Genomic DNA, 144,179 nt, shown 5'->3' on the forward strand with positions numbered 1-144,179 from the left:
AGTCTCAGTTGGAAATACTGCAGTGAACAGCTTGATGTTTTCCTCTTTTTCTTCCAGTTCATTCTATATTGATATTTAATAAGTGTTTCTTTGGTGATATCTCCATGCTCATTGTTTAAAGTTTGACAATTGAAGCCCTGTGGCTTTCATAGGAAATAACTGTTGACTCACTGTGGTGAGATATATAAACATTCTTCTAAGTTCTAATCGCAGTGACCACTGGGATCATTTTTCAGAGTATAATTTTCATTATTTCGAAAGACAGGCCTCAAGTCAGGATCTAGAAAGACCAGCCATTTCCTTGGAGGTTTTAGCTTTCATCACTAGGTTTTTCTTCTTCACAGTTTCTTCCTTCTATACGCCTTAATTCAGCCTCCTATTGTTTCTTCCTTTGTCGTTGTTATGGCTAATGTTATTAATGAGACATGGAGACTCACAGCTTGACAATAATCGCTGTTTACCTGCTTCTACCATTATTTTCAAGCAGCATGTTATCTTTACAAGTATCTCATTTAATGCAAGTCTTAGTAAAGTAGAAAGAACAAAAGTCATCCCCATTTTACAGACGCAGAAGGGCAAAGCCCCATGGATCTGAGTCACTGTAGGGCTGCTTAGATCCAGAGCAGAGGCTGGTCCTTCTCCCACAGTTATTCCAAGGATAATCCTCCTTTACGATTATCCTGCCCCACTGGGCCTGGGAAACCTAAGATACTCTATAAACACATCTGCAGCTATGGAAGTTGTGTTAGGGGGGGAAAAACCTACCATAGACCAGGTTCTGTCCTGAGGTGTTCTGAGGGGCTGGTGGCCTCTGTTATTTTAAAAAATCACCTTAAGTCACCTTTTCTTTTCAATTAAAAGAATGGGTCAGATGTAGGATTACAGAAAACAATTTAAGAACCAATCAGATTTATTGGAGTTGATACTTTGCTACAAATGCTTGAAGTCTGTCCATCGGTCTCTTATGAAATAAAATGCTACAGAAACAATTCATTCTCTCCCTCCTCACCTTTCCTGCCTCCCTTCCAAGCCTGCGCCCATCCTGATTCATTTGCCTCATTCATTTGCACGTTGTTCTATCGTTACGCACAAGAATGAGTCCTACATCATATGCCGTCATCTTTGGGTTTTGGAAGAATTTGCGTGAATAGTTTCCACCTGCTTAAGCCCATTCTAGGCTTATTTCTGAAAGATGCCTTGGGGTGCGTTTGCTTTTCTGAATGTTTCACTCCTCTGGTTGTATATGGGGCATCTCAGGAAGAGTATGGGGAGTGCCCAAGACTTAGTGGCTCCTACTGCAGCAAGGGCTGCAGGCTTGTATGGTTTCCATGACGGCAAGTCCCTAAGAAAGGCAGAAAGCAGGGACTAAGCTTCTGTGTGGACTAAATTGCATGCACACTGACCGCCCAGGAGGGTTGTGAGAGCTGACATCCCCAGACAGGCTGGAACTTGCGCCTCGCCATTTTACAGGAGGAAATCAGGCCCAGAGAAGAGAATGATTTTCTTAATGCCACACTTCCAGAGATTGGTAAGGCGGAGACTGGACAGCTCAGGGCTCAGGACACCTGTGCACTAACCACATTGCCTTTTTCCAGCCCTGTTCTTCAACAAACAGGCCACCATCAATTGGGTGATTTTCTTGCCTCTACTTTCCCAGGGAAAATCCCAGCAAACTGTAAACACCCATGCCTTGAGACCGCGGTAACCGGCATGGGACTCATGGGCCCCCTGCCTCTGGGAGACAGCAACGATTCCACAGCTTGCGGGGAGATGAAGTCAAAGGGCAGGAAGAGCGGGATCGAGAGCTTTTGCTCGGAGCGCCCTCCGGTGGCCGACTGGATAGCAACGTTCTCGTTCCCGAGCTGAGATGCAAAGTGGTTGCAGCCGAAGCGCTTTTCACTGCCCCTCCGTCGTTACCGCTCCCCGGTGCGCACTCTGTACTGGGCACATTCACTTCTTACTGCGTCCCTGGAATAATTGATTCCCAACCAACAGTGGCGCGGTGTGTCAGTCGCGCTGTGACTGGTGCTGCAGGAACCCTAGAGAGTAAGGCATGGCTCTGGCCCCGAAGGAATCTAAGGTTTATTGGGTGAGAGAAGCACGCCAGCGGCCGACCAGACGCAGAGCCGGAGTGGCCAATACCGAACAAAAAAGGGCCGGGCGGGTACAGAGAAGGGAAGAACGAGGCCTCTCTGGGGAAGCCAGCGTCTGGAGTCCTCAAGGAGAAACGGATTTCTGATGTGGGGGAGGGGAGACCGCTTGGGCATGGGGGGGGGGGGAGTCGAGGGGGGGGAGACAGGAACCCTTGCTCTCATTTCCTTCCTCCTTCCTCATCAACTGTCCCAGCTGCTCTCCCAGTCACCACTAGGCAAAAGGTCCACTTTCCAGAGATCCGGGCCTCTTTTCATGGACCTCCCCTCTCTGCCCCCTTCCCTGTCCCCCTTGGAAGCTCTCGCCCTCCGCCCTGGATTCCTGAAACCAGCACTAGCCTGTGTACTGTATGAGTCAGTAAGGGGGAAACAGATCCTGAACAGGAGCTTCAGGGAATTAGAAAAATCTGGGGCAGCCTGACAGAAAAGTGTGGGGGCGGTGGGGAGACAAAAAAAAGGGGGGCTGTCCAGGGGCGGGTTCCATTCATCCCAAGTGTTTGGGGTGGGGGGGTGAGGAGCTTGAGAGAAGGCTGAAGCAGAACGCATTTGGTAAGGAATACCACTGTCACTCGGGATTCATTTGCTTGGGGAACAAGTCACCGTTATTTGCAACTGGCGTCCAGTTTCTCTGCACTAGAGAGGCAGAATAGAGCGGAATTGTCTCTGAACCCAGCAGCCTTGAAATCTCATCTTGGCTCTGGTTGTCCCTCACTGGATCATCCTGGGCAAATCACTTCAGCCCGCTGAGGCCCGGTTTCCTTGTCTGTTTAATGGGTGCACTGCTTCATTGGGTGATTGTGGAGATTGGGCAACGTAGTACCTACTAAACACGACTTAACACAGAGCCTCAGCAAATGAGAGCTATTATGAATAGATGCTCCCAGATTATTTGAAACGCTTTAAATCTGAACTCCACTATGCCTGATCAAAACTAAATGGTAGCTCAACTAAAGAATTCTAGGGCATTAGTAGGGGGAAAGGGGCAGTTCCCTCATTTTCAGCATGCAGGAGAAAGGTGTTTTCGTCTGCTCAGGCTGCTGTGACAAAATGCCATATACTGAACGGCTTAAGCAATGGGAGTTTATTTCTCATGGTTCTGGGGCTGCAAAGTCCATGCCAAGGTACAGTAGGGTTTGTTTCTGATCAGGGATCTCTTCCTGGCTTGAAGACACCGTCGACTCTTCACATGTCCCCAGCTGCCACCTTCCTCATCCCCACAGTGACTCATCTTCCGGAAGCAGCCATTTCTACCCTGGCTTCCCTGGCATCGCTACCGGATAAGACAGGAGAGTTGGATTTGAAGGGTGTTGGAGGAAAGGATCCAGAAGTATCAGAAGCTGGAGAATCATCCCTTTCTGCACAGACTACTCTATCTGGCTTGGGGCTGCTAACCAAGACTTAAATCCCCTCCTCAGGACTGCCTGGCCAATACCCAATACTCCTGCCACAGGTATGTCTCAATCAGATTTTCACATCCTCCCTACTCCACGTGCTCCAAATTCATCCTCAAAATTTCCCACGGGCTACATGTTCTCCAATAGCCTGCTCCAGAAGGAATCATCCCCACAATATTCCTTCCTTACGTCCACCTCTGTCCTTTCTCTTACTCCCATTCCACTTTCCCACTGTGTGGATAAAGGAGAAAATTTATATTTTACAGGTGAAGAAATGGTTGTTCACAGGAGTGATCTTCAGAGAGTCACATTTTGAGTTAGAAGTGGGGTAGACCTTTGGAATGGGGGCTCCATAGTGCTGTCTTCTCTCCCAGGGACTCCTAATGTCCCAGAGTCTCAATGAGCTGGGATGAACAGAGGCTAAAGAAGAATTGTCTGACCTGGCTACCTCCAAAGCCCTACCCAGTGCACATGGCCTGAAGTTTCCATGGTGATGGTAAATAAACTTCACCTGGTGCCTCTTCTATTACTGCCATTCCTATTCTGTGCTGAACCTCCAGATGTGATCAACAGAATCAAGCAAGAATGGAATCGAATGGTGAAGGGGGCCAGACCCTGGGAGTGGCAATGTTGGAGTCAGAACAGGGGCTAGGAGCTCTGAGGCACTGAGTTTAGGGCCTTCAAGCCTTGGAAGGAGAGTAGCAGTGCCCAGGGGAACAAGAGACTGGGGGCCAAGTTTATACTGTGAAACGAGTATGTAGGCCTGGTATTCAGTATTCTTCAGTGGTCCTAGCATGCAGAGCTAGGGAAGACTGGTGCTAGAAGGTTGTCTGAGAACAGGGAAGACACATGGACCAATGTGGGGTCTCCCAGTCACTGGAGGCCCAAACACTGCTGCAGGGAGACACCAAGGGTATTCAAACATGGGGCAGAGGTAGGAAAAGGTACTTTTTATCTTTTTTTTTTGCAGTAAGGCAATTGTACACTCACTTGGTTTTGAGTGTCAAATAGCTCTGTATGAAGAATTCTTTCTTTTCCATTTTTCTTGCTCCCAGGAGAAATGATTTTCAACAATCTGAGATATTCCCTGTCCCCCACCCCCAGCTTCATCAGTTCTTATCTCTGTCCTGAGCTCTTGTATCTCTACTTTTGCCTCTTGTTCATAGACATAATTGATTCATTAAGCTTTTTAATCTGATTGAAATTTTCGTTCAAGTCTTTTTTAACTTGCTTTGTGGACTTGCTGGTGAGTTTTCTTTCTCAGTCATTTGGGCTTTCTTTTCCTTTATTTATAATTTTGATTAAATCTTTGGCTCATTTCTTTTTGTTAACTCATATTTTCTACCTGTTTTTAAGAATTCATGTTAGGGATGGCTCAGGCCCATGCTCCTATACATCATCTTATTTAGGGTTTCTGCATGTAATTATTATTCCCCAACTTAAATAAAAGGAAATATTATAAAGAGGTTATTTAAGGCTTATATGTACTGTATAAAGAGTCTAAGGAATACCAGTATACCCATCTCTCAGTTTAATGCAACACTACCTTAATTTCTGAAGTCTTCTGTGTGTCCTCCAACAATCGTATCTCCTCCTTCACCCTAAAGGTAATCCCTATCCTGAATTTTATTGAGCAGTTGCTTCTCGTTATAGTATTTTTTACAAATCTCTGTATGCTCAAAAAATTTATTAAGGAGTTTTACATGTTCTTGGAAAAATATTTTTACACCATGTGTCATTTTGAGTTAACGATTGTCCAATCATGTATTACAATCTCAAAGTTCTGTACCACACAACAATAAGCAATTATTTCTCATATATGCATCTAGGGGTTGGTTGGGTTTGACTGGGCTAGGTTCAGCTGGTTTGTTTTGGGTATAGGTCTGCTCCTTGTATGTCCCATTCTCCCAGTGTTTATCTGAAGCACTCTTTTCACATGGTAAAAGGCAGGAGCACAGAGAGCAAGCCCAACCACAGATGCACAATTTTAGCATTAGCTTATGTCACATTCACAACATCCCAATAGCCAAAGTGAGTCACATGGCTTAGCTTGAAATCTAGAGATGAGGAATTCCCCTCTGCCTACCAAGAGGCTTTGGGAAGAATGGGGATCTGTAATACAAGAGCTGGAAGTCAACTGGAGTTTGTTCCTCAACCTACCAGAATGATACGATATTTGTTATATGATTCCATCTAGGAACTATGTAGCTGTACTTTATTCATTTTTTTTTTTAATTTATTTTTGAGACAGAGAGAGACAGAGCATGAACAGGGGAGGGTCAGGGAGAGAGAGAGACACAGAATCTGAAGCAGGCTCCAGGCCTGCTGTCAGCACAGAGCCCGACGCGGGGCTCGAACTCACGGACCGTGAGATCATGACCTGAGCTGAAGTCGGACGCTTAGCCGACTGAGCCACCCAGGCGCCCCATGTACTTTATTCATTTTAACTGATGAGTAGTACTCTGTTGTGCAATGACTGTATTTTATGTGTCTTTTTTCAGTGTTTATTTACTTTTTAGAGAGAGAACTGGTTTCTTTTTTTTTTTAATGTTTATTGAGAGAGAGTGTGTGTGCAAGCAGGGAAGGGGGCAGAGAGAGAAGAAGAGAAAGAATCCCAAGAAGGCTCTAACCTGTCAGCACAGAACCCGACATGGAGGGCTCCATCCCACAAGCTGTGAGATTGTGACCTGAGCCAAAATCAACTGTTGGACACTTAACTGACTGACCACCCAGGCACCCCAGTTTATTTGTTTAAAGTTTATTTTATTTATTTTTGAGAGATAGAGAGATAGAGAGAGAGAGAGCAGAGAGAGATGGAGAGAGAGAATCCCAAGCAGACTTCACAATGCCAGCACAGAGCCCAATGTGGGGCTCAAACCCATGAACTGTGAGATCATGACCTGAGCTGAAATGAAGAGTCAGATGTTTAACCGACTGAGCCACCCAGGCACCTCTGTATTTTATGTGTCTATGATTCTGTGGACATTTGTGTTTTGCTAATACAAACAATGCTGCTTTGAGCGCATTGGTACATGTCTCCAGGGCAGGTGTCTGAGAGTTGCTCAAGATTAAACTATTGTAGAGCAAATTACCCAGAACTTTGAAATAAAAAAGACCACGTGAGCTTTAGATAGTATTCTAAGAGCATTTTCATCAAGCCTCCTAAAGATCCTCTAATGCTCAGGGATGTAATTTATTTTATTTTGAGAGAGAGAGAGCATAAGCAGAGGATGGAGAGAAAGAGAGAGAGAGAGAGAGAGAGAGAGAGAGAGAGAATCCCAAGCAGTGTCACACAGAGCCCAGTGTGGGGCTTGAACTCATGAATTGTGAGATCATGACCTGAGCCAAAACCAAGAGTTGGACACTCAACTGACTGAGCCACCCAGGAGCGCCTCAAGGATGTAACTTATTAATGGTTAATTTCATAAAGAAATATTATAGATGAAGTGTTACAACTCAGTATAGGGAGAGGTGAACTTGTAGAAAACAGTGAAGTTGTGATTTTTGTGTGCGGTAAAGATGATAACCCTGAATTCTGCAGTTTTATTGCCCCTCGGTACAATAATGTTTTGTACAATAATGTTATATTTAGTAATTTTTTCCTCTGGTTCTATAAATCCTAGGCTCACATATCCTCATTAAGTTTTGTCATTCTTCTGCTTCCTTCATTATGGAATTAAAATTTTAAATGCACGCCATTTGTTTGGGTGAGAATCCTGTCTGTAACAACCCGAGAATGCCACTTTGCAGTACCTGTGCCCGACACTGCCACCTGGTAGACTCCATCGGAGAGGAAGTCATTGCTTGTTATTAGGCCCTGGTGGACACCGAAAGGCTACGAAAGTACTGGCAGGTGTTGTTACACCTGACATCCCTATCCTGAGATGAGTCAGAAATGAGAACACCAGAACGAAAAAAGGAAAAAGAAAGGAGAGCACCAACAGAGTGCATATTGCCCAACAAGCATCTGTTACTAGGGGGAAGGCTATCTAGATCCGGGCAAGTACACCAGGCATTAGTGGCATCTCACAGCACGTGCGAAGTGCCCATCCTTTCACCGAATATGGCATTCTCGCATGCAGGGTCTGTGCCTGTGATTTGGGTTTCTTGGGGGCCTCAGTACACTGTGTTTCCTGAAGACACCTGGCCCCCGGCTCACCAATGGGCGAGCTAGGTAAAGGCTAATGGGGTACACCCCAAGGAAAACTCAAAACTGTGCCTGGAGAAGGGAACTCTGCCCAGTGCAGGGAATTGTAGACGGTGAGGCTGGCCCCAGAAACATCCCCCAAAATGCACCCTCTTACATTTTCACTGACCTGTGGGCAGCCACATGGTGGGACACCTGGATGAAGAAGGTTCCTCTTCTGCGGGGACAAACGTTATGGCGGCATATTGCCCAAGACCTCAACCCCCGTGCTGGTGACCCGTGTGGATACCAAACAGCATCGAGGGTGAACGTCACTGGAATCCACCAGCTCATCAGACCTGTGCTTTCAGGTAGCAGGTGCCATTAAAGGATGGAATCGGCCCCTCTGAAGGGAGAAACTGACTAAGATAATGGACTCCGGAGGTTCAGCTCCCAGAGGAGCATATTCCTCATACAAGCACTTTGGGTTCAAAATGAAGCAATTCCCTGAAGTGGTATGTCCTATTTAAATAGGATATTGGTCAGGTTGGGAGATGGAAGAGGCCCAGACTAGTTGTAAGATTCCCAAACCACATAATTAGCCCGTGCTCTACCACTCATGCTGACATGTTAGAGAAACGGGGCTACTGGAATTTCAGAGTAGCCAACAAGAGCCAGGGGGTGGGTGACTGTAATCTGGTGCTGCTTTTGCTGTCTGGCTACGCTTGCTGAATTTGGGCAATTATGCATATGGCAATGACCAGGAATGCGAGGTGACAACTCCTAAAGTGGTCTTGGTGTGAGCCACACATTGGGGGCTGACAGAGATTTTCTAAGACAGTACAAAGTAAGGAAACAAACTGGAACCATTGAAGGGCCTGTCCACATGTATGGTGCGGATAAGACACGAGAGGGATTGCAGACGTGATGGAGTGACAGCTCCAGGCGCTGGTCATATCGCCTGGCTGTGGAAGGAGAGGGGCAACCCCATCAGTGGGAACAGAACCCTATAGAACCTGGGATATCAGGGGTGGAGGGAGGTACCATAATCTCGCTCTGAACGCCGTCCTCAGGGCATTTTGTCAACTTAATCCAGACCGCCACCGTTACCCTCATCAGCTGACCAAAAGATTCTTCTGAAACCTCCTAACTGGGGCACCTGGGTGTCTCGGTTAAGTGTCCGACTCTTGGTTTTGGCTCAGGTCATGATCTCGAGGTTTTGTGAGCTCAAGCTCCTCATCAGGTTCTGTGCTGACAGCATGGAGCCTGCTTGGGATTCTCTCTTTCCCTCTCACTCTGACCCTCCCCCGCTCGCATTGTCTCTGCCTCTCTCAAAATAATAACTTAAAAAGAAACAAAGGAATCTCCCAAAAGCCACTGACTCCCAAAAGGAATAGCGTCCACCTGAAACAACAGAACAAGATTAACGTATGGACACTGATACTATTGTGAGACCTTTTTTTTGGTACATTTCTCATTGACTATTGATTGTTCTAAATGCTGTAGCACAAATAATGGACAATCACCTAGCCCTGGGCTTCCCGCTTGCCAGTTAATCTAGGGTGTGTGTGGTTGCCAATACCTCATGCTGCATCTGGGTTAACGTCCTATTTAACTGACTCGGCCCAGATGGAGAATCTGGCTGTGGACCATCTTCCAAATTAGGCCTGTTACACTAATGAGAGTCATAGCGTGGACATTCTCCTTCACTGTTGCCCGAGACAAACAACAGACTTGGTCTGAGCCCCAATCAGTGCAATTACTTACAGCGTGTGATGGGATGGCCTGTGCTAAGAATTCCTAGCTGGATATATGAAAGGCCAAGGGTGTGGACATGAAGAGAAATGGCTCCACCTTGGCACCTTGGCAACCTTGTACATATCAACATAGACCTCACAGGTAAAGGCTTGAACCACAGGTCATCTGACCTTTGGCAGAACACCTTGTGATCTCCCTGGAACACAGAAGGGTGTGTGAGGAGATGCTCTGGGCCATTTTCTACTCACTACTCTGTATGCCCTGAAGACCACCATTGCCTTTTGGGTTCTGCTGAGGTATAAGGCATTCTGCACCACCCCCCCCAGAATAGTCACAGAATATGGAAATGCTTGATGGCAGTTTAGAATTGTCTCCTCAGTAATGGGAATCCCCCAGCCTGTGCTGCAGTCACCTGACTCCTTTTAGTTCTTTTCTTTTATTTGAGAGAGAGAGAAAGGGCACAAGTGAATGAGGGAGAGAGAGAGAGAGAGAGAGAGAGAGAGAGAGAAAGAGAGAGAGAAGCGGGACTCGAGCTCACCCGATGCGGGACTCGAACTCACGAACTGTGAGATCATGACCTAAGGCAAAGTTAGATGCTTAACCAACTGAGCCACCCAGGCACCCTGGCTCCTTTATTTCTGGGTCTTGGATGTATGTGCAACAGGGAGCTGGAATTTTTGGCTATTCTTTCTTTCATTGTCTATGTACATAATAGACTGGCTGAACCTAGGGGTGGCTTTTGTGTCTTTACTAGCCAAATCATTCATGTCCTGCCCTTTTTGTGTGCATGCTTGATAAAGGAAAGGCCCTGCAACTTCCCCTCTGTACTGAGAAGCCAAACTGCAGACCCGAAGCCAAACTTAGCATTACTCAGGGAATTGTAGAGATTTATGCCACAGTCCAAGACTTGAACATGTACCTCACCAGTTTGGCCTGTGCAGAACTTGGATGAATTGTGCAAAGTGACTGGTTATCATTAAGTTAATCAGTTAGGGACCTGTGATGGCAGGCTCAGATATAAAAACTTTACTGGAGCAAATGCATATGGCCCCTGGGACTTGATACGCAGCTGCTGAGCAGGTTAATACCTTTTTCTTCATATCGACTTGCAAGGTCTGCCGGCAAGTTTGTTTTTACCTAGCAGTGCCAACAGTATACCTTCGCAGAATTGCCACAGGGCTTGGCCTATTCTGTTCTCTGCCATGACAGAGTCTACAGAGATACTGATTTCTTGACACTTCACAAAACGGAACACTGGTCCGCTATATTGACATGATGCTGACTGGATCTGATGAGCGGGAAGTAGCAAGTACCTTACACGCCTTTAGTAGGACGTGTGAACTACATTGCGGAAGTGGAAGACACAGGTCATGAAAATTCAGCAGTTTGTCACCTGAGTGACATTTCAGGGGGTTCAGTAGTCTGTGGTATGCAGCGATAGCCTCAGAAGCAAAAGACAGGTTTCTGCACTTTGTACCATTTACCAAGAACAAAAGGAACAGCTCTTGGTGGGCCTTTTTGGATTCTTGATGCAACACATGTCACATATGCATGTGCTTTTTTGACCCATCTCTAGAGACATTGATAAGCCCGCCAGTGTCAAGCAGGATCAGAGAAAGAGAAGACTCTGCGGTAAGTTCAAGCTGTAGTACACACTTCTCTATAACCGGTTCTTTATGATCCAGCAGATCCAATAATATTCACAAAGTGTTTGTGGTAAATATAATTGATGCATGGAGCCTCTCACAAGCTTGGATAGAATGATGGCTTGATTTCTAAGATTTTTAAGGAAATCCATACCCTTTCTGCCGATAGCTATTCTCCTTTTGAAAGCAACTTCTGGCTTGCTCTACTGGACCTTGAGATAATGAACACCTAACTCTAGCACAACATGTAATCCTGAGGCCTGAGCTCCCCGCCATGAACACACCTATCCAAAAGGGTGGGCAAGTGCAGAAGCATTTATCATCAAATGGGAATGGTATGTAAGAGATCAGGTTTGAGGAAGTGGGGAAGACATGGGCAGATTGAATGAGCAGGTGGCTCGGACTCCTTTGACATGAACCCCTGTTCATTGATCCTGAACCTGTTGCGTTGATCCTCTCTTTTAATCCATGCCTATGGCCTCATGACACGTTCGTTATGACCACCTGGCTGAGAAAACCATTTGAATCTGATTTATAGCTGGGTTTGCACAATAAGCTGTGACACAAAAGTAGCCAGCTGCAGCACTATGGGGTGACCCTGAAGGACAATGGATTTGCCTTCCTTGCCAGCGACACCATCTGCAGATTTGTAGGATGCCTCTTCACGGTCATGGCAATCAACCCATTGTTGTGTCTGATCAAGGAGCGCATTTCACAACAAAGGATGGTCAGCAGTGAGTTCATGTCCATGGAATTTTTACCACATTCTCCATCACCCAGAAGTGGGTTGCCTAACTGAAAGGTAGACTGGCTTAGATTTTATTGCAGCATCAGTTGGGAGAGAACCCTACAAGGACGGGCTCTGTTTTACCTGATGCAGTAGATGCTTTGAATCAGAGACCATTATATGGTATTGTCTCCCCATAGCCAGGATACTGGACTATGAAAGAGTAGAATTGGGTGTGGCTCCTTTGACAATTACACCTAGCAACCCACCTGCAGAATGTTTGCACCTTGTCCCAGCAACTTAGGGTTCTGTTCATTTAGAGGGTTAATCCCCAAGGGGTTAATATCAAGGGATATAGAAATTATTCCATTGGGGGCATCTGGGTAGCTCAGTCAGTTGAGTGTTGGACTCTTGATCTTGACTCAGGTCATGATCTCATGATTCATGGTATGGAATCCCAGGTTGGGCGCTGCACTGACAGTGTGGAGCCTGCTTGGGATCCTCTCTCTCCCTCTCTGTCCCTCCCCCAAGTGTATACATTCTCTCTTTCTCAAAATAAATATGTTTTCAAAATAAACATTTAAAAAAATAATTCCATTGAATTTTACCTGAATAGACATTATTCCATTGAACAAAGATTACTGTTTACTGTGGTTGATCCTGATTCCAAGGGTAATGAGGTTGTTGTTACCCAGTGGGCAAGGAGGGCTATGTTAGAAACCCAGGGGATTGTCTGGGGTGCCTCCTTGTGTTTCCCTGCTCAGTTGTAACGGTTAATAGAACTACGGGAAGTAAAAGGCAGCCAGATGTGAGGCGCCTGGGTGGCTCAGTCAGTTGAGCTTCCGACTTCAGCTCAGGTCATGAGCTCATGGTCTGTGAGTTAGAGCCCCACGTTGGGCTCTGTGCTGAGAGCTTGGAGCCTGGAGCCTGCTTCGGATTCAGTGTCTCCCTCTCTCTCTGCCCCTCCCCCGTTCATGCTCTGTCTTTCTCTGTCTCAAAAATAAATAAAAATTAAAAAAAAAAAAAAAGACAGCCAGATGATTGAGGACTTGACTCCTTTGGGAATGGAGTTTGGGGGGTCCCTCCACTACATACATAGCTGAGACTGAGAACATCTTCAGACACAACAAGAAATCTGGATTTTTTTTTGGTGGAAATAGAGACGTTGCATTGTTTTATGTAAGTTCTAATATGTTTTGAAGGCTGAATATGGAAACTGAGTAGTCTGAAGGGTGGTCGGATGTCCTTTTCCTTTCCCCTGTAGGTGAATATGCTTCTAAGGGGCAGAGGCTGTTTTAGACTTTCTTAATCCTTCATGGCAAAGTTTTGAGAAATATGTTCACCACTTCAATTCACAAAGAATTCTTATCATCCACAAGCAAATGAAGGATTCAGAAATGCAACTTTTCATCAGCTGTCTGAGGGCTGTAGGAGTTGGGTGGGTGGGAAGAACATGAGACCCAGAGGAGGCAGAGAAGGGAGGTCGAGTCAGGAAGAGCAGAGGCACCGAACATGATGTTCTTTTTAGAAGTGAGGGGTTTTTAAAAACAAAGTTTAATGTTTATTTATTTTTGCGAGAGGGAGGCAGAGTGCCAACAGGTAGGGACAGGGAGAGGGAGACACAGAATCTGAAGCAGGCTCCAGGCTCTGAGATGTCAGCACCGAGTTCGATACGGAGCTCGAACTCATGAGCTGTGAGATCATGACCTGAGCCGAAGTCGGACACTTAACAGACTGAGCCACCCAGGTGCCCCATGAAGTGAAGGTTTTGAGCATCATGATTTGGAGAGTCGCTGTTTTGTGCTGAGCTGAGCAAGGAGAGAGGTGACAAGGGATTGAACTGTGAGCTCCTGATGGAAAGGAACAGTCTCTTACCTTGGTTTTTCATCCTCCATACCTGGCACATAGAAAGCTGCACACAGAAGACAGGTCAATTTATAGATGTTTGGTTACTGAATGATTTCAAAGGTACAGTAAATAAGGGGACAAGACAAAAAGCATCTGATTGCACCTTTGCAGAGCAGTTCTTGGGGATTCCCCAGGCAGGCACCAGTAATGGAGGTAAAACTCTCCGGGCAGAAGCGGCTCCTAAACCCACCATCCTGCCATCTAAGGAGAGGTGGTACAATCCTTGGAAACTGCACACACCCAGGGGCCAGGGATCATCACTAGGGTGCCAAGAGATGGGGTCACCCTTTTGAGGCCTCTCTCCCAAACCACTGCAAGAGGGGTTGGGGTAGGGGTGTCTCTTACCTATCTCCTCTGAGAAGCAGACATGAAGACTAGATTAAATTTCGAAGGATTTTTATCAGGGGTGTGAGATTTAATGAAGGGAAATCTTACCAAAGTGGAGTGGGGAGGCCAGAAGGGGGGAGCCTTAGCACTGAAAGTTGAGTACAGGAAGACATGTCAATTACAACCCCCAACAGAATTATCAATGAGAAAGAATGATCAGTTACAGGCCCCAGCAGGAAAAGATGTACATTGAATTGAATGTTCTATAAGAAACCAACTGCCTCTGCAATTCAGCGAATGAGAAACCATCATCACCCTGAACTTTTCTCCAATGGACTTTCATTCAAAACAACTCCTCCCAGCTTCCTCCTTTTCCATAAAATATTATTTCTCTCCTTTGTTGAACTTGCCTGTGGTTTTGCCATAGCTTACAGGTCTTGGGTTGCAAGTCTCCGCTATACACAAATAAACCTATTTCTACTAGTGAAATAACTTTTATTTTTAAAGTTAAGAGAGGACATACCTGTGTAAAAAGAAAACCAGAGAACTACACAAGGCTAGGGGATCTCCACGTGGGTCTCATCCCCCGTGGGAGTGCCCTAGACTTCAATTCAGGCAGAGCCTGTGGGGAGTCTTTGAAACAAAAGCAACAAAGTTAGGTGCCTCTTAGCAGGAAGTCAGTTACCAGGGAGAGTAGACACAAAGGCATCTTCAAAGCAAATGCCCCTGGGGTGGGGATGTGAAGCAGCCACACAGTCAATTATGTCCCCATAGGAGATGGTCAACCACAGAGTCTCAAGTGCAGAGATTGGGGACCTCAGAAGGAAGCATGGCTGAAAGAGCCCAGAGGTTCCTTATGTCCCCAAAGCTAGGGCCAGCCGAGGGAACACACATTAGTGTTCTAGGAAGTTATAGTTCTAAGAAGCACTAGAAGACTTTCTTGCTGATGGGATCCTCCTAGAAGGGCAGGCAGGTGGGGCCTGAGCCTTAAGGGCTCAGGCATTTATAATAGGAAAGAGGCTCACTTCTATTTTTTTGTTTTAAGTTTATTTTGAGAGAGGGAGAGACAGCATGAGCAGGGGAGGGACAGAGAGAAGGAGAGACAGAAAATCCCAAGAAGGCTCCATGCTGTCAGTGCAGAGCCTAATGTGGGGCTCGAACTCACTAACCGTGAGATCATGACCTGAGCTGAAAACCAAGAGTTGGATGCTTAACCGACTGAGCCATCCAGGCGCCCCTAAAACTACTGTAACTTTTGATGTTGCCTCCTTTACTGACTAAAGAATCAACACACCTAATCAGTTTTCTACCAGTTAACCTTTGACATTAGGGAGTTACAAAACATTAGCCCCAATCAACTGCAAAAGCGAGTCAATAAAGTTCCATTCCATGGGAGTCAGATGACCTTTAAATAGACTTAATGACACAAAATCATCTTTCTACCTTGGTTCAAAATTTTGGATAATTATACTAAATAGTTACATAATCCACAGCAATTCTTGCAACGTCTGCCCCAGTACACATTTGCCAGATTATTCACAATAGTATTATCTTCATTAGTAAAATCTGCAAACCACTCAAAGGTTTATTGTGAGAACAATGGAAAAATAGTCTGTACGATAAACTATGTTCCATCAATAAAAACAAAGTATTCCATATTCCAACGTGGAATATTCCAACGTGGAATAATTCCACAACATAATTTTGACTATTGACTTTGGGCTAAGCAATAGGTCTTGCTTTGGCCACTGGGATTAATGGATGTGACACAAACCTAAATCTAAAATGAGCTTGCGTGCTTGGTCTTGTTGCCTTGTGTTTCTGTCTTTTGCAGCGCAAAGAGCATGCCTCAGGGAGCTCTAGGTTCAAACAGCTCAGAGACATGTGGAGCAGATGTGGACACAGCCTGGATCCTGCACCCAAGCCCAGCTGAGTGTCACTGACCCCCCAGGCACACAGCTGCGAAATAAATGTTTACTGTGGCATCCCACTGAGATTTGGGATGGTTTGTTATGTAGCATTGTCAAGCAATAGCTAGTATTATGTAGATAAGATTATTATGTAGATAAGCTTATTATGTAGATAAGACAGATGAAAATCATTTTTATATAATGTCCTAGGACACGCAAATGCAGTTAATGAATTCTGCGAATATACCAGAAATGTTGTAAAATTATAAAGAAAAGCAAGTGACAAGTAAAATTCAGGATAGTGGTTACCTTGGGTGTGAGGGAGGGAGATACAGTGTTTGGGGGCACAGAGAGGAGCTCAGTATAATGGTGGTTTATTTCTTTTTCTTTTTTTTTTAAATTGTTTTTAATGTTTATTCATTTTTGAGAGACAGAGAGATACAGAGCATGAGCGGGGAAGGGGCAGAGAGAGGGAGACACAGGCTCCTGGCTCCGAGCTGTCAGCACAGAGCCCGACACGGGGCTCGAACTCATGAACTACAGACATCACAACCTGAGCCAAAATCAGACGTTTAACTGACTGAGCCACCCAGGTGCCCCGATGGTAGTTTATTTCTTAAGCTGAGAGTTGGACACATAGCTTGTTTTATTAGTACTCACCATCGCTTACTATACCTTCTGTAACACCTCTCGTACATTCTATGCCTTTCGTTCTCCTTCATATGGGTAAACATAACCACACACAAAACCTCAAGACGCAATAAAGTATATTGAAGTCATAACAGGGTCTGGAGGGTGCTCAGGTGGCTTAGTCGTTAAGCATGTGACTTTGGCTCAGGTTATGATCTCACAGTTTGTGAGTTCGAGTCCCACATCGGGTGAGCCCACACAACATGTTTACAGAAATTGAGTATAAGTAAACTCAACTCATTCAAATATGAGTTCCCTACAAAAGATGAGCACAAAATTGAATCCAAGATGAGACCAGAAAAAGGACGGGAAGATCCAAAAAAAAAAAAAAAAGGTTGCCACAATGCGAATGAAAAGTATGACCAAATATTGTCAACCATATTAATACAGCAGTTAATAAAGGTAATAAAGCAGTCATCTCTAAAAACAAGAGGCAAATGTAGAGATACAAGAGACTAAGGAAGAAATATCAGGGGTAAAGGATGAGATGAAAAGAGAGCTGAAGGAGGTTTTTTAAAAATAGGAAAAGGCCAAATGACAGCAGAGAGCAGACAGTGGGGAGAGGAAGAGGAAGTTCTTTGTGCACCATGCAGAACTATTTGTTTCTTAAAATGTGAATTTGTCATTTGGATTTTGCAAATTTATAAAAATCACCTTTTCCTACCCCTCCCTCATGTTTGATTCCCCTTCACACTGTCCCTGCTGCAAAGTTTGGGCCTCCAGTGTCTGGGAGATCCCATGCTGATCCATGTGTCTGCCCTGTTCCTGGAGAACCTTCTAGTACCCAGTCTTCAATCCAGCCAGTCCTAGCTCTGTGTGCTAGGACCACATAAATATCATTCTTAAAATCATGCCTATATTCTTGTTTCCCAGTATAAACTTGGCCCCCAAAACCCCCATTCCTCTGGGCACTGCTACTCAACTCCCAAGGTTTGAAGATCCTGAACTCAAGAACCTCCGAGCCTCCAGCCCTTTTTTTTTTTTTTTTTTTTAGAAAGAGAGGGTGCAAGTGAGCGAGAGGCAGAGAGAGAATCCCAATAGGGATAGAGAGGGAGAGAGAGAGAGAGAGAGAGAGAGAGAGAGAGAGAAGTGGGGCTTACCCTAAGTGGGGCTCATGTTCACCTGAAGCAGGGCTCCAGCTCACCCAGTGTGGGACTCGAGCTCACAAATCATGAGCTTAAGTCAGATGCTTAACAACTAAGCCATCCAGGCACCCTCCAGACTCTGTTCTGACTCTAATGATGCCACTCCCTGGGTCTGGGCCATCACCTTTGGGTTCCATTCCCCAATTCTGTTGATAATATTTGGACATTCCTCATGGACTAGGATGAGAGGAGACATGGCAGTAATAGAAGAGGCAACAGGTAAAGTTAATTTACCATCACCATGGAAACCTCAGGCCGGGTGCACTGGGTAGAGCTTTGGAGGTGGCAGTGTCAGACAACCCTTCTTGGGCCCCATGTCTATCTTATCTCTTTGGCAACTCTTGGACATCAGGAATCCCTGGGAAGCAGCCCAGGATCATAAACCCTGGATCGGAGGTCTTACCAACTGCCAACTCCATTTGATCTTATGAAGATCACTTCTTCTGAGCCCAATTTTCTTTTTACCTCTAATGCATGGGGCATTTTCTGACTGCAATAGGGAATAGTGAACAGGTAGGATGGAGTGAGAGATAGGCCAAGCTGGAAGATGACAAAGGACAATGTGAGGATGGTTCCCTCTGCAGCATGGACTCAGAGAGCAAGCAGATCCAGGGAGATGTTTGTAGATGAGTCATAGAGAGAGGGAACGGGTGGATGCAAGGGTCTCACTGAGATCCAATGACAGAAGGAGCTGGCTGTTGACCAGGCAGCCACCGAGAGGAGATAAAACCCCTGGGGACAAGGCATAAAGAAGCCTGGGCCAAGAGAGACTCTCCCACCCCTGCACTTCTTCTGACACATTTCTTCCTAACACACTACAAACTCTACTGATGAGTCTACCTGGTACTCCTGGGGCATGGGGACATAGCCAGTGTGGGAAGATGAGGTGCCACGGGGATGGGGAAGGCAGCAGGTCAGTGCCTCAAGTAAGGCCCAACCAATCAGGTACAAACCCTCTCTAGGGGAGGTTCGTGTCTCACTGGCCACTCCTTGGACCTTGGATGACAACTACTTAGTAACACTCCTTAATCAATGAGATACTGACAAGAAAGGAATGGAAACATCAATAAGCAAAATAAATGAAGCTCGTTACTCATGAAGAAATATGAAAAGTCATGAGAAAATGGGTCTTCTAAAGGAGGTGCCTACACCAGTTCTGACTTGTTTGACCCCACTGGATCTAAAACACTAAAGTGTCACCATAACCTCAGAAGAACTCTCATAGCCAAAGCCACAGATGGGAGAGGATAAGATTGGGCTGGTACTGGCTGCCCCACCCAGGCTCACAGACCTGGGCCAGGGTTTTTTTGAAGGGGCAGGGGACCCCATAATGATCATATTTTTCTTTTGACATGCTCCATAAACCCACAATATCAGGGGATCAACAATGGATTTAGCAAAAGTTCAAAAAATGTCACCACAAAAAAACAAAAAGGTGTTAAAAGATGATCAGATCATGAAAAAAAAAAAAAAAAAAAAGACAAGGCGGCAAGGAAGCTTTTGAAAACACCAGCATGGCTCCTCCAAAGAAGCAGATTCCAGAAGGAATGGGAGGAGGTGAGCATAAACTCTCTGGAGATGTGAGCCATTGGAAGATAGTTACTCTGTAAGACCCTGTGAACAACCAGCAACTGAGCTCAAAAAGACAACAGAATGGAAGAGAACAGAGAAGAAAGTCAGGGCCCAGCAAGAGAAATACTTCAAAGACCAAAGCCTGTGCTGCCATCTCCGGGACGATCTGGACATGAAACCCTTCCAGAGAGGTCTTCAGAGCCAAATCCACAGCTTGGGCCAAGCACCGACACTGGTGAGGTCCCTGGTACCGCAATCGTGTGCCACCTGCAATGACCTTCTTCCCTTTTCATGACAGAGATGGGCTTAGAATGGACTTGGGTTTGAAGACGGGCCTTCACTTCCTCCCCAGGTGATTACAGCTTGAGGCTACATGAAACACACTCCCATACTTTTGTTTTCTCTAATGAAAAGCAACACCAAAAAGAGCACCACCCACCTCACCTGGTGAGTCTTGGGAAATGGACCCACTGGCCATGTCAACAGGACTCGGATGCAGGAAGTCCAGAGGGAGGTAGCTAGATGGCTGTTGAAGGAAGTTCTGACCTTTACCTCATTTGACCCTCCGGACTGAGGCAGGAGGTGTATGCCGATGGCCAGGCTCTGAGACGTCATGGTGCTCCGAGCCACTCCCGGCAGCAAACTGTGACGAGGAGCAATCCTTGCTTAGAGGCCCCAGATGCTGCCCTGGGTCTCTGCACAGACATGAGTGGAGTTGGTTCTCTTATCAACATGTTAGGAGGACAACAAAGGCACAGAGAGGTTCTTACACTTGCCCAAAGCACATGGCATCTGATCCCAGGCATCTGAAGGGCATGATCTGGTAAATCCTGGTTCCTTGGACTTTCTCCCACCCAGCTCTCTGCCCTGCTCTCACACTCCCCTGGCCCTCACTCAGGAGGAGGAGGACGACAAGGCTGAGACCCTGAGAGTTCAGGAAATGGACCCAGCTGGACCTTCAGGGGCTGTGTGCAGGTTCCAGGTCTCTCTCTCGAGCCCAGGCTCTCTCTTGGCAGATGTGAGGGCTAAGAGCAGGATGGCAGCAGAGGGGAGCCTTGGTGGGCACAAGTTTCCAGGGGAAGCCACAAGGCACACAGAACCTCTCCGGGATCAGCAAGTCCTGTTCTGCCCTGGGTGGGACAGGGAAGAGAGGAGTCATCTTGCACTCAGGGCCACCCTCAGCATTGGAAACAACCTGAGACCCCAGGAGGGGTGTGGGTCATCTTGTGGGAGGTGGAAGCCACCCACGGGGCCTCCTCCTTCCATTCTGTCTGCATCCTAACCAGTTCAATACCTGTGAACTGGCAGAAGGAGAGAGTGAAAGGCCTGAGGGTTTTATGATCCTTACTGACTCGGTTGGTTCTCTGGGTCTTGCTCTGTGTTCCTCATTTCCCGTTCAGAATAGGAGGCCCAGAGGGACAGGGCAGGTGGGAGGGAGAGCGGATCTCATGGCCAGCCCAGGGCTTCCTTCTGTCCCCTGGCAGAGTGGCCATTGCCACCGCCTCGGGCAGGAGTCACATGGGTCCTGCCTCTGGAATTTCTCCACCTGACAGTCCTTCTGGGAGTCTGACCACTCGATGCCTCTAGCACAGTCCAGCAGCAGCTGGAAGAGAACCAGCAAAGGCGCACCAGCTCAGCTCTGAGGATGACCTGCTGACTCTTCTGTGTGCAGTTCCTTCCCTGTTTCTCAGTGTTTGTTTTTTCAAGCTTATGAAGAATATATAAAATAATATCACCACCAAGAGGTTAATGGAAATTTCATTTCATTTCATTTCTATGACTCTGATTCCCTAAGGGGCAGGAAAGCAAGTGACCTTAATCTGCAGATCCAGAGCCCAGGTGGGCTGGTGGGGAGGCTGGACATCCTAGGGCAGCCTGGGGTGGAGGAAAGCAGGTATTTTGTACAGAAAAATCGGCCCCCAGAGCGGAAGTGGCCAACATCTGCACCGTGGAGGAGCCCAGGATAGTGTTTCAGGCCTTCTGTGTCCCCTGAAGACCTTCAGAGGAGTGGGCGGGGCCAGAGGAGCCTGGAGGAAGGTGCTGGGAACCTGCAGGACCCTGGGAGTGTGTGGAGCCTGGTGACCGGGTCCTTCAGTCCTGTCACCTCTTCTGAGCCTCTCTGCCCCAGCTCCAGGTGGTGGCTGTCTCTGGCTCTTGGTGTGGCCACGGCCCCTGCAGCAGTGCTGAGCTGAGGGGTGTTGGGGGAGGGGGCTAGTCCCCTGTCCTCGTCTCCAGGGAAGTGTGTCCGCCACTCCCATGGCCCAGCCCAAAGGTTAGCAGCACAAGAGTGAGGAAGGAGGAGGCAGGGAGGGCTGGCAATGCAAAGACAGTCATGGCTGATTGCTAGAGAAAAAGATGAACAAGGCATTACTCTTCTCCTGAAACTCAGGCAGGAGCAGAAGACACAGGCCAGGGGCTCAGCAGGTGGTGGCCCCATCCTTGGTACTTGGCAGCCTTCCAAGTTCAATAGTAACTGATACCCTGATGGAGCGAGTCTGTGAGCCCCTTTTTCACATGGAGGTCGCCTCCCCTCCCTCTGGGTTTCCTGTCTCCTTATGGACTCTTGGGGGGGGAGGGGTGTCCCAGGGTCCCTGTGAGACATTTCTAGGCAGTTCCCCCCACCTTCCCCTTCCAACTGACACTCCCCCACCCCGAACAATGGTCCAGCTCCCACGAATTCGTTATGGCCAAGGAGAGGTTGTCTTGACAAGGGAGCCCCCCTGGAACATTCCTCCTGGATGTGCTCCAGGCAAGACCCCTGCCACATGCTGCTTCTAAGCTGCAGGGAGAAGTACAGGGTTTTGTCTGAGTGTGGGTGTGTCTCAGTGTGTCCCTTGGCTGCCTAGGTGCTTGCATCTGCATGGGTACATGCTCAGCAAAACCCCCTTCGTTACGTGCCCGGGTGACCCCTCACATCAGCTAGACTCCAGGAGAAAATGCAGGTACCGGGCAGTTTTGTTACTTTTCCCCCCCGAGGATGGGGAATGATCCTGAGCAAAACTGAGCAGTAACCAAGTTGAATTTGAAGATGACCTTTTCCCCTCTATACCTCTGTCCCATCCCACATTCCACAAATATTTCTAATCAAATGTTAATATTTATTCTTTGCTCTGTCAGGTTCTGTTCTTTCTGAGGGATTATGTGCGTGAACATAGTAAAACCGGTCTCTTCGGGGGGATTCACATTGGCTGAGAAACCCCTCTGCATGCTGTCTGCCCAGTGTTGCTAAATGAAATTCATCTTCGATAAACCAATGGTGCCCCTTCTGCACGTCTACACCAAGGCAGCGGAGCCATGGTTGAAAATGAAGCAGAGCCCATGACCCCTGTCAACCTCTGATTACCAGACTCCCAACCTGTTCAGTCACACCCACACAGGGCTGCATTATGACACAGGTGCGTCCTGGGCACTTGTGCTCGTCTGAGCCCTTTTTTTCCATAAAAAAACCCCCAAAAACTTAAATTTGATTTTATAATTTATTGGTATCAATATGAGCATATTAAAATTACATATTATATATTATATAATTAATATTATACTATTTTGTATATTATATTATATATACAAATATATGATAAATATATATATTATATATTAAAACATTTTCTTCCAGTTAAAAGTTTTTTTTTTTTCCTCCTGAATTTTAAAGAAATTGAAACAGGGGCTCCGGGATGGCTCCGTCAGTTAAGCATCCGACTTCAGCTCATGGTTTGTGGGTTCAAGCCCCTCATTGGGCTCTGCACTGACAGCTTGGAGCCTGGAGCCTGCTTTGGATTCTCTGCCTCCCTCTCTCTCCACCCTCCCCCCACTTGTGCTCCCTCTCTGTCTCTCAAAAATAAATGACTGAACATTTAAAAATAGATAAATTGAAATATGGACCATATAAGTTTGTGGCCCCAGGCACTGTGTCTACCCTGCCCAGTGGCTAACAGAGCCCCCGGCCAGCCTGGGCTTGCTGTGTCCCTTTAACACTCCACTCTGCCCAAAGACATTTCAAAGGACCTTCCTGCACAGGGGCCAGAGCCCAATATCTCCATGGCCAGGATGACTCCCAGGTCACAACTGATCAGCAGGTGTCTGCCTTGCTAACAGGATGCCACGTGCTTGCCAAATTCCTTTATGCCACCTGCGGACGTGTGTGGGTGCTTCCTGGGTACCTGGCAGCACTCTAAGTCCATGATATTGACTAACTGCATCCTGGATTTACTCCCATGCGGAGAGGCTGTCGTCACGCCCGCTTCACAGATGAGGATGTGGATGCACAGAGAAGTGGAGTAAATAGGACCACGGGGTGCATTCAGGGGGGAGCTGGTGTTGGAACTCAGCAATCCACCCAGAGCGGACTTTCCAACACCACGTACCCTTCCCCTCTGTGTGGACCGTTGGAGCCACTTCAAGAGCAGGGAGAGCTCATTCAGGTCAAGCCTTTACCCCGGATCATTCTGGCACCTGGGGCCAGGGCCCGACTGAGGCGCCTAGAGCGCAGACCTCAGCCTAAGTCCTCGTGTCCATCGCCTTCCCAGATTCACCAGCCTCCCCACACACAGACCCCAGAGATTCCCAAACTGGGCCACTCTGGTCACTGCAGTTCCCAGAGCTGGAGGGAGGCGTCTCCCCACCAAATTCCCCAACTGTGTGCGATTTGCTTTCAGTTGGAAGAACCGATCAAAGCGAGAGTCTCTAGATCACATGTCTTCCTCTGCTAACTTCAAGACCAAACAGAACAGGCATCTGGCTGGCCTCCCGGAGAAGAACAAGGGGGAAGCCCTGGGGACCTGTCTGAGCTACCATCGCCTCACCAGACGCCTGGAGGGGACGGTGACTGGGGCTGTCGGGGGAGAGGTGTGCCCTCTTGGGCACCACCCGCCAGCCCTGGGGCCCCCGGTGGACCAGCAGAGCGGGTCCCTTCCCCAGGGGCAGACCCTCCAGGAAGCGGAGGCCCGGCTGCTCCGAGGGGCTCCTGAATGCATGTGCTCCCAGATGCGGGGGCTGCTCGTGGCATTGGAATATAAGGAATCGGAGGCCGAGACAGGTGTACTGTCACCTGCCCAGGGTGGCTTTGTTGTCATGTCAGAAGTGGGATGTGGCCCAGGTGTACTAAGACCCCTCGCCCACCCTCTAAGCCACATTTTGGCAGATAGCACAGTGAGGCACTTAAGGCTAAACGTGAGCTCAGCACAAGGGCCCCTCCCCACCCAGGCCACGGCTCCCATGGCACCCTCACCTGTACCCATCAGAATAAGAAGTAATACCAGGGTTCAGACCATCATCTCTAACCTCAACCATGGTGGGTGCTATTCTCACTCCCCACAGGACAGACAGCTCCCTGTTGACCCTGATAGGTCACATCCCAGGATCCTACCCTAATCCCTGTGCCCTGAGCTCCTGCCCCTGCCCCCTCCCAGGTCCCCAGCCTGTCCTCAGTTGGCTCCAAAGAGGCCTGACCTCAGGTCATAGGCGGGACTCCAGTCCCTAAGTGCGGCGGGGGGGGGGGGGGGGGCTGCCCCCAAAGGGATCTCATGCTGCCCAGCCCTGCTGCGTGATGTCACCTCTCACCAGGGGGGTGACTTTCCTATCCTCACCTGCTCCTCTATCCACCACGAGCAGCACGTGTCTGCATGTCTCCAGGGCCCAGGGCAGGCTGTATACACTCTGTCCCTCCGTGGCCTGACCCTGCCGACTATCGGCCACCTCCCTGATGCCAAACATTCCAGTAACTGCCCTCCTGCCTGAGCCTAGACCAACAAACAGTCGTGACTCACCGAGGAGTCTGACAGAAGCTTTGTCAGTTTAACTGATTCTGTCTCCAGGGAACCAACTGCTGGATGATGCTGATTGGCCGAGCAGCATAGGCCCAGCTGGCCAACTGGTCACCAGCTGCTTGTCAGAGGGACAGACCCTGGGAGTCAGGAGGGCTTGAGAGATCGGGGTGGACAGGAGAGAGGGGAGGCTGGTCGGGAATGCCCGGAGGCTGACCACAGGCTCTTTGAGTCACCTTGTTATTATTCTCCCTCTTTGATTTTTAACAGATGGATTGATATATAATTCACATACCCTACAATTCACCCATTTAAAATGTACACTGGTTTTTAGCATACTCAGAGTCATGGGTCCATCGCCACGATCTAGTTTTAGAACATTTTATCACCCCAAAGAGAGAGCCTGTACTCATTAGCTGTCCTCTCTATTCACCACCAGTACCCAGTCAGACACAACTACTAATCTACTTTGTCTCTAGAGGTTTGCTAATTTGGACCTTTCATATACATGGAATGATACAATGCATGTTTTTTTGTGACCAGCTTCTTTCACTTAGTATGTTTTCAAAGTTCATCCTTATTAAATCATGTCTCAAAAACTCATTCCTTTGTTTCTGAAAAATACTCTATTGTACATATACATCACATGGTATTTATCTGTTCCTCATTGAATAGGAATTTGGATTGTTTCCACTTTTTGTCTATTATGAATAAAACCGCCATGAACATTTGTGCTAAGTTTTTGCACGGATATAGGTTTTCATTTCTCTTGAGTAACATATGCCTGGGAGTGGAATTTCTGGGTCAAAGTGTTCAACCTTTTGAGGAGCCCCCAAACTGTTTTTTTTTTAAGTGACTTCACCATTTTAGATTCTCACCAGTAATATATGCATGAGACTCCATTTGTCCCCCAACCTAACACTTGTTTTCACCTGTCTCCTTGACAGACCCCTAGTGGGACGGTATCTCATTTGTCCTAGTCAAGTGGTATCTTAAGTTCATGCTTTGATTTCTATCTCCCTAGTGACTAATGGTGTTGAACATCTTTTCATGTGTCATTGGCTATTTGTATATCATCTTTGGAGAAAAGTCTATTCAAATGCTTTGCTCATATTTTAGTTGTTGGTTTTTTTTTTTTTTTTGTCTTTTTGTTGAGTTGTAAGAGCCCTTTATGTATCCTAGATAAAAGTTTCTTATCAGAAACAAGTCTTTTATCAGATATATAATTTGCAAAGACTTCCATTCTGTGAGCTGTCTTTTTCATTTTCTAGGTGGTGTCCTTTGAAGCACAAAAGTTTAAATTTTGATGAAGTCCCGATTTCTCTTTGTCTTTAGTCACCTGTGCTTTAGGTGTCAGGGCTAAGAAATGGTTGCCAGGCACCTGGGTGGCTCCGTCGGTTAAGTGTCCAGCTCTTGATTTCGGCTCAGGTCATGATCTCACATGGTGGGTTCGAGCCCCAGGGTCTGGCTCTGTACCGTCAGTGCAGAGCCCGCTTGGCATTCTCTCTACTTCTCTCTCTGCCTCTCTCCTGTTCACACTCTCTCTCAAAATAAATAAACTTAAAAAAAAAAAAAGAAAAGAAATCATTGCCTAGCCCAAGATCACAAAGATTTACTCTGATGTTTTCTTCTAAAAGTTTTATAGTTTAGAACTTACATTTAAGTCTTTGATCTGTTTTGAACTAATTCTTAAAAATTTTTTAATGTTTATTATTTTTTTTGAGAGAGATAGAGACAGACAGAGAGCGAGTGGGGGAGGGACAGAGAAAAGGGGAGACAAAGAATCCGAAGAAGACTCCAGGTTCTGAGCTGTCAGCACAGAGCCCAACGCGGGGCTCGAACTCATGAACCACGAGATCATGACCTGAGCCAAAGTCCGAGTCTTAACCGACTGAGCCACCCAGGCGCCCTCATTTTGAACTAATTCTTATATATGATGTGAGGTAGGGGTCCAAGTTTATTACTTTGCCTGTGGCTGCCTAGTTATTCCAGCACCATATGCTGAAAAGACTATCTTTTTACCATTGAATTGTTTTGGCATCTTTCTCAAAAAGCAATTCACCATAAGTATCAGGGTTTCTTTGTGGGCCCTCAATTCTATTCCATTGATCTATGTATCCATCCTTAATGCTGGTACCATACTGTTTCAATGAGTGTAGTTTTGTAGGAAGTTTTGCAATCACGAAGCGTGACTCCTCCGACTTTGCCGTTCTTTCCCGATATTGTTCTGACTATTCTGGGCCCCTTGAGTTTCCGCATGAATTTTAGGGTCAGCTTGTCAACTTCTGTAAAGAGACCAGCTGGAGTTTTGACAGGCATTGCGTTGCACCTAGAGAGCAACTCGGGGAGCTGTATTTGTCGGGGTTCACCAGAGAAGGAATAGTTGCTACATAGCAGTCCCAAGCTCCGGCCTCACCTTCCCCTGCACCAGGGCCTCACGCATCCTCCTCCAACCCCATAATCTATCCTCAGTGACCCCCATTCTTATCCCAACCCTCAAACCCATTCTTCTTTTCCACTCACTGGAGTGATTCCATCACCAGCTGTGTGGCCACATCCCTGCTCCCCTAATGAGGACTCTCTTCACCTGTGACTGCTACACGCTTCCTGTACACATTTCAGGGGGCCCCAGGTGACTCTACAGAGCACCACCTCTCCACCAGAGCACCTGGTGTCCCTCAAAAGTCCCAAGCCTCAGCCGCACCAACCCACCTGATTCCTTGCACCAACACCTAAGAATTCCACCGCCAAGCCCTCAGTGTATCATCCTCAATCCCAACAGCATCCAAATCCCGTATCTCAAACCCAGCTATTCCCTAAGACTTGATAGCTATCCCATCTCCAACCCAGAGGCCCCACTCAAATCTGAGAGATTTCTTCAGTGTGTTTACCATTGAGCCTCCCTAGAGGCCTGTTCACTGCTTCTCCACAGGTGCTGGTTCTCCCCTCACCCAGACCTGGCCCTGCCCTGTCTGACCTCCCAGCATCTTGCTTTATTCATTCATCCCCCGTTTACATGCATACTCAACACCTACCATGCCAGGCACTGTGCTCACCCTGAGACACAGCCACGGACAGGGTTCCCTGCACCCTTTCACTGTGGCACAGACTTAAAAAAAAAAAAAAAGCCCTGTTTAATAGAAGGTTGAGTTTGAGATGTTCAATAAGCATCAGGAGGAGATGGTCTGGAGCGGTTTGCTGTTAGGTCTGGAACTGGGAGGAAAGGCGTGGATGAGAGGAAAGCCTTTAGGGGCGGTTGGCGCGTAGACAGCGGCTGAAGCTATGCTCAGGGACCTGTTTGTGAAGTGCAGAGTGGGAAATGAGGAGAAAACCCAGGGCTGACCCGGAGGTGCTCCCCAGAAGTTCCTGTAAGAGAAGGTCTGTTGTGCCCACCCAGACGCCCTGGGATCCCAGGAGCTCTGGGGGCTTGGTCGTTGGTCGAGTGGCTCGCCCTACCTACCTCCCCTGGAGGATCACGCTTGAATCCTCCCTGCTGCTGGGTGACCACGCGTGCCGCCTGCCTTCCTGTAGGCCTGCAGCAAAGGCCTGCCTGGGGTGAGGGGGACAAGAGTGGACGTCCCTTGTCTAGAGATGGGGCAGACTACAGAGTGCAATTCACACTCCACAGCACCCCAGGATCGGGCAGAGGTTCCATTTCACTGCACCCACCAGTGGGCAAAACCCCCACTTGTTCTCTCAGTTTCTCCTGGGAGCAGCCCCCAACTAGTCATGTGATCCCGTGCCCAGCTCTGTCTCTAGGATCCTAAACGAGGTGGGGGGGATCCAGTGCAGGAAATGTAATGGGTTAAGCTGGAGTTGGGTGGATGTGGTGCCGTTGAGGTTCAGGAAAAGAGGGGTTCAGAAGAACAGACCCGGGGCACCCTGTCCAGAGGTGAAGGGTCAAATGGGGATGGGAGACACGGTAACCACAGGGAGAAGGGTTCTGAGACCGGATGGGATTGGACTGAAGCTATTCAGAATTTGCAACTGCCGCCTCAAGAAATTTGCCTGTGGTTGGAAGAGGGACTAGAAAGTGGGTAGAGAGGGATGATGGCCAGAAATAAGTGCCTAAACAGAGAACGTAACCTGTGAGAGAGAGAGAGAGGGAGAGAGAGAGAGTAATAGAACACTTTCCAGGCAATTCTGTGGATTTCTTTTTGACTCTGGGCCTCTTCCTAAGTGTCTGTGTAATTTTAAGGCTCTGTGTTTTAGTGTTTTTAACTTAATAATTCTGATTTAGTTCATGTTCTTATTAATTCATTTAACAAGTATTTACTGAGTACCGACTGCGTGCATTACACAGTTCTAAACCCCAAGGAACAGCTTTGAAAAGGCAGATGAAATAAATCCCTGCCCCCTGGAACTTACATTTTAAGAGGGAAGGGGAAACAACAATAAAAAGACAGAGATACTCGGTGGTGAAATCGCTACAAGGAAAAACACTTTGATGGAGGAGGAAGGGGAGACTTTTCTGGTAAGCAGCGTCACCGTTACTATAACTGACAGTTACCTGTCACTGTCAGCTGGGTGAGAAGTGAAGGGTTAATATTGACGCAAAAATTAATGTATTTGCAGGGAAGTAGAATAGGAGGAACTTATTTACACTGGGTTTGGTACAACCAATTTGGAAGAGAGTTTGGCCTCATCCAATGAAGTCGAGCGTGTAACTTTGCCCCTTTGGCCCTGCAATTCCACTACTAGATACAATGTTGCACACGTGTCCCAGAGGACAGGTGAATCCTGTTCCAAGGAGCACAACTGAAAACAATCCAAATGTACATTAACAGGAGAACGGAGACATAAATCGTGGTAGAACCTCGGGCGGAGGCGTATCCACAGAGGTATAGACGTGCAAGCTCGCTACACTTCAGTGTGCAAGCAAGTCACAAGCACAGTGGAGCAGCCAAGGAGTCCAGAAGAACAGCACGGTGTGAAGAGACACATAAAACCCTTCAATGCAATCCTTGCAAATGCACAAGAATTGTAATCAAACTACAAAGAAAGGCAATTGATTGGGGCGCCTGGGTGGGTCAGTTAAGCCTCTGAGTTTGGCTCAGGCCATGATCTCACGGTTTGTGAGTTTCAGCCCCACATGGGGCTCTGTGCTGACAGCTCAGAGCCTGGAGCCTGCTTCCGATTCTGTGTTTCCCTCTCTCTCTGCCCCTCCCCAGCTCGTTCTCTGTCTCCCTCTCTCTCAAAAATAAATAAACATTTTTTTAAATTTTCAAAAAAGAAAAGAAAAGGAAGAAAGAAAGAAGAAAGGCAATTGATTGAGAACCACAGCTCTGGACATCGGTTTCCGAGGACGTGGCTGGTGGTGAGAGTGCACAGGGGCCTGCGGACATCATCACAGGGGACTGTTTCTGGGGCTCAGGGAGAGCTCCACCAGGAGACATTTCGTGATTAGATCCCTTCCTGCCTCATGTATGCAACTGATGTTCTTTTGAGTTTGGCTACTGCATTTCATTTTTCAAGATGGAGTAAAAGATCCCACACACAAACACCTTAGTCTCGGTGAGATTTGTGAGAATCTGGGCCACAGTGCTCAGTCCTCCTCTGGACAGACCCCCTGCTAAAAACCGATCTGGGTAAAGCTTGTATCATTCAAGAATATATAAGAGTGGTAAGAGCTGGAGAGAAGTACGGGGGGGGGCGGGGGAGAAGAATTAGAAAGAAAAGAAAAAAAGAAAAAAAAGGGCAAAGCAAATCCTACTGAGAACACTCACCAGAATGTTAGAGCAAAGACAACTATGACCCAAATTGTTGCCACGAGTTATCAGGCAGCAATCTTGAGATGTAATAGCTCCCAGAACAGAAGGGGAGACAGCAGGACTCCGTGAACAGGAGCTGGCAGAGCTGGGGGCATGGGGAGAGGGAGGGAATGGGACGGAAGATCTTTGCAGCTCAGCTCAGACAGGAGAAAATGGCTTTCTGATTGGGCAGGCAATGGGGGACAGGTCAGGGAGGAGGTTTCCTGAAATAAAACCTCTTTGAAGTTCTTTGCTCAATCTATGTGAATAAATAAGTTTGATTTTTTAAAAATAGAAAATAATATAAAAGAGCCCCTTTCCTGGCCATTGGCCCGTGTTGACCCATAGACTCTGTCCCCTGAGGGGGTCTCAGGCCTCTGCTGACAAAGCGCTGAGTCCCTTCCAGGACAATCCCACCAACAAGGTCTTCCATAAACAGACCCCCTTCTCCCCCCACATTATGTCTTCCTCAGGCTGGTCCTAGCACTAGCCACCAAGGGGCCAGAAATAATCTGGGATGCGTCAGCCAAACCTCTACCCATATTCCCCAACTTAAGCTGCTGAGACCCTGGTTTCCTGTGCTCCGCATCACTGCCAGCCTGATCCCCGGGTCCAGAGCCCTGGGCTTCAGTGCCTCACCTTTTCTTGTCTGAGTCCCCAAAGCCTGGCCATGCATCTGGAGGCTCCAGCCCTCTGTGTTCCTGCTCATTACATCTGCACACCTGGCTATCAACTTGTGGCAATGCTACCCTCTTTGAATCTCAGATGTTTCTTCTTGTGCAAACCTGGGATGTGTAATTGACTTCACTGTGGACAGATCAGGGTGGGTGGGGAGAGAGGGAAGCAAGAGGTAGAAGCTGGGAAGGACAGTCGCTGATGGGTCCTTCTGAGACTGGCTCAGCCTCAGGTGGGCCGGGGCAAGCAGGGAGCAATTCCCAGAATCAAGTACCTCGGGGAGGGGCAGTGAGGGCATGAGGGTCCCTTTGTGACCCCTACCCCCACAGCAGGAGGCGAGCTAGGTAGGATTGGCCAGGACAGCACAGAAGGGAACAGAAGACTAGTTGCTCAGCAATCAGACTAGAAATTCATAACAGGAGGGGCGTCTGGGTGGCTCAGTCGGTTAAGCATCCGACTTCCGCTCAGGTCATGATCTCGCGGTTTGTGAGTTGGAGCCCCGCGTTGGGCTCTGTGCTGACAACTCACAGCCTGGAGCCTCCTTCGGATTGTGTGTCTCCCTCTCTCTCTGCCCCTCCCCTGCTCACGCTCTATCTCTCTCTGTCTCTCAATAATAAACATTAAAAAAAATTAAAAAAAAATTTTTTTTTCAACGTTTATTTATTTTGGGGACAGAGAGAGACAGAGCATGAACGGGGAAGGGGCAGAGAGAGAGGGAGACACAGAATGGGAAGCAGGCTCCAGGCTCTGAGCCATCAGCCCAGAGCCTGACGCGGGGCTCGAACTCACGGACCGCGAGATCGTGACCTGGCTGAAGTCGGACGCTTAACCGACTGCGCCACCCAGGCGCCCCTAAAAATTTTTTTTAAAAAGAAACTCATAACAGGAAGATAAAGAGAAAAACCTCCAAAACACTTGAGAACTAAACCACACATTCTAAATAATGTGTGAATCAAAAAGGAAATCTCAGGGGAGTAGAAATAGAATAAAAATAGAGTAAAAAGGGAATAAAAATGCCTTGCCATCTGTTCTCCTACATTTAGAACAACCTTGAATAACTTCATGGGCAAAGTGACCCACTTTGTGAAACCCAGTGTTGTAGTTGTGTGTGTGCAGAGTTACGGGCGTCCGTGTGATACATAGACGTGTATGTAATCCCCAGAAAGGATGGAGGGCACCGAGTCAGTTAACAGCTCCAGAATGCATCAGAGACATGTTCCCCCAAGTACCACAAGATGGCAGCACATGCACATGACATTCAAGCTCTTTCACCCACCATAATCTTGCAATTAAACTGTCCAGCAACGGCCCCGCCCTCTGGGAAACCCTACACTTTCTGATTTACCATGAAGCATGTTCTTATAATATGTTTCAAACGCATGAAGAATTTCTTTAGGTAGATACATAGATTCAAAGGATGACCATAGATCATGTAGTTAGAGTATGTATCTTGCACCTGAAGCCAAAAATTAATATTTGATGAAAGGATTTGTGAAGCACAGGTTTCCTGCTTGGGTTCATGGCTTGAGACTGGCTGTGCGGGGTACTGTCCTTGCATCTCATTTATTGAGAATTTAGCCAGACGCTGGGCATATTGGCAATGTCCTACACGCGTTATGCATCAAAGTTTAGTGCAGCCGTTTGGAGTAGCTATTATTAGCCTCATTTTACAGGCGCGAAAAGCAGGGACTAGAGTCATTAAGAACTTTGGTAACAGCACAGAGCAAGTAAAGCCTGAGGTGCACTCTGAACTCAGCCAGTCTGACACCCAATGCCACCCAGTACACGAGGACTCCTCTAGGTGGCGCTCATGTCTGAGCTTTTACTGGTTCGTGATTTCCCAGAAGTCTAGCACCAATATGGTAACTGAAGGGGGGTATTTCTCCTTCCATCAGAAATATTTCATAACAAATATAATCATTGGTATGTTCCATCTAACCCCAAATGAGAAGAACCCTTTGTTTGAAATAGCGAGACTATTTGCTAATTAGCAACTGTTGTCAAGAAAAAGCATCATAACATTACATGGGCACCTGATGGTTTTGTTTTTTTTCACTCCAGTAATTGCAGGACTAAAATTACACTGATACCCAAAGCGCCATAGGTTGGCAAAAGACTCGTGGAAGTGACAGATCTCAGGTAAGTATATACAGCTGATATTGCGTGGCCCGTGTCCAGACGCACAGCTAGTTTGGTGCTGGGCAGGGGGCAGGTGAGGTGGCCGGACATGAATAGTAACACCTTTTTTTTTTTTTTAATTTTGGAAATTTGGCTATTCTCCATTCTTATTTATGACAATGGGTGGAGGGGCTCAAGATATTCAACAACACATAGTACGCAAGTGATAAGATGGTGAATGGATGAAAAGACAGGTAGGCAGGCAGGTAGGAGGGAGACAGGTGAGGTCTGCTTGATGCACATGTGCCTTGTCTTCATCCGTGGGGAATCCTGCCACTTCAGGCCTAGAAGTTCATACACACCCATCTGACTCAGGCACTCAGGCACCTGGCTCAGTTGGGGGAAGGGAACAAGATTCGGTTCAGGAGAAAGCAAATAGGAAATCAGAAGTGCCTGTCTTTTGGGGCACCAGGGTGGCACAGTCAGTTAAGCGTCCGACTTCGGCTCAGGTCATGATCTCACAGTTCATCAGTTTGAGCCCTGCATCCCCCACTTCCACTCTCTCTCCAAATAAATAAATAAACTTAAAAAAAAAAAGAAGTTCCTGTCTTTTTATTAGTATTATTGAAAGCGCCAAATCCATCTAATGCAGTGTCGCGATCACAGTTAACAATACTGTGTTATATACTTGAATGTTGCTAAGGGAATAGACCTTAAATGTTCTCACCACAAAAAAGAAATATAATTATGTGATACGATGGAAGTGATAGGTAACACTATGCTGGTAATCGTTTTGGGATATAGAAGTGTATCCAATCAATACATTGTACACCTAAAACTCACACGGTGTTATATGTCAATTATATCTCAATTTAAAAGAAAAAGAAGAAAGAAACAAACAAAGAAAGAAAGAAAGAAAGAAAGAAAGAAAGAAAGAAAAAAGAAAGAAAGAAGGAAGGAAGGAAGGGAGGGAGGAAGGGAGGAGAGGAGAGGAGAGGGGAGGGGAGAGGAGGGGAGAGAGGAGAGGAGAGGAGAGGAGAGGAGAGGAGAGGAAAGGAAAAGAAGGAATAAAGCTAACCAAATCCTATCAGCATACAGCTTTCCACTAGAAATAATGTCTCTAGTTTTTGATATGCACACTTTTGGTATATATGGCATACATAAATTATGTAAAGCTATGTAAAGCTTTCATAATAATCCTGTAGGTTGGGCATTTTCTCTTTTTTCAAATCAGGAAAATGTGGTATCATGTAACTTTCCTAAGTGATCTATCCAGGGAAAAAATGAATTTAGCTAAGTGGAAGTCTTTTGCACTTTTATAAGGAGAGTAAAACATCATGTAGGAGAATCAGGGATTGAACGTGTACAGAAGTGTCAGGTTTCGGACCAGCTCTGCAGACCCACTGGGGTCAGCTCGTGGCTGAATGTGGTGGAAGCCAGTTAGAAGTGCTGCTTCCCTCCTCCGGCATGTTCAGTTGTGTGGGTGCGGATGCAGATTTGGAGGTGAGGTGGATGTCATCAGAGGGGCTTGATGAAGCAAGACAGGGCAGGGCCTTGAGGGCATGGGTGAGGAAGGGATTCTGACGATGGAAGCCTGGTGAGGCAGGGGGTGGGCTGTAGTTAAAGGAGATGAATCAATGCACTGGTGATCTTGTTGAGGGGAGGGTGTAAGGGGGTGGACAGTGACAAGAGAGGGTGATGCTTGACATTTCTGTTTTGAGGGGCTGTCCATAGTGGGCAGAACAGATCTAGGGTATGATCATGGGAATGAATGGCTGAGCAGACAAGATCATTGGTGGAGAACTGATAGCTCTTATGCTGGAATATTATTTAAAGATATTGATATTTCCAAGGATTGTGACTGGAGTGTGTTAAAGAAAGTAGCAGTGAGCCAGGAAGCAAAGTCTTCAAGGAAGAGAGGTATCTACCTGGGCTTTGCAGTGGGAAGTAGGGAGAATGTCCCAGCCAAGCAACAAGGAGAGTCGAGGAAGACCCCGATCCACCTTCAGGGCCACAGATAACACAAAAGATCTAGGAAAGGCCCACAGCTTGAAACAGTTGCTGGGAAAGTGAGGTTTCACTCAGATCTGCAGTCCAATATTGCAGCCGCCAACCACTGGGCTACAGAGCACTTTGAAATGAGGCACTGAATATTTAATTGAATTGAATTCCAATTAAGTTAAAAATCAAAGCACTATGAATTATGTTTTCTGTTAAACGCAGTTTTAATGTTTTGGTAGGACTACATTTCACTTTAACCATCAAAAAACGAAACTAAGAGGCGCCTGGGTGGCTCAGTCAGTTGAGTGTCCAACTTTGGCTCAGGTCACGATCTTGCGGTTTGTGGGTTCAAGCCCCGTGTTGGGCTCTGTGCTGACTGCTCAGAGCCCGGAGCCTGCTTCGGATTCTGTGTCTCCCTCTCTCGCTGCCCCTCCCCCACTCATGCTCTGTCTTTCTCTGTCTGAAAAATAAAGATAAACACTAAAAAAAATATTAAAAAACCATGAAACTGAGGTATACCCTAAGTGTAAAATACATACCACATTTCAGACAGTATGAAGAAAAAAGAGATGTAAAGGATCTCATTAGTATTTTTATACTTTTTTCTTGTTGAAATATATTGGGCTACATAAAATATGTTTTTGCATGTTAGATCTATTGTGTTAAATGAAATATATTATTAAAATTAATTTTACCTGCTTTTTAAAAAATTTTTAATGTTTATTTCTGGGGAGGGGTGGGGGACAGGCAAAGAGACAGGGAGACAGAATCCAAAGCAGGCTCCAGGCTCTGAGCTGTCCTCACAGAGCCCAATGCGGGGCTCGAACCCACAAACCACAAGATCATGACCTGAGCCAAAGTCAGACGCTTAACTGACTGAGCCACCCAGGCTCCCTTTTTAACTTTTTTAACGTTTATTTATTTTTGAGAGACAGAGTGTGAGCAGGGGAGGGGCAGAGAGAGGGGGAGACACAGAATCCGAAGCAGGCTCCAGGCTCTGAGCTGTCAGCACAGAGCCCGGAGCAAGCAGGGCTCGAACTCACAAACCGCGAGATCATGACCTGAGCTGAAGTTGGAAGCTCAACCAACTGAGCCACCCAGGTGCCCCACCTGCTTTTTTTATTATAGAAGTATAATTGACGTACAATGCTATATTCATTTTACTTGCTTTATTTTCTGCTTATTTTAATGTGACTACTAGAAAATTTAGAATTACATATGTGGCATTACATTTCTGTTGGGCAGTGCTGGCTTAGAGAACGATGATGAAAGGGACAGCTAGTGAAGAAATAGAGGACACAGGGCACTTAGCAGTCACCTGACCACATGTCCTGAAGGCATAGTGAATGGCTCCAGGGGTTGGGGGGGGCTGCCAGAAAGAGTCCGAAAGGCTGAGGCATAGTCACATGAGGACGAGTGTCTTGGGGCTGAGGGATCTCCAGGGAGTCCAGAGATACGTGTGGTGCCAGGAGAAAGTCAGAAAGAGGCAAGTCCTGAGTTTCTCAAGGTAGATACGGATGGTGAAGCTGTGACTTGGGAGGCAAGGAGGTGATCCAGTCCTAGTCAGGGACTCCCATTTACTCTGTCGGAAACATTTTGAAGGAAGCATGCCACAGGATTTGCCAGTGGATTGGATATGGGGCATGGAAGTCTAAGAGGTGTCAGGAGTGACTCTAAGATTTGGCCTGAGCAACTGGAGGAACGGAGTTGCCTTTTATTGAAAAGGGGGACAGCAAGTAGAATGTTGGGGGTGGTAGTGGACGCCATGACTTCATATGGGGGCATGTGAGGTTTGAGGACCCTGCTAGACCTCCAAGTGGGAATCTTGAAGAGGCAATTGACTACAGGGGTCTGCAGGTCACAGAAGAGCGGAAGCTAGAGAGAGAAATCCAGCCGAGGGCCTTTGCATCTAGATTGTAGTTAAAGCTCTGGGATGGAAATTCTGAGATCAATGATTTCTAGATTAATCCAGCCATCTGCCTATAGCTTGATGAATAACCATGATATGAATAACTCCCAATTTGGGGCATCTGGGTGGCTCAGTTGGTTCAAGTGTCTGACTCTTGGTTTTGGCTCATGTCATGGTCTCTCAGTTCATGAGATTGAGCCCTGCGTCAGGCTGTGCACTGATGGCATGGAACCTGCTTGGGATTCTCTGTCTCTCTCTGCCCCTTCCCTGCTTGAGCTCTCTCTCTCCAAAGTAAATAAACATTTAAAATACATACATACATACATACATACATACACACACACATAAAATGTTGGGTAAGAAGTTTTGGGGCTGAGTGCTCACTTTGGCAGTACATATACTAAAATTGGAAGAAGTTTTGGGGTTGAAGCAGCCACATCACCCCTGCTGAAGAAAGCCATTTCCTCTGCATTAGGCCAACCGGTAAACAGTCCAGACTCTCAGCGTAGAGGTTTCTGTGAGAAATTGACCAACAGCATACATACACTGACAAACAAAAACAAAATTAAAAAAGGAAGTTGCATCAGATGAAGCTTTCTTCTCTTTTGCAGTTCCTTGGTCATCTAAAACAGAGCACCAATAAGCCCTTGTTTATCACCCTTTAACCCTAAGCTGGTTCTGCATTCCACTTCCTTCCCTCGGAACCCCCAACACCCACAATTCCCTTGCAACTGATACTACAGATGCCCCTTCTCATGGACATAACTGGGAAAACATTTAAAAGTGGCTCCCAGATCAGGGGTGTCTGGGTGGCACAGTCAGTTGAACGTCTGACTTAGGCTCAGGTCATGATCTCGTGGTTGACGAGTTCAAGCCCTGTGTTGGGCTCTGTGCTAACAGCTCGGAGCCTGGAGCCTGCTTCGGATTCTGTGTCTCCCTCTCTCTCTTCCCTTGCTCATGCTCTGTCTCTGTCTCAAAATAAATAAACATTAAAAAAAAAAATGGCTCCCAGATCAAAGAGAGGATAAAGAACCACAGAAGTCAGGAGCTGGAAGCTGGTTATTTTAAAGAACTGATTTTACCTATAAGGAAACCAAAGCCCAGAAAGGTGAGCTGACTTGCTCAAGTTTAGAACTGGTCAGTTTCTGCCTTCTCTTAATTTTTTGTTACAGAAAATTTCAAGTGTATACAAAAGTAGACAGAATAGCCTAATGAACTCATAGATACTCATCACTCAGCTACAATTAGCTGCATCTTGCCCGGTGTTATTTTATCTATCCACCCCCCTCCCTCCCCCCCCCCCCCCCACACACATACACTTATATTTATACTGGATTGTTTCAAAGCAAATCCAAGATTCATCATTTCTCTTGTACTACTTTGGCAGGCTTCTCTAACTCACCTAAGAATATTCAGAAATAAAAACCTATGCCATTAAGCCTTCAATAAAATTAATGGTGACTTCTTTAATATCATCTAATGCTTATCCATATTCATTTCCCCATTTATCTCCAAGTTGGCTTAATAGTTGGGTTGTTTCAACCAGGATTAAAGAGGTCCACACGTTGCATTTGGTTGTATGTCTCTTAACTACCTTTTGGTCCACGGCAATCTTATCTCTCTTTTTGTCTTAATGCCATTAATTCCTTAGAGAGAGTGGATCAATTGTGTTCTAGAATGTTCCCTGTTCTGGGTTTGGTGTTTTTTTTTTGTTTGTTTTTTTGTTTTTTTTTACATCCATGGTGTCTTCCATGTACCCTGGTGCTTTTTGTTCCCTATATTGCCTGTACACTGGAAGTCAGGTGTAAACGCTTGCTTATACTCAGATTCAGCTTTTGAGGCAAGAAGAATTGAGAGGAGGCCAATTGGGAATTTGCTGTGGCTGCCCATCGGGGGCCATATACTAGCTCCTGACTACCTCTGGTGGTGCTAAGACCGTTCTGCAGGTTCTGCACTGGTCTGATCCCTCCCGTTATAAGCTCCCCAGCAACTTTCTTTCTTTCTTTTTTTAATATGTATTTATTTTGGGGGAGATCGCAAGCAGGGAGGGGCAGACGGGGGGGACAGATGATCTGAAGCAGGCTCTGCGCTGACAGGCTGACAGCAGCAAGCCTGATGTGGGGCTTGAACTCACTAACTGTGAGATCATGACCTGAGCTGAAGTCTGACACTCAACCGGCCGAGCCACCCAAGTGCCCCGCCCCCGCCCTTCCCCATCAACTTTCATACTGTGATTCCAGCATTTTATAATGATCACTGCCTGCATTCACTATTTCGTGGTGCTTGCAGATGACAAGTTTCCTGATTCTATCATTCTCTTAGCTTCTATTAGCTGGAATTCTTCTATAAAGGAAGACTTCCTGAAATACAGCTGGTCCAGTAAAGGTAGGATAACTGCCTGATTCTGTCCATTTATTTATCAGTTGTGCTCTTGAAACTTCTAATGGTGACAAATGCAGGGTTTTCTGTTCTTTCATTTTGTTCTTGTATCATTGTGATTTCAGTCCATTGTAGACACTATCTATTTAGGTGCCGGAACGGTTTGATCTCAGGCAAGTGAAAGTCCCTTCAGGTTGGCTAGTGTGTTCCTCTGACTTCATTCCATTAGCCTTTGACATCTTCCTTGCTGTTGGCAGAGTGAGATGTCCATGCGTGTCTCCATCCCCTGCCCTAAACTGTTAAATTCTATTTTCTGCTGGTCTAGTGGGACTTGTGTGACATTTCACTGCTTCTCCTGATATCTCCTATTCCTTTGGACTTCTCTGGGCCTTTCCTCTGGCTAACAGTCGTGGTCGTTAGATGCTGGTCTTAGACACCTCTACGTTTGGCAAGATACCTCGAGAGTTATACTCTGAGTTTATATGGCTCCTTTCTTTTTAGGCATTGGGAGCCCTTGGCATACCCAGATCTCATGCTTTGCTTTGCTTTTTGTTTTGCTTTTGGCTTTAACATGGCTGCTTCATAACCACGTAAGCAGAAACAAAGGGGAAGGGGAAGAAATCAGAACATTCTGGAGATTCAGGTCTGCTGTTGGAAGAATTCACTCTCAGTTCAGACATTCCTTTATCCCCTTCTCACCAAACACTGGTGCCCTTGGCCCAAGGTGGATAAGCTCAGTTAAGGCAGGTTCTGGAATGGGCATTTTGACATCCAACATCCAAAGAACAAATTTCTGCCTACTGTTATCCACTTCTGACTCTTCCCCTGTCTCTGAGGATCAGAGATTAGGGACAGAGAACAGAGGTAGGAGCAGCTGGAGCAGGAGGGAGTGAAGCTCAGGGCCGAAGGTGAGGCTCAGGGATGTGGGGGGAATCAGAGAGGATGAGGAAGAGAGGGAAGCCCATGGGGGGCAGAATGAGGCCTGAAGGTGGAGTGAAATTACCCAGTGTGCACATACCAGCTAAAAGTCCCGTTGAACAAGGTGAAAGTCCACTGCCTTGTCTATTTAGTACAGCAAAGTGGTTGTAAAACAATTTTGTCCTGAGATTGCTCAGGTTGATGATTACATCTTTTGTCATTTGCATATCAAAATATCCGTATCTCCAAATGGGATCAGACCATTAGCCGTCCAGTTTAGTGTACTGAGGGGACGGTGACCCAGCTCCAGTGGAGGGATGATAGCCTTCGCATGGAAGGATGGATAGAGCTTGGAGTTCAGCAGAGGGTGAGCGGCTGTGACCTTCGATTGCCCAGAGGTCAGGACTAGGACGTTCCAGTGTGAGTCAGCACAGGTGATTAATGAGGCCTGACATGGGGATGTGGGTGTTGCCACCAGCCCATCTAGGAAGCACCGGGCCCCAGACAGATAAGTTCCTTTCTCACTCCCTCTGACCCCCTCCCAAGAGCCCTCACCCAACTTTAGAGGGAAGCCCAGAACTTGTTGTGACACCAGGGGTGAACTTGGCTAGATTATGGGGTCAGAACAAGCCAATGACTCACTCATTGCAACAAACACTCATTAAAATTTTAATATTAGCTTTGAAACTCATCTCATTCAGGAAGGTAGTTGGTGACCATCCCATCTCATGACAAGCAAGGAGCCCCTCGCTACCCCTAAGGCAGCTCAACTTTAAACTGTTCTGATGGTGAAGGCCTCTTACAATACAGATGAAATGCGTTTACTCTGTGGTGCCTGTCACACTGTAGGGACTCAATAAAGGTTTGTAGAATGAATGACTGAATCGATGAACAATGTCTTTTCTTAGTAGAAGCAGAAACTGGAGACAGTCCTCCTGGTGTAAGAGTCAGGACAGTGACGCTGGACCCTGGCATTTATCTTAAGCATCCCGTCTCCCCATCCCCCCTTCTTTGTCTTAGGAAAGCTCAGACAGAACTGCTTCTCCCACCCACATGGCTTCCAAGTGCCTGCAACCTAGTCTCAGGGGCTTCGGATGAGATAAAGAGAAAAGGGGCTGTTCCCTCCTTCCCTTATTGCCTTCCCCGGAGCTTGCTGCTGGCTTTCATGCCCTGGGGTGATGTCACTGCTTCAGGGGAGATCTGTCCTGACTGCAGAGAGCCATCCTCCATGTTCCCAGGAGGGGAAGCCACTCCTTCCGGGTTACAGAGCCCGGAGTGGTCTAGAGGGTCCCTGTTGACTCTCCTCCCTTGGAGCAGAAGGCAATCCAGGCAGCATCACCTGCCTCGCCCCTTCCTGCTCTTCACTTCTCCCAACGTGGTGGCCCAGGGCCCTGGTCACACCGTCAGCTCCCCGAGGGCAACACCCTCACCCCCCAATCCGGGTCCATGTCCTCAGCCAGCCCTTGTGAGGAGCTGCCTCCTTGAAGCAAGGAAGACCAAGTGCTAAGCAGCCTTTTTACATTATGCTGAAAAGGCTACCGAAGAGGTTGAATTCTCCCCAAGATGTACCATCCAGTGGGGACAAGCAGAGTCCAAGTGATACACAGCATGCAACCACACACGCACTTAAGTTCAGAGAAGGGTCTGAAATAGCCTAACCAAATTAGCATTTTCGTTCAGGGATTCTTGAGGCCCTTATTTCATTCATTTTCGACTTTTGCTTATCTATATTCTAAATTTCCTTAAGGTAGTAAAGTTACAGATTGTAAAATATTTTTGGAGGAGAAAGACAGTGAGACCTTACCTCATAATGAACCATAATGGACCATCCATCCCAGGGTATATGCTTGGAGGTGTTTTTCTGACCATGCCTGGAAAGGAGCCCTGAACCAAGGCTGACCCAAGGCTCTGCCTTGCCAGTTTCGCTGGGACCCTTCCAGGCACTCAGGACCATGGGGGACCTGGTATAACCCCGTCATCAGGGGACAGACCTGCAGTGTTATATTTCGGTCATTGTTATTTATTTGCCTGTGTACCTATTGGAACTAAACTGCATCCTCTCAAAATTGAAGCCTGACACTCCGATGTGATGGTATTTGGAGATGGGATCTTTGGGAGGTAGTTAGGCTTGGATTAGCTCATGAGGGAGGGACCCTTACGATGGGATTAGTACCTTTACAAGAAAAGGGAGAGAGAAAGCTTGCTCTCTTTCCAAGTGTGCACAGAGGAAAAGGCCAGCCGAGGACACAGCGAGGCAGCCTTCACCAGAAACAGACCATGATGGCACCTTGATCTTGGACTTCCAGTCTCTGGAACAGTGAGAAATCGATCCCTGTGGTTTACACCACCGCCCAGGCTGTGGTGTTTTGTTGTAGCAGCCCGAGCACAGTACGACAAAGAACACATACATCAAAAGCACAAATCAGTGTGCCAAGTGCCGTAGGTGGGGTGATGAGGCCAGAAAGTTCTGGATAAGCCCCTACTCATCTGCAGGCTGCTCAGTGCCCTGAGGGTGCAGGGGAGATGCCCAGAAATGGGCTGTAGATACAGGATGGAAGGGGAGGGAGCTTTTGTGCGTAGGGCTCTGATCATTCTTGGCACTAACTACACCTTCATCAGCACGTGGGCAATGTGCCTGCACAAAGAGGTTGGTGTGGCTTAAGGGGACTCATCTGGGTAAAATAAGGTTGAGGATAATTCAAGGCAATTGTTCTTAGAGGGCGAAGAAGGGACTTCACCCCCACACCCCTTTTTCCCAGGCATGCTAGCCCCAGGTACAGCTCGTGGAAGCAGACAGCGATTGGAGTCTGAGTGGCATCGGCCCGATGCTCGCCCCTGGGGTTGTCTCTGGCAGGGCAGCATCACGAACCCACAGGAGCTATCCATAGGTAATACAATGATCTCTAATGACCAAACATCTATCTCGCACTAAACTAGGTGCCACACACAAACCTTTAACCCACACCGTACTCTGCCAGCTTGGGACTGTTACCCCATTTTTCAGATAAGTAGACTGAGGCTCAGAGATTTGGATTCATACAGATGGAACCAGGATTCCAGTGCATTAGCTGTTGTAGGTGTGGCGCCTCATGAGGGGGTAACTGGTGCTCACTGTTGAGGCTCCAGTGTCTGGCATAGCACCAGCATTGACTTGGTAAAAGATATCTTGTGGGTGTCTGTGGATTATATAAAATCAGGAGCACTCCCCGCACCCCAAAGCATACCTCACAGGGAAACTGAGGACTCGACAACAGGAGCTGCAGCACTGAGCCCTGCCCATACTTGACCTGTTCCACCACAGGACACATCACAAGGACCACAGCAGAGGGGTCCCTGCTTCTGCATTTTTGGCATCACCAGCCATTGGCTTCCTTATGTCTTAATGTTTCCCAAGCTTAAAATTAACTGTGAGAAGTGCAAACATTCTGGGGGCTCTTCTTGAGCCAAAGGTATCGCCACCCAAACTTAATCAATATGTTGATAGAGTAGTTGGGTCCAGACTCCATACGCTCTTGAGACAACCATGAAATGCCTTCAGAGGGGAAGATGGTGCTCACCTTGGAAGCTGGACTGGTAGGTGAGTCCTTGCTGATTCCCCCAGATGGGAGAGGACTGAGTCATGATACACAAATCCTGTACTTCCAGAGAGCCCTTAAAACTTGTCTGGAGCCTGGGCCCCTCTCTCTCCACCCTCCCCACCTTCTCCTCCCAACGTCAAGCCTGGAATAGTTCATCACGCTTACTCCCCGAAGCCTTGGCCCTTGGCCTTGCTGAAAGTCAATGGAGACAGATTCCTAGTTCCATCTTGAATAAAGACACTTGACGCAAGAAACTGTGTTGCTGAAAGTTACTTATGAGTTGATTCTTTGAAACTGTTGGATACCATCTCCCCATTGGGCATGTTCTACAAGGCAGTGGAGGCTAGCCCACCACAGATGAACGCTGCTGAACTGCTGAACTGTTAGTCTGAGTTTCTGGTCATGGGGATGAGGAGGGAGAGGAAGACACGAGGCTTGTCTCTTTCTTGGTACAGGGCCACACCAGGCAAAATGCTGTTTATTAGGTTTTTTTCTCTTTAACAGGCTCTCACACCCTCCTCTATATCCTGTTTCCCTGGGCTCTTGTCCCTCATACTGTCTGGCACACCTGTATTCTGGAAGGAAGGACAAGGCCCAGATATCCTGTGCTCCAAAATTCTCTGCCCGCTCTCCTTGTCGGTCAGAACATTCACCAGCACCTACATCTGGAAATCAACCCACACTCTGGTAAAGGACTGATCAGATGAAAATCTTCCTATAGCTGCGTTTCCAAGAAAGGATACAAATGATTTTTGAGGTTAAATATATTTCTGTATGACTGACTCCTTTATTCCTGATTTCTTGATTACTGATTCCCCAGAATTTCTGATGGATGGGCTCTTGGTCAGCACTTGTGAAGGTGGAGGGCAGGAATGTCTCCCTAACCTTTCCTTTTTTTTTTTTTTTTTTTAATGTTTTATTTTTGAGAGACACAGAGACAGAATGTGAGTGGGTTAGGGGCAGAGAGAGAGGGAGACACAGAATCCGAAACAGGCTCCAGGCTCTGAGCTGTCAGCACAGAGCCTGATGCGGGGCTCGAACTCACGAGCTGTGAGATCATGACCTGAGCCGAAGTCGGATGCTCAACCGACTGAGCCACCTGGGCGCCCCTCCCTAAACTTTCACCTACAGAGCCTTGTATAATACCTCTTCCACCTTACCTTTGGCTCCACAATGCCATCGCACACACTATGGAAACCTTGTCCTGAAGTTTTTGCATTTTTACCTGGAGCCTGCTTCGGATTCTGTGTCTCCCTCTCTCTCTCCCCCTCCCCCTCTCCTGCTCTGTCTCTCTCTCTCAAAAACAAATAAACATTAAAAAAATTTTTTTAATTAAAAAAATAAAAGGTAGTAAAACACTTAAAATAGTGATCAGAAGTGTCAGGGTCCCCAAGCAGCCATTACAGATGAAGTCGTAAAATACAGGAAAGTGACATGGGAATTTGTCGTTGCATATGTGTATATTTTTTAACTTTACATTTTGAAATAATTATAGTTTCACAAGATGCTACAAAGAGAAGTCTTTCATACCTTTCACCTGGTCTCCCACATTTTCTAGAAGAGATTTGGTAGAGTCAGTCCTAATTCTATTTTCAACATTCAGTAGAATTCTCCATGGGAAATGTCTGAGCCTGGAGTTTTTCAGGAGGTTTTAAAACTTGATTTCCTTAATGGTTATGGGGCTATTCAAACTATCTGTTTCATTTTGGGTGACTTCTGGTAGTTTGGGTGACTTCTGGTAGTCTTTCGAGGAATTGGCCTGTTTCTTCTTAAGTTGTCCAGTTTATGTGTAGAGTTTTTCATAGGAGCCTTGTTATCCTTTTGATGTCTGTAGGACCTGTTTCATTTCTGATATTAATAATTTATATCTTCTCTCCTTTTTGTTAGTCTTACTAGAGGGCTATCAATTTTATCAATCTTTTAAAATACCCAGCTTTTTGTTTTATTGGTTTTTCTCTATTCTTCCTTCTGTTTTCAGGTTTACTGATCTACCTTTTATTACCTCCTTCTTCCTGCTTGCTTTGGGTTTGTCTGGATCTTCTTTCTAGTTTCTTGAGATGGAAACTTTGGCTGTTGACCTGAGGCCTTTCCCTGTTTCCAAGAGATGCATGCCAGTGCTGTGGGCTCCCTTCTCCTGCCTGCTTTTGTTGTGTTCCACACATTTTGACGTGATGCTGCTTGGTTTTCATTCAGTTCAATGCATTTTTAAAAATCTTGACTTGAAAATTCCTCTTCAATGCATGGATTATTTAGCAATGTTTTGTTTGCAAGTATTGGAAGGTTTGCCTGTTATCTTGTCGTTACAGATTTCTAGTTTGATTGCACTGTGGTCAGGGAACTTGCTCTGTAGGATTTCGATTCACTTAATTTTGTTGGAGTTTGTTTTATGGCCCAGGATGTCGTTTCTCTTGGCACTTAGATGAATGCGTGTTCTGTTCAGTGGAATGTTTTTGCGAATGTCGGCTGGATCTTGTCGGCTGATGGTGATGTTGAATTCTTCATATCCTGCCGTTTTCTGTTCAGTTGGTCTATCAGTTGTTGAGAGAAGGATATTGTTGTCTCCAAGTATAACTGCGTGTCCATTTCTTTTTTCTGTTCTATCAGTTTTTGCTTCACATTTTGTAGCTCTGCTTGATATATATACAATCTTTAGTACAGCTGAGTTTTCCGGGTGGGTTGACTGTTTTCTCATTTTGTAAATGTCCCTCTGACTCTGGGCTATTTTGCCCTGATGTCTACTTTATCGAGTCATTCCTGCCTTGCATTTGATTAACTTTTACAGGGTTTATCTCTTTTCACCCTATGAACATCATTGTATTTGAAGTGCATAGTATATAGTTGGGTCTTTTTTAATTCACTCTGCCAATCTGTCTTTTAATTGGTGTGTTTAGAAGTGTTCACGTTTAATGTGATTATTGATATGTTAAGGCTTAAATTGGCTATTTTTTGTTTTCTATTTATCCTTTGTTTTCTTTTTCCGGCCTTCCTATGGAATACTTGAACATTTTTCACAATCACATTGTTATTTGTCTATAGCGTTTGAGTTTATCTCTTTGTATAGCTTTTTTTTTAAGTGGTTACTTAACTTATTCCCTTGTATGTACATAAACTTATCAAAGTCTACCGGGGCCATGATTTTACCAGTTTGAGTGTAGAAACATTTCCTTTACATCCTTTTCTCTCTCCCATTTATAGCTGTCTTAAATATTTCAACATACATTGAGAACATTAGTGCTATTTTTGCTTCAAGTATCAAATGATATTTAGGAAACTCAATAGGAGAAGGAAATTCTATTGTATCTGCCTATATTTTTGCTATTACCAAGTTTTTTTAATTAAAAAAAATTGTTTAATGTCTATTTTTGAGAGAGACAGAGCAGGAGCGGGGGGAGAGGCAGAGAATGAGAGGGAGATACAGAATCTAAAACAGGCTGCAGGCTCTGAGCTGTCAGCACAAAGCCCAACACTGGGCTCGAACTAAGGAACAGTGAGATCATGACCTGAGCCGCAGTTGGATGCTTAACCAGCTGAACCACCCAGGTGCCCCCCAAGTTCTTTTTTTCTTCCTGGTGTTTCGACATTTCTACTTTCATTATTTACTTTTTGTTTAGAAACCTCCCTTTGGTCATTCTTTCAGGGTAGTTTTTTGGGCAACAAATTTTCCTACTTTTCCTTTATCTGATAATATCTTGATTTTCCCTTCATTTCTGGAGGATATTATTTCTGCTGCATACAGGAACTGGGCTGGAAGTACTTTTCTTTCAGCACTTGGAAAATGTCACTTCCTTCTGACGTCCATGGTTTCAGAAGAGAAATGTGCTGGCATTTGAACTGCTTTTCCCCTGTAGGTGATGGGCCATTTCTCCCTTGCTGCTTTTAAGACTTTGTCTTTAATTTACAGGAGTTGGACTATGATGTCTTGGTGTGGATTTCTTTGGGTTTGTATGTGGTTTGCTTAGGTTCTTAAATCTTTAGGTTTATGGGGTTTTCTCCCCAAATTTGGGAAATTTAGTCATTTATTCTTTGAACGTTTTTTTCAGCCCCACCCCCTTTTTTCCTCTCCTTCTGGGACTCTGATGACATGAATGTTAGATTTTTTTATTTTTTGCTTTAGTCCCACATGCTCCTGAGGCTATGTTCTTTTTTTTTTTTTTTTTTTTTTTTTCTTCAGTCCGTTTTCTCTCTGTTCAGATTGGGTAATCTTTATTCTATATTCCAGTTCTCAGATTCTTCCCTCTGTCCTCTCTATTCTGCTGTTGAGTTTTTAAATTTGTTTATATTCATGGTTCTAAAATGTGTATGCAGTTCTTCTTTGCTAAGAGTATTTTTCATTGGTTTCGGGCATGTTTCTAATTGCTTGTCAAAGCATTTCTGTGATGGGGTACTCTAAAATCATTCACAGATAACTCTAGTGTCTGTGTCACCTCAGTGCTGACAATCGTCTTTTCTCACGTGGTTTGAGATCTTCCTAGTGCTTGCTATGGTAAGTGGAGATTTTTAGCAGTATGTTACAAGACTCTGGACCTTATTTACATCGTGTATTTTAACAGGCCTCTTCTGCCCCTGCACTGCTTCATTACTGCCAGGGAGAAGGTTCCTGTTGGCCCCTGGAGACTGGAAGGGCTGGGAGTTCAGGCTCCACACTAGACCTCATCTGACACCGCCCACTGGGGACAGGGGTGGGGCGGGGAGGGAGGCACCTTGTTACCACAGGAAGGAGATGAAGTCTGGGCTCCCTGTGTAGTTTCCACGAACACTGTAGCCAGAGCTGCCTCGTTACCCGTGTGGTGGTGAAAACCCCGATTCTCCTGGGTCTCTTTTGCCTCCATCCCGGGAGGGAAGGGGAGGGTGCCTCACAACTACAGGTGAGGGTGGAGTACAGGTTCCCCTCTAGGCCTTCTCTGGCACCGTCCTGTCAGGGATTGGGGGGGGGGGGGCAGTTTTAGCCTGGCATGGGTGGAATCTAGGCTCTCCACCTGGCCTTTACTGGTTGCAGGGGGAGGATGGGGCTACAGTCTTTCCCATGGCATTTGACTGGAATAGAGCCGTTATTGCCTAAAAGACTTGTCTTGCTAGGCTCTCCTTTTCCTGGTTTTGTGGCTGTAGAGAGCAAGCTTTGCTGTTGTTTTCTACACTCGGTATTTCCTCGTTGCCAGCTTCTCCAGTATTCTCTGGGATAGCTGAGGCAAAAAGAAAACCCAGGGAACTCACCACCATGTTGTTCCTTGAGTCCCAGGGTCCCTAGCCATCTTTCTTCCCTCTGCCTTTCAGTCTTATGTTTGTGTTACATATAATGTTGATGAGGTTTTCAATTGCACTAGCAGCAGGAATATGGAAAGTCCGTCTCTTCCATTTTTCTGGAAGGAGTCCAATTTTTCATTATATATTAAATCAAAAAATGAAAAAAAAAAAAAACCTACAATTTTACCAAAAATAAAATGTACTACATGCACAGAAAAAGGACTAGAAGTATACAGTATACGGAATTACAATAATAGTATTTGGGTCATAGACTTGTGGATAATATCTGTTTCTTGTTTACTTCTATTTTCCATTTTAAAATAATGAACATGTATCACTTTGGAAATAATTTAAAAAAAATTGTTTTCCTACCAGTTGATTTCGACTAGTGTCTTCCCTTCATATGAAAACCCCAGGTTATATTCACTTTTGCTATGTGAGTGTGGGTTCCAAACTACCGAAGCCAAACAGTATTTGGATCTATTTGGACCCTTATTTTAGAATGCTTTTTGAAATTCCCAAATGGAGAATCAATGGAGCCAGAGGGCAGAAAGGCTGGTATCTTGGGCAAAGACCCTCCTTGACTGCCACCACCAGCAAATGACACTGGTAAGCAGGCTAGACAGTTCAGATATGAACAACCCTTACCTTTTTGCCTCCCTGTATGAACACAGTGGATACTCTCAAGAGTCAAAGTATATACTTTGCTACCTTATAGCAATAGGCTGTGGTCTGGGGTCAGTTCTAACAGACTTTCTTGTGAGATCTGGCTTATCTTCCAAGCATGACTAGTGCACCAGGAGGAGCTGGGGTACAAAGAATAATTTTTTTCTTAAGAACAAGCACTTCCAATCGATATACTGAACGTATCACTCCCCCAAATTTCCCCAAGCCTTATTTGTAGCCTTTCCTCGCTCCCCACTTCACCCCCATTCCTCTGAATCACTGATTTGCTTAATTACATTAGTTCTTGTATTCTAGAATTTAAATAAATGGGCTTACGTGGCATGAAACTCTTTTGTCTTGATGAAAGCATTCTATTCTATGGATATACCACAGTTTTTGCATCTGTCCGCTTAATAGATACATAGGTTGTTTCCAGTTTGGGGCTGGTACAGATATGGTGCTACGAACGGTCAAGTCTTCATGTGGACACAGGCTTTCATTTCTTGTGGTGAACAATTAGGAGTAGAATGGCTGACTGGTAAGGGTATGTTAACTTTTAAAGAAACCATGAAAATGGCTTAGACATGCCAGAAGAATATCTAGTCATTGTTCATGCTCGTTTTATGGGTCATTTGACATTTTAATGTTCTAGTCCTGACTAGTCCACTAATTAACTGCTACCTGTTCGTGTTTAGCAACTTAAAACAGGAAACCCTTCCTTACTGACAATATGAACTCTGTTCCAATTTTTAAAATATTTTCTTCCTGCTTGTCTTTGGCAGAAAGCAGCCACTTACCATTCTCATCTTCAGACTATTAGTTAACTTTTCTCAGAGACTTCATATATTCAGCTCAGTTCATTTCCTATGGATGTTAACTAAGGGACATTACTATGAAACAATTTCACATGTTATAAAATGTATTAAGTATTTAAATATTACTATATTGCTGGGCCCCTGGCAATCTGAGAAATTTTCAAGAGACTCACCTCTGATTGATGTAGATGTATTTTGGCTTTTGTTGGTTCTCAGAAATTAAAGTCTCTGAGTCTGTCATGCTACCAAAACAAGAAAGTTATTAGGTGAACAAAGTTGTCCATGTACCCTACAAACAAGACATTCCTATGGGCCACCACCACATCTGTAACCAGAGGTCCAGGCTCCAGTCGTTGAGGACATACAGCACCTTGGTCTCTCCAATTCATAATGAGCAAGAGTTTCTGACAGCTCCTTAAGAACTAGAACCAGCCATAGGAAAAACTGGCTTCACGAGGTTTCTGAGGCAGAAGCAGAATCAAATCATTTTGGGGGCAGTAGGCTTCTTTGCCCTTGGTGCTGGGTAATGAAATAAATTTCCTGTGTGTGTGTGGGGTCCTGCTTAGTGGATGAAACAGTGCACATATAACACCATGATGGGCATTTAAAAGACAGAAAGCAAGTATATGTGTACCAAGCATTGAGATAAGCCTCTCTGACGTGCCATCAAAGCAACGTCAGAGTGTTCTTTATATCTTGGACTCAGACACACAAGTAACAAGGCAAGCAACTGTGAAGTGAACAGCAGTTAGCTACTCGGGGAATTCAGGGCAGGGGAAAGGGCACTGCCCTGTAGGCTATTCAGAATTCAGAAAACACTTCAGGCCTTTGAGGTGGTCATGCAGGAAGGAAGAAGTGAAATAATAAAATACGGCAAAAGCAAACACCCAGAAGAGAGAACATAAGAGCTTTCTGACAGCGAGGAAAGAAATGTGACAGGAGAGGAGGGCCTGGGCTGAGGATGGCCAGAGAAAAGGCTGGGAGGCAGCAGGGGAAGGAGAGCATCCATGAGGTTGGATAAAGCCACTCTAGCCACATTGTTTTCACGGCAGCAAGACGACACTTGCCTGGTTAACTGAGATATGACCTACCCGTTGTTCATTTATCCCTACACCAAGTCAGAGTAGAACCTACTCGAATTATTTACTGCTTGTTTAATGCCAAGTACATGGAGTGTCTGACGTGTGTGAGGAAAATGCAGGCTGCTGTACTGCAAAGCATAGTATGTAAAAATTATATTTGAGCACTTACATGCTTGTAGGTGCATATACATGTGTAAGGGTACATGGTCTACCAGTCAAGTTTTCCTGGGTGTTAAAGCAACAAAACCTGCCTCTAATATTAGAAGAAAGGAATTCACTAGAGGGATGTAGGTGATCTCACATAACTGAAGGGAAGGCCTTAGCAGAGGTCAGAAGGGGCAAGCGGGAAGATTCTATGGGCTTCACTGTAGGTACCAGAGTTGCTCTAGAAAGGAAACAGTCTAAACACTTGTTCTATGGTTGTTCTGATTAATAGACAATGATGCAGGACAGGGTCCAGTTGGTCTGCCTTTGTTCATGCACCTAGCCCCTTGGCTAAAGGAGAATGCTTTATTTTACAGGTCCCCAAAGACTGTACCCAACAGAGGAGAGAGAACATCCCCCCAAAATACTGCTCTCAGGAAATAGGAGGTGGGTGCTGGGCAGCTAGACACCCATAAACCTCCACCACATACACCACACACATGAACTTTGGTCCCCTCTGGAGAGGAGGAACCTGTATCACAATCCTCTGGGATGGTGGGAATTTTTAGCACTGGATGATGATTTGGTGAGTTTGTGCCAAAACAAAACACAAAACCAAACAAATACACAGGAAAAATAGGCAAATCACAAAAAGAGGGAGGAAAAAATTATAAAATAAAATAGAAAAAACTCCTTGGACAAGAAATCAAAATGTTGCTACCAAGCGACTCTGGGATGGAGTACGAATGTCCCCACTCTCCTTTTGGGTAGTAATTACCAGGTGCAATCATATACCTGGATTTACACTGAGGTCCCAGAACTCCTAAGGGAGCCAACCACAAGACCAGCAGAGAAGCTGGAAGCGGGAAAGAAACAAGAGCATGAGCTCGTGCACCAAAACTCCAAACCACACCAGAAAACTCAATGCAAATAAAGATAGCCAACAAAATCAGAAAAAGAACTCATTCCAGAAAGGCCTAAAAAGTATAGGGTAAAACGAAATAGGTTGAGAATGTTTAAAGAATAAGTGGAAGTTACACTTCTACTAAAAAAAAAAAAAAAAAAAAAAGAACTGCAAATTATTCAATAAAAATGGGAAGTAATGAAATAAAATCAGACGGACATAAAGAATTGACTGGAAATCCTGGAAATGAAAAATATAGTTTAATATTTAAAAATTCAGTAAGAAGTGTAAATGAGATACAGTGGAAGCAAACAATTGGAATACAACACTGAGGAAATCAACCATCTCACTCACACACGTGCACACACACACCACCTTTCCACTTACACGTCTGACAGGCATCTTAAGTGTTTTTAGCCAAGGAGCCCTACCTTCAAATCCTACCTTCAAATCACATCTCTATTAGGAGAACCAAAACAGGTCAGAACAGAGTCACTGTGGCTGAAGTGTGGTAGGATTTATCTGTCATTAAATGAGCTAATATCAGGCTAACGCTTAGTTACTTTCCTTCTGTTGCCCTCTTCAACAACTGCTTTACAATCTTAAAACATACATTATACCTCAACTAAGTAATAAGCATGTTGAAGACAGAAGCTACTTTATTCTCCTAAGCCCTCAGTCTAGCTAGAAACTAAAACATAAGGTTCACACTTTATACATACTTCCATCGTGATAGAAACAATAGCTCCTTGTATAGACTTTTTTTTTTCAAAAAGTAAAATTCTTGTTCCCCTTTGATTAAAACAATGGTTTTCCAGGGTGCCTGGGTGGCTCAGTTAAGTATCTGATTTTGGCTCAGGTCATGATTGCACAGTTCATGGGTTCGAGTCATGTGTCGGGCTCTGTGCTGACAGCTCAGAGCCTGGAGCCTGCTTCGGATTCTGTGTCTCCCTCCCTCACCACTCCCACCCCCAGCTCATGGCTCTCTTCTTCAGAAATAAACATTAAAACATTAAAAACAACAACAACAGTATTTTTCCAAGGCCAACTCTATTATGTTGTTATAGTATTGAGGGAGGTTCAACTCAAGAAAAGGTACCAAATAAATCTACATTAGGTAAAATTTTGCACACTAAATTTAAGAGTAATTAATGAAAAAAAACAAAAACAAACACTGCTCAATACTAGTAAAGCCTAGTTTAAAAAGTAGATCTTTAGCAATCTAATCAAGGATAACTCACCCCTTCACACCAAAGAAAATATTAAGAAAAAGTGATTGTTTCTTGGAAGACTTCTTGGAAGTATATACAAATACATACATATATATATATATATATACACATATATATATATATATACACACACACACACACATACATACATATATACACATATGTATGTTTACATACACTTATGATATCCAGTATTTAGTATGTATTATAATGTATATAATGTATAATATATACACACTATACAGCTGGATGTACAAGTAATTTTTTTTTAATCTAGGAAAACTAGCTGATGTGCCCAAAAAATATAAATAATAAAAAAAAAAAAAAGTAGAGAGGGGCACCTAGGTGGCTCAGTTAAGCATCCAACTCTTGGTTTCAGCTCAGGTCATGATCTCATGGTTCCTGGAATCAATCAGGCCCCCATCAGGCTCTCTGCACTGACAGGACAGAGCCTGCTTGGGATTCTCTCTCTCCCTCTCTCTCTGCCCCGCCTCTGCTCATGCTCTCTCTCAAATAAGTATTTTTTTTTAAAGTAAAAAAAAAAAAAAAAAAAAAAAAAGAGAACACTAACAGGTTCTAACTAAAGAAGTAACTGTAAGGGTAGGAATACTTCAAAATATGCACATAGTTTTATAGGAGCACTTATCAAAGTGCCAATGAACAGACTATACTAACATTACATAAACTGTTCCAAAGACAGAAAAACCTGAAAAGCTACTCAACTGACTTTATAAGGCTATCCTAATGGTCTCCAAAACTAGACAAAAATAGAAGAAAACGAAGTCAATCTCATTAATGAATACAGAGAATAAATCCTAAACAAATCAGTCAATACCTGTCAAAAGAACATTAATAAGTGTTATACCAATTACTGAAGGGTAATTCAACATTAGAAAACATATTAGCCTCATTCACTCCATTAATATTAACAGATGAAATAAGAACTATGATTGTTTTCTAATTCCTCAAAAACCCACAGAATAAATTCAGCACCTATTCCTTGGGGGTGGGTAGGGGCTGGGGGGAAGGGATCCTTTAGCTAACCTAGAAGAAAAAGAAATTTCCTTAATTTCATAAGGGTCACCTCTATAACTAGAAACTCCAGCAGCCATCATATTATTTCCCATGACGGTAAAGAAATAAGGACGCCTACAATTGTTATTAGCTACTGAAGTAAGACAAGATAAAGAGAAAGCTGTCATTAAAAAGTAGAAAACAGGGGCGCCTGGGTGGCGCAGTCGGTTAAGCGTCCGACTTCAGCCAGGTCACGATCTCACGGTCCGTGAGTTCGAGCCCCGCGTCAGGCTGTGGGCTGATGGCTTGGAGCCTGGAGCCTGTTTCCGGTTGTGTGTCTCCCTCTCTCTCTGCCCCTCCCCCGTTCATGCTCTGTCTCTCTCTATCCCAAAAATAAATAAAAATGTTGAAAAAACAGAAAAAAAAGTAGAAAACGTATTTGATATGATCAACTAGAAAACCCCAGTTAAATAACAAAATGTTTTGACTAATCGGATTCAGCAGAGTAGCTACAGATGAGAGCAGTAAACCAAAATTAACTGATTACTGAAGAACATACTTAAGGAAAATAGGAATTAAAAAACAAATTTATTAAGTTTTTCTAATGTAAGAATAAGCTTTAAAAAGTTTAAAACACCTATGTGAAAAACTAATTTTACTGGAAGATGTAAAAATTTTGAAAAAAACGGAGACACACACTATGGTCTGGATAGACTTCATACTTGTAAAACATTAAATCCTTCCCACATGTTAATCCAGAAAATCAACCCAACACTGATCAAAATCCCAGGGGACTTTTCTGGCACTTGATAAGGTAATTCTATGCAATTAAAAGAATATGTGCAAGATTTTTTTTAATTAAAAAGTAACAAATGGGCAATTGACCTATCACATACCATAATATAAACTTCCATGATTTTTCTCTTCCTGGTAACGAGTGATTAGTGTAATATTCCTGGATGTCACTTACTAAGACTCGGATCATTGCGGGAGGTAGAATGGGAAGTTTTAGCGGAAGGAAGGAGGAAGAGTTTTTTGGAGGCACATGACGTGTGAGGTGCCCATTCAACCTTCAACTAGAGATGTGCACAGACAGCTGGATGTGTGAATCTGAGCTTACAGGAGTCTGGGCTGCAGACAGACACTTGAAGCCATGGGGTGGAACATTTGCTAGACTTTTAGTTATCTTCTGGTGACATTACATAGTTTGGCTTTGCAAGTTTAGTTTCAGAAGTTCACTTATCCTGTCTGCATCTGTTTTCTGAGCAAACAGGTAGATGTATGCTTGGACCAATTTCATACAAGATTAGATAAATTAATCTCTGTACTTCTTTTATTACTCCTGTACTAATACTACTTTCCTCATTATTTTAAAATGCATTTCTCTCATTTCCCTTTAAAATCAGTAAAAAAAAAAAAAAAAAAATCCTCCACACTGTCAGGATGGCTTCTTCATTCTCCCTAAACATACTGCAGATACTACCTTGGCCTGAGTTTACAATGATTATGCCCCAAAGTGGCTTCACAACCACCCTGATCTCTACCCCATTCTGCAAGGGCTCGAGAGCTTTGTTTCAACTTAACCTCTCTCTCGTCTCTAACACATACTTGTACGGTCTTAATCATATGCTCTCTTGCATTTTCAACATTTCGAATCTATTTCTCAAACTATGCAAACCCACTGAGCTATTTGAGGAAATTTCCACTCATGAACACCAAAATAATGCAGTGTTCCTCCTGTGTTTACTTTGCTTCCTACCCCAACACCACACAATCCAAACCGAAAATGCAAAGGAGTCGGCTGTAGCCAAATCTAAATGAACAGGACTCCACTGCCAACCTAGAATACCAAGCCAGTGATAACGTGAAAGACAGAAATGCGGCCCAGCTGTGAAGAGAAAGAGCCAAGGCACAAAAGACAATGACACTCCACCGGGACTAATGAGACAGCCACTCCGCAGGTCACCCAAGTCCTATCCAAGGCCGCGTACCCTGCCCTATCAGGCCACCAGCTGCAGGATTTAGGTGTACTCCCCAGGAAGGGGCAGCCGGGCCTGGGGGGAAACCTGTACCTCATCTTCCACTCAGTCTCATAATTGTCCTCACTTAGCATGAAGTAGAAAATTGGTTTACAGTAACCCACCTGTGACCCCAAGCAACTGGGGCAGAGTACACATGCAAACACACATGCACACGCATGCACACGAGCACACACCCTCCAGACAACATAGCCAAGCATGCCGTACAAAACCGTATGTATACTGTGAAACAATCTGAGTTAGGAAACTAGGATCGTTGCCACCGCCATTTATTTGTCTAGTTCATGACTAAGTATGGAACACTATAGTAGTGCTAGAAATGCAAAGAGGTCCCTGCCCTTAAGGGGCTTACAATCTTAGGGAAATAGAACAGGCACATAGAGAGACTGTAAGAAAGCACATGCTAACAAACGCCACGAGAATTCAGAAGGCAGCATAGTTCAAGAACACGGGATTAGGAATCACAAAACCCAGTTCTAGTCCCAACCTGGTAAAAAAGTCAGTTCACTTCTCTGGGTTTACTGGCCCAGCTACAAAACGAAGCAGTGGGATTTAGAGGCTGCACGCATTTGTTTGCATCATAATTCCAATCAGAAGCTGAGCAAAGTTTTATGGAAGAGGCGGTACCTGAGCTGGACACTGAAGGAAGACAGAGAAGGCATTTCAGACAAGGAAAGGGGTACTGAGGTAGGCCTGGTGGGGGGGGGGGGGGGGGTGGGTAGGAGAGGAGACACAAGGAACAATGGCAGTGAGGTAATGAGCGGCTGTGGTAGCCCTGAGGCACTACCGACACAGGAATGAACTGTATTCCTCACATTCACATCCAGTCAGTTACAGTACAGAGTTCCAGAGAGTAGAAAACACCAGAGAACAATGGCGGCATTTTATCAAACATTGCAATTTCCAGAAAATATAAAACGATTTTAACATTATACCTCTACATTGAAAATTGACATCAACAAACTGTTCCCACTGTCAAAATGTAAACCAAAGTTTACATTCTTAGTAAACATAATTAAATCTCTTAATTCAAAAGGACATTTGATACAAATTATTATCCCAATAATTCCAACATTTTTCTACTATGTTCCATGCACTGTGGAAATAAAAAGCCAAGGTTCCTGCCCTTGAAGAGACTGCAGCCTGGTGAGACAAACCACCATGCCTACCTAGAATGCACGGCATGATCCAGGTATGCACATGGCTATGGAGTAAAAGATGGACTCATCCCTTCTGAACAAGTTTCAGCAAGGACTCAGAGGAGAGGTCGATGGCTCAAGGAGCAAGGAGTCTGGCAGGGCGAAAGTGTCTGTGGGGAAGAGAGGGCTTCCAGGCACAGGGCACATGGCTACAGACAGGGAATAGCGTAGGAGCATGGCGTGGCCAGGGGAACGGTGGGCACAGTGGGTACAGTGTGGCCAGAGCACTGCACAGGGCAACAGCTAGTGGTATGGACGCCTGGACTTAGTCCTAGAAAAGTGGGGGAGCTACTGCTTGCTATGCTTTAATTTTCTACTAACCCTGGTTTATAAGGTCAGGAAGGGATGCAAAGGAAGTGAGCAGTGAGGCTCTTTCTGTGTCATAAGCAGTCCTTGCGAGCTCTTTGCAAATTACATTGTTCAGGAACCGTCCCCCCCCCCCCCGCCCCTCCCACTTCTCCTTTCCCTTTAGGATCTTGAGTCTTCAACATGGAGCTGCACTGCCATGGGACTGGAAAGGCACAGGGGAGGGCAAGTGAACAGGACCGAAAACGCACACCTACAGCTAACCGAGTTACCATAAGGTAATGGTCACTGTACTGTACACAGGTCTGCAGACAAAATGAATTTTTTCAGAAGTTTTCTAAAACTGCCTAATTCACACCAAAGTCATACCAAAGTGGTGGAAAATCTTTCAGTGTGGGAAAAGTATATAGAACACTTGTAGAAGACTGCATTTCCTAAACTCTTTTCCATTAAATATCAGTGTTACAGCACAAAACCATAACATAGGATTTCAAAGCCTATCCTCACACGATTAAGACGGAACCAAAACTGCATTGTTTGGCTTAAAAAATAAAAAGATACACTGTATAATTCCAAGTCTTAGGTTCTCAGCTAGGATTCTCAGCTAGTACTAAAATGTGTCAATGCATGACTAAATTGCCTAAGTGAAGAACATGCAGTAAAAGGCAGATGCAAGTAGGGCATTACTTTAGGGCAGGAGTCCAATGTCTCGTAGTAAGAGAACCAAGTCTATAAAAGTAATACCTTCCTGAAATTTTGTTTTAAAAGGAGGAAAATAAATCTGTGTATTTTATTCAACATTCATTCTTAAGTTACAGTTAATGCCAAAACAATCAGCTTCTAAGGAAAGAAACCTTAGTATAATCCTAAATACATGCATATACATTTAGAAGGATCGTCTACATTTCCTAAATAAGTTACATGCCTGATATACATTAACCAATAAAAATACCAATGTGAGAATTCAGGACATTTATTTTTCTGCATGGAGATTTAACTGCTGTACAACACACACACGCACACACAACAAACCCACAGAGCAACGGTGTGTAATAGGTAGTGAGAGACACTTAAAATAAGCATATTTAAAATGCCTACAAACAGGCTTCTTTTTTTTTTTTTTTTTTTTTTTTTAGGCAACAAAATATTTTCAGTCCTTGACACCTTCTCACACTCACCTAGCACCACAGATGCAAGGACTTACAGTAAACATGTACAATCTCATGCTTAAAACCTAAAGCATGCATGGAATAGAATTTACACATTATGGCCTACTCTATTAAGTATGCACTACATACTTCTAATATTTTATACATTAAATTACCCTGCAGCATTTTGAAACTTTAACATTTATGCAAAACAACTTTTGAAAGACTTAGGAGACAAGTTTTCAAGGACCACCTCCAGGCTGTTTACACAGGCATTGGTTTGGTTAAGTGGGAGAATGGCAGCAGCCTCAAGGTTCATACTGAATGAAAATGGTGTGTGTGCATGTCAATCCATGTAAAAAATACATATATACATAGATGGCACAAAGATTTGTGCAGTTGGAATCACCAGTGCAAATGCATGCATTTGAGGTACTTATTTTTTCCATGGTCAGGTATAATTATGCATAGTCATGTTCCTCAAGTGCTAAATATTTCAGACCTGATCAAATGAAAGTTGTTAAGAACTGTAAATATCTTTATATAGTTAATTTCCAAGCACTATGGTTTTAATGGACATTTAACATTATATGTTTACATATTTAGTTTAAAATGTTTGCCAACCAATAAATTTTCTCATTGTAAAGAGACTGACTGGTAATTATACCTGGCCAAATGATTTAAATAGCATACTTGAAATCCTAGCAAGAATTGTAGTGAAATAGTAAAATACTTCATTATTGCTTCATTGGACTGAGAAACCTAGAAGGCATAGATAAACAATGCTCAGTGATGAAAAGTGAATCCCCACAACAGTGGTGCATGCCCCAAAAGGGCCTCTGCCCAGTAAAAACTAAGCACTCCCCACGTTATCAATGCCGTTGGCATCCACATGGATATCAGGCTCCCCGCACAAAGATGAGGGAACAAAGCGGCTAACAGTGGGACACAAACAGCTCTTAAGCTCTGGCAATTCTTGCTTCAGGCGTTCCAACTGCTCCACTTGGAATATATTTGGCTGTTCAGGCATCCAATCATATATCCTATGATGAAACAAACAACACACACATAAAATAGTGTAATTTCATGGTTCCCTTAAGACCTGACTTAACCTTTTCAGGAGAATTTGATTACAGAATGCCTGGAACATTCGTAGTACAGGAGCACACCCTCCCCCAACTTTCTAGGATGGAAGTTATCAGCTCTGTTTAAAAATACTTCTCCATCTTTCTAATAATGCGGAATAACAGCATTTCTTTTTGGGCCCGTGATGAAAAAGCCTGATTATAAAGCAACTGAAACAGAAAATGAAATAAATCTGTAGTTTACTGAGTGACTGATTCTTCAGGTATCTTCTCTCCAAGTGAATCAATCGACAAGGCCTTATTTTATGACGGGAAGCTAGAAAGAGGCAGAGCTGGAATCCATACCCAGTTGTGACTTCAAAGCACTGAAGATGTGCACTGAGAACTGTCCTGAAGTTGTGTGGCACAGGCACACGCACTCACAGTTGAGAGCCCAGAAAAAGCCCATGTGACAATGCCAGCACTGCACTGCCCATCAGCAGAGAGAGGACAGCCTCTCAGGCCTAAACGTGAGGGCCGGGCAGCTCACGTGAGGTGCGATGACAGAGGTCGCTGTGGTATCAGAGCAGGAAACAATTTCCAAGAAAATGAGAAGTGACCTCTGGGTCAAGACAGAAGACTGAACTGAAGCATCTACGTTTACTTTCCCTGTATATCCCATTAAAAAGAAAATAAAGGGATTAAAAAAGAATCCATGCATACAGGGAAAAACAGAAACAAAGAGACACAGTAACACAGTTTTGGGAGCTGGGAAACAGATGCGTAAGTAATAACAAAGTATTTTAGTTAGCCGAGCGGAAAAGGCCAAATCACCAAATCACAAGCCAGTAGTGGAAACCATGAGAAGGCAGAGTTAAAAGCAGCACCCGTTTCCCCTTAGAACTAGGGGGAGGGGAGACTAAAACAGGGCAGATGGGGTGAGGGCCTGAGCAGCAGTGAGCATCTCCCTTCCTCCTAACTTCCTGCCATGGAGGCTGCCCCACACCCCTGAGGTTGGTATTTCAAGAATTTAACAGGAAATGTCTTGGAATGGAGGACAAGACAACCAGGTAAGGGTTTGGGCATTTTACAAAAGCCACCAGCACCAGGAGACAGTCCACACATATCACACATGCAAAATTCAGAGACATGCCTTCCCTTCCCCAGATCTCATCCCTTACCTGATTCCCAAGAACCCTGGGAGCCAGATCTGGATCCTCTAGGTAGTTTATATAGATTCTTCTGTGAGGAATCTGGTCAGTCAAAAAGTAAAGTTCTGAATCTACTGACATCAGAAGTATGACCAAACAGGCCACTCACATCATCCCACAGTGAAATCCAAGTGAACAACGCCCCATGCACACAGAGCCTCCAACAAGCTTTTTAGATCCCTATTTCTTATCACGAGAAGCAGTCAAGGGTTTCTAAGCAACTTGAGGAAAGCTTCTAACATGTAAGATAATGAGCCAAAGAGAAGAAAATTCCAAACACACACACACACACACACACACACACACACACACACACACACACAAGTCCTTGATGCCTTCCTAGAAATAGTTCATTAAGCCCAAACAGAATGTTATATATAGAGGAAAAAAAGCGCATTCAGAGAATAAAGACAGTTCTTAGAAATTAAAGACACAAAAAAGTCAAGAGAATGCATGGATGATAAGGTTGGCAAAATCTTTCAAAGTGGAGCAAAAAGACAAAGATAGAAAATAGAAGAAAAAATAAAAATTAGAAGCCTGGTCCAAGAGTGTGTCATATGTAAACTAAAGGATTTCTTTTATAAAGGGGGGAAAAAAAAACCCCAGAAAAATGGGAGACAAAAATCAAAGAATAATTTACAAAATTTTCGGCATCTTCAAGGACACGCATCAACAGATTAAATGGGCTGCCATGTGCCCACCACAAGGGATGAAACCAGACCCACAACAAGACCCATCTCTATGAAATTTTACCACACTGGTGACAAAAAGAAGACTCTCCAAGCTTCCAGACAGGAAACAAAGAAACCACTCGTGCAGAAACAAGATTCAACACGGTTTCACACTCCTCAACAGTAACACTGAAAACTGTGAAGCTGACGGAGAAATGCTTTTAAAATTCTGAAAGAAAATGGTTTCTAACATGAAAATTTATGCCCAGCCACAATACTTCCAAGCATGCAAGATCACATATTTACTTTCCATGTCTTCCTTTCTTAAGAAGTTACTGAAGGGTGTGTTCCATAAAAATAACCATAAAGCAAAAAATATCTGGACCACAGGAAATGGAAGCTCAGACACAGGAAGGGTCAGGGAGCAGTCTTCACTCAGGATGACAGGAAGCAAAAGCAAAAGTTTTGCAAAAGCAAACTTGGCAATTACCTAAATGTTCTCAAGTAGAATAAACAGTGGTAGAGACATAGCCATGAATACTACATAGTCACGAAAATGAATAAATTATAATTACATACAATAAACAGATTGACTTTAAGAACATTATAACAAGTGGGGAAAAAAGTACAAATAAAGTCTAAAGCCATGAGAAACTAAATGATACTATTTAGTGATCGAAATAAGAATTTAAAATTTTTAAAAAGAGAATAATAATTTGATAAAGTTGTATCTGAGAGAGGAGATAAGCGAATTGAATTAGGGAGAGGCAAATGGCAGACTTCGAATCTAATGCTAATATTCTTTAACATGCGTGTCTGTTACTGAATTTATATTTTAATTTTTTAACCATTTGAGCAGGTACAGTAATTCTTTTATAAAAATAGGAACATTGCCTAATTACTCTATTTGGCAAGTATTTGCCCCATACCAAAATGAGAAACAACCAGTTGAGAAAGGTAAATTAAAGGTCATCTTATCACAAATGCAAAAACTCCAAATATCACCAGATCGAACACAGCTCTTTATATGCCATAACGTACTGCAAAAACATGATTAAATGTAAAATCTACGGTGTGTTAATACCTTTGTAAAAGGAGACTAAATCGGTTTTTGACCCACTAAAACACCTCATCTTATCAATAATTCCCCCAATGTAAAATAAACCAAAGGCTCCCAAATCACTAATTGTTCAAAAACTTCTCCACAATGTCTAAATTTGATGATTAAAAAAAAAAAAAATAGTAACATAAGCACATTACATACCAGAACAAAATAGCTTAAAAAACATCAGGGCACAGGAACTCAGCTAAAAACAATGAAAGGGATAACAGGCACAGGGGACTGCTGGTTTTCACTGTAAATCTTGTATACACATACAAAACACACATACATACTTATATATGTAGTTCTCAGATTAAAGTGTTAAAAAAAAAAAAAAGTTCAAGGGTAAACACCAACTCTAACAGATTCTAGCAGGAGCCCCACCCTGAGCTATCTCCTCAATGTCTTCAACGTAGTCCTGCCCTGAGTCATGCTATTGCTTCTGCCTGAAACTCAAATCCTGTCAAAGCAAACTTAGCCACTCCCAAAAACCAACTCAACACTTCCTCTTTGAAAGCATTCTTATTGGGGCACCTGGGTGGCTCAGTCGGTTAAGCGTCTTGATTTCAGCTCAGGTGGTGATCTCACAGTTCATGAGTTCGAGCCCCAACACAGAGTCTGTTTTGGATTCTCTCACTCTCTCAAAATAAATGAATAAACTTTAAAAAAGGTACTCTTATTGATCCTTAGCCAGGAAGAACTCTCTTTCTTGGGGGCTTTTTATCACAAAGTATATTCCTGTTCTCCATTACATGTCACAATTTGGCTCTAAGTAAGGCCCTTCAGATGAAGGGAAGTTATTATACACGGTATGTCTCACAATACATTTCCTTGCCTGAAAATATTTGCAATCATCCCTTCCTTCTCCTCAAAGAAAGAAATATTCTCCAAAGTTTTGCTGAAGCCAGCACTTCTTTCAAATGATTAATGTAAACATTTTATCTTCCTTTAATTAGTTGGAAATGTCTCATATAAGTGATGTAAAATTTTTATCTTCATTGAACTAGTTGGAAAGGTCTACTATAAGTGATACAACTATACAGGACAAACGGTTAAGTGAACTAAAATCAAGGAAAGTATTTTTTTTTTAACGTTTATTTATTTTTGAGAGACAGCATGAGCAGGGGAGTGGCAGAGAGAGAGAGAGGGAGACACAGAATCTGAAGCCGGCTCCAGGCTCTGAGCTGTCAGCACAGAGCCCAACGTGGGGCTGGTGATCATGACCTGAGCTGAAGTTGGACACTTAATCGACCGAGCCATCCAGGTGCCCCAAGGAAAGTATTTTTTAAAACAAGCCTGGTAAGAATTTCATCACTTACTCTTTGTTGCTCAAGTATTAGTAAGATTGCCCACCCCTCAGTGGACTAAATGACATCCCTTCTAACCCCAAATTTCTTTATATTAAGCAATCTTTTCATCTATCAGATTGGTGGCTCTCAAACTTACATCAGAAACACCTAGGGAGCTTAAAAAAAAAAAAAAAGAAAAAAAAAGTTCAACAAATACTTGAACCCCTACTGTGTATCACACATTATTCTAATTTTTAGAGATAGAATAGTGAACAAAACAGGCAAAGAGCCTGTCCTCACGGAGCTTGTTTGTGTGGGCGTGTTGGGGTGGGGGAGGGGGGAAAAGAGATGGAATCTGCTCACACGGGGCCTTGGAAGGGCCTGTGATTTTACTCTAGGTGACACAGAAAACTGTGCAAGTTATAAGCAGTCATAGGATCTGACTTTAATTAGAACAGGCTCCCTCTGGCTGCTGTGCTAAGAACAGATAGCAGGGAGGCATGAGTAAAGGCAGTGGCCAGTGAGCAGACAACTTCAATAATCCACGTGAGAAATGAGGTGTCCTTCTCAGTGGAGACTGACTATATAGCAAGTGTGGCGAGTGGATACATTCAGGGTAGATTCTGAAGACAGAATCAACAAGATTCTGTCTGACTGGTTTTGGGGTATGAGTTTAGGTACAGTCATGAAAGACTCCAACGATTTGGCCTGAGAAACTGGAAAGACAGAGTTGTCATACTGAAATCAGGAAGTCTACAGAAAGAACAGGTGTTGCTAGCTGGATACAAAAGTTTAAGCAGTTAGGGGAAACGTCTGAGATGTAAAGGTTGGAGACATAAAACTTAAGAATAAAGGTATGAAAAGCCACAGAACTGGATGAGACCCCCAAGAAAGTTGGTGGAGAGAGAGAAGCATCTGGGGGAGAGAGCCCCCCAACCAAGACAAGAGTACAGCTGGTATGGAGCCCAGTGATCTGAATGTTTAACAAGCTTCCCAAGTGGTTGTGCTATACTCCAAAGTTTGAAAAACTCTACAAATAAATGTTAAACCTCAGGCTGAACTACAGAATTTTAACTAAGTTTAATATTATTTTTAATTTTTTAACTATTTTTTTCCTAACAATACATGAAAACTTTTCATGAAAGACAAATACCTATCATAAATTAGACCATTAACTCCAAACTCCTTCAATTTCTTTCTGTTTTCGGGATCATTGGTATCATCACCCCAGCAGAATATGACTAGTCCCTTAGCTTTTGCCTCCTGAATATAGGATGGGTTTCTGAGCAGGTCTTCAGTATGTGCATTTATTCCCTAAAAGAAGAAAAATAATTTACTCATAAGAAAGTAACTTATTAACTGCAAATACTAATTGGTCGTACTCTACATCAGTGTTCTCCAAAGTAGAATGCACAGGGAAAAAACTGTTAGGACTTTTTCTTACAATTACAATTTATTTATCAAAGAAGTCTACAGTCTAGCCATTTTAGATGATTCATAAAATCCACTCAGAAAACTAAACTACAAGAACTTACTTAACCTAGGCCTGGAAGAAAATACTTTAATGTTCATTTAACTGCTTTTTATTTTGAGATCTAATATCCTCATTTTTAAGTAGAGCTATCAGCTTGCTACACATGGGTCAAAACTAACCAATCAGATGTGTAAAATAACACAAAAACTTATTCACTACTGCTCTAAGACATTTCTTAAAAAAATTAAAATCTAAAAAATTCAAATGTAACTTACCAGTAGGTTTTCAAACTGTGCAAAGCTCATTGCAATGGGGGTTGTCCTAGATCTGAGGTCCATGAGTTCAGGGTAAATATCTGATTTTCCTTGAGTCAAAAATAATATGGGGTATTTATTCTGCTTTTGCCGAACCCTAAAGAAGACAATAAGAAAGTACTTTTCATCAGGGAGATAATTCTTATATATCATTTTAGAATTTTAGGAAACTGTGACTATATAAAGAAACCGCCCCTGCCCCCCCACCAAAAGAGCATAATCCCATGACTGAGCTATAATCACCATTAACATGTATTGCATCTTTCAATCAATAAAAGAAAACTTGTTAATTATTCTATAAAAAAGCTAAAATATTTTCAGAAATGGCCAACAAGAAAGCCCTCGAGGGTTTATATTTGGTAAGGAGGATGTTACCTGCCTATAAAATGAACACAGAGTGTGAGGTACTAGGACCCTGTGGGTGTGAGGTTTGCTGGAGTAGAGGGTAGTTCTGAAGAGGTGTGAGAATATATAGAACCTAACTGAGAGGACAAGTCAAGGGTGAACTCTGGGCAACTTCCCCACCTCCAATCACAACCTCTGTCCCTAAATCCCAGCTACGGTTTAAGAGTCTAGGTGAAAACAATTTAATATTACTCACATAGTGCAAATATCTGCATCGAATGAAGAAAACACTATTCTCCTCTTCCCAGAATTTTCTAAGACAGTTTTTAAAATTATGTCCAAAAACAGATTCATGTCAAAATACGTTGATAAGTTACCATCCCACATTCCATCCTATATGGAAAAAATAAACAGAAAAACAAAGGCCATTAAATATCCTAGGATCACAGTGCCAAAAAAAAAAAAAAAAAAAATCTTGGGAACATCTAAGCCAACTCTTATTTTACATGGGGAAAGCTAAGGCTTGAAAAGATTGAGTGATTTGCCCAAGACCACACAGCTGCTTAGTGATGGTGCAGCTGTCATATTTCAGGTAGAGACACTTATATGCAAAGTGATTATATCATCAATAAACTTTTGCTTTAATAAGTTTAACAGAATAAAAACCAGAACTCTGGAAATCTGCACCTTACTAACTTTAAAATATTTTTATATAATCTTCATGAACTGTAAGACAAAAGGACTCTACTTCACTTGCTAACTCATTACAAAAAGTCCAGGTAATTATGAATTACTAGTTAAAAATCTCATTCTTTGGCTCTAAGGCATATCAAGTACCCTCAACACGTAATAAAAATAGTCTCTAAATATAGCTAAGATACCAAGAGTCCTGTAGATATTCAAATATTAGGCATTTTATATATTAGTCATTAAAATAACCCTAAGATGGGTGATGGGTATTGAGGAGGGCACCTTTTGGGATGAGCACTGGGTGTTGTATGGAAACCAATTTGACAATAAATTTCATATATTGAAAAAAAATGATAATAAAATAAAATAACCCTAAGAGCTCAGAAAACTAAAAATCACTTATTAAGAAAAATCACTATGTTAACCAGGACCAGCTTATCATAAACAGCTACTTAGAAGGCATGATTTGAGGGCAGTTGTAGATTTATTCTGATCAAAACAAATTCTAGGATATTGCTCTGATTGCCCAATCATACCTGAATTAACCGCTTTCAGTGCCCTCCCCACCCCAACAACCCTCTTACCATACATCCCAACCATTTACACACATCTCCATCTGATATATTCAACAGTGAATTATTTTCCTCAACTACACTATTCCAAGAAGGCAAGTTTTATTCTGTTTTGCTCAGTACTTGAACCCAGCACCAACAAAATGCTCACCCATAGCAGCTTTTCAATATATAACTGTGGAACAACAGCAAGAAGTCTAAATCTGTGACTGATCTAAAACACACCTGCAGAAAATTTCTTTTCTTGATTAACTATTACTAGCTACTATTGCCACTTAACAGAAAACTGCTTAGGAAATTACTGAAAATATATGTTTAAATGGAGGGTAAGAAAACAAAAACTCATCAGTTATATAAAGTTCTTAGTTTCCACTGTTCATTTTATATGTCCAGAAACCACCATATTAATATCCACATGAGACATGTTTAAACTGAAATTTATACTGCAATACATTCATCACTCCTTTCAAGTACTCACATATAAGGATAAAGTATGCTTTTATTAAAAAGGTCCAACAAGTACTGTGCTTGCCGAAAGAAGCCAGAGTAAGACTTCAGTCTTACTTTTCCACTAAAACAAGGAGAGAGGAACAAATGCATTTGAAGAAATGGGGAGAAAGAGGAAGAAGAATGTGTTACGTCAAGGATTACTTACCCTTTGTTGGCAGATCCATTTTATTTCTATGTTAAACCCTACATCTTCTGGCAAAGACTCTAAAACCTAGAGTTTTGTTTGTTGGAGGTGAATTTTGTTTTGTTTTTGGTGAGATGAATGGTAGAATAAGAGAAGAAAAAAAGGAAAACAGAATTACTACAAAAAGCAACCGATAGTAAAACATATCACTAAGTAAGGATAAAATGTTTTGTGCCTTCGGCATAAACCACTATCTTTTCCCATACCCCGAATTACAACATGGTTGGTGATTAAGTTAAACAAGAGATTAAGAAGCAAAAGCAGTGGTCTATGGCAAGATCTGGGAGGAAAGATACACTACCACTACAAAAGACACATCCTTAACCTAAAGTCCTTTCGCCATCAGGGATCTTGGGTCTGCCCTAACCAGCTGCATGACAAGTACCTTAAACAGTTTGTAAACAATTTCATGTGTGGCTGTTTGACCTTCTTCTCTGGTATCTTTAGCCTTATTTTATTTAATGTACCTATCACATTGTTACCGAGCTAATACAAAATTAGAAAAATAAGGAAAATACTGTATATTTGTGTTAAGACTCCTAAACATCAAAGTTTCTCCTTTAAATTAGGATTGTATTTATTAGCCTTTTTTGGTTTTAAAACATCTGTGATTAAATTACAGCGATGGTGACAGAGTGAATAAATGTGTGTTTAATTTATCTGGTTAAATAAATGTTAAACTGTTAATACACAATTTTTTTAATAATTGTATTTAATCACAAATCTAGGAATCATGTGATTTCTCAGAACCAAATGATTTCAGAATTCTGAACTAGAAGAAATGATGTAACTTAACTGGGCTTCATAAATAACTGAAAAATTACTCCAATCAGGTTTTAAACACACTACAACAATGTCCACTTTAGGAGTTCTCTGGTAGCTTCCTCTGTAGGGTGAATAATCATGATAAACTGAAATGATATACTGTTGCCTAAGATGTATCTACTGTACCTGACATCACCAGAAAAAGACAATGGAGAAAAGCAGAAGTTAGGAAATGGAGCCAGTGGGAAAAAAAGCAGACCCAGCATGACCAAGGAGTGCCTGGCATCCATATAGGCTTGCCTGCTAATATTAAAGGGATTCCTGTATGAATTGTGTCTAGTTTTTAAATCCTCATGCTAGTATTTGTTATGTTTTTTCAGGGGAGTTCTCGAAATTTGTGTCTCATTTTATGTAACCAGGGTACTCATTTTCTTTGGTTGGACAATCTCATTTCTCTCCAAACGCTAAGGAACAGTTTGGTGTTTTTTCAAGTTTTTATTTATTTAAATAATCTCTACACCCAACGTGGGGCTAGAACTCACGACCCCAAGATCAAGAATTGCAGGCTCCTCCAAAGTGAGCCAGCCAGATGCCCCAGGAACAGTTTTAAACATTGTAAAAATACCTCTCCCACCATCACATGTCCCTCTCACCCCTTTTTTCTGTGCCTTCTATTTCTTGTTTATATACAGAAATGTGTGAATTTCCTATTCTTACCAAATTAACCCATTGAGGTGAGCATTTTTATTCATTTGAGCAGGTGAATTATTCTTTAAAAAAAAAAAAAAAAGGATAGGTACACAAACCAAAAATCTATCTTCTCTAAAAAGAATCAATAACAAGTTTTTATAAATGTTGTCCTTGACACAGCCTTGCTAGTGCCCAAAATAAATTATTCAAGTTATAACAGAATGAATGAAGTAAGTCTTGTGCTAGTTTTCCTAAGAAACTTACCATCTTAAGAGAAGGAAATGGCTGATTTTCAGAAAAAGAATTTTCTTCCTCAACCACAGATTCTGAAATTTTAAATTATAAAAACTCAGTAGATAAAATACCATTTTATCACTAAGATCTTTTCCTAAACTCTTAGGACAAAGAAAGAGATGTAGAGGTAATTAGGAGATCCTTTTTATGCAGTATTTTTTGAAAGCTCGTATATTTATTATGTTTATAAAGCCTCCATTTTGAAATAAGCATCCTTTATGAAGACTAGTTTGCAACATTTCATAGGAACACCAAGTTTGAGAGTCCAACAGTGATTATTTCTTACTACTTTTACAAAGTAGTCACCAGCAGTGATTAGTTATTCCTCAATGGAATTAAAGAGCAGGGTCCTCTTGCTAAGGCTTCTATTTGAAATATCAAAATCAGTTTAGAAGCTAGAAATTAAGAGAATCTAAAGCTACCATTGTGCTTTTGTTACCACTACCATTTAATTCAAATTTTATCTCAAAACATGTAAGAATTTTTTTCCAAGAGGGCAAAAAAATTTAATATCAAACTTTTCAACTTTTCCTTTCTTAAAAAAAACAAAAGTGTACTACAAAGACTAAAGTCATATAATATTTTCCACGTAAATATTAATACTAATAAATTAAATGAATAAAATATATTTTATTTTTAACAGTCATGAAATAGCTACAAAGCTTAGAAAGTCCTATCTATGCTCTAGGGATACACTTTGGTCTTTAGCACTTCACAATTTCTTCACAAAGGCATTCCAACTATCCTGTTATCACCACTGCAAGTAAACATCTAATGAGCACCTACTATATACAGAGCACTGTAAGTGTCTCAGGGAATACAAAAACATTTTTCCCACCCTAGAGAGGTTTACATTCTAGTTGAAGAGACAGGACATGTACAGAATAAAGGGTTAAAAAAAGGATCCACTAAATCTCAAATGAATGACACAAACTATAAAGTTCTATGAGAGTACACAGTGGAGTTACAAAGGGATTCCACAGGCAGGACAAGCTTTGGGGAAACTGAGGCACAGAGTGGTTAAAGTAACCTGCCCAAGGTTACAGTAGGTAAATATTAGAACTGGATTCAGACTCCTGGTTCTGGAGCCAGCTTCTATACTTGATTTTTCCTCTATTTTGTCATGGTTACAAATGTTTGGAAAGAGAAAAGAAAAAGAATGTTTAGAAAGAATGATAGGTACAAAATCATAAAGAACTTTGATGATCAAGCTAAGAAAACTCGTAACAGTAAAAACATGTAATTACTATACACACGACATAAATGCATTTGAAAATATACGTAAAGACCTCATATCTATAAAACTATTTAGATAGCCCAGTATTATACACATTAAAATGACCAACAGTAGTTAAAAAAAATAAGGAAATACCATATATATGTTAACTATGAAATGAAAACAGTGCTTCCATATCGGTACATACCTTTCAGATCTTTAGATTTCAGTGCAGTCACATGAGCGAGCTAGAAAACACACACACACACACAAAATGCAATTGGAAAAAAGTCTTAGTTTATGAAGGTGTATGGTTAACAGAACTGTAACTTGAAAAGCTAGCAAGTTAAAGAAAACTGTAAAATGTAGAATTATAAGTAAGAATAATCACTAACAACTGTATATATTTCATATGTACATACATACACATAAGATTATGATCAAATACCCAAGTAGGGGAGAAGAATATAAATAAAAATTCTTAAGAAAGTGTTTATATTCAATCAACCATTTATTTAGGTATCTAACGAGAACAGGAAGAGTCATCATATAAAATTACATGGTATAAAAGATACACAAAGCTTAGATAGTAACAGAAATATAAAAACCAAGGACAGCATAAAAGGCCAACTGTAAAATAAAGACAGTTAGATAAAGAAGGGCTAATGCCGACCAGAGGCGACCTGAGACTACGAATGAGAAAGAAGGGCTAGCCCTTATGGTCTACCTACAAAGGATTAGAGCCAAGCCCCTTCACATATGCAGAAACAGTGGGGTCCATGAAAACTGTTAGAGAAGACAAATGGATTAGCACAAACCCATTTTTCCTAACAGAACAGAAAATCAAAGCATATGCTCTATACATGCTGAATATACAGTCATCTCCATGCACAAAGAGAACACTACCATAAACAAATAAGTATAAATCATTCTAAAACTGAAAGATCATTTACACTGTATGCTATTGTGACTACCTTTAACAACTGGAGTTGGTCAAATGTTAATTCCTTTACTGGAATTTCAAATAATTCAACTGGATCAGCATCAAATTTCTAAAAAGAAAATAAAGAGAAAAATAAGCCTCAAATTATTACTTAATGTTGACCCTAGTCAGGCCTAACATCCCAACTTAGTGAATGATGAGAATAATTGTTCAGTGGCCACAGTGAGCCCACGTAGGGGAGCTCCTCTCTTTTAGCACCACCTTCCAGCTCTTAAATTCTGGCTTTTGTTTTTGATGTAGGTGGGAGTGCCTGGAAGAAAATAACAGCTGGGGGGAGGATAGGGCCCTGAAGACACAGAGAACAAAGCCAGAAATCAGTTATTTTCCCCTACTTCCTGTCATTCTGTTCACATTTTATTTGACCTATATATCCATGTTACATGACTACACAATCAACATGTACAAGTACTATGTAAGGATTAATTTCTGTCAGTAAATTTCTAAACTTTTCTCAATCTTTCATACTTAAGTTGGTTAAAAATAGCCACAGAAATCAATGGTCACGGGAAACAAATGTCTGATTAGCACTAAGCAGTAATATGTAATAGGAACTCTAATCTATTATGTTTTCCCCATGAGCAAATGTTTTATATTTTATTTTATTTTATTTTATTTTATTTTATTTTTTTCAACGTTTATTTATTTTTGGGACAGAGAGAGACAGAGCATGAACGGGGGAGGGGCAGAGAGAGAGGGAGACACAGAATCGGAAACAGGCTCCAGGCTCTGAGCCATCAGCCCAGAGCCCGACGCAGGGCTCGAACTCACGAACCGCGAGATCGTGACCTGGCTGAAGTCGGACGCTTAACCGACTGTGCCACCCAGGCGCCCCAAATGTTTTATATTTTAATACCATATCATATGTCACATTGTTCAGGCATGAGTTAATGGACCACCAATAAATCTTCAACAAATATGCTAAATCCTTTACATGTATATTCATTCATGTACATATGGTATGAAGCCATGTATGCATAAAGCTTTTCTAGAAGGATACAAAATAAACTATTAAGAGTAAGAGAGTGTGACCAAGGAAAAAGGGGAAAAAGGAAGGCTTACTCTTCATCATCTTTTGCAGTTTTTTTTTAAGTTTACTTATTCTCCAGCGGCCGCGCCCCCCGCGGGGGGGGGAGAGAGGGAGGGAACACAAAGCAGGATCTGCACTGTCAGCACAGAGCCCAAAGCACGGCTCAAACTCACAAACCGTGAGATCACGACCTTAGCCGAAATAAAGAGTCGGACACTTAACCAACTAAACCACCCAAGCGCCCCTTCTGCTGTTTTATAATGAACATGAATTTATTTTATGAAATAAAACTTGCTTAAAGTACTTGCTTAAAATACTTGCTTAAAAATTAAAACTAAAAATACATACAATTTGATACTTTCATTCCCTAACTCATCATCCAGGTTCAACTGAAGAGCAAGACAAAATCTGATTAACAATAGGATCAGTAATACTCTTCAGGTAACTCTCACAGATTTTTAGAAATTACAGCTGGATTCATTAACCTCCATCTTGGTTACTAAGATCTTTAGTGCTCCATTCCTTCTTTTTCTATTTTGCACTGATTTTTTCCCCCATGGCAAAACCATCTGCTCCTTTTCTACTAAGTTATATTTTACCTCTATCATCTAAACAGGTGCATATATATCCTCCCCTCCTTCTCCTAATACCATTTCACAGAAACAAAACCATGCTTTTCTATACATCATACTAATCCGAATCCCCATGACTGATTCGAATTCACGAGTAGGCAGAGCCAGGTGCCTTGCCATATCCACATATACCACAACAATAGTGTCTGGTAGAACATCATACATGATAGCAAATTAGCCTGAACTTTAAATCATCTCAACAGAAAATGATACTCAACAATTTTAAAGAAAATGGCAAATGATCCCTCCTAGTTTAAGTCCTTAAGAAATCACTTAATTGGTATACTAAAGTTTAAGCACTATGTAATTATCAATTACATTTACACAACAATTACAATTTTTAAGAAACTATATGGATTTTCAAATCTTCTGGACTCTATCCTCCACCATGCCATTCTCCATTCTATCTCCACTCCAGTCCAGGCATACTGTACCTCTGGCCACATTACCACTCTCCCTGTCTCTCGTTTCTGTCCTCTTAAATTCCCCTTATATCAAGTACTTACACCAGGAAGTTTAGTTCTGAACATTTCCCTTCCTGGCTCAAAAGTCTGTCACATCTCCCCAGCTCTTAGGTCTACACCCCATTACTGAGGTCCTCCACTATCTGGCTCCAAAGCATTTTTCCACTGTGGCTCTTCTCATTTTGCCAAATCATATTAGCATATTAATTTGAGAAAAAGCTGGAGGCACGAACAGAAGGGAGCCTAGAAAATAGACACTATAAAAGCTTCCTCTCTTGCTTCAATACAGGAACAGTGGCAGACTGACATAAAAGGCACCTGGAACATCCTTTTGTTAGATAACAGAAAAAAGCAAATTGAGCAGTACAGAGATCCTGCTCTAGGGAATTATTATTCCTGTCTCCTCACTCTCTTGATGTTGCAAAAGCTTGACAGAGGAAAGAATTGGTAGTAATCAACTAAGAAAATGAACTGATCAACTCTACTTAATAAATAACTAAATATATACATATACATAAAACCAACTTTCTAGTGTTCAAACCTAAGTAACTCTAAGAGTTAAAAATGAAGGAATTTCAACATACCTTTTTCATTGTCAAACAACAGGTGAGATCATGATACACCACAGGCACAAAATCTTTTGAAAGATGTACATCAAATTCTACAAAGGCTGCACCCTAACAAATAAAGGAAACAGGGATTTGAAAAACACTACCTGGCCCACAATACATCCAAAACTACAAGGACGTAAAAAATTTACTGTTCACTATAAACTTACAGACTTGTACATAAAAACAAAAAACCTCCTCATGAATTAATGTTACACTTCAAGCTTTTTCTAAAAACTAACTTCTTCTCTGAAAACAATTTTAAGTATTTACTTCATTGTGATAGCATAGCAATTTTTTCCTGGCAAAAATATGGGCACTGATCTTCTTGAACACATCCCAGGGCCACTCTGTGGCAACAGCCGGCCTGTCACCTCCACCACTGCTATTAGCAGAAATGGAGTCCACCAAGAGCCAGGAGTACAGGGCCAGCTGGTGCCTTCTTGCCCCTAGGTCCCAGAGCTGGACAGCTGGCCCTTGGAGATGAGGAGGGAAAGGAGTAAACTGCCGTGCCTTAGCTCTGCTCCCTGCTGAACATGAGCAGCACACCTTCCAGCCCTTCCAGGCAAAACCCCAGAAGCAGCGTCAAGAGGAAAGGACGGTGCTGCGGAAAACACAGAGAGCAGCAATGGGGTCAAGAACTGCACCGCACAAGCCCAATCTCCGGACAGAGCCGCAACAGGATGGAGGACGACAAGAATGAGTTAAGGATGCATTTTTCCAAGTCGGACCCACTCTGACATAAGAATTAATTCAAATAAAGCTGAGAACATAAACTGACCCACAAAGGTGTGAGTTCACTGAAAGAAAGCCAGTTGGGATCAAAGGAAACAAGGTCTGAGAATTCTGTTCGATATTGCAGCCCAGAGAAGTGCTGTGTGGGGACGGATGATACACTTGCACCCCTCCCCGAGCTTTAGGTCACGGAGGGTATTCAACTTGTGAGCACACGTGGATCCCAGACTAGAATCGAAGGAGCCCATTTCCTTAATGACTTCTGAAGCAGGAAATAAGTTTACCTTCTTCTAGTATTGTAAAGAAGACACTAACACAAAGCTTTTCTACCGAAGAGAACAAACCCAAGCACCCTTAAATAATTACAAAAATTAAACGAATTATGTAGCTCTTTAGTTTAAATGTTTAACTTTACAGGATCACCATCCTTCAGGAAGATAATTTTACCAGGTGATAAAACTTGATCCCAAAATCCATGTGTGAGTGAGCTCTAAGAAATAAGCCAATAACGTACCAGAACCTCTACAGGGATATTTGTAACATTAAAACAAATAAGCCATTAATAACTTGCATATGGCATTCTGAAATGTGATCAGCATGAATTACAAAGGATCTCATCAGAACATGGAAGAAAAAAAGGCTTAATGACATCCTCTCTCAAAAAGCATGGAGACAGCTAAAGTTCCTTAACAGGGATCTTCATGTACTTACAGCTAATAAACCAATGTTTAGAACAGTTAGCTACAATGAACTAAAACTGGTTCCAAATGATGAACTAGAGCCCAACATACTCATAGATTTAATATAATCCTTTCAACACAAAGATAGAAGTGTCCACTATTAATATTTTTAAACATTAAAATAATTAATGTAAGATGTAATGAACTATAAAATGCAACATTTATATACAACTAAAAGGGGAAAAAATGGTGCCAAACCATGATGCAAGGTTAAGAAAGTTGTAAAACCCATACCCATTTTAGAGATGCTAAAATATAAAAAAGTATGTCTTAGAATAAGTGTGCTCATATAAGTGATAAAGTTAAACATCTCTCTAATCAAGTTTACTTGCTGAACTCTTTTTTAAAAGGCAAAGTTTAAGGCATGTGGAGGACACTGTGGGGAAAAAAATGATAATAAGAGCATGAGATGGTCCTCCGTTTTCACCTTAGCCTAACTTGGGAGCATGAGGCCTTTTAGTCAGGTACAGGGCAGCAGGGAGCCACAGGGGAATCTCAAGTTCTTGATTAAATATGTCAAGTTGCAGTCGCTGGAAAAAACTACAAGCTAAAAAATGGACACTTTATAACTGGATAAATTTCTTAATTTAACATAATTTAACTAATCAAGATGGTATGCAGGATATAAACTGACAGACTTAAATGTTAACATAAAACCACTATCAAATCCTTCTATAAGCATTATTTCCAAAGTATCTGAATGAGCACATTACTGAGTTAATGAAAACGAATGCTTACTGGGGAATGTTTTCCTTGCCCCCATCACTCAAAACTTGTAACCTCAAACAGAGATGCTAATGATTCCATTGTTTTCATGCCAATCTTCACCAAGAATCTAAAAACAAATGCTTAGAGATACTTTATCTTCACTTAGATATACATTCAGAAGAAGCATACAGTTTCAACCTACTTAACTTTTTTAAGCTACTAATGGAAGAGACTCCCCAGGCCCACATTTCTCTACTTTCCTACCTTTGGACCAATATTCCCAAGTTGTTTAAAAGAAGAGAGGGTCACTTACATGACTAGCAGCATTTCTCAAAGAAGCAATAGTATTTTCTTGAACTTTAGCAAGCCTGAAAGAGAAGAACTATATATAGTTATCATCCACTATAGAAAAGACAAAACAAATGTGATAAGCCAACTCTATCTTCAACAATGGAAACCGTTCTTATCCTGTTTTGAGGTTACTTCTGCCACCACCAAATTAAGATTGTGACCATCACTTAGTTGGTGTATGCATTTACTCCATAAATGCAAGCTCTAATGATTATAGGTATTTACAAGCTTAATATAAACATATCCCACACCCACGCATACCTCCCCAAGTGAGTTGACCTATCAAGGAAAACAATCTTGCAGCGACATGACGTATGAGAGACGCAGATACTTGCTCCTTGCAATGGTGCCTCAGAGGACTTAAATATTGGCAGACCAGGGGAGTGGGGAAAGGCTGACACCCAGCAGGGCAGAAGTATGGAAATGATACTGAGAATAGGTGAGGAAACTGAGCCCCAGAAAGGGAAGCATGCCAAAAGCTGGGATCACAACACACAGACTGAGGTTTGGGCTGCCTCCCCGCATCAAGCTTTCCTGGATTTCTCTTGTTAATGTCCCTCTCGACATCAGCTCAGCAGACATTAGATTAACCAGATAGTCTTAGGAGAGAGTCTCCAATTAATTTGAATTGGGAACCCTAATCACCAAATCACATCAAATCCCAGGTAATAATAAAAGGCTCATTTGACCTTTAGTGGGCCAAACCAATGGAACCTTACCATGCATAAGCTACCAAATGCTAATACCACTCAAATAGTCAACCTACTGAGCAGTTGTTGTAGAATTCCCTGCACCACGATGTCCAACATCCAATGGTGTTCTTGGCTTCCAATACTTGGAAAATGAAGATTTCATATCACAACTGTATCCTGGTAATGGCTTAATAATTATATAGTCAACTTTCATAGAAAAAAAGGGGAGAAACAAAGACAAAGATGATTAAAAAGGCCACGATGAACATTTAAATGGCACTACATTTCAATACCAATCAAACCAACTTTATCTCTATCAAATAGAAAATAACAAGTCAAAACTGATTCAAATAAAGCTTCCAGAAAATGTAATTGATGCCCCTTGTTACTATAGTAGTAAATATTCTAAAACAAATTATTAATTTAATCACCACCATTCGCAAAAGCTCAATTTGACCCTAGCTAAAATTTGAACTTAATCTTTGCTCATTTGTAAAGGGACCCTCTGCTTCTCCAGGCTTACCTCTCACTTTGCCTATTGTTTTTCTGGAATTTCTGCTCATGATGGGAAGAGTGAGAATTCCAGCACTCTTCCCACTCTCAGCAATGGTGGATGATAAGAGACATGCTGTCCCCACGTGTCCAGGAAGAGCATCACCCTGAACTACGTGTTCACTGAGATCTTCCTGGAAAAAAAAAAAAAAAAAAAAAGAGGTATGAATTCAATATCTTATACTTCAATATTTTCCATTAATTCAGAACCTATGGAGGAAGATCCATAAAATATGAATCAAACTTATATTCAAGTAATTCAGATAGCTTCTTTGTAATATAAAAGATACATTTTCTTTTAATATATAATATTTTAAGATTTTATATGGTACTTGATTAGTTGTAACTGTTGATTTGCACTTCTGATCCTCTAACATGTATTAGATGAATTTAAAACACTGATGAAGTTTCTAAGTACTTTAAAAAAAAATTTTTTTTTTTTTCTTCAACGTTTATTTATTTTTGGGACAGAGAGAGACAGAGCATGAACGGGGGAGGGGCAGAGAGAGAGGGAGACACAGAATCGGAAACAGGCTCCAGGCTCTGAGCCATCAGCCCAGAGCCCGACGCGGGGCTCGAACTCCCGGACCCGCGAGATCGTGACCTGGCTGAAGTTGGACGCTTAACCGACTGCGCCACCCAGGTGCCCCTCTAAGTACTTTTACATTCAAAGACTAATAAGTATCTGTAGTGGGCTGTTAATGTGTATTATATTCTCTAAAAATGAATCCACACAGGTGACATAAAGGGATAGTTAACTCTCCAGGAAACTGAATACTCACTTTGAGATTACACTGGATATTTTATCAGCCTAATCTATGAAAGAAATAGTATTTCCAAAACTGCTCACCAAATGAAAAGGAAGTTAGGATGTTCAAGAGAGTATTAAAAGGTAGGTCCTGAAGAAATAAGGAAACAGTCAACCAAAACCTCACATTTTTATAATAAAGTCCCACAGATCTTATTACTTAGGGAACACTTAATCAGAGATTTTTTTTAAAATAGAATTCTTTATTGTAGTTTTTTGAAAGGAACACTTTAAATCCCATACAATGCAAGGTAGCCAAAATGCCAGTTGCAACAGCTATGCATAAAGACTATTAAAACTTGAAGACTATAATGATTTTAATTATGGGTAACAGGCACTACCTGCGAGCTTAAATCCATTCTGTATTCTATTTTCACAAAACTGTGGTTAGGTGCTCTAATCTAATGGAAATGGGAGTGCAAGTGACAAAGAGCAAGAGTGTCAGGAAAGCAGTACACATAACTACTAGCCAGGCACAATAAAGCAAGGACCTCAGCGGAGGACCCCGCATGACTTGTGGAGAGGAGAGCACCTGTACAGCCAGCAAGCCAGAGAGCTCTAATGTTGAGAGTCACAAGCAGCTCTAGAAAGCTGGTAGCAGATTCTAAACAACCTGGCGCAATTTTCACAGTAACTATGTTTTACTATATATTTATAATATCAAGTAAAGTTGCAAAAATGAGTTCACTGTTATGATACATTCTTATAATAAAATGCCTCAATAAACCACAGACTTCAGTCATAAAGAGGACATAATCATGCTGGTTACACTGGGTTGCCCACCAATAGTTATACAGTCTGCTTGTCCCTCTATTTACCCTTAGAGGCTCCTTTGGATATTATTCATTTACATTTAGAACAGGCACAGGGGCACCTGGTTGGCTCCATTGGAAGAGCACGTGACTCCTGATCTCAGGATTGTGAGTTCAAGCACCATGTTGGGTGCAGAGATTACTTAAAAATAAAAAATTCTTTGGGGCGCCTGGGTAGATCAGTGGGTTGAGTGACTCTTGATTTCAGCTCAGGTCATGACCTCATAGTCTGTGAGATCAAGCCCTGCATCAGGCTCTGTGCTGACAGTGCAGAGCCTGCTTGGGACTCTCTCACTCCCTCTCTGCCCCTCTCCCTTGCTCTCTCTCTCAAAATAAATAAAACAAAACAAAAAAGAATAAAAAATAAAACGTTAAAAATCTTAAAAAACAAAAAACAAAAAAACAGGCACTTACATTGATGTAAAACATCAATTCAGCTGAAATTCTTTTTATAGTACTTGATCTATCAACTCCAAGTTTTTTAAGCCTGCTAAAATGTATAGAATAAACATCTAAAAAGATGTATGATCATGGGTTTACACAAATCAGATTACAAAAATTAAAACATATAAAAATAAGCCCATGCTTGCATTCTTTCTCAATCCCCTCAGTGAAATAATCACTTACCTCAAAAAAATCAAATATTAGTTCCAGGTTATCTGGTTCCATTGTCTGTATGCTGTACTCTGTCCAACGATCGGGCTGTAAGCCATACCCACACTCTGGCTGCGAATGCCTGCACTTGAATTCATTGTCGCTTATTAAGGATATCTCCAGGCTGTTGGACATTTTGTGAAGAACAGTAGGAGACACCCTATCATCGTCATCTTCTTCCAAGCCCTCCAGTGTCAACTTTACCCTACATGAAAGGAAAAAATAATGAAATGCAAAAAACAAAAATGGAAGAGGAAAACTCATACAAATGTTACCTAAATGCTAAATTCAAAAGTGTTCCCTGGGGGCACCTGGGTGGCTCAATTGATTAAGCCCCTGACTTCGGCTTGGGTCAGGATCTTGCGGTCTGTGAGGTCGAGCCCCGCATCCGGGCTCTGTGCTGACAGCTCAGAGCCTGGAGCCTGCTTCAGATTCTGTGTCCCCCTCTCTCTCTCTGCCCCTCCCCCACTCACACTCTGTTTCTCAAAAATGAATGTTAAAAAAATTTTTTTTAATTAAAAAAGTTTTCCTTGAATATGCTAATTCTTTAAATAACACAAATACCATATTATATAAGACTGCATCATACTACAGGTTATGGCATTAGTTGTTTCATAAAATACTAATGTTTTTATCTACATATATTTCTGCAAAGTATTAAAAAAAACAAGATACATGCTCATTATGCCTGAAGTTGTTTTCATTGTTTTTTAAAAAACTGAATCTATAGAGGCATTTACTATTATCTCATTTATAACTGGCCATGTCAAATTCTTCTGAAATGTCTTACTAAAGAACATATGTATAAAACAAGCATAAAATTGAACCATATTGTTAGTGTACATTAAAAGACTAGAGTTGGAGGCTGTAAATTAAAACTTTTCCCTTTTCTTCTACCTTATCCACAGTGAGTCCAGGTACTCTGGGAAAAGTACATTATTAAGGAAAAATATTGTATTAAATCTATTTGTGTGTATGCATACTTTTTACATGTGTTATGTATTTATATTTATGTGCTTTCTAAATGAAACAAGTGAACAAAAAACAGACCAAGAGTCTAAAACTTTTTATAGGCATCAAGCAATGAAAACAAAGACCAAACTGTCTAAGCCACAGAGCCACAAAAACCGGTCTCCTCCCAATGAGAAACAATTACTTGCATAGCATACTTGTAATGCCAAAGAGTCAACTAGAATATTTCTTGCACCAATTGAAATGTACATAGATTAGGAGCGCCTGGGTGTCTCAGCTGGTTAAGCGTCCAACTTCAGCTCAGGTCATGATCTCACAAGTTCAAGCCCCACATTGGGCTCTATGCAGACAGCTCGGAGCCTGGAGCCTGCTTCAGATACTGTGTCTCCCTCTCTCTCTCTCTCTCTCTCTCTCTCTCTGCACCCCTCCCCCACTCGTTCTCATTCTCTCAAAAATAAACATTACAAAAGAAAAAAGAAAAAAGTGTACATAGATTAAACAATTATAAACTATGAACATAGAAGTGATGTTACCTGCTGTATAGAGTAACAGTTAAGGTATGAAAACTTTTCACTCTAGATTTAAATGAGATCTGATAACACAAATAATGGAACTGTATTAGTGGGGCCTGCTCTCTCTACATAACCTACTGCCTCCAACCACTGCTGAGGCCCAAGGTCTCTCAGAGGGTATATCTACACAACTCAATTAGCAATACTGTTCTATAATCACACAGTAAAATCAAGAGTAGTATTTTAATAATAGAAACAAAAATCATCTTTTCTCAGAAGTCTAACTCTTAAGAGTTCTGGACAACTGACTCTATTAGTTAGCCTGAAGGAACAAACATTCTCTACCAGGATATACGAAAAGAGATCACAACTGCATAGTAATAAGTGGGCAAGAAAGGCATAAAGATTTTTTAAAAAATGACTATTAGGGCACCTGGGTGGCTCAGTCAGTTGGGTGACCGACTTCACTCAGGTCATGATCTCACAGACTGTCAGTTCAAGCCTCACGTCAGCCTCTGTGCTAACCGCTCAGAGCCTGGAGCCTACTTCAGATTCTGTGTCTCCCTCTCTCTGCCCCTCTCCTGCTCACTTTCTGTCTCTCCCCTTCCATAAATAAACATTAAAAAAAAAAAATAAAAATAAAAAATGACAATTTTGCTAACAGCAATGTGTTGTAGCAAAAAAAAAAGTTTTAATAAAATAAAAAATTTCAAGTTTAAAGGGATCCATGAAAGAATTTTAGTCATTTATGTTAAAGGTTTTCTTGAAGTAGCTATATGAAGGTTATAATCTATCATAAAGAGACACTGCTTTCCCCTTATTGATGAAGTCAAATAAAAGAGAAACTTGTATTTAAAACTTAGTGATAATGAGACAGAACAACATGTCTAGTGTTTTACTTAAAATGTACAAGCTTTTGGGGTGTCTGGGTGGCTCAGTTAATTGAGTGTCCAACTTTGGCTCAGGTCATGATCTTATGGTTCGTGAGTTCGAGCTCTGCGTGGGGGCTCTGTGCTGACAGCTCAGAGCCTGGAGCCTGCTTCAGATTCTGTGTCTCCCTCTCTCTCTGCCCCTCCCCCACTCCCGCTCTGTCTCTCTCTCTCTCAAAAACAAATAAACATTAAAAAAAAAAGTGTTAAAATGTATAACCTTTGCTAGATTTTTAAAGTCCTGATATTCTTGCAGGTAAATTTATTTCCTATGCCATGAGGATTTAGTCTATCACTAATATGAATTGGGGGGTGGGGGAAAGGTGGTCAGAACAAACACAAATTTCTAGTTATGCAGAATTTTTTTAAGTTTCTTTTTTTTAGTAATCTCTACACCCAGCATGGGGCTCTAACTCAGGACCCTGAGATCAAGAGTCACGTACTTTTCCAACTGAGTCAGCCAGGTGTCCCATACACAATTATTTCAATAGGAATCAGTTACTTAATTAGTAGAGCCCACCAAAGTATGGTTATACAAAAAGATTCCAATATAAGCCTGAGTAACACAATAATATATACAAATACTCAAAGTAACTTCTACATAAACAAGAATGGTATAGGACTCCGTATGCATTTGCAATCCAAGCAGAACCCCAACCATTAATTATCTACTAATTTCTTTAAAAAAAAAAAAAAAAAATTTTTTTTTTTTAATGTTTTTGAGAGAGCAAGTGAGCTCGAGCAGGGGAGGGGCAGAGAGAGGGGGAAACACAGACTCTGAAACAGACTCCAGGCTCCAAGCTGTCAGCACAGAGCCCAACGCAGGGCTCAAATGGCAAGTTTAAATATTGCAACACTAAGAAATTTTAAATAGTAGAAACTACAAAGATACATACACTTGGAAATCACTTATCTATATAAAACCAAAATTTTCTGGTTTCAAATTTAGCAGTTAAGACTAAGAGAAGTGGGGCACCTGAGTGGCTCAGTTGATTAAGTGTCCAACTTTGGCTCAGGTCATGATCTCATGGTTTGTGGGTTCAAGCCCCATGTCGGGCTCTGTGCTGACAGCTTGGAGCTTGGAGCCTGGAGCCTGCTTTGGATTCTGTGTCTCCCTCTCTCTCTGCCTCTTCCCTGCTCATGCTTGGTCTCTCTCTCTCTCTCTCTCTCAAAACATAAACATTTAAAAAAAAATAAAAAAAGACTAGTATGTTTAACTGTAACAATCTGAGTCAGGGAGGCAGTTCACTCTTACAAGACCCTTCAATTAGAAAATGTAACATTATCGGGGCGCCTGGGTGGCGCAGTCGGTTAAGCGTCCGACTTCAGCCAGGTCACAATCTCGCGGTCCGTGAGTTCGAGCCCCGCGTCGGGCTCTGGGCTGATGGCTCAGAGCCTGGAGCCTGTTTCCGATTCTGTGTCTCCCTCTCTCTCTGCCCCTCGCCCGTTCATGCTCTGTCTCTCTCTGTCCCAAAAATAAATAAACGTTGAAAAAAAAAAAAAGAAAATGTAACATTATCTATAAGTGTGTTATGTTCTTAGTTTATACACTTAAAGGCTAAAAATCAAATGGGTCAGGGGCTCAGTCAGTTAAGTGTCCACCTTTGTCTCTGGTCATGATCTCTGGCTCATGAGTTTGAGCCGCATGTCGGGGTCTGTGCTGACAGCTCAGAGCCTGGAGTCTGCTTTGGATTCTGTGTGTGTCTCTCTACCTGTCCCCCTCTCATGTGCGTGCACTCTCTCTCTCAAAAATAAACATTAAAAAAAAAAAAAAGAAAAGAAATCTACAGCATTAGTAAAAACAAATGGTCTAAGTAACATATACACATTGCAATACCTAAATCTAGATTTCTTTAATTTTTTCTTTGTTATTGAGACAGGAGGTTTTTCAGAATAATGCAAACGTAATCTTATTTCAGTCTGACATGTCAGCCATCCAGAATCCAGAGTTTCAACACCATCTGGCAGAGTAAATATGAAAACAGTAATTATTATACATATGTTTTGAAGCAATCTGTTAAGTACAACACACATTGATAATTCTAGTTCATGTTCACATTTTAATACACTCAAGTTATGTATCACTGGAAGTTCTCTCCAAAGCAAACATAGAGATAGTCTTAAATTTATCACTGAAAAACACTTTTATATTAAGGGGAAAAAAGTTGAATCAATATTAACAACTAACCATATGTAACAACTTACGTAAATTAAATTTAAACTTAAGTAAATTCTCACTGAATCCATTATCGAAGTTATACAAATCTACTTCTGGAAGAATATATGTTCCAAATATCTCTAACCTAGCAGCTGTTTCACTGGGGATCACACTTGCAAAGCTTCACATGAGCTATGCAGGTGAAACTAGTCATATCACTACAGCTGAAGCTTCAAACATGGGAAGGTAAGGACAAAACTGTGAGTGAATTATGTATCCTCACATTTATATTTTCTGCCATAAATAAATTGCATGATCATGGTAACACTGTGTTAGCATTATTTAACTTGAAATTTCTTGCTAACATATGTAATGAAAGTTTCATAAATACCAGAGAGTTACCAACTGTTCTGAACGTGAGTTGTTTTTGTGTGTGTGTGTGTGTGTGTGTGTGTGTGTTTTTTTTTTTTTAATCAACAGGACTTGAAAAAAAGAAGAAACCTTTTCCTTTAGGTATAACTTTAAAAGGTTTAATAATTTTCAAATCTTAAAAATAAAGAGAAACCATTATCCTTTTTAATTTTAAATTCTCAGAAATGGACAAAGTTGGAGAAATGGCTTTTCATCCTGAAAGCTAACTTAAGCTGAGTTTTAAGAGAATAACAACTACAAAGGAGGAAAGAAATGCCATGCATTTATAACTACACATAGTAACTAACATACAATAGAGGGATGTAATGTCATGCACTATAGTTAAGGACATGAGAAAACTACTCCATAAACCAAGCTCTCTAAAACATGTGACATAAAAATATAATCTTTTGTAAATAAAGAAGACAAGACTCTAAAACACTACATGCTAAAGCTATTCAAGTATTTTAGGCTACCTTACAATGTAATATAAATACTGTAATCCCAAATAAAATTAAGGAAAAGAAGTTAAATTCCTATCCAAATACTGTCAAAGCATGTATATTTTTGAAATGCATAAACACAAGTACCTAGGATCAGCAATTTATCTCTGGTTCACAGTCACTGCAAGCACACATTCTGCTCACCCCCCCTCCCTTCTATCTTTGACTTCTACAGTATAGGTTCTAAAATAAAAATGCAGTTTAGCATGATAATGCTATTATACTGTGAGAATTCCAGTCATTGAAGACAACTTAAACCCTCAGGATGAAGTATTTACTGAAGCAAAAAAATATATGAATGGGTAACATTTTCAACATATTCAGAAGAAAAAGCATTGTCTACTATACTGTAAGTTAATTGTTAAAAATCTCAGGAGAATTACTGGAACATTTTGTTTAATCTGGATCTTACTGTAAATGCATATACACATACACAAAATGCACAAGCTTAGCTGAAGAGTTTAGAATGTTTAGAAACATTAATATCAAACATAAATGTCAAAAAGTGATGATATATTAACAGTTAGGTGTAATACTTTCAAGTTAAGTACATTAACTCATATACCCAAAGTCACCAGTCAAATAAAAACCGAAAGGATAAAATTTTAAACTTTAAGAATTATATTGGAAACTATTACTTAACAGAATGTACTTGTTTCTTGGATCTAGTCTCTGTTTTCAATATCATGCTCTGTCATAGTTCCCTGTGCTGTTTCTAATGAAATGTAAAGTAACATCTCAATTATCAGTAAAGATCTTCAAAACTCAGTCTCACTTACTGTGGATTCCAAATTGTCCGTCGTCAATAATAATTTCACTTTCTAGAATTGAAGGAAAATAAAAAAACTTAGTTAAAATTCATGATGTATACAGAGTGAACAACTGAGAAATCACCCACCTTAAGGATTTTTAAAAATATTAAATCTAAAATTTACAAGCAGCCCAAAGTGAATAAGCATATTTATTGTAGCCCTCAATAAAGAATTCCCTTTTAAGGAGACTCTCAAACGGTAAAAGTGCTTACAAACTTGGTGATGATTCGTGGTGTTACAAGAAGAGAAAGAAAACTCCTCAGAGAGGTGCTCTGGAGGCTCTGGGGCAAACCTCTGCACCCACCAATTTATGAGACAGGCTGCTGGACAACAGTATCTCTCGGCTGATTGTTTAAACCAAAGGTCTTGGCACAATTAAAATGCTTATTCTTATGTAGTGCATATTCTGAACTTATCTAAAAGGTAATTCTCCTCAAACCCCAACTATTCTCTATAGCCGGCTACAAGCTTTACAAACAGCACAAACTTACCTGCGTATACAGAGCTGTGAGGAACTACCAAAAGAATAAGTGCTAGCACATTCCCTTCTAACAGAAATTTCAGCTAAGTAAGAAAAGCTGGTAAGCCCCACCATCTTGAGTAAAACGCTATCTCCCCTTCTACTTCCTTTCCCAGTTTTACGATAAACATAAGTCTGATATATTCCTTAAAATAAGTGTGATAGTTTCCAATAAAGATTCTTGGTAGACTTCACGCAGCTCTTAAGTTTAGAAGTTATGTTTTCTAAAAGTATAACATTAATTTTTAGAAGACCAGAAACAACATCTCACTTCTCACAATAAGTAAATATATATTTAACGGCAAGATGCTTCCAAACGCAAATTATTTTTTAATCTTTAATACCTAATTATTTTCCAACCTCAGTATGGGACTATTATAATTCTAAAGTACACTATCACGAAAATTCTAAATATACTATCAAAAATGTATTACAACAAAAAAAGAAAATCCAATAAAGAGGATGGAATGAAATATCTGTTTAAACAAAGATGTGCCCTTGCCACAGGCTAAAGCAGGATCTCTCACTACTTTCTAATCTAAGATAGCTACTAGCAAGCCATTTATTATCTTTAAATGCTAATTCTCTCTAGAAACTAAAAGAAACAGTTTTCAGCACTGAGTCAATTTACAGATGAATCCAAGTGGGGAATTTACGTATGTGAAATGAACTTCAAATTTTATAATCTCAGTATGGAAAAGGAAATTCAAAAATACTTGTATGAAGAGAAATGCTATTTTTAGGCACAAGAAAACTGAATGATGTTTAAAAAACAAAACAAAACTGATTATCCATTTAAACATAGCCAGCAGGTATTTAAGTAAATTAGGAGGAAAATACGTCTGCTACCACCAAGAAATCTGAATGCGTTCATACAAGCTTATTCAAGTACTTACTAGTTAAAAACAAAACAAAACAAAACAAAACAAAACACAATAAATAGGATAACTTATTCTACTGCTCTTACTATTCAAAGTTAAAAATTTAAGAATCTTTGTTTTGGATTAATTCTTTCCTCAAATGTTCTCTGAAGCTCTCTGAGCAAATAATCAAAGCCATGGATGCTCAGTCAAGAAGAATGGTATTTTACAAACTCTGTAACTACTCCAAATGAAAATAAATATTCCACAGTAAATCAATCTAACCACCCCCCAAATAACTTGGCAAGCATTTCTAACAAAGTTTATAAAGAAAGGCAATTAAGAACTGTTTAGTTTTAAAAGATCCATGATATGCTAAGTGAAATTTGCAGTACTGACAATGCATTGACCTTAAACTTTAGAATAAAAATTTATTAAATCCCACTAAGCCATTGTGCAGCATATTAGTAACTTTAATGCATATGCCTCAAACAGATGCAGTTAATGCCCATACCTAAAGGGGTTATTGATCGTGGTTGTAGATGAGTCTCCCACTTGTGAACTATGACTTGGCATGGACCACCGATAGTCTGCAATTTAAAAGTTAAACGTCTGCAATAATTTCTTAGATCTTATTTTCTACCCATGACTCCATTAGATGTTTGTGGCCTAAGTCTTATACTAAATATGAAACCAAGAGATTCATCTTGTTATTTATCAATGTTATATGCCAGAAATCAGGAATGTACCAGGTCACAAAACATGATGAGTGCTGGAAGAAAATGAGGGTGAGGCAGTAAACAGAGAAAAATGAGATGAAACTGGCACATAAAACCATCTTAACCTTATTCTTAAATCTGCCTACAATATTCAAAATATTTTAAAAGAAATTTTCATCTTTAGCTGATGTTCTGTCTTAAGTTAAACTAACACCAAATATAATTTAGGCTTGGTTATGTCAGCAGTCAAGGAATAAAGTAGCTCATCTTAAGTAACTCTCCAAGTGTTTGGAAAAAGCCTAAACTCTGTGATAGTAGGAACAGTAGGTGCAAGTACTTCAGGATCAACGATCACAAGTTACTCAAGGAACTAGAGGGCATAATAAAGTGCTTTATTATAGTAAGTAAATAGCAAGAAGAACATAAGATTTCTCATAGAAACCAGTGTTTCTAAAAGCACAGAAAACCCTAAAATAGAAGACATGTACATGAGTAACTTTGAAGAGTAAGTTTGATAAAAGGGGAACTAACATCTAGTTTTACTCTATGCCTTAGAGTTTATAAACTCATACAGTGTGACAACTAATATTGTCTTCTGTTATCAAGCTCTCTTACTAAAAAAAGAAAATAAAGCTTTATGTGTTAATATCTACAGCAATTAAAAAAAAATGAACTATCAACACCTAAAGGCCTGAAGTACTGTTTCCTAATTTCCCTTTAATTAAAAAAAAATTGACTAAACTTATGTGCCAAAACCCTTAAGTACACATTTTAGAAGCAAAATTTCAAACTGTAACTTTATAAGGTATTTTACATTTCTCTTCTTTTCACATCTTCAGAAGACATTTAATAAAATATAAAGAAGCAAAAAGAAAAAACAAATCATTCATTATCATACCACTTAGGGATAATCACTGTCAATGTTGTCATACATAATCTTCAAGCCCTTTCCTAAGCATACTCTTAAAAAGCACAGAACATATAAGTTTCTCTCTATATACTGTACACTTTTAGATAACATTAAATACTCTTCTATATCATTTTACAGAATTTCAATATTGATGAGTATTAAATGTGCCAAATGAGAACAAATGAGCATGAGACAAATTAGGCACAGAAAATAATTAAACACAAGAGATAATTCTGCCACTTAAAAATAACCAGAGGTTGAAATCTTTTTTAAAACTTGCAAACCTTTGAACTTGAAAACTAAAATAGCATTAGGTATTCATTCAAATCATTAATGCTGGGATAATATAGCAAATCCTTATTTTCTCTAGCTGAATACCTCCCTGTTTTAAGGGTTCACTTATGAACTGGTAGACCGGGCAGATGTTCATGAATTTTTTTTTTTTAATGTGAAACTATTCATCTTAAATATGGTGAATTTCATTTCCACTAAAAAAATAAAAAATAAAAAAAAAGGAGATACATTTAATCCTACATCCGCTAGACATTTTTTACTACAACTTTTCCCTATCACATTTTTCTGTATTTGTATTTTAAACGTCAAACTTTCTAATCCTCAAAAGATGATGCAAATGTATATATCAAAAAAGGAACAATGTTTCTTAGCAATAAACAGCAGCCAGAAAGATCTAATGTATTCCCTTCCTCCATTCTTCTCAGTTCCCCTGCATGCCCTCCTTCCCAGAAAATACCCTCTTTGCTACAAAGATGGTGCAATCTACAGTCTTATAGAAGTTACTAAACCACAGGTGACTTCAAAGGGTGCCAGGAACATAATATTAAATATCAGCAGGGATAAGAAGTGGATAGAAGAGTTTGTTTTTGTATTAATTCAGGTGTGGAACTTTACAAAGTGTTAGCTACAATATCTACATTTAATCACGTAAGAATAGCCCTATGGATAAAATATATATGATAAAGAACATATTTTAATAATATGTTAATAACTCCACCCTCATCTGCTTTAGTAGCAAACCACTACTCCCAGCATAAAATAACCTAGGATTGACAGAATGGACCATTTGAGGAGCAGTCCAAAGAGCTGATTCAACAGGTGACTTATTGTGTATACAAGTGTTCACACTACAAATCCATGTTGGTTGGTACAATAAAATGTTACAATATAGAAAAAAATCCACCAAGTTCCAAAATACACTGAACTTTCAAAATTGTTGTGGCTACTTTATTAAACTTTAGGAGGTAATCTTAAATTTTACCTTACTGAAATTCTTAAGAAATTTAAGACTTAAGCACTGGGAAATTAAAAATCTCAGTAATGACCCCAAAACATGCAATCTTTTTTAATATGCTAACTGTAATAAACTCATTCTTCAAGATCTGAAAAAAAAAAAAGAACAGTTCCATTCTGTAAAAGGCTGCCACAATTTTAAGTACTTTGGAGTCAAGTGTACGTGGATCTTTGAAGAAAAAAATAACATCATCAGTCCAAGACAGTATTCCATTACTGATAGTTGTTTCACAATTTAGCATATATTAAATCAGATAGTTGCTGAAATGTTTCCAAACATACATATTAACAAAAATACCAATAATCTATTTCTGAAAAGAAAGAAAAAAGTATAATGACTGCTTTCTTAAACAGTGACTGACACCAGTCAGCAATATCAAAAGCATGGAGAGAAACAACACGCAGACTGAGGTTTTTGGTCTGTTTTGTTCTGAACAAACCATGTAGCAAAATTATCAACTAGTCATGCAATATTGCTGCTTTCGAATATGAAAAATGCAAATGTAAACTTCTAAAACTTTATTGACTATTGTTTTTCCACATTTTGAAAAATCAAAAAAAAAAGATGCATATAAAAAGGGGTTCTGAGCAATTTTTATCTATGATGGCAGAGGCTAGACCTATAGCTATTTAATAATTATTTTTAATAAGACCAATAGGAAAATGGTCACCTAGGTAAGTAAGCATGAAGTGAAGAAAGCAAGGCAGACAGACATTTCTGAGATGGTTCAAATTTGAGGTTAACAGGTGAAGGTATTTCACATCCAAGAAAATTTTATTAAGAAAACTACTATACAAAACAAGAATCTGGGCTACTGCAAAAATAAACAATCAGGTGCCTATCACAGATGATTCTTTTGTTACAGGATTTTAACAAAAATCAAGGGAGATTAAGAACAAAGTAAGAGATTGTAACGACCTAATTATGAGTAAACATTAACACCTATAAAAATCAGAAGCAGATGAGTTGCTGAAAAATAGCTATTTCCACTGAAATGAATGAAAAATCTCTAAGACAATATAATAAAAAATTGGGTAACATCTCAGTATAAGGTTACATTCCTAATTCCAGCCACAAATATAGAGGGACAGACATGGATAAAAAAATGTTACATGTTCACTGAAAAATCATCTTAGGTGAAGATGTGAAATTAATGGACCATCTGCAGACTCACACCCGTGTTTTCATTCCAGGAATATCTACCACCTTTGTGTGCTACGTTTAAGATAATATTTTGATTTGTCACTTATGACATTATTTTAAAATTCAACATTATTAACATGTTATTAGAATTCTACAAAGTAAAAGAGAATAGCTAGCCATGAAAAATTGAGAGAAAAGGGATTTCAAGACTCTTAACCTCTAATCTAAAAGGAATATGCTACAAAGAGCAAAAATGGACGAAAAAGCATGAATGGTAAAATTTTATTTATTTGCAATAAAATTTTAGCAATGGAAGGGACCTAGGAAATCTATAGTTCAAGCCTTTCATTTTATAAATAAGGAAACTGAAATATGAAGGTCAAGTGACAAGATCACAAGATTCCTAGCTTAGGCTCTACAAATGCTTGGGTAGACTACCTCCTAAAACTTGTGACTCAGCAAAATTCATCTCATTACTCATTTCAGATTTTCAATATTTCATAATTACTTTGCTTTCCTATCATCCTTTATATTCATAAAATATATATCCCAATAGCTTGTATCATTTTACAGTGTAAGGCTCTTTGCACATTAGTTTTATCATTTGACAATGCACAATGGAGACAAAGTTTCATAATTATTTCTATTTAAAATGTTTCACTTAAAAAGCGCCACCAACTTTTAAAAGAAAGGAAGTGTCACTTTAAGCTGGCATGTGGGGAAAAAAACCCTGTAGCTATATGCATGGGATTTTATGTAGCTATTTACTCTAGTCCATGAAAAACATACTTACCATGGCAGCCCCTGCATCACACGGTACATGTGTACACGATACAGAGCACCTACTTAAAGAAACACACTCACCAACACATACTGTGAACTTTTGCAAGTATTACAAGGGGAAAAACTTGTTTTTTACTGTAAGCAGACTTCTTGCCAATTTTTTCAGAAAGGCAATTTGGACTGATTTGCTGCTTTTGGTTACATTTTTAATGAAGAGGAAAAATACTGTAGGTTGGCTTAATTTGATCCATGTTGACAATAGTCTTACTTTAGAAAACTACACCCAAAAGACTCATGATTTTTCTTGTCCAAATACCCCTGTAAGTAAAATTTATTTGATTTCACATATTACAAATTTCACATACCAGGATCCTCAAATAAACCTTCGATGATACGAGTGTTATGACCTACTGTCCCTGCACAACTGTTCAATTTATACCAAAAAACTTTGCCACAATGCATAACCCCTATGCCAAATAAACGATCTTTTCTTAAGTCATTAAAATGAGACTATTGTCAAGATAAGCCAACACAATGATCAACCATAATGTAGTTTTAATTACTGAGTATTTACAATATATTCTTGGAGTAAGAAACGTAATAGGTGCAAAAGACAGCTGAAGTGGCTTTGTCAGTTTTCTTTTCTGTAATGGTGGCTAAGAGAATGAGCTAACAGTGGCTGCTTGCATTTTTTCACATGTAACAAGTATTAAATGATCCCAAAGGGAAATAAAACTTTTAAAAAGGTTATTCCATGTTTTGCTTCCTAGACTCCTGCCTAAACCCCTGTTCACATGCAGCCCAAGTGTGCTCAAAGATAAAAATCTGAAGGAAAAGAATCCTTTCAGGAAATAAGCATCTTTAAAATAAGAGGGAAGAATCAATTTTTTTCTTTTCCAAATATGAAAACAATCCCCAAATAATAAATCATTGTGAGCAAGCAGATTAGGTTTAACAGATATTCCAAAAGCCTTCAGAAAAGATCCTAATCTATCAACACCATTGTTGAAAAAATCTAAAGAGGAATGACTTCAGTTTTGATAGGAGTTAAAACAACGCAGCCACTGAGAGATGGCTGTTATGAAATAATTTTTTTAAAGAATTACTCAAAGCTGGCTATATATTCCTCCAAATGTATTCATACCACATAAGGATTAAAAAAATGAAAAAGAAAACCCTTGTAACTGTTTACTAACAGGTTTACAAAAGTAACAGAAAATGTACAGCTACTGACAACATTCACTTATCATTAAAACCAATTTCATAACAAGAATACTGCAGAAGATACTTACTATTAGTCTTTTAAAACTCCACTGCAGACATCGTCTGCCTCTGAAGTGGCTACTTCCTTGATTTTTAGTACTAAAATATTATTAAGCTAGAGTTCTGTTTTCCTTATTTGATCCAAACTCATATTACTTTGAATGTTTCCAAACTTAAATTAGTTGCTTTTGAAAGAAGTAAGTTTGTTAACGAAACTGGAAACTAGATAAAGAAAACATACCTTTGGTTCTAAAAAGCACCCTCTGAAGTAGCGGTACTGAACTGACACTCCTCTAGTGAGTACAATGGTTGCTTTCCATAACATGCTGTGACAAAAAAGAATTAGAGCAGCAGCATTAAGATGAAGCTAAAGTGCACAGAAACTTCACAATTCATAAAATCCCTCAAGCAAGGTCTGTGACCAACAGCATTTATTTATTCCCACACAAAATTTTACTCCAGGTCTACCCTGCACCAGGCACTGGGAACACAGTGATGAGTAAGGCAGAAAGAGCCCTATCTTCAAGCAGACTGCTTTCTGGCGAAGGTAGACAAATAACCAAACACACACAGTAAGGCTGCTTGGCCTTTCTGACATGACAGGAGGTTTTGGAGGAGAAGCCTCAATGAGGAAGAATTGTCTGACAGGAGTCCTACGTGATGAGAAGGAATCAGCCATAAAAGAGCCAGAGTGTTCCAAACAGAAAAGGTAGCCCAAAGGTGGAAGCCAGAGTCAGAATCTTCTCTGACTTGCCACCTATTCAGAGATGTTACAGGCCTAAGAGGCTTTAGGGCTGAGGCAGGCAAGCTATACTCAGGTTCCCAACTGTCCCTTTTTCTGACTGTCCCGCCCAGCCTCTGGCTATTCATTCCCCTAGTCAAGCAATCAGTATCTGTATCTTCCTTGTCTCAACTCAACGTCTTCCTCCGAACAATGCTACGCTAACATAGTCTATTGCTGTTCTAAAGTTTTGACTCAACAGTGAAAGAAATCACTACAATTCATGATGATAACTGACTTTTACCTTCCAGTCATAGACCAGTGGTATCCAAAGTGTGATCCAAGGGCCATCAATATCACCTTGGAGCTTGTTAGAAATCCAAATTTTCAGGCCACACCTAGAGCTACTGAATTAGAAACTCTGGAGGAGGGTCCAACAATCTGTAATTTAACAAGCCTCCAGGTGACTCTGATGATGAACACTTAAGTTTGAGAGCCACCGTCACAGGCCGTTACCCAAACCTTAATTCAGCATGAATAGTTTGGTGAATAAACAGCAGCTCCAAACGTTCTTCCATGACACCAGATGGCTAGCACGGCTCCCCACCTGGCTCTGCCAAGACAGGCTTTAGGGCATTATCCTCACTCTGACTCAATCCTGGTTCCTAACAAAATCTCCACAACCAGCTGTCACCCATGGTCAACAATTAGATTCATCTGGCAGTAATAAAATACATATGCCTTGGCTCCACCCTAGGAGACTCTGATTTCATAGGTCTGGGTGGAGCCTGGTCATGTGGCGTCTGATCAAACTTCACAGAGTGTCTGAACACGTAAGGTTGGTTGAGAAGCACTGCTATAAAACAAGAATAGCAAATGCTTGGCATACGTGCCCCACTACTTTTCCCTGGTAAGCCTCAGAATCTTTTCAACACAGCACCCCAGGCAGACTCTACCAACTCTGAGGTGAAATTCTCTCTCACCTCTGCTCCAAAAAAAATAGCAAATCTGTAATACTATTTCATTCATAGTCAGCCAGACTATGTGAAACTAGCCCCATGTGTACAATAAAATTAGTGGGAAGCTTTGAAAAATGTGTTGGGCCCCTCTCTCAAGCATTATTTATTCCTCATTGCCCAGGGGTAGGATCTAGACGTGTATTTTTTAAAGCCCTCACAAGTGGGTCTAATGTGCACCCCTGGTTAAGAACCACTGAATGAAAAGAGATGGGGAGAACAAAGCAATGAATTTTTTTACTCCATTTCCCTTAAATAAAGGTTGCAAAGTTAAAAATGAACCAGAACTGTTCAGTGACATCAAAAATGAACATAAGCTGATGAAATTCAAGAAAAGGGAGGACACAGGGACAATGAGGTCTAGTATACCTGCCTGATTTTGAATAGCCCCCTCATATCCTGCCCCCAAATACTATAAAATCTACAAGAGCAAATAAAACCAAAAGTGACCCACATTTTCTGCATTATTAGAAAACAATACTACAACCTTCAAATTATCTTTAAGTTGAAAAAAAAAAATCCTAATAGCCTGTAGGTATGGAGAGGCTTAAGAGATTCTAAAAAAAGAGGTACAGAGGGCTTAGATGCAGACCACACTGAGGGGGTACCTGGGTGGCTCAGTGGGTTCAGCGGCCAACTCTTAATCTCAGGATCATGAGTTCAAGCCCTGCATTAGGCTCCACGCTAGGCTGAAGCTTACTTAAAAAAAACAAAAACAAAAATGCAGAGCACACCAAACACTCTTCTAAAATACAAGAATGGTGTCCAAGGCAAATGTCTTTTCTATCATCTTGTATCATCATCTTCTTTCCTTCATGTGAAACACTATTTATCTACATATATGAATCAATTACATTTCAGTGTACTTCAGTAAGGCAAAAGTGGCTGGTCCCTTGAAGTTATGTAGTTAAGTGTTATCTGTTCACATAATTTTGGCCAGGTTGGCGGAAAGGGACTTAAGACAGGTGACAGGGCAGCTCAAGCATCCAGAGCAGAGTTGTGTTTTAGGAACAAGTTCAGAAAGACATGAGGTTTTACTTCAGATCAGAATGGCTGATCTGAAACTGGAGGAAAAACCAGCCACTAAACAGGAACGAACATCTCATTCCTCTGTGATCCCAGTATTTACCAATAAAACTTCACTTGCTTTGGATTCTGTCTTCCTCTCTGCCCCTCCCCAACTTGCACTATTTCTCTCTCTCTCTCAAAAATAAACATTAAAAAAAAAAAAAGCTGAGAATTGGCTGAAAAATGTATTACACTAATGACAAATAGGGAAGAGTGTTTTTTTTTTTTATTTTTTTTTTCAACGTTTATTTATTTTTGGGACAGAGAGAGACAGAGCTTGAACGGGGGAGGGGCAGAGAGAGAGGGAGACACAGAATCGGAAACAGGCTCCAGGCTCTGAGCCATCAGCCCAGAGCCTGATGCGGGGCTCGAACTCACGGACCTCGAGATCGTGACCTGGCTGAAGTCAGACGCTTAACCGACTGCGCCACCCAGGCGCCCCGGAAGAGTGTTTAATAGATGTTTTTTCTTTTTCTTAGCTTACATTATGATACTGTATTGTTATTTTCCTTTGCTTCGCCATTGGTGCTCCTCAAACTATTTGCTGCGAAGGACCAATTTTTGTTTGCTTGCCTGTCCTGCAACCAATACTTCTGGTCTATGTATCCAGTACAACAGAGATGAATCCACAGTGACATGCATGAATGTCCCAGCAATGTCAAATTGCTATAAACATTGCTTGCTCTTAATTTCTGTATTTCTCCCATAATGCACTGACAATAAAGTTTTTTCTTTAGCACTGGCCCACAGGCCACATTTTCAGTAGCACTGCTCGACAGGAAAACAGAATTTGAGCCTAATAATCACACAATCTGGTGCTTCTCCCTTAGGCCATTGTGTTTGTATACTATTTAAGATTTCATATCTCCTTACCTCCCACACATAACATCTCGACAACCCATAACCCTTCCAAATATCCCCAACTGAACAAGTCCCACCTTTATCGACATTCATGATTCTTTACTGTGTAGATGATGTGACCTAGGCTTAGAGAAATCAGATCTGCCCAAGATCACAGTTAACTACAGAACTGAAACCAGTACCCAGACCCTCCTTTCTCTAGGGCAATGCACCAATACACCCATGCTAAGTTTAGTGTTGTATTTAATATTGGTTGTGAATTCATTTCAGTACATTAGCTAACATACTTGTTCCACTCTCTGCTACAGAAAATTATTTTATAGGCTAAAGCAAAAATAAGATCTTTTATCAAGAACATGTACTGAGAGGGACACCTAGGTGGCTCAGACAATTAAGCATCTGACTTCGGTTCAGATCATGATCTCATGTCAGGCTCTGTGCTTACAGCTCAGCACCTGCTGGGGATTCTCTCACTCACTCTCTCTGCCCCTCCCCTGCTCGTGCTCACTCTTGCTCTCTCTCTCAAAAATAAACATTAAAAAATAAAATAAAAATATAAAAAAAAGAATATGTACTGAGAGCCAAAAGGTAATACCTAAAAAAAGTTAAAAAAAAAAAAAAAAGAAAGAAATAGCAATATAAGCCAGTTATTTAGAAAAATGGTAGTCACTACCAAAAGAACTAGCCAAAAGCTGAAAACGGTTGAGAGGTAGAAATTGAGAAACAGAGAAACTTGTTTGTTTACCACCAACCTTGTACAACTACCTCACTCTTTGGCACATGTGAGAACTGATAAAAATTAAAACTAGAAGAGGAAACTATACGAAGGTATCTTATAAACCCCCTAAGTTTATAATGTGAATGTCACAAGTACTCTGTCAACTGTTGTCTTCCTGCTTACCTTTCACCTGTCTCATTTTCTGGAAGAAGAGCCACAGCATTTTGAGGACTCCAATTTCCCAAAGCATCACAGCTTCCACATATGGCAAAAACTTCTCCTAAAGAAACAGAACAACCTGTTACAGTGGGATAAGTAAGAAAGTTTCAAATTTCAGTTTAAAGAAGAAAAGAACAGTCCGTTGCACTAGATCACCTGGATACAGAGTCCCCTTTAGCAGATGGAGGAACCTCACCAGAGACATGTGTTGGACCCTGCGTTCTTAACTTGACCTACCTCTACAGAACCAAAGCCAAAGAAAAGGAGGGATGTGTAGGGATGAACTATCCTTCGTTTGTTCAGCTCCTTAACTGAGCCAATAACAAGCACCAAGAAGACAGAGTGATCAGTCTGAGTGATCAGTTCCTACCTTCAAGGCAGCTTCCAATTTAAAAAGGCAAACACTAAATGCATGTTAAGTATTCTAGAGAAATAGTAACCAGTATTTTCCAGGAACAAACAGTGGCTATTAGCACACTAAACGTCAAGAAAATGATCAATGGGAAAGCAGCGATGTAACAACAATAACAAAAACTACTCAAAACAGACTCAGAGTGTGACAAATCTAATTTTCCTTACTAAAATAATGACTACTGCTTTACCTGAACATTTATCATCAACAGACAAACCAAAATACAGCTATTGCCTACATTTGCTGAATTTTGTATATTCGGTAAAAGTCTACAACTTCTTGGATAGAAGTATGAAGAAGTCTTTGACTTATGTATCAATACATTCTGAATTACTACAATTAAAATTCATAAAAGAAAAAGATGAACTGAGCCCAAGTGAACAAAGTTCAAGACAAACTCCTCCACATTCTGAGTAACTTCTAGGCACTACTCTAGTAAAACAAGAACTATAGTTGGGTTCAGCCACCTGCGTGAGTACTCTGTAAGCTTGGACTGTCTAAAACTTAACTAAAGTTTCAAGTGCGATAGTCCTTCAGGAGTTTTCGGGGTTCTAAATACATGTTTGTCAAGCACAGAGGGGTTACATATAGAGATTTCACATCAAAATACTTACCAATCCTTTAGGGTAACCAGATTTTGTTTTGCAGTAAACTTAGGTTATCACTACCCTCCCTGATACAAAAAGAAAAGATTAACACTGTTGCTAAATACAAATATTCTCTTTTGCACCTACAGATTCATCTACATTCACATCCACCACGATCTTTCCTCTAGTCATTAAGATTGAGACCCTCATCAAGCTGACCCTTCTGTGGCTAATTCTGTGCTTGGTCCATTTGCCTGGTAGAGCCAAGCTCCTCCTCCTAGTTTAAGCTGCCTGTGAACAATTCCCTGAGAGAGTACAATACACTTCTGCAGTCTTCTACCCATAGAGAAGGCTCCAAACTGGACTAGAGGTGAGCTTCTGACCCAAAGGAGCCAACCTATCAGCTGACTAGCAATCTTCAATCTGCAGAATCCTGCCCAGAGATGGAGCTTTACCAGATCTTCTTGGCTAAGACTTGAACTTGGACAAACACACATTCTGTCAACTGCTCTGATGGCTGCTATACCAAAGATACTGGATATACACAAGTGAACCACTCATTCATTCTTTGAACACATATTTTACACCAGCTCTGAGCCAGGTACTGTGTTAAGTGCAGGCACTCAGCATGAACACAAGGTCAAATTTTCACAGTGGTTACAATCTATCGATCTCAAATAAAATCTTTTTTTTTACATTTATTTATTTTTGAGAGACAGAGACAGAGCACTAGTGGGGGAGGGGCAGAGAGAGAAGGAGACACAGAATCTGAAGCAGGCTCCAGGCTCTGAGCTGCCAGCACAGAGCCCGATGCGGGGCTCGAACTCATGAATCGTGAGATCATGACCTGAACCGAAATCGGACGCTTGACTAACTGAGCCACCCAGGCGCTCCTCAAATAAAATCTTAAAGGTACTAAAATTCTGAATTTCACAGGGATCCTAACCTAGCTAAATGTGGGGTTAGAGTAGGGAGAGTTAAAGGGGAGAAGGGAGGTCAAAGATACAGACAGAGGTAATAATCTGAAAAAGCCCCCAAAAGAGGGAAGGAATGTTAACAGATTTGAGAAATGGTCAGTTTAGCCAGAGTATATCAAATAAGGAGATCCATATCCCAGGCATGATACTGTTTTGATTTGCTAGCTTACACTAAAATTATTTCACACTGCTTTAATAGACAGCAAGAAATACAAGTAGCCAAAAAAAAAAAAAAAAGGAACAAAGTTATCTTAGCCAACTAATTTTATTTCACCAACTTCTTGCACTAGCAAAACTTCCCTCATTTTCATAGTACTTAAAAATCATAGTCCAACTGTCTATGGAAAATTAAATACATTCACAGTTTTCTTGGAATACATGAGACTAAGATATTTACTATTTGGGGAAGTATGGGTTTTTTTCATGAGTTTACTATACTCCAAGCACATTTCTGACATCAGGCAAGCCCTAAAGGTATCTTCATCTAAAAATTAGGCCCATTGTATTAACAAACTCTATATTTAAGACATTCCAGATAAGAAAAATGCTCATTTAACTTAAAATTTTGTTTTAAAATAAAACTTTACAATACCTGGTAAAAGAGTTCCTCTTATTTCAAAGGTGACCTGAGAAGGTGTCATTCTGATGGATTTATTTTAGAATGTTGTGCTAGAAAGAAGAAGAGAAAACGTCATTTACAGTATATAAAAATCTTAGCTCTAGATAGCTACCTCCAAGAAACAAATTAAAAACAAACAAAAAACCCAAAATACATCTCAATTGTGAGCAAAAGGTTTCAGTAAACTTACATATAAAGACTTTTTAAGAAGTACCTAGCAATTTTTAGGGCCTAATGTTAAAACCTAGTCTGTGTGTATGGGCCAGAAAGACTGCAAAACAGGTGTGTCCAAACATTTTTTTTAAGGATTCAAGATTCTCTTGTTACAAACTTTCTCTTCTGATAAGCAGCTGGTCTGAACTCAGCCTATCTTTCCAGACAAGGCTCATGTTATGAAGAAGAAAAAAAAAGCAAAAAAACCCAAAAAAACTACAGATAGAAAAAAACTTGGCTCAAGAAAAGATTTCTACTTCGGTAATGCTTCAACTTTAATAACAAGGAAACAACTGAACAACTTAAGTACCATTCACTGAAACAAACTAGTTATGTTCTGCTACAAGAGGGAGATTCTGCTTCTAAGTAATGTAACTAATAACTTCAAATGAAACACAACCCTCCCCCACAAATCATTCTTTTCAGATTTTCTTTGTATTAACCATAGGACTGTCATTACTCTAGTTCTATAGACTGGAATTTAGAGTGTTGACTCTGCAATCTATTACCAAATCCTGTTGATTCTTACATCCATGCCTATCTGTCTACAGTCTGAACTTCATTCAAACTCCTAAGTATCCGTTATAACCTGTGTTTTGGCTTCTAAATGTCTTCCCAATAATATATTTATGTCAGTTAGAATATTCTTCCTCATGTCCCTGGCTTGAAATTAGCTTGATTACTTATAGAAATCTAAACCCCTAAGCCTTTGATGTCCTATCCACATTTTCTCTTTAGTTGATTTTTAATTACTTGGTTGTTTTCCCCACCCAAACCAGTCTGTTTACTATCCCCTAATTTAAGTACCTGAGGGAAGATGACAAATAGATTTTTAAAAATATATACAATATCAATTCTAAAATGGGTTACACAATTTATATAGAGAAAAAACCCATACTCTACACAAAGGTAGATCATATTCCACATAATTTCTCCAACTCCCTCTGAATTTCACCATTGTGAACCAATGTGTTCCTAAAAGAATTTCAATGGCTCTACTCTGCATCATTTCATTAATTTACCAGCATAAATGTTACTTGCATTTATACATTATTTAAAAAATCATAAGGTAATTTTCACAGCTATTCATTTTTCTGTTACCCCCCCCACCGCATGCACAACTATGTGATGGGCATTTAATGAACACTGCTACTCCAGTAACTACACTTCAAAGTCAAGGTGGATCTAGAGCAGCAGTTCTCACTAGGGGCAATACTGCTGGCATCTAGTCAGTAGAGGCCAATAGTGCTGCTAAACACATGCAGTGCATGGAAGAGCTCTCCACAAATCATTACCCAGCTCCAAATATTAATATAGCTGAGTTTGCGAAAGCTGATCTATTGGGTGCTGCTATGAAGGTCAAGAATCCAGGCTCAATGTTAGCTACGTATTATTTATCATCCCACTTTCATCAATTATAAGACGCAAATGTTAAGTATATTAAGCAAGACCACCCGTCGGTGTCATATCACCTATATACAGAATTCCCTATTTGATAACTCTACTATTTCAGCTAGAAAACCCAAGACCGTGCACTGGAGAAAAACCTGTCCTTGATCAAAATAATTTCTAAGATGCCTTAATCCACTTTCTGTGTCTAAGAATAAACAAGATCTATTTAAAGCATATACATCCAGTTCTAGCAAAGAATGTTCTAAATCTAAAAATAGCTCTACATTGTTACCCCCTCGTCAACCAATCCAAACATCTTATTAGCTCTCCTTTAACATGACATATCAATCTGAGTATAACTCTAAGAGTAGGAATAATCCTTTTCTAATAATTAGTTGACTGAAACACTGCCTTCTTACATTTAATTATTCATGTAATATAAAGAAACCTCAAGGCTAGCAAAAGAGCTTGGCTTTTACGTAACTGAATTAATTTAAAGACACAGCAAAAAGCCCCATCATCCAGCAAAACTGCTGAATAACCAACCTCAATCTCTACCTAGAATTGTTACTTTCACCCAGTGTTTACTGTCACAATTTTCAACTAAGATTACATCATCTCGTCTACATAATTACATAGGTGGTACTTAACTATTTTTGATCACTTTTAAATATCTACTTCAGCCAATTTTAGGGAAATCAAATATAATTATTCCTATATATTAAAATCAACAATGAGTACAAAATTACCTCTAAATTTCTACTGCATTAAATGGGGAACTTACACAATAAATTTAATAAAAGAATTCAACTGATCATTAAAACTGACTTTCAATCTTAAGGCTGCTTGTAAGAGTGGCCATAGTAACTTGTCTGTAAACAGCTGCAGTAAAGGTACTATACAAACCTATATACACAACCACAAAAATACCACCCAAAAAAACCTCCCTGGACATCAACAAAGCATCATTTTCCGCTTGGATTGCCAAAAGTCCTATAGTCTGGTTTAATTTCCACTCCCCTTCCTCCCACAATTTAATATCATACCAAATAAAAGCCTGGGGAGCTGCTCCTACACCAGTTTACTTGATCGTGGACAGAGGCCAAAATTCTGGTGCAGCACTGGCATGTACAATTTTGACACCCAGTTACCACCAAAACAGTGACAAAGTAAAATACTGTCCTGTCATGGAACACAAAATTTACACACTCACCAACTCTTCTTCCATACAAGCCAAAAAACCCTAAACCAAACCAAACCAAACCAAAAAACCACCCCAACTTGGAGGGGGGAGCTCTTCCAGACATACACAAAACATGATGAAAAATCCTAGTCCTTTTTATGTGTATGAGCTGACTGTAAATGTTATTTAACCAACTCAATTTGTTTTATATATAACTTCCATTTTGCGCTTTTTGAAGACAAATATAAAACAGTATTCTTATCTGAGATTTTGAGTAGCATTTAACACTATTTTAATAGTTTTTTAAAGACAAGCAATTAGTAAAATATGAGATTGCAATTTACATTCAAGAAATATTTCAGAGTTTACACTATCTGCCAAAATAAATTCTACTCTATTCTTTTTGTCAAATAAACTATCCCAACACATGATCTTACTGGTTTACCAGCTTGGGGAACAAAAGGGATAGTTAAGCAAACCAAAGGTACAGGGACATTTAGTTTAGAGCTAAATTGAGGTCATAGATATTTTTAGCTAAAGTGTGTTTTCCTGGCCAAAAAGAACATCTCTGTTTTCCTTCAAAAAGAAAAAAAAGCCATTTCCAAGTCTTGCTCTTTCTTAGACGCCAGCAGCTCTGGTCCTCATAACTGGCCATAAGGAATATATGAAATGCCTAGGTTTTTCAGAGTTCATTTCTGTTCACCCTGTCGTAGGATCCCCCCACTATTCTGACCCCAGTACAGTTGAGCCAATATTTTAATCAAATGTATGCAGACATGAATGGACTTTTATAAAAGAAAGCGTTTCTGGAGATTTCACTCAGGTTAATTCCTTGTTCAACTTTGTAAACAATGCAGTAAAACTCTTCCAAATGTTTTCCATCTCACTTGGTCTTGGTATTATTTCACGTATAACCCACACACTTTTCCTGGCGAAGTTACATACAAAAGGATTTGATTCATCAACCTACATTCTGTAAGTATCAAATTTTACCCACTCTGCTGCTGTAAGACCTCTTTCGTGGTCACTATTTTTCTGAACACAACTTTTTCCTAAATCTTACTTTGTCCTGAATACTGGTTCTCCCTAGTCCTTAAGTCCAGAACAGATGAGGCCATGTGCAGGTTGACCTGTTTGCTTCATCCTGACTTACTCCTCGTCTCCAGAACATCAGGAGTTGACAGAGGACCGATAGCTTGTATTCACTTCTTAGCTAAGTCACAACTGTCAGAAATGTAGCAAGATGGAGACACATGCAGGGGCAGCGGAGGGGGGAGCTGCTGGGGACACACAGGGAGCCCCACAGCACAGTATGAAGAAAACATCATCAGGTCGAAACATCCTGTTTGGTTGGATCTTGTTCTACGTTATCACCGCATCAGACGGCACGGCCCGGCGGCCTCAAAATGAAACAATTCTCTACGATTCATGACTGAATGCACGCATGATTCCCTTTATAAGCAGGCAGTGGGGTAGGAGGGGGGCTTTGGCGCAGAAGTCATCAAGGCAATCCGAACAGCTCTGGGAAAAGTACAGCTTTGGCGACAAGGTGCAGCTCTCCCAAAACTGCATGGACAGCACAGATGTCTATTCCTGGAACCTCTTCCCAGGACAGCAAGGCACTTTGGGGTTTTTTTTGGAATACAGCTGAATTACACAAGCATGCCTTCCACTATGCGGTTGGGCAATTTCAGAAAACAAGCAGCCGCCAAAACACCGGGAATTACTTATGGACGGATCGAGAGGGGGTCGGCGAGGGACACGCTGCGGGTTAGGGGTACGCAAACGACTTCAGCGCCAATTTGTGTTTCTTCGTTCCTTAAGTTCGTCTCCTCGTGGTGGTCTTACGCTCCATGCCTTCTGCTGCATGGAAGAGACTTCACACATTTTTCAGAGGGGAACTAAGCACCAGGCAGGCCAGCGGAATCGTGGCAGCAAACAATACAAGTCGAATAAACAGAAACTGCCCACCGACGTGCGGGCGCCAACGTCCAGGCCGCTGTTTGCACACACACCCCACCCCCCGGGAGGGGGGTGGGCAGTGCCCGCCGGGGCACCCTGCCCACCCCTCGCCCCGCCACGTCCCCGGCCGGGCCGCCCTGACAGCTCCACCGCCACGTGAGCTGCCGCCGCGGCCCCCGTACCGAGCGCCGGGCCAGGCCTCTGGCGGCCCGCCTCACCTGCCAGGTCCGCGGGTCCGCGCCGTCGCCGTCGCCGCCGCTACCGCTGCGCCCGAGAGCGAGGGCCGCGGGCCGAGATGCCCGGCGCCCGCCGTCAGCGCCTCGCCAGCGCTCCCCCAGGCAGCCCGCGGCGGCGCCCGAGCGGCAGGAAGCGGATCCGCTCAAACCGGTTTCAGCTGCTCCAGACCAAACCGCCAGGCCACCCCGCGGGGCGGGGCCGGAGGGGCGGCGGGGCGGGGCGGGGCGTGACGTCACGCCGGCGCCGTCCTGGCCAATCGGCGGCCGCGCGCTGGGGGCGGTCTCGCGCGTTCCTGGAAAGGGAATCGGCGGCTGGGGGCGGCCGGGCATCCCCGGAGTTCCCGCCGCGAGCGTTTTCCGCAGACCTCGAGCCGAGGCGGGATGCCGCGCAGACACCCGGGCTTGGGACTTAGACGCGTTCCTTAGTCGGTTCCCGAAGCCGCCTTAGGACGACCGAATGTGGAGGCCGGAACCGCAGTTCTGAGTTGCATTTTTTGCCATTCAAAAGTGATGGAAATTAGCAGGCCTAAGGTTTTCTGGAAACTTTCTTTCGTTACAAAACAGCAAGCACATTTGGACCAAATCTTTAAAGTTGAAAACGAGAATTAGGTGACCTAAGATGTTTGAGCGTTTATATTACAGAGCCAGCAGCGTCACCTGGGAGCTGTCAAATTCGCATTCTCAGGACCTTTTCAGCCCTCATCTAATTTGCGTTTAACGAGATCCCCAGGTTATTTGTAGGCAAATTAAAGTTTAAAGGAACTTTTCCTAAAGCAAGAAAGACCCTCTCAACAAACGTAGTACTTTTTTGTTTTCTGAAAAATCGACCCTACAAGAAAAAAAAAAAAAGTGAAGTTTTTTTCTCTCCTTTGATGGTCCCAGAAATATTAATCAGCATTTGCCACTTACCTAACTTAAACTGTTACCTGCCCGGCATCAAAGTTAACCTCTGGTTAACCTCTAATACAAAATTACGTTAGCAGATTTCATTTAAATCAAGTGAGGTGCTGACAATTAAAGAACTACCTTTTTAGTGAATGTTGAAGGACTCTTGCAGTTAAAGACATAGCTCCGTCTTGCAAGTTGGTTGAAAAAAAGCGTTTGTACTGGATAAACGCTAGCTTTAGAAAGTTTCTAGTTTTATAAATCAAATTGCTCACGACCACATTTGATGTTTGAGCTTGGATGAGATCCCAGGGCTCTAATGACAATGTCACCCATTCAGTTAATAAATAATTATCAAGTGCCTGCTTTGTGTTAGGCACAGGATGCAGTGGTTTTTTGATAGTGCTCATTTTAATCCCAAATTTCTTAAAGACTTAAAATTTCCTCCCAATTATGTACCATTATCTGCTGAAGTCTGCTATTGTACATTTCTTAATAGCTTGGAGTCTATATCATTTCTTTCTGTTGTTAGTCATACTTGAGCGATGGATTTCTTCACCCCAAGTTTGCTTCCTTTAAATGTGTGTAATAGATCTTTGTTTTCCTGTGATCACCACTTAGTCAAGTTATTATTGGCCGATGTTCATGGTTCAAGTTGATGGACCCAGTCTGTGTTCCTTCCCTAAATCCTGTTGAAATTATAGAAGCATTACATAGATTCGAAAGATGCCATCAGTGGGCTGGAAGTTGAGGAATTTCTACAAGATCTAAAACAAGCCAATAGCATTAGATGATTGGAAGAAGAATAAGGACAGAAAAACCTGGACCCACACAGGGGAAGAAGGTACTCCTGGAGATGCCATATTACAAAACCTTGCTTAAAAACTCTTTAATAGTGCAAGATATTTTAGATTACATCATATATGCCCCATTCTGATTGAGACATTCAGGTAGAATATAAAACATTCTTTCCTCCTGCCACTTCTGTGGAATGTTATTATTTTTTAAAAACATCATTGATGAGATTGATTTACTCATTATTTCCAGAAGAGCTCCATATATATTGAATATTACAAAATATTAACATCTTATTTGATTACATAATGAAATATGGTACCTCATTATCTAAAATCAACACTACATGATCTCACTTTATACTGTAATTTTTTTAAAGGTGGTGATGTCATCAGCTAGATCCCAACACCTGACCTTTACTGCCCACTTGCTTGTACTCACAAACCATAGTCTTGCATTTTCCCTTAAGCTCTTCTTTCAACTTACCTCTTATCTCAGGCCAGTGAAACTCAAAACCACCCCTCAGGTGATAGCAACTGCCTTGACAAGACCTCCCACAGGCCCAGACCACCTGCACCCTTTGAGCTAAACCCCAGCTCCAGCCTGCACAGATGGGCCATGGAGTGACCTCTGGAACGATCTACCATGACCTTTAACTCATTAAAGGTAAATCTCCTCCCAAGGAATGAACCCCAGCCTCATTTACGTAACATACAATGTATGTATATGATGTTTCCTTAAGGCGCATGCTTGACCTTATGTCCGCCTCTACATTTGATGACAAGGCTTCCCTATGGAAATATTCATCATAATCCTACACAGAGGGTACCCATTCACCCTCTCTCGGGGAGTCATGGCTTTGCAAGCTATTCCAAGTGATCTCCTTATTTGCTGCAAATAAAGGTTTTTTTTCTTTGTGTATCAACTCAACCGGTGTAGCTTCTGTGACTCACCAAGGAGCCAACTCACGTTTGCTGGGTTAAGGTAATGCTATTGATGGAAAAGCTCTAGATTTAGGGGCCAGACTTCAACTTGAAACCTACCCCTCACCATCTGACATTTTGAGTATATATCATTGATTATAAATAACCATTTTTCATAAGTAATTGAGGACATCTTCAATTCAATTTTGACTAAAGTAGCTTTTCATCTATAAATAAGTCATGTGTGGGCCCCATTTGGGGTCATTTACCAACCCCATATAAAGTTAGCTCTAATTTTCATATTTAGGAGAGTAGAATACCGTTTGTAAATGTACATTGGTAAAACTGGATATCATCAAACAGTGTCTAAAGAAAAATTACTACATGTAACGTAATTTAACATGATTACAACTCTAGAAGGCATCTATCTTATGGACTCTAGGAGACAAGACCTCATAAAACTAAAAAGCACAAGTTATTTCAGAAAACGCTGAACTGAGCCATTTTGTTTTTAGCCTCTTCTTCTCATTATTTTTTGTCTTTCTAAATGCCTCTCGGTCTTGTGCATTCTGCATCAGAATGGATTCCCCAAGGGAATTCCCTTTACTGCTCAAATTGTTCAGCAGTCGACTGGCTATCATTTTATCATTTTAGTGAAAATACTGATGACTGTCCACAGAATGAGCTGTTGTTTTCAGGGCATATCCTTACTTTGAACAAAAGGACTCTAACAGCACTGCTACCACACAGCAGCCTCAAAATCCCAGCTGCTCACTCGAGGCTGGCAACACGCCAGAGAGCCGGGATTGAAGTCAGGAAGGCAGAGGTTCTTGGCAATAGTGGTGCATCTATTATGTGAATGATTTAGATGGGGGAGATTAGAGGCAATGATTCTGCCCTTTGTCTTACTCTTGACTTGTTGGCTTACACCATACCATTGTTATTTTTCCTATAAAACAAAAATGAGAGTGAGAACTTCCACTTGATTGCTTTTATCTGTGACAGTGCTATTCTGCCCTCCTGTAATCAGGCTCTCGAGGGCCAGGATTACGTATTATTGAACTTCATATCCCAGCACAGTGCTTGGCACATAGCAGGTATAAACACGCTTATAGAAATCACTGAAAATTTTAGGAAAAAGTATTAAGTAAGTTTATCAGTTCTAGAAGTCAGTATTTAATGATGAGCAATGTTGTGTATACCCACCGGAGAAGCAGGGATTCAGTTGCTATGGGTTCCATTGTATGGCCTCTCCTTGCACTCACATCACTCACTCACTTGTCTTACAGGATTACTGCTCTGATTATCAACACTGACATTTAGTTAGATGACATTCTGACCTACAGCCATGGATATATGGCTCACACAGTACTGGTTTTTTGGTTTTTTTAATTTTGAATGCACACCCCAGCCCGACACAGGCCCCACCATTCCCTACTACTTATCCATTGTCCTCATCCTACAACTTCTGTCTTTCCTGGCCCAGATAGCCCTCTGAGTTTGGATTCCAAGGCAGCCCAGCTGGATTATCCTAGTCCAGTGGGGCTCAAGAGAACCTTGTCTTCCTTTCATGGAAATAAGTGCATGCTATGGCTGTGTTCCTTATTGCATTTTCCTTTAAAAAAAAAAAAAAAAAAGCAATTATAAGTCCCAACCCAAGGAGTATAGAGGGTAAGAATCATTCAAACCACTTGGGATTCATTAGTTTCACCATGCAACCAATTAATGTGACTGTACATAAAAATGCTAAGCCATCAAAGATTAAAGTAATCAAAATCGTTTCCTAAAGGAAAGAAAGAAAACTCTAAAGACCTATGAAAGGGATGGAAGCTAGAATTTTGAGGCCATCTTTTTCCTCCAGATTTAACAAACTACTAGGCATTTTTTGTTGTTTAATCTGAATAAGTGGCCTTCCTTTATTTAATACAAACATCATATCTATGATTCATGGTTAGAGGACTAATTTATAGTGTGTCAACCAAAGACCATCAGAAATGGAAATTGTCTCCCGAATTATTGTGTTGCCCAGCCAACTACAGAAATTGAGCATTGATAAATTCAACTATTTGGTTGTACAGATGTTGATTTTACTGAGTTTGGGGAGAGAAGTTCCAGGTAGAGAGTTTACTACAGAAAAGTTCTATAGGGAAATGGACTCAGAGTCTGAGAAAACTTGTCAGTAAAATCAGTAATTATTTCAGGTATCAGATCACAGTCCAGAGAAGCCACTGTCGACTCACTAATTCGCTATTCAAATCGTAGAATTACAGTCAAAGCAGACACCCAGTGTGTAAGGCAAATAGCCCAAAATTGTTTTATAGGTAAAAACTCACCTTGGAAATTTTAAGGAATTCAGAGACCTAAGAATCCTGTAATAGCCAAAGATCTCTTTTTTGTCTTCACAATAGTGCTGATTTCACTGTGTGTCAAACTCAACCAAACCAAGATTCCCTCCAGGGTATCTATTCACCTCTTTGTAAATACTGCTGGCATAGGTTGTCTGTGTTCTATTGGCCAAGTTGAATCTATAGTTTTAGAAATCTCCTTTGCCTGCTTCAAGTTATTCTCCACTTTTATGGCCTCAGTGCAAGATGATGATGATGATAATGAGAAGGGAGGAAGATAAGGAGGAGGAGAGGAAGAACAATTCTTAGACGGAGGAGAAAGGGAGGAAGCAGGAGATGTATTCTCCATAGTCTGCTTCTCTGAATTAGATTCCACGACCTTCCCCAACTCATCACTCCTCTTTTTAGTGTCCCAATGGCTCCCCACAATTAGATAGCTATTCTTCAGCTATCTCCCACCTACCTCTCAAGCTTTATTTCTGACTCAAGCCACTTCTTTCCTTCCCAGTCATACTAAAGGATTCAGGGCCTCCTCAGTCTAGAACTTTGCCATTCAAAGTGTGATTCTTGAGCCAGGAGCATTGACATTCACTGGGAGCTTGTTAGAAATGTTCTCGGGCCTCACCCCAGACCTGCTGATTCAGAACCTACATTTTAACAACAACTCCAGGGATTCACGTGTACAAAAGTTTGAGAAAATCTCTTACAAGACCCTTCTTCACTGGCCACCCACCCACCTACTTGAACCAATGTAAAATTAGCTCCAAGAAGCAATCGAGTGATCTGCTACTCATCTTGGAAGCATTATCCTTCCAAACATCCTCCTCCCTGCTTAGTTCTTCCTCTGTGGGTGTGACAAAAATTTATATGGGAGAAGTTTACATAAGCAAATGTTCCTCACGCCTGGATTGAACTCCAGGGAAGGTACTGGTTTCTGGTTTTCAATCTCCTCTGCACTCCCCAGCTAGAGTAGAAACTCCTTGGAGTCAGGAACCTTATCTTATTTCTTTTTTTTTTTTTTTTTTTCAACGTTTATTTATTTTTGGGACAGAGAGAGACAGAGCATGAACGGGGGAGGGACAGAGAGAGAGAGGGAGACACAGAATCGGAAACAGGCTCCAGGCTCCGAGCCATCAGCCCAGAGCCCGACGCGGGGCTCGAACTCACGGAACGCGAGATCGTGACCTGAGCTGAAGTCGGACGCCCAACCGACTGCGCCACCCAGGCGCCCCGACCTTATCTTATTTCTATTTTGAAGTCCCAGTACCTAGAACAAGGCCTATAAGATAGCGTTGATGAATTATGTTGCCTGAGGAAATAAAAGATTGCCTTCTAAAGCCCAGCCCACCCTATCTTGTACTTAGACTCAGTCACCTAAAGGATCATCTAATCTTTAATAGAGTTTAAAGGGATTTCAGAATCACAGATCTTTAATCTCACAGGACTACTAAAATTTGGCACGGGACTGAGCACTAAACTCCTCCTATCCTGTTTCCAGTACACATTAGCTCCCCATCCTGTTTCTCGTACAAGAGATGCTGCCCTGAGCCAAATGCTGGCACCTACCAACTTACCATGCCACCCTACTGCCACCACAGGCCTACACTGTGTGTAGTGCTTTAGTCCTTGAGGTTTGAGGGCAAGTGTGAGTCCCAGATCCCAGGATGGCCCCCTTGACTCTAGGTCCAAAGACCTCTCCTAGCAGCCCATGGAGCAATCTGTTCCATCCCATCTGTAGTTCTGTGGCCTTCAACCTCCTCAGTTTCCAAGAATCCTTAATAAGGAGGAAATCATGGAAACTTACCTGTTTCTGTGATAAGGGTTTGTAATACCCATTGTTGGAAGGATGTGAGGAAATGAGTGTTCTGGCACATTAATCCTTATCAGATTCATTTGATAACCCTTTTTTGGAGAATATTTGGATCATAGCTATGAATAATTTAAGTGTGCATAGCTTTCAACCCACAAATTGTACTTCTAGAAATATATATTTACAAAAATACTAATACAGGCACATAAAGATATACCAAGAATATTCATGTAGCATAGCTTGAAATTGCCAAAAAGAAAAAACTACACACACACACACACACACACACACACACACACACAGAAACGAAAAACAAAAGTAAAAAGTAAAACAATGTAGGGGCACTTGAGTATCTCAGTTGGTTAAGCATCTGGCTCTTTATTTCATCTCAGGTCATGATCTCATGGTTTGTGGGATTGAACCCCATGTGGGCTCTGTGCTGACAGCATGGAGCCTGCTTAGGATTCTCTCTCTCTCTCTCTCTCTCTCTCTCTCTCTTTCTCTCTCTCTCTCCACCCCTCCCCCGCTCATGCTCTTTCTTTCTCTCTTTCTCTCTCTCAAAATAAATAAACATTAAAAAAAAAAAAAAGTAAATCGGGGCACCTAGGTGGCTCAGTCTGTTAAGCATTTGACTTTGGCTCAGGTCATGATCTCTTGGTTCATGGGTTTGAGCCCCACATTGGGGTCTGGGCTGACAGCTGAGAGCCTGGAGCCTGCCTCGGATTCTGTGCCCGCCCCCCCATCTCTGACTCTCCCCCACTCGCTCTCTGTATCTCTCTCTCTCAAAAATAAATAAATATTTAAAAATTTTCAAAAAAAAAAAGTAAATCAATGTAAACACCCTTCAGTTGGAAGTATGGTAATGGATATATAAGTGATACATAAGTGAAAGAATGTGATTACTCCTTACAAACTGACTTGGAAAGATGTTCAGTCTATTTTTAAGTAAAAGAAAGCAAATGGTAGGTGCATAGTATATCCCGCTTTTTGAGAAGTATATGTTGATATATGTATATCTACAGAGATAGATGTTGCTATAGCACTTTTTCAAAAAATATAATTTATTGTCAAGTTAGCTAACATACAGTGTATACAGTGTGCTCTTGGCTTCGGAGGTAGATTCCTGTGATTCATCGCTTACATACAACACCCAGTGCTCATCCCAACAAGTGCCCTCCTCATTGTCCATCACCCATTTTCCCCTCTCCCCCAGACCCCCACCCACCCTCAGTTTGTTCTCTGTATTTAAGAGTCTCTTATGGTTTGCCTCCCTCCCTCTCTGTTTGTAACTATTTTTTTACCCTCCCTTCCCCTATGGTCTTCTGTTAAGGTTCTCAAATTCCACATATGAGTGAAAACATATGATATCTGTCTTTCTCTGCCTGACTTATTTCACTTAGCATAATACCCTCCAGTTCTATCTACATCGTTGTAAATGACAGAATTTCATTCTTTCTCACTGCCAAGTAGTATTCCATTGTATATATAAACCACATCTTCTTTATCCATTCATCAGTTGATGGACATTTGGGCTCTTTCCATAATTTGGCTATTTTTTTTTTTATTTTTTTTTATTTTTGGGACAGAGAGAAACAGAGCATGAACGGGGGAGGGGCAGAGAGAGAGGGAGACACAGCATCGGAAACAGGCTCCAGGCTCCGAGCCATCAGCCCAGAGCCCGACGCGGGGCTGGAACTCACGGACCGCGAGATCGTGACCTGGCTGAAGTCGGACGCTTAACCGACTGCGCCACCCAGGCGCCCCCATAATTTGGCTATTGTTGATAGCACTGCTATAAACATTGGGATGCATGTGCCCCTATGAATCAGCACTCCTGTATCCCTTAGATAAATTCCTCCTAGTGGCTATAACACTTTTTAAAAGGCTGAAGAAATGCACAAAAAGGCAGTGAGGCTATGTGACATTGTTGCTTTTTTTTTTTCATTTTTTTCAGTTTTTCAAATATTAGATGTGAATATGTGTTAATTTTTTTATCATGCCTGAGAACAACAGGAAAGATTCTTTCATACACAAGCACACTAAACTACCAGCCCATCTTCTAAATACTGAGTTACGGTAACAAAGGAAACAAAAGCGAGACAAGAGAATGTAAAATTTGGGGAACAAAAGAAAAGTATCACTTCATGTTTCCACTGAAAATCCTCAGTCAACTCAGAGAGAGAACTGCCACCTACCAAAAATAGCATGTCCTTGGCATGCAAAACACCGCTCCCCCTCCTCTCCATGGTAAGCTTGACGTACACACAGCCTGCTGCCCCCCTCAGAGGACAGGCCTTGCTGTCCTTTGCAACATAGCACACAGCATACAGAGCATTTACCAATGAGCAGGCTTGGAAGAAACACATTAGCTCCCCCTAACTATGAATTTAGCTGACTCTGTTCTCTCCCCATCTCTCTTGCAACATTCATGGGGGGTATAGTTTACAACCACCATGTGTCCCCATGTCCCAGCCCGTGGCCCCAGCTACATCTCCTTCCTTAGGATTCCCACTCCAGAGAGGACATCATAGCACACTCCAGTGACACCGACATTATTATTCCGGCTCTAATTTATTTTAAAAAGTAATTTGCATACATCGGTATGCGCCCTAAGCTCCCGTGATGAACCAAACAGAATTGCACTCAACGGTTGTTCAGATACGTCATCACTGAAAAAATATTTCATATGCTCAGCCTGCCCTTCCTAAGTCGTATGAAGCCATAACCAGAATTCTGCACCAACGTTGTTATAATATTTTAAATGGGAATTATTATATTTTAAGTTTTCTCCTTTTTTTGCCTATTGGTACTTTCTAATGTTCTACAATGAATATCGCATTTGAAATCGAGAAGAACTGCATACCAGGCAATGTGCTAAGAATTTTACACGCATTATTTTATTAAACTCTCCCCACCATCTTTGAGATGCTCTTATTAAACCACTTTGCAGCCAAGGAAACAAAGGGCATTGAGATTAAATAACTTGCCTGGTTCAGCTCTGCTACCTGGCTTCATCTAAACCCCTCATTCTCTGAGGCTTTCAATTTTATGGCCTATAAACCTAAGATAGCATCGACCTCATCAAGTATAAGGATTAAAAAAGGACGTCAACTGTGAAGGAGTTCTTCTGTGAAACACCCCATGTAAAGAAAACATCTTTTTTTAGGTTCTCTACAGATGTCAAGTACAACTATTAAAATAAACTCCTAAGCAATAGCATGCAGGCGCTAGCTCACAAGGCAGTTGTAGACACCTCTTCCCAACGTCAAGTTCACTGTCTTTAGGGTGGTGACTGGAGATGAAGCCAGCAAGGGCTGCACACCAGAGCCTTTCCCTCTGGAGACTTGGTTGTTGGATATTTAGCAACACACCACAGCTCCTAGATTGAAAGATAATGGATTTACTGGTTTGGCTCAAATTCAGGTTTTATTTATTTATTTATGGCAAATGATTCATCACTTGGCTCTGCATGTCATGAGGTCTATTTTCCCAGTGCAATGTGGAGGAATGTCAAGAATGGCAAAAAAGCCCCAGAAAAAGATTTTTCCCATTTCAGCTGCTTCAATCTGATTAGAGAAACAATACACCACATACGGTATCTTTGGGTGTTGATGTGAGCTTTTTTTCTTCTTTTTCTTTTGACTCTCTACCCTGCTTATTGGTGCCAGAAAGGGCCCAGATTAATAATTTTATGAATAGTCCATTTTGTTTGGCATATTTGTGCCTTGGAACAGCTAGTTCATTAATCAGGCTGTGTTTCTTCTCCTCTGGAACCATATCTTGCAAGAATGCCTGGCATGGAGAAATTAAGGTATTTTATCAAAATAAGACAGTATTGGTCAGCATTATTTTAGCGCTTGGTATTCAACCCTGGAAAGCTTCCCTTTCTCCCATGATAAAATATTGAGAGTTTCTCATTATGGCTGAAGAAATGAGAGACTTTGGGGTTCATTGTCCCCTTCTAAAAGCCAAGTTGCAAGTCAATGAAGATTGAGGGTAAGAGTCCTGCTTCCCCGTATGTCTTCAAGCCACTGGCCACACTCACTGGTCTTTCTCCAGTGGGTCCTAGACTGCCAGCCTTCCTATATTAGACACGTAGGTCAAACTGCCCCACTCAGAGTTACTCAGGCTGGGAAGCAAAGCTGGCCTCTGAGTGGACCAGAGTTAGACACCCGAGAGGCTTCTCTCAGCAACTTCGGCTAGGAGACTGTAATAGTTTCCTAGGACTCCTGTAACAAAGTACCGCACTCTTAGTGACTTAAAACGAGAGAAATTTATTCTGTCACAGTTCCGAAAGCGAGAAGAGCCAGCAGAAGAACCATGCTGTCTCTGAAGGCACTAGGAGAATCTGTTCCATGTTTTTCTCTTAGCTTCTGGTGTTGCCAGCAATCCTCGACATTGCGGACTTGTAGGTGGTTCATTCTCGTCTCTGCCTCTGTCCTCACACAGCATGCTCCCCTGTGTGTCTGTCTGTGTTTCTTCTCCTCTTTTTCTAAGGACACGGGTTATATTGGATTCATACCAACCTTAACGACCTCATCCTATCTCGATTTTATCTGCAAAGACCCCATTGCCAAAGAAGGTCACATTCACAGATGTGGGGGTTGTACTTGAACTCATCTTTTTGTGGGACACAGTTCATCCCATAACAGACACTGAGGAGGAAGTCCTCAGCAAGTGCTGTACATTTAGGCCAGGAGGTTGTAAATACTCAGGCCGAGTCCAAGATGAGTCAACAGGGGAAGGCAGTAGAAAGAACAGACAGGCAGGATAGATGTACAGAAGGAAGCAGAGGGAACAATGTCTGATATATGGACCATGTGATCTCCACTGCATCCTTGCCATTAAACCATTCATTTCCTTCTTTATGTTTGTTCACTTCAGAGACTGTCTCTTTGTATATTGTAACACCATTGGAACTCTGATCAGAAGAATGATTTCCCCAAGCAATGATTCCTTGGAGGCACGTTCACTAGTCAGAAGAGAAATGAGAAATCCAAAGGAAGTGTCATTAATTCTCCATGAAGCCGAATTTATCCCACAAAAAGATATCCTGTAATAAATACTATTTATTCTACTTTTTAAAGGTTAAAATAGCATTAAAATTGAAATGACAGTAGTTTGTTTGTTTTATATATTTTTTTTCTTTTACCAATGGTAGATTGTTACTACCATATAATACTGTGGAAATTGAGGCATAAGGAGGTTGAGGTCACATGGCTAGTAAAAGGCAGATGTTTCATAATGCTCTATTTGGCAATATTAAAAGCTGGCAATCCTATGTCTAGATCCAGAATTTTATTTTAAATTGACCTTGTTGGATTAAAATTTCTAAAATCTGATAGCCGCTGACCTGTGCTAAAACCCGTGAATTCCATACACGTAACACCCACAAGCTTTGTCGAGTAGGGAATTCAGTTCCTTTCTCTAATGAAGCCCACATCAGCTCCTTTTCCCCTTAATGCCCCATTTGAAATACATTTTCACCAGGCTGAGAGTTCTGTCAGGCCTCCTTTGCAGTGACTACAGGGCTCACAAGGATTCTTCATTGCTTGGAAACTGTAAGGGTGGATACATGGCCACAGCTTTGTGTTAAGAGACCCAGCCTCCCTGGCTATAGCTAATTGATCCAGACGTGAGCAGCGGTGTCAGCTTGGAAACATTTTTTCTCTCCTGTTGCTTAAAATTATTTTTAATGTTTATTTTTATTTTTGAGAGAGAGAAAAAGACAGAGTGGGAGTGGGAGAGGGGCAGAGAGAGAGGGAGACACGGAATCCGAAGCAGGCTCCAGGCTCTGAGCTGTGAGCACAGAGCTGGATGTGGGTCTTGAGCTCACGAACCTAAGCTTGAGATCATGACCTAAGCTGAAGTTGGACGCTTAACTGACTGAGCTACCCAGGCGCCCCTCTCTCCTGTTGTTTGAGTTTGCATTTCTCCAAAAGCAAACTCTGGGACCAAGATTTGTATGCAAGTAGTTTGTTTGCATAGTGATCTCAGAAAGTATTAAGAGGGAGTGAGGAAGGGGACAAGGAATGGAGAAGAGCCAGTAAAGAATGTGTAAGTTCATGGTATTGATCCCCCAGAAGGAAAAAAAAAAATCTAATTTACAGCTTCTGCCAATTTCCATAGTATCAATACCCCCACCATGGCCATTTTCACCTACCAACTTAACATCACTGAATGTTGAGCTGGGATGAAATGCACAATTGCATGCCCTTATACAGCATTTCCGTCATACAAATATAATAGGTGTAAATAACCTCAAAAGCAATTAGGAAGTGAGTTTGAGTATGTATTACCTTTGTTTTTAATATAATTTATTTTAATCATGGTTCTAAGCTTGCCACATTTCTGAAAATTTAACAATTCACTCTCAAGGGCCAGTAGAACATGTCTCCAGCCCATTACACGAGAGGGAGTGACCGCTGTGGGCAACCAGGGCTCAATCCTCCTGGGGTGCACAGAGGCTGTGTAGAAGACCACCCTGTCCTGCTGAGGGGTGAGGAGGCTGAGGCTTTTATCCCCAGCCTCATGACTCTCATTTATCCCATCTCTCATTCTGAGGGCTGCTTCTGGGAGCATGAGCTTTGCATACCTGCTGGCTTGCCGCACTTGAGGCAGGTGGCCAGAGAACACCTCTGGACAAAGAGAAGGCACTGGAAGCCATGAACATTGGGGAATGGTGTGCAGGTGATCTCTGGGAGAAGCTGAGGACCATGGTTAGGCTATCAACAGAAACTACTTCACTGGGCACTGGGAGTTTTGAACACAGAGACCAGAGCTAGGGAGTACTTGGGCTGAGTCTTTTTTTTTTTTTTTTTTTTAAAAAAAAAAACCCGTATTATTGAAGTGTAGTTGACATACAATGTTATATTAGTTTCAGGTGTACAACATAACGATTTCACAGCTCTCTGTATATTACTGCTCACCACGACAAGTGTAGTCACCATCTGTCGCCATACGACATCATTGCAATATCATTGACTATATTCCCTATGCTGTGCTTTTCATCTCCGTGACTTTGAGGAGTCTTCCTGACAGTGAACTCCAACAGGAGAGTCATGTGGCCCCTACAGCTCCAGAATTGCCCTGGCTCTTGCCTCTTAGCACTTGGTTTGCAGCTATTTCCATCTCCTTGAGACCCCTGCCCCACCCATGTCAGTGAACACGCAGGTGAATCACCTGGGTATCCTGTTAAACGGCAGACTGCCATTTAGTGGTTCCAAGGTGGGGCTTGAGGCTCTGCAGTTCTGACGAGCTCCCGGGTGATGGTGATGCTCTTGGTGCAGGGACCACACTTTTAAGTAGTGAGGCTCTAATATATTCGTTAGTATAGTCCAATATATTCCCTTTCTTACAAGATAAGAAGAGTCAGGTTTTTGTTATTAGTAGCCTGAAGAATATTAACTACTACCAGGGCCTACCCTTTCTGATTAATCTTCATATTCCCTTCCCCAAGACACCTCCTAAGAGGCCAGTGCCTGGCCATGGCCTTGCCGAGTCATGTCTGTTAAGAGTCTGGCCCCACAAGTTTTCTGCATTTCCCAAGTCCATGCTGATATCTAAAAGGCAGACCATTTCCACTATTGCACAGAACTTTCTGGTTGTTCCAACCTGGGCATGGAAAATATTTTAGCCTACAGGGAAAGGAGTATTGATATGGAGAATCTGAAATTTTTATACTGAAACCTTAGACTCAAAGTTGTTAAAACATCTCTTGTGTGAGCTTTCTAAAACTTCCCGATTGTCATTTAGAATAAACACAGGCAGAAGGGCATAATAGCATGTGGAGTATTCAAGCCAAAAATGTATAATCTGAGTCTAATAATGTAAAAGTAATGATTGGTCTATACTGTTCTAAAATGTCACCCCATCTTTCTTTGTCTAAAAGCTGAGGAACTGTTCCAAATTAAACAATGCTACAGAGACATGACCATCTAACATAACATGTGCTCCCGGGCTGTATCCTGTTCCAGAAAAAAAATTTCTATAAAGGACATTTGGGGACAATTAATAAAACTGGAATATGGACTATAGATTAGATAATAGTATTCTATCAATGTTGAATTTCTGAATTTGATAACTTATACTTTAATTTCGTAAGAGAATATTCTTGTTTTTAGGAAATACACACTAAAGTATTAGGAGTAGAGAAACAGAATTGAGTGGTGTTTGCCAGGGGCTGGGGGATGTGGGAGATGGGGAAATATTAGTCAAAGGGAACATACTCCCAGTTCTGAGATCTGATGTACATGGGGACCTAATGTACAGCATGGTGATTAAAACTGATAACACTGTATTGTGTACTTGAAAGTTAAGAGAGTGGGGTGCCTGGGTGGCTCAGTCGGTTAAGCGTCTGATTTCAGCTTAGGTCATGATCTCATGGTTAGTGAGTTCAAGCCCCATGTTGGTTCTGTGCTGACAGCTCAGGACCTGGAGCCTGCTTCGGATTCCGTGTCTCCCTCTCTCTCTGCCCCTCTCCCGCTCCCGCTCTCTCTCAAAAATAAATAAATGTTGAGAAAAAAGTTTTTAAGAGAGTAGATCTGACCACAAAAAAGGAATAGTAATTATGTGATAGGATGGAGGTTTTAGCTAATGCTATGGTGACAATCATTTTGCAATATAGAAGTGTATCAAATCAACAATGTGTATACCTTAAAGGTATACAATGTTGTATGCCAGTTATCTCAATAAGCTGGAAAAAAAAACCCACACACACTCAAACGCAAAATGTGGTTAGCTCTTGCTGGTTTTCCCTACAGACATATCAAAAAAATACATATAAAAATGATTAGAAAGACAGCTTCAACGTGGCTATTTGTTCTCAAGGATGATAGAGTATGTAAACAGGCATAGAGGAAAAACAAAACAAAAGCCTAATTAATCTAAGAGTGGAATTCATGGACAAGGCAAGCTTTTTAATGTTGAGAACTTTGAATTTCTTTTTTCCTACTAAACAATCAGGATAATCTCCCAAATCATAAAATTCAAATCACAAGTTTGCGAAAATATGGTATGATCCTTGTCTGCTCCACATTAAAACATGGGGATAAGAGTAAGGGGCATAATGGATACAGCCTACTGAGATAATAATTCACGTGTGTGTGTGTGTGCGTGTGTGTGTGTGCGTGTACAGAGAGAATGAGAGGGAGCAGGGCAAATATAGTAAAATGTTGAAAACGGTGAATCTGGGGGCACCCGGCTGGCTCAGTCAGTAAAGCATGTGATTCTTAATCTTGGGGTTGTGAGTTCAAGTTGCATGTTGGGCATAGAGTTTACTTTAAAAAAAAAAAAAAAGTGAATCCAGATAAAGAATATACAGAAGTTCTTTGCATTATTTTTTTGCAATTTTCTTTAAGATTGAAATTATTTCAAAATAAAATAGTAACAAAAGAAAACAAGGGAGAAAGGGTACAGAGTCATGATCCCTTGCCTCTTCTTCAATAACTTCAGTTAAGTGGTGACATCTCAGTGACCAATCTCAGGCTAGCAGAGGAGGGAGGCAAAACCCCCCTTTTGCCATGGTCCACCTGCCTTTTCCTTCCTTGCTCTGCTGCTGAAGAGAGAGCGGCTCCAACTCGGCAGAAACAACTAGAACCACTACCTTTCCATGCCCCAGTCTCAGTTTCTTTACAGATTTATGCTCCATGTCGGCTGGGTTATTTGGCTTTGCAAATACGCATAGAAATGCTTGAATTGAAGGTCTCTATTTTCCTAGCATATGTTCTATAGATGAGAGAGGGGGAAGAAAAAGGAGAGAGGGAGGCAGGGAGGACGAGAGAGAAAGAGACTAAGAAGGAGAAGGAGGGTGAAGAGAACAGAAGAGAACAGAAGTGAGACGGAGAGAGGTGTCATGGGTCTTTGGATAATTTGAGGCAATTAAATACAATAATGGGATGGCCTGGAACCTAGGGCCCAGATCAGTGCCTCTCAAACTTTAACTTACCCTCAAATCACCACTGAGGTTCACACAGTCTAGCTACAGTGGAGTAATACTCAAGGAATAATAGGTCATTTCGTAAGCCTTTTGTGATTCCTCTCTCACCTAACATTCTTGGGTTAGAGCAGGTATTTTCAGGAGCTCTAGATGGTGGAACACCAACTAGCTTTCAAGGTGATGCCAATGCGAGTCATGAAAAAATTACATGGACACCTAAAATCATAGGGTTGCCTCTTAAACAAAGGCATTCGTCCCTGCACATGACCTGATACTGCAATCCTGGGTTTAAAAAAAATTTTTTTTTATTTATTAAAAAAAAATTTTTTTTTCAAACGTTTATTTATTTTTGGGACAGAGAGAGACAGAGCATGAACGGGGGAGGGGCAGAGAGACAGGGAGACACAGAATCGGAAACAGGCTCCAGGCTCTGAGCCATCAGCCCAGAGCCTGACGCGGGGCTCGAACTCCCGGACCGCGAGATCGTGACCTGGCTGAAGTCGGACGCTTAACCGACTGCGCCACTCAGGCGCCCCCCAAAAAATTTTTTTTAATGTTTATTTTATTTTTAAGAGAGAGAGAGAGAGAGAGAGAGAGAGAGACAGTGTGAGTGGGGGAGGGAAAAAGAGAGAGGGAGACACAGAATCTGAAACAGGCTCCAGGCTCTGAGATGTCAGCACAGAGCTGGACGCGGGGCTCAAACCCACAAACTATGAGATCATGACCTGAGCCAAAGTCAGACACTCAACCGACTGAGCCACCCAGACACCCCTGCAACCCTGGGTTTAAATTGCCTCCCCTGTAGAGGCTGCTTTTAGGCAATAGGCTTGAGCAATGGAAACCTGAGTTAGGTAAAGGGCCCCACAGTGACCCCCAACCTCCTGGCTGAATGCAAACAGGCCCATTCGATGACCCACCTCAAAATATCCATAAGCCCTAGCTGACCAGTGGGCCACTGCTCCCTTGCGGTGTATTCACTAAACTTCTAGAGCCTTTGATCTGCCTCAGGTGAATTGAATTCCCTCAGCCATGCACGGCTTGGCCACCCCTGCCATCAATCAGGTCACCCCGCCGGCAGAGGCTGGCTGACAATCCACACCCCGCCTTTGTGCAGTTGCTTTTACATAATGACTCATGAAAGCAAAGCAAAAGTGGGAAAGTATTTGCATAGAAGGTAAATGACACACATCAAGATGATCTTCAACATCTTTGGTTCCAAATTCACTTAGCTTTTCCCAAGTTTGTGAAGACCTTTGATAAATCCCCAAGCTTCTTATGCTATTTCCACAGCCAGTAAGTAGAGACAATAATATTTACAACCCACCAGAGATGTTGTGAAACTGTGGGTTGGGTGATCTCTCTAAGGGAAAAAAAAAATACGGAGATAAATTCTACAAATTCCCCAAGTCAGGTAGAAGTTAGGCTGAACTAAATTATACCATGTTGTTTTCATCTACGCAAATCTTCCTTTTGAGCTTACAGATTCTATACAACTTGATTATTTAGGAAAAATCCCCTTCCATTTCCAGTCTCAGGTGCTAAAAGGATAGCTATTTTTATAAACTATGCATAATCATAGCTGAGAGTCTAAGCAATTGCAAGGTGATGTATTAAAACTGCCATCGGTAGGTGAAAGTTTATTTGAACACTTAGTTCATAACTTTTAACATTTATTTTACTTACTAAAGATTTTTACCTTCCAAAGCTGAGGTCTGACACTTAACCGACTGAGTCACCGAGGCGCCCTTTAAGGTGTTTTTTAAATGACAGAAAAAAGACTTGTATGTTTAATGTTAAATTCATATAATAGCCTACATATTTATTTGATACAATGAGATTATAGAATTATAGCTGCTTTGCTTTTCAAGATATTAAGTCATCTAAAAAAATTTTTCAGGGGTGCCTGGGTGGCTCAGTGGGTTAAGTGTCCAACTTTGGCTGAAGTCATGATCTCACAGTTCACGGGTTCAAGCCCCGTGTTGGGCTCTGTGCTGACAGCTCAGAGCCTGGAGCCTGTTTTGGATTCTGTGTCTCCTTCTTTGCCCCCACCCCCCACCCCATTCACTCTCTGTTCCTGTCTGTCTGTCTCTCTCTCAAAAAAGATTAAGATGTTAAAAAGTATTTTAAAACAACAATTTTTTTTCAAAGTATGTAATAAATAACCTTTGTATTTTTCTTTTTTTAGGGAAATGAAAGTTGGTGTCTCCATTTGATTGTCTCTGCTTGAAATATGTTGAGGGTTTCTGGGTATTAAGTGAGATTAAAAACCCAACGCTGTAGACATAGGGGTATTTCATATTCTATGCCCAGTCAACACAGTCATGGGTTGCAATCTTGGGCTCTATTTGCATTTACTTTTCTCACTTTTGTTTTGTGAAATATCAGCTACTTGTCAGACAGGATGGGTTCAGTCCTGTTTTAATGGTCTGGGAGTGGTTGTTGTAGAGTTTGTAACTTATCAGCAGGCACTGAGACTGCTTTTATGGAAATCCCAGACAATGAGTCTCACATTTTGTTCTCCAAGTAGAATACCTTCAAAATAGCAGGTGTACAAGTCAAGAGAATAAACTTTTGTCCTATTGATTCTCTTAATAGCATGTACCTGCTTTCTGAAAATAAATCACCTTACTCTTGACCATCTAGTAGAAACCATCCACTTGATAAGCTTAGGGGCACTCATCTCCTAGGTCCTTTCTATAATGTCTTAAATGTCACTTTGTTGCCAGCTGGATGCCCTGCCAAAGGCTCATATTGAAAACAAAACAAAACAAAACAAAACAAAACATCCTGCCTTACCCTACCTCCCTGAAGAATAAGCATTTTCATTATTAAGTGGTGTACCTAATATCCAAGTCTGAAATATATGCCATTGGAAGCCTCACCAAAGTCAAGAGCTACCCCAAGAATGAGGAGGTTGACCTGACCAAAAGAAGTAATCAAAGTGACCAAAGACAGTGATAGGAAGCATATTTCCAGTGTTTTTTGTTTGTTTGTTTTGTTTTTTGTTTTTTGTTTTAAGTAGGCTCCACACCCAATGTGGGGCTCAAACTCACAACCCCGAGATCAAGAGTCACAGACTCCACTGACTCAGCCAGCCAGGTGCCCCTCTAGTGGATTTGACAGCTTCCAGCACTCTGCTTCATGATCAAGAAAAATGTTAACAGTAAGAGGATGTTGATGTTTCTTCTTAAAAACTAAATGCCTAGCAGCACCACAAACTTTTATTGAAGGCCTGATTAAAGCATAAGGCAGGAGACTACCAGGATGTTCAAAAGAATGAGATGGTCATTGCCCTATTAAATGTCACCATGTCATAGTTGGAAATAACTCAGTGCCTAAGTAATTACAGTGGAAGACACAAAAGTGTGAATGAACCGAGATGGCGAAGAGTTCAGAAGAGAAAATGCATTAGCTTTGTCTTTTTTTGTTTTGTAGTGTTGTTGTTGTTTTTTTAACAACTTGATTCTTTGGGTACCACTGGCCCTAGACAACAAGACTTTAGGAACCACACCTCCATTTTCTGGATTCCTTCTCTCCTTTTTAAATCAAATTCAGTTTCATTACATGCCCGTTTTATCACCCCTGGAATGTTTTCTGTCTCTTCATGCCATGTAGCAAAATATTAATCTTGCATAACCCTACCCTTTATTCCCTCTACTCCTGAACCTGAGATGCCAAGCTGGAGGAGGTCACACCGCTGGATAATGGCTTCATTACAAACTGATGACCAGCATTAACACATCCTAGTGTTCTCTGATCAATTCCCTCTTTCATTGTTCCAATTATTTTTGCTGCAGAACAAACCATTTCACAATTCGGTGTTGTAAAACAGCCATTATATTATCTCCCTCAGTTCTTTTGGCTGGCTGGGCTCAGCTGGGAGGATCTTGCCCAGGTTTCTTATGCAGTTGCAGTGACATGGCAGCTGGGGCTGGAGCTGGCTAAAAGACTGACCGGGTGTCCAAGATGGCTTCTCTATTTGCACTCGGCTGAGTGACTGGAGCAGATAGGGGCTGGTGATGTACTAGTCATCTATTGCTTTATAACGTCAAAACTTAGTGTTGTAAAACAATAGGCATTAGCTGGGTGATTCTAGCTCCAGGTCTTGTGGGAAACTGTAGCAAGATGTAGTCTGGGGCTGTCGTCATCTGAAGGCTTGACTTGGGTTGGAAGATCCATTTCCGAGATGGCACGCTCACATAGTCCTGGTTATAGACATGAATCTTTTGTTCCTCTCCTTGAGGACCTCTCAGTGAATTGTTTGCTGTTCTTTTGACACGGTGGCTGCCTTTTCCCAGAGTAAGCTGTCCAAAAGACAGCAAAGTGTTGCTTTTTGTGACCTGGCCTCAGAAGTCATCCTCTGTCATTTCTGTAATATCCTATTGGTCACAGACATTGGCCCTTTTCAGTGAAAGAGGGGACTGCATAAGGACATGAATAAATACTAGGAGGTAGAGATCATTGGGAGCCATCCTGGAAACTGAGCTCAGTTAAACTAAGGAAAAGATGATTGGGAAAAGAAAAGAAGACACAAAGGATGTATGTAATATTGAAGCCAGGAGCCTTTTAAGGAGAAGTCAAGCAATAGTCTTCATGTGGGAGCTGGAAATGGGGTAGAGAGTCTTGAGGGCTAATAGTCCCTGACACATCTTGTGGAAGATAAGAAGTGAAACAGAAGGGAGCATGACAGGCCAATTTCTCCTCCTCCAAAGTTATTATCGTATTAACAATGGGAGACAAACTGTCCCTGCCCTTAAAGGTCATTTTCAATTTCTTGGCTGATCCATAAAGGAGACTATTTCTCCTGAATAACTATTTGGTTTTATGAAGATAAATATTTTCAGCTTCTAACAAGAAATCAGGCCTGCCTGAATGATATCTTTATTCAGCAAAGACACAATCTTTTAGGAAGTTTACTTTTGCTGACATAATTAGTAGTTACTTCACAGGACAATAATGTCCAGGTTTCATGCTGCGATGAAAGGAGGTGATTTTCCAGTTAGTGCTAATTGAAAATTGAAGCAAAGAGGACTTTGCAATCAAAACAGGAAGGGAAAACCAGACTAATATGAAAAGAATCTTAGAGCTTTGTTTTTGCACAACATGAATGGAAGCAAAGATCTTTTTAACTACTTTCATCAGAGCCAGGTTTCTTGGAAGAATGCCCTCCACATGCTGTCTCAACTTCTTCCCCTCCCCCAATCCGTCTGGCCTGGCTTTTGCCCCCATCATTTCATCGAACCTGCTTTCATCATGGTTAACACGAACCTCCTGGTTGCCCAATCTGATGGATATTTTTCTGTTTCTTGTATTAACTGATCTCTAAGCATCATTGACCCAGTTGACCATCCCACTGTTTCTGGAAATACTCTTTGGCCATAAATCCCTTTTGTTCACCATGTCTGAAATTTCTTTTTCTACCATCCAACCTCTAAACTTGGGTAATTTTCTCTCTTGTCTCTCTGCATAACTTTATCCATCCCACGGCTCTGACACCATGTAGGTACCAACAATGCCAACATTAATACCTCCAGCCGTGATCTCTTCCTGGAACTCAAGACTCCTATATCCAACTTCCTTCTTGATATTCCCATTAGAGAATTTCACAGATATCACAATGTGTCTGCTCTTAGTTCCTCACCTCCCAAATCTGTTGCCACACCCTAATCCTAACCTGCCTTGTAAACAGTACCACCCCTTATTTAGTCTTCCTGGTGAGAAACTTCAGTGTATCTTGATTCATCCTTTCCCTCACTCTCTATATCCAGTTCATCAGAATGGCTATTGATTTTATCTCCAAAGCCCACTTCAAACCTGTCCACCTCCACTACCACCCAATCTCCTTGCCCTATCGTACCCATTCTCTACACATTAAATAGGTTGATTTGATTTGAATGTTTTATGGTTTTTTAAAATATTTATTTATTTTTGAGAGACAGAGAGAGACAGAGCATGAGTGGTGGAAGAAGTGAGAGAGAGAGAGAGAGCTGTCAGCACAGAGCCTGATGCGGGGCTCAAGCCCACAGACTGCGAGATCATGACCTGAGCTGAAGCCGGATGCTTAACCACCTGAGCCAGCCAGGCGCCCCAATAGGTTGATTTTAAAAATCACATCGTGCCATGATCTATGTAACATCCTTCAATGGATTTCTACCACACTTAGAATTAAATATAAACTTGCTGTGCCCTCTAAGCTGCTATAGTACCTCTATCTACCTCTCCAAGTCATTTCACACCTCTGTCTCTCAGGCTCACTATACTGGCCCTGTCCAGCCTCAGGGCCTTTGCACATGCTATACCTTCTTATGAAAGCTCTTCCCATACTCTTCTTATCCTAGCACTTTCTTTTCCTCCTTTGGATCTTAACTTAATTATTGTCCACTCGAAGAAGCCTCCCAGACCATCCTATCTAAAGTAAGCCTCTCTCTTCCTCTATATTCTCTTCTTGGCTCCTTTTCCCCGCCCCCATCATCACAGTTATTCCCATGGTTATACTGTCAGCCCAATTTTTCCATGAATGATACTGGGAAACTTTTAAGGAAACTTATTAGATTTGAAACAAACCAAAGGCAACATAAACAATGAATTCTCTCCTCTCTGGGGATCCTGCTGGATGTGACCAACCACACCCAATAGTATCCATATCTAAACATTGATAAGGTGAATCAGCATCTGAAACCGAAAATAAGGACATTCTTGAGACCCCTTCAGTGGAAAGTGTTTCACTAAGCAGTTCCTGTTTTGCTGCGGTCTTGGCCCTCAGTGACACACAGCTGCGTTCAACTTAACATGCAGAGACTGGAAGAATTTTCTCACAAGTCTCATTTCCTGTGTTTCTCATTGGAGTTGACTGTTGTTCTCTTTTTTCTGCCCCTAAGATTGAAGTCTTGGGAAATGGAGTAAGAAAAGAAGGTTCGAACTGGGCTTAAACACTTGTGGATGAGTGCGTGAATGAAATTCCAGATGAGCTTCTGGCACTTTAAACTCTCACCTTCATAGAAACTATTAACATTGGGGCGCCTGGGTGGCTCAGTCGGTTAAGTGTCCGACTTCGGCTCAGGTCATGATCTCACGGTCCGTGAGTTTGAGCCCCGCGTCGGGCTCTGTGCTGACAGCTCAGAGCCTGGAGCCTGTTTCCGATTCTGTGTCTCCCTCTCTCTGACCCTCCCCTGTTCATGCTCTGTCTCTCCCTGTCTCAAAAATAAATAAAACGTTAAAAAAAATTAAAAAAAAAAAAAGAAACTATTAACCTTAAGGAAATAGACCCTTCAAAGTCCTATGTCTCGCTTTTAAGTCTACAGCCACTTTGTGTTATGCTCTCTGAGCCAGAAACAGGTCTAATAATTATGCAACTGGGAGTTGTCATTTACTTGGCTACATCCGACTCAGGATTTGAATCCTGCTCTAACACCTTAAACAGCTCCCCTTCTGTTTTGTTAATAAATCACTAGGTGCTGGGTACAAATTACCAGCAAGTTATCAGTGGAATTTAACCCACAGAAGCTCCTACTTTCCAGCATTCATGAAAGCCATAAATCCCTTTGGTCAAGTTACAGATCCGGAAAGTTCAGCCTATGTTAAGGGAATTCAGGTCATCCTCCCCAAGCCCCCACCCAAAGAAGCAAAAATGTTTCAAGGGCTTCAAAATAAATCATAAAAGAGTGCGTGGATGAAATTCTCTGGGAAGAAATGTATTTTCCAGGGAATAGGCTTGTATTGGCCAATCTTCAGACAGTTAAAAAGATTTTTACCTGTAGAGAGGAGTCGACGGATACTCAAGGGTCAAAGATCCTAAGCTCATTTTTCTTTGAGGAAACTCTGAAGAGGAAATGTGCCCAGTTCGTATTTGTTTCTATGAGGAAGAAAGCTTATTTTAGTGACAAAAATGCCACTTTTTTAAAGTTTTTTTTTAATGTTTGTTTGTTTTTGACAGAGAGAGACAATCGGGGAAGGGGCAGAGGGAGAGGGAGACAGAAGAAAGATCTGAAGCGGCCCCCTGCTGACAGCAGACTGCCCTATGCGGGTTCAAACTTACTGTGAGGTCATGACTGGGACCCAAGTCAGTCACTTAATAAACTGAGCCTCCCAGGTGCCCCCCAAAATGCCACTTTTATATTTTCTTCTGCCAATTATTACAATCCTTATGGTATGCAGGACCCAATTAAAATTTTTAAATGATATCAAGTGAAGCATTTTTGTTTTGTTTGGTGAACTGTAAGGATCAGATGATTGGATTAAGAGATTGTCCTAACCGATCCATGCATGCTGTATTTGTTAAGACCGTTTCCTTGGCTGCTTCTAAAGGGAGCTGTTTGTACTGAGCCCGGCACTGAGGTAACCAGCTTAACTTGTAGGTAGAAAATGACACTGGCTTCATCACTACCTCAGTGTCTGCCTTGCTTCTGGAAGAAATTAGGAGATGCCACCAGCTACAAGACACAGCTCTTCATTGACTTATTTATTTTTATTTGTTTATTTGTTTTACAGCTCTCCTTTTACTGCTCAATAAATACCGACAGTGTGCATTTTCTGCTCTCCATGAGTCAGCCAAATTGGTCAGCCCCGAGCACGGCGCATTCCCCGTCTTTCATTGGGTCCTGTGGGCCTGGGCCTGGGCCTTCTTCAAATACCTCCACTTTCTAGATGCAAGGCAAGGCAGGCAACCCAAATATCTCAGGAAGGAACTTGAGGGCTGACCTCCTCTGATGCTGCCTTTTTTTTTTTTTTTTTTTTTTAAATCATTGACTCATCTTTTAGCTTGGAGTTGATAAAACAGAGGAGAACGTCCCTACATTCTCAATAAATGATTTAATTGGAAAACGATCACCAGACATACATTACAGAGGGGAAATCTGAAAGAAAGGCATTAGTTAATTCTCCCACTCCGAGGTCTACCTGGCAGTCCTATCACGACCCCAGTTTTGCCCTCCGGGGTTTTAACCAGCACAGCTAGCAGCTGTTTACCAAGAGAGCCGATATTTAGTAAAACTCAACTGTGGTGCCATGTGTCTGCCTTCTACTTCCCTCTCACTCTGACACGGAAACAATGTCCAGACTCCTCATTGTGCTTCTCTTAGCTCATTAGGTCCAATCAAAACCGCATGCTGGCCTCTCCGGCCTCCCCCGTTGGTACTTTTTCTCCAACTTAGTGACCTCCTCCACGTCTCCCTTCTCCTCCATCAAAGCCTGTTTCTTGGGCACCTGGGTGACTCAGTGGGGTGAGTATCCAGCTTCAGCTCAGCTCGTGTTCTCACAGTTTGTGGGTTTGAGCCTCATGTTGGGCTTTACGCTGACAGCGCTGAGCCTGCCTCACATTTTCTCTCTCTCTCCCTCTCTCTCTCTGCCCCCCTCTGCTCACTCTCCCCCTCTCTCAAAAATAAACATTAAAAACAGTTTTTTTAAAGCCTGTTCTTGAATAAATTCGCTTTAGCATAAATACCTGGTTATGGTTTTTGACCACACTCTCAGGGGTACATATATTTTAGCAGGAGGAAACACTTTAGGCCAAAAGAATGAATCTCTAATGGCAGATTTTGCAACGCTCTCATTTTGAACAAGAGAAGCCTGAAGCTCCAAGAGGCTGAGGGGATGTGCCGGAGGTTACCCTTGCTGGCTGGTGGTGGGTTGAAGCTGGAGCTCTTGGCTTCCCATCGTACACCACTCTCTTTTCTTGCTAAAATGTGCTTGTGTTTCGTGGACCCGGGGTCCTTGCATAAAGGATCCTCTGCACACGGTAACATGAGGTCCACTGGTGCTGAATGTCTCTCTTTAAGAAAAACATGGCTCCCACAACTTCTTTGATCAGTCTTTAACATGATCTCACATTTCTACCACAGGAAATGTTGAACAAATATTTTCAATTCTGTAGAGAAATGTTTGGAATGCATTTTGATTACTCTGCTAAGGAGAAAAGCTTATTGTAACTCAAGGGTCGGTTTTCTGGACCCTTTGAGGGCCAGCACCATCCTTTTTTTTTTTTTTTTTTTTTTTTTTAGAGAGAGAGAAGAAGTGGTAGGGGGAGAGAAAGAGAATCTCATGCAGGCTCCAAGCAGGTCTCAATCTCAAGACCCTAGGATCATGACCTGAGCCTAAATCAAGAGTGGACTCTCAACCGACTGAGCCACTCAGGTGCCCCCAGCACATTCTTTTGGGACACAAGAGGTTCCCGATATCCATTATGGACCCCATTAACCCCCCAGTCTTAAGAGGCCCTCCCCTTCCCCTTTTCTGCTTTGGATGCAGGTCTCCCCAGGTCCTGTGCCCCCTGATTGTCACAGCTCACAAGGTATGCCATTGGGTCAGATTTCACCATACTGTGGAGGAAAACTCAGATCACATAGGAGGGGAAAGATAGGAGTTCAGATGAGCCTGGGCACGAAGTTTTCTCTAGTTCAAGGGAAAACTTTCCAAACAGTTCAGTTATTCACTGAGACTTCCTGTTGGCACACCCCAGTTCTGAAATCTGCCCTCACCAACTCATCTTTTACCGTCTGTGAAAGAGTCTCTTTCACTGCCACACAGAGCTCTTTCGCTCATTCAAACCCAGCCCCTGCCCATATGACTTTGTCTTGGGTCCTCATCAGGTGTCCCTCTCTGAGTGTTTCATGGCCTCAAGGCTGATTTATTTGGTCTGGGTCAACACGTTGGGGACATGGGTGTCAGGATGGTTCTTGAAGGTATCAGTGTTCCAAATCTCTTCCAAGAGTCCAACAGGGACGTGGGTCCCTAAGTCCTGACTCTGAACTCCAAGTCTCCCTGCCAGTCTGGTTACAGAGAAAACCCTTTATTCTCTCATTGCCCCTCAGGATGCTAAAACGACTTATTTTGTGTGTGTGTGTGTCATACACACACAACACATGCACAGTCTCCCAAAGAGAGACGTAAATCCTTAGTCTAAACCAAAATGAGGAAATTAAACATCTTCCTACATACCCTATAATTGGCATAGTTATCTTTCCCCGGTGAATATAAAACTCCACATCTCTATATAAGGTTGCATTCCTTCCTTTCCTTAATCTGCTTTCCCTTCCCTTTCCCCCTTTCAGATGGCTTTTTTCAGGCCTGTTTGGAATATGAAAGAGATCTGTGACTGAGTGGCTGCATTCCTCAATAACTGTTCTCAGCCACACGGAGAGCCAGCTAAACCTCAGAAATAAGTGTGTGCGACTGTGTGTGAATGTGTGTGCGCACTATTACTTCATGCTATTTCTGCTACATATATTCGATTTCCTGCTTTTTATACTCTTGTGACCCACCCCCCCCAAACTGCATTCACAGTGTCTATTATTCAGAGTAAACAGTCATACTCATCAAATTCCACCATTCTCTGTACTATTGGGAGTGCATTCGAGAAGTTTCCCCCCAAAACTACGAATGACAATGATAGCGTGTACCTCACAAGGTTGTTGGGAGGTGCCGGTGAGTTTGTACATAACACAAGTATGCACATATAACATAAAAGTGAAATGGTACGCATGGTCCCTGGCACACAGCAAGTGTGCTAAACATTTTGGGGATTATTATGTGTATATGTATTCACAGTTTTCACGGGAGATTTCAGGTTTAAAAATGCCACTGCAGGGGCACCTAGCTGGCTATGTCTGTTAAGCATCCGACTCAGGTCATGATCTCGCGGTTCGTGGGTTCCAGCCCCGTGTCGGGCTCTGTGCTGACAGCTCAGGGCCTGGAACCTGCTTTGGACTCTGTGTCTCCCTCTCTCTCTCTGCCCCTCTCCTGCTCGCACTCTGTCTGTCTGTCTTTCTCTCTCTCTCAAAATAAATAAACATTAAAAAAAAAATGGGGGCACCTGGGTGGCTCAGTTGGCTCAGCGTCCGACTTCGGCTCAGGCCATGATCTCAAGGTTCCTGAGTTTGAGTCCCGGGTCGGGCTCTGACAGGTCAGAACCTGGAACCTGCTTCAGATTCTGTGTCTCCCTCTCTCTGTGCTCCTTCCCTGCTCACACTCTGTCTCTCTCTCAAAAATAAATAAATATATAAAAAAATTTTTTTAAAAATGCCACTGCATAAAAATTGAAAATCTTAGCTCTGCAATAAGCCTAACTACAGGTTGAAGGAAAGCCCCAGATATTGTCCAGTAAAGACCCTTGTACCTTTGAAAAACCCATGCTTCCATCAAGTAAATTAGCTATGGGTTTTGAAATCCATATGAATTTCTAAAATCCATGGGACACTTCCGACGTGCTGGGTACATTGATAATTTATTCTCCAAAACGTCCTCATGAAAAAGGTTCTACAGTTATCGATGCCATTTTACAGTTGGGGAACTTGAAATGGACTCAGACAATAGACTGAATTAATTGGTTTGTAGGTTGAGAAATGCCCTGGTGACTGGTGTAGACGTGGTTTGAGCCAGTGGTTTTAATCTTGTGATTATTTCTTGCCTCCACTTCCCCATGCTGGCTATAATCTCAGCGTATGTCTCGTTATCATTTTATTTTTATTTATTTATGTATTTATTTATTTATTTAAAGGTTCATTTTTTTTTTTTTAGATTTTTTTTTTCAACATTTATTTATTTTTGGGACAGAGAGAGACAGAGCATGAACGGGGGAGGGGCAGAGAGAGAGGGAGACACAGAATCCGAAACAGGCTCCAGGCTCTGAGCCATCGGCCCAGAGCCTGACGCGGGGCTCGAACTCACGGACGGCGAGATCGTGACCTGGCTGAAGTCCGACGCTTAACCGACTGCGCCACCCAGGCGCCCCTAAAGGTTCATTTTTGAGAGAGAGAAAGAAACAGAGCATGAGCAGGGAGGGGCAGAGAGAGAGGGAGACACAGAATCTGAAGCAGGCTCCAGGCTCTGAGCTGTCAGCGCACAGCCTGACACAGGGCTCGAACTCACGAACCACGAGATCATGACCTGAGCTGACGTTGGATGCTTACCTGATTGAGCCAGCCCAGGCGCCCCTCATCATCTTTAGATGCCTGTCAGCAACTCAAAGGCCACATGCTTCCTTGTTCATATCCGTTGACACGGAAGCTCCCTTCTGGCGGATCTTCTGGAAAATTAGGGAAGCTTCATTTTCAGAAGTCTTCCTCAGATCTTTTCTCAAGCCTTCATTGCCCTAATTCAGACATCAGCGTGGCCTGGAGGTGGAGGAGCAGATGGACTTTTCCAAAAGCCCTAAACTCGAGGCTGAGTATAAAAGAAATCATTCCAAACCTGCACTGCAAAAGTAAGAGAGAGAACTTCTCAAAGGAAGTCTAGCGTTGCTGCAGATTTTTATCCTACAAGCAGATTCTGAGATGGACATTCATGTACACGTTCGTTAGGGGGTGTCTTTGTGAGCAGCAACTTGGAAGGGAAGAGGAAGAAGCAGGGTTGAGCACAGGAAAAGCTGGACTGCAAAGACATCTCAACAAGGGTTGTGGCCAACTCTACAGGGAGCTCTGGTGCCGGGCTGACCCTTCAGAGGTATCTTGAGTTGGAATAAGGTAAATGGGAATGAGGGGCGGGGCCCTCACACCACCCCCACCTTCCCCTCTGGTTGTAGAAACCAGACTTTGTTTGTGGGATGCCCAGGGAGGGAGCAGGGCCCTGTGGGGGCCGGCTCTTCTCTTCTCAGGAGAAGGCGATTCCTGGAGAGAGATTGGGCTGTCAGCTGACAACACTTCCAGCAGCTGGGAGAAAGTCCTTCTGGCCTGAAGAGGAATCTGGGCGGTGCATTCCAGTCATCACGAAGCAGTGTGGGAAAGGAAGCAATTCACCCAACTTCTAGAAGCAAAGCCCAGATCTGCATGCAGGCCTTTTAGCCGGCATTGCCCCAGCTCTCACCTTGTTGCTTCCTGTCTGCTGTGTGCCGATTTCTACACACTGACTGCTACAGAGTATTTCTGGAAAGAATCCCAGATACACAGTATCTAAGTGTCAGCTGCCCATCCACGTGCGTGTCGTGTGAGTAAGGAAGAGGGCAGGATGTGAGGAGGACATCCGTGTTGCTACACCTCCCTGGGTGGGTAGGGAGACCAGATGACTGGCCAGACTCACACCAGAGAACTGCTGGCTTTGAAAAAAAAAGAGGCACGTAAAGAATCTGGAAAGGTTACAAAGAAGTCACTATGGTGATGAATGTTTTTCTGACCCAGCACAGTCAGGAAAGAGAAGACCGCGAATCAGGGATGGCTTTGGTGATCTCGCAGAGTGTTGTACATCATGATGCAGAATGCAGCATGTACACAGCCAAAATTTACAATCGCAGCCTTCTTTGGGCAAATTTGCCAACTTATTTCATTCCTGACCAAATAGTCAAAAATGTTACGAATGTTAGGTTCGTGCACGTGGCCATTTTATTTCAGATGTTTTGGATGTGAATCCAAACATCACGGGTGATGAAATGAGAAACACACGTATGGGAAGAAAACACCCTGGTAGCTTTACAACACCTGACGTGAGGATCAAAACCTGACCCAGCTTCAGAATGTTGGTCCATGGACGTCGCATCCAATAAACTACTTAATCATGTCTGGTTCCCATGGCAACAGGCACTGAAGCAGCTTCCTGAATAAGACTGAATGTGATCAGCTGCCAGCATGGAAATATAAATCCTCCCCTATTTCCTCTCTGTTTTCCAGCATTTCTCTCTCTGACACGTTCTGTGTCACAAAGCAGCACTGGGAACACTGCTTGTATCTCCCTCCTCCTAACACTCCCCAAACTGCAATGGTGAAGCCCCCGTCCTCTGTGTTTTCAGCCCGAAACACAGAAACGGGGGTAGAGGAGCATTACGTATATTCTAAAAGGCAAGGAATGTTAATTGCAGATCGCGCACGTTACCCATCCGTGTTCCCTACCCTCACTAAGAGCCCTGTTTTTTCTTGCAGGCAGTAATGCCTTTTTCTGTTGGAGTCAAATCAAAGCATGTTTGTGCTCAGGAGCAGCACAGATTTCCTCAGTAACAGAGAAGCTATTTTCAGGGGATCTTAGGAGAGGGAAGATCTTGGAATCCACCTAAACTTAGATCCAGCCTTTGGTGCAGTATGTCTCACAGGGTGCACTCACACATTTCATCTGGCTTATTATAAACTGCCTGAGATGCCCTCAGAGGCTGTGCTGGTCGACTGCAGCATCACACAGCCTTTCCCTTCTTTTCCTTTAAAGCTCACGGTCTGTTTTCCAGCTTTGAAGGGCACTACAATGAAGCTAGTTTGTGCTGACAATGACCACACCGATGGTCTATCTGGGCTGTCTGTCAATACATTTGGGTGAGTTAGTTCTGGGGGGACAACGCCAGTCAGTCGTAGTTTGTGGCTGGAGTTAGCTCTGCAAATATAAATGTGAACCGTGAGTTTGCACCCCAGGTGTGTGGCAGGGGTGTATGCAAGTACAGACAATACCCTGTGATTCAACCAATGTAGCAAGGGATGAGCGCTCGATACATATTATAGATATTAATTCAGTGAAAAACTCTAAGTGTTATTTTGCAAAATGTGAACTCTGAATATTGATTCAAAGAAATAAACTTGTTTAAATTACTTATGAGACAATTAAGGGAATTTAAACACTGATAGAATATTTGATGATATTCCATCATCGAATGAAGTTGAGTGACAGGTTAGAGGGAGTTCATGGTATTGTTCTCTCTACTATGGCATGTAGTAAACATGAAAACCACATAACCAGCTCTGGTGGGGGTAATCTGAAGTTTTCTGAAGGAAGTGTCTTCTAAACTGAGACTTCAGGATGGGAGGGAGTAGCAGGCATAAACCGAAGGTAAGGGCATGAGAATGAGGTATTAGGTGGGTAAATCTTCCAGGTAGAGGGAACTGCATGGGCATAGGCTTGAAGGTAGAGGAGCATATCCTGAAAGAAATTCAGTAGGATTGCATCAGAGGTTGGCAAGAGAAGAGGCTTAGAAGTAGAATTGAGGATCTGCTTTCTGGATGTTTTTTCTTTCTTTCTTTCTTTCTTTCTTTCTTTCTTTCTTCTTTCTTTCTTTCCTTCTTTCTTTTTTATTTTAGAAAGAGAGAGTGTGAGCAGGGGAACGGCAGAGGGAGAGGGAGAGAGAGAGAATCCTAAGCAGGCTCCATTCTCAGTGCAGAGCCTGATGCAGGGCTCAATTTTATACCTCTGAGATCATGACCTGAGCTGAAATCAAGAGCCGGACACTCAACTGACTGAGCCACCCAGGCACCCCTCTGGACGTTTTCTTTCTTTCTTTCTTTCTTTTTTTTCAATATATGAAATTTATTGTCAAATTGGTTTCCATACAACACCAGTGCTCATCCCAAAAGGTGCCCTCCTCAATACCCATCACCCACCCTCCCCTCCCTCCCACCCCCCATCAACTCTCAGTTTGTTCTCAGTTTTTAAGAGTCTCTTATGCTTTGTCTCTCTCCCACTCTAACCTCTTTTTTTTTTTTTCCTTCCCCTCCCCCATGGGTTTCTGTTAAGTTTCTCAGGATGCACATAAGAGTGATACCATATGGTATCTGTCTTTCTCTGTATGGCTGATTTCACTTAGCATTAACACTCTCCAGTTCCATCCACGTTGCTACAAAGGGCCATATTTCGTTCTTTCTCATTGCCACGTAGTACTCCATTGTGTATATAAACCACAATTTCTTTATCCATTCATCAGTTGATGGACATTTAGGCTCTTTCCATAATTTGGCTATTGTTGAGAGTGCTGCTATAAACATTGGGGTACAAGTGCCCCTATGCATCAGTACTCCTGTATCCCTTGGGTAAATTCCTAGCAGTGCTATTGCTGGGTCATAGGGTAGGTCTATTTTTAATTTTCTGAGGAACCTCCACACTGTTTTCCAGAGCAGCTGCACCAGTTTGCATTCCCACCAACAGTGCAAGAGGGTTCCCATTTCTCCACATCCTCTCCAGCATCTATAGTCTCCTGATTTATTCATTTGGGCCACTCTGACTGGCATGAGGTGATATCTGAGTGTGGTTTTGATTTGTATTTCCCTGATGAGGAGCGACGTTGAACATCTTTTCATGTGCCTGTTGGCCATCCGGATGTCTTCTTTAGAGAAGTGTCTATTCATGTTTTCTGCCCATTTCTTCACTGGATGATTTGTTTTTCGGGTGTGGAGTTTGGTGAGCTCTTTATAGATTTTGGATACTAGCCCTTTTCTGGACATTTTCTTGAGAGCAATTGGAAGCCATTGAGCAAGGAAGTACCAGATTGGATTCAGGGTTTAGAAAACCTGCAGTTAGGCTTGATGGTCACAAGAGAGTGCTAACTTTAGAAAGTCTTTTTTGAGTACTACTCTAGCCCTTCTCTTTCTGAGCTGTAGATTCCACCCCCCTTACCAGTTGCTACTGCTTCATGCTTTACAAGTTCAATGGTGGTTACATTTAAAGTTCCATGTTGAGGTGAGGATGGACTGTGTATTCTTTGCTACGAGCGAAGTGTGTCCCACTCGTGTCCCATTTGTGTCTCAAATGCATAAGTTGAAGCCCTAACTCCTAATATGACTGTATTTAGAGATAGGGTTTTAGGAGGTAATTAAGTTTAAGTAAGGTCATAAAGGTGGAGTCCCGATCTAATAGAATTGGTCCTGATCTAATAGGATTATAAGAGGAAGAAAGAAGGATTGTTCTGTCCATACACAAGCACTGACAAAAGGCCCTGTGAGGACACGGCAAGAAGGCAGCAACCTGAAGCCAGGAGGAGAAATCTCACCCGAACATAACCATGTGGCTTTCCTGATCTCAGACTTCCAGACTTGAGAACTGTGAGAAAATACATTGTTTAAGCCACCCAGCCTATGGTATTTTGTTATGGTGGCCCAAGCCAACTAAGACCCCCTCCACCCAGATAGATGATCCTGAGCTGGGAGAAACCTGAGACATTTCAAAAACTCTTAATCCACTCCTATTGGTTGATCTTTAAAGATCCTCAACATTATAATCTCATTACAGTCACAGTTCATATTTATACATGTAAGTGCCTTTCTCAACTGTTAGGAAGCCAAGCGATTATGTAAGGAGATGGTTCTGGTGCAATAATAAATACGTACAATAAGCTGACGTGAACATAATCATCCATTTCTCCGGTTTACCCTGAAAAGACACATCTTGGGTTGGTAGGGTTATTCCCCAATTCAAAACTCTCAATCATTACCTTAACATGCAGTTGCTAACTCCCAAGCCTGGGTGAGCTGCACACGGTATTTAGGGCATGTATTTATAAGAAGAGAGCCTTTATTTATATTGATGCAATACAGTGTTATCTTCTGTTGGCTTGTTGGCTGCCTTTCATAGACAAGGCCACTCTTCAAAACAGACTGCTTGGAAATGACAGTCTTTGCAAATTTGCTCATGGTCCTCAAGCTGACTTTCCATTTGCTACATGACAGACCACCGAAGTACACTTCCCTGAAAAGACCCTAAGCCCAAGCAAGTGAGTCTTTTAAGAAAGCAGGTGAGAAGTACCAGCCTCTGGTAAAACCCCAGGAGCCCTGTTGCTGCCAAGGTGTTCTCCCACCACCTCTCTCAGTGAGAGAGCTGTCCTTTCCTTTGGATATTCCCTAACAGCCCTCTATTAATATGATTTTGTGCTCACATATATGAATCTGTATGAATTTGTTCCGTGAGAATCAAACTCAAAAACTGTCACCTTCCTCTGCACTCTTTAATGAAACTAAATTGGACCCAACCTCTATTGGCTTTAGCAATGGAGAAATCCAATTCTAGACTTGTGGTGAACAGTTCCCTCCTCACTCCTTTCGGATTGTAACACCCAGGGCTTACTCAGAACAGACATCTTGTCATCTGATCCGTGGGAAGAAGTGGAGTTCTACCTAATCCCTCCATTGTCTCTTCCCTTCATTCGGGTGGGGACTCTGAGTAGCCAAGACCCCTGAGTAGCACCTAGGGTCCCAAACCCTATCTCTACTTTTTCTATCCGTTTTCAATTTTTTTTTTTAATTTTTTTTCCCAACGTTTATTTATTTTTGGGACAGAGAGAGACAGAGCATGAACGGGGGAGGGGCAGAGAGAGAGGGAGACACAGAATCGGAAACAGGCTCCAGGCTCCGAGCCATCAGCCCAGAGCCTGATGCAGGGTTCGAACTCACGGACCGCGAGATCGTGACCTGGCTGAAGTCGGAC

At 42.0% G+C, this 144,179-nt stretch overlaps 1 protein-coding gene across 1 annotated transcript; it reads right to left on the minus strand.

Moving 5' to 3' along the window:
• Positions 1-57,830: 57,830 nt before the first annotated feature.
• On the minus strand, positions 57,831-108,522 carry GPCPD1 (glycerophosphocholine phosphodiesterase 1). The gene is made up of 20 exons (XM_040447627.1): positions 108,378-108,522; positions 103,383-103,459; positions 100,779-100,875; positions 96,453-96,537; positions 90,599-90,674; positions 88,672-88,713; positions 86,658-86,781; positions 82,381-82,612; positions 80,105-80,267; positions 79,656-79,788; positions 78,852-78,906; positions 76,332-76,424; positions 73,596-73,673; positions 72,830-72,869; positions 71,376-71,437; positions 69,618-69,683; positions 67,957-68,093; positions 67,317-67,452; positions 66,721-66,881; positions 57,831-61,273 (listed from the first exon to the last, which is right to left on the minus strand). The coding sequence occupies exons 2-20, from the start codon at positions 103,429-103,431 to the stop codon at positions 61,084-61,086; spliced, it is 2,019 nt and encodes a 672-aa protein (XP_040303561.1). The 5' UTR covers positions 103,432-103,459; positions 108,378-108,522; the 3' UTR covers positions 57,831-61,083.
• Positions 108,523-144,179: the final 35,657 nt, after the last annotated feature.

Source organism: Herpailurus yagouaroundi, unplaced genomic scaffold (genome assembly GCF_014898765.1).
Source record: "Herpailurus yagouaroundi ecotype Mexico unplaced genomic scaffold, PumYag 196, whole genome shotgun sequence".
In the NCBI taxonomy this organism is placed as follows: domain Eukaryota; kingdom Metazoa; phylum Chordata; class Mammalia; order Carnivora; family Felidae; genus Herpailurus; species Herpailurus yagouaroundi.

Excerpts from the sequence above, each read along its gene's own strand:
- GPCPD1 (XM_040447627.1), bottom strand. The coding sequence starts at position 103,431 with ATGACACCTTCTCAGGTCACCTTTGAAATAAGAGGAACTCTTTTACCA. Across the intron at positions 72,870-73,595 it reads ACCAACTCCAGTTGTTAAAG|CTCGCTCATGTGACTGCACT; the intron begins GTAGTCACAATA and ends TGTGTTTTCTAG. Across the intron at positions 69,684-71,375 it reads CATTTCCTTCTCTTAAGATG|GTTTTAGAGTCTTTGCCAGA; the intron begins GTAAGTTTCTTA and ends ACAAAACTCTAG.